Source organism: Chenopodium quinoa, unplaced genomic scaffold (genome assembly GCF_001683475.1).
Source record: "Chenopodium quinoa cultivar QQ74 unplaced genomic scaffold, ASM168347v1, whole genome shotgun sequence".
Lineage (NCBI taxonomy): Eukaryota > Viridiplantae > Streptophyta > Magnoliopsida > Caryophyllales > Amaranthaceae > Chenopodium > Chenopodium quinoa.
The window spans coordinates 1,015,678-1,157,858 of record NW_018745454.1 but is presented as its reverse complement, the minus strand read 5'-3'; the positions used below and the strand labels follow the sequence as shown (position 1 = coordinate 1,157,858).

The 142,181-nt window shown below is 33.9% G+C and overlaps 17 protein-coding genes across 21 annotated transcripts; 5 read left to right on the top strand and 12 right to left on the bottom strand.

The window, feature by feature from the left end:
* Nucleotides 1-3,243: 3,243 nt before the first annotated feature.
* On the top strand, nt 3,244-9,927 carry LOC110714087 (spastin-like). Of its 2 annotated transcripts, none has more exons than XM_021892559.1 (14): nt 3,244-3,409; nt 3,562-3,895; nt 4,601-4,692; nt 4,809-4,828; nt 5,544-5,781; nt 5,921-6,016; nt 6,102-6,217; nt 6,308-6,388; nt 7,675-7,798; nt 7,950-7,999; nt 8,622-8,712; nt 9,120-9,155; nt 9,273-9,370; nt 9,456-9,927. In XM_021892559.1, exons 2-14 carry the CDS (start codon nt 3,564-3,566, stop codon nt 9,570-9,572), a joined length of 1,491 nt encoding a protein of 496 aa, XP_021748251.1. In that variant the 5' UTR covers nt 3,244-3,409; nt 3,562-3,563; the 3' UTR covers nt 9,573-9,927. The 2 variants fall into 2 exon arrangements, with proteins under 2 accessions (XP_021748251.1, XP_021748250.1); XM_021892558.1 differs by having other exon boundaries at nt 3,245-3,409; nt 3,559-3,895.
* Nucleotides 9,928-10,668: 741 nt separating this feature from the next.
* On the bottom strand, nt 10,669-13,485 carry LOC110714244 (bidirectional sugar transporter SWEET6b-like). Of its 2 annotated transcripts, XM_021892737.1 has the most exons (6): nt 13,278-13,480; nt 12,279-12,315; nt 11,675-11,891; nt 11,425-11,586; nt 11,181-11,300; nt 10,669-11,092 (listed from the first exon to the last, which is right to left on the bottom strand). In XM_021892737.1, the coding sequence occupies exons 1-6, from the start codon at nt 13,318-13,320 to the stop codon at nt 10,943-10,945; spliced, it is 729 nt and encodes a 242-aa protein (XP_021748429.1). In that variant the 5' UTR covers nt 13,321-13,480; the 3' UTR covers nt 10,669-10,942. The 2 variants fall into 2 exon arrangements, with proteins under 2 accessions (XP_021748429.1, XP_021748430.1); XM_021892738.1 differs by lacking the exon at nt 11,181-11,300 and having other exon boundaries at nt 13,278-13,485.
* A 4,675-nt stretch (nt 13,486-18,160) lies between these two features.
* Nucleotides 18,161-21,982, bottom strand: LOC110714479. The gene is made up of 4 exons (XM_021892993.1): nt 21,428-21,982; nt 20,919-21,290; nt 19,293-19,739; nt 18,161-18,810 (listed from the first exon to the last, which is right to left on the bottom strand). Exons 1-4 carry the CDS (start codon nt 21,462-21,464, stop codon nt 18,392-18,394), a joined length of 1,275 nt encoding a protein of 424 aa, XP_021748685.1. The 5' UTR covers nt 21,465-21,982; the 3' UTR covers nt 18,161-18,391.
* A 2,038-nt stretch (nt 21,983-24,020) lies between these two features.
* LOC110714472 (splicing factor 3B subunit 1-like) lies at nt 24,021-29,023 on the top strand. Its single transcript, XM_021892985.1, has 3 exons — nt 24,021-24,251; nt 24,490-28,642; nt 28,772-29,023. The coding sequence occupies exon 2, from the start codon at nt 24,540-24,542 to the stop codon at nt 28,359-28,361; it is 3,822 nt and encodes a 1,273-aa protein (XP_021748677.1). The 5' UTR covers nt 24,021-24,251; nt 24,490-24,539; the 3' UTR covers nt 28,362-28,642; nt 28,772-29,023.
* Nucleotides 29,024-30,195: 1,172 nt separating this feature from the next.
* LOC110713926 (fasciclin-like arabinogalactan protein 10) lies at nt 30,196-31,839 on the bottom strand. Its single transcript, XM_021892375.1, has one exon. The coding sequence runs from the start codon at nt 31,679-31,681 to the stop codon at nt 30,428-30,430; it is 1,254 nt and encodes a 417-aa protein (XP_021748067.1). The 5' UTR covers nt 31,682-31,839; the 3' UTR covers nt 30,196-30,427.
* Nucleotides 31,840-33,853: 2,014 nt separating this feature from the next.
* Nucleotides 33,854-40,391, bottom strand: LOC110714123 (ankyrin repeat and zinc finger domain-containing protein 1-like). Of its 2 annotated transcripts, none has more exons than XM_021892596.1 (7): nt 39,914-40,381; nt 38,844-39,301; nt 38,282-38,396; nt 36,536-37,195; nt 36,187-36,270; nt 35,853-35,963; nt 33,854-35,662 (listed from the first exon to the last, which is right to left on the bottom strand). In XM_021892596.1, the coding sequence occupies exons 1-7, from the start codon at nt 40,223-40,225 to the stop codon at nt 35,381-35,383; spliced, it is 2,022 nt and encodes a 673-aa protein (XP_021748288.1). In that variant the 5' UTR covers nt 40,226-40,381; the 3' UTR covers nt 33,854-35,380. The 2 variants fall into 2 exon arrangements, with proteins under 2 accessions (XP_021748288.1, XP_021748289.1); XM_021892597.1 differs by having other exon boundaries at nt 35,524-35,724; nt 39,914-40,391.
* A 393-nt stretch (nt 40,392-40,784) lies between these two features.
* On the bottom strand, nt 40,785-43,762 carry LOC110714496 (Golgi apparatus membrane protein TVP38-like). The gene is made up of 4 exons (XM_021893026.1): nt 43,306-43,762; nt 42,357-42,596; nt 42,007-42,224; nt 40,785-41,186 (listed from the first exon to the last, which is right to left on the bottom strand). Exons 1-4 carry the CDS (start codon nt 43,582-43,584, stop codon nt 41,003-41,005), a joined length of 921 nt encoding a protein of 306 aa, XP_021748718.1. The 5' UTR covers nt 43,585-43,762; the 3' UTR covers nt 40,785-41,002.
* Nucleotides 43,763-44,750: 988 nt separating this feature from the next.
* LOC110714478 (peptidyl-prolyl cis-trans isomerase CYP18-1) lies at nt 44,751-47,881 on the top strand. Its single transcript, XM_021892992.1, has 5 exons — nt 44,751-44,895; nt 44,994-45,068; nt 46,609-46,770; nt 47,150-47,308; nt 47,550-47,881. The coding sequence occupies exons 1-5, from the start codon at nt 44,893-44,895 to the stop codon at nt 47,631-47,633; spliced, it is 483 nt and encodes a 160-aa protein (XP_021748684.1). The 5' UTR covers nt 44,751-44,892; the 3' UTR covers nt 47,634-47,881.
* Nucleotides 47,882-48,355: 474 nt separating this feature from the next.
* Nucleotides 48,356-51,728, bottom strand: LOC110714464. The gene is made up of 2 exons (XM_021892977.1): nt 51,477-51,728; nt 48,356-49,755 (listed from the first exon to the last, which is right to left on the bottom strand). Exon 2 carries the CDS (start codon nt 49,623-49,625, stop codon nt 48,591-48,593), a length of 1,035 nt encoding a protein of 344 aa, XP_021748669.1. The 5' UTR covers nt 49,626-49,755; nt 51,477-51,728; the 3' UTR covers nt 48,356-48,590.
* Nucleotides 51,729-52,841: 1,113 nt separating this feature from the next.
* Nucleotides 52,842-62,041, top strand: LOC110713996 (putative protein tag-278). 2 transcript variants are annotated; one of them, XM_021892451.1, is made up of 13 exons: nt 52,842-53,327; nt 55,111-55,295; nt 55,498-55,607; nt 55,742-55,822; nt 56,055-56,158; nt 56,297-56,383; nt 57,122-57,324; nt 57,695-57,896; nt 58,026-58,076; nt 58,214-58,312; nt 58,426-58,485; nt 59,567-59,691; nt 60,507-62,041. In XM_021892451.1, exons 1-13 carry the CDS (start codon nt 53,061-53,063, stop codon nt 61,660-61,662), a joined length of 2,730 nt encoding a protein of 909 aa, XP_021748143.1. In that variant the 5' UTR covers nt 52,842-53,060; the 3' UTR covers nt 61,663-62,041. The 2 variants fall into 2 exon arrangements, with proteins under 2 accessions (XP_021748143.1, XP_021748144.1); XM_021892452.1 differs by having other exon boundaries at nt 52,843-53,327; nt 59,570-59,691.
* Nucleotides 62,042-66,840: 4,799 nt separating this feature from the next.
* Nucleotides 66,841-78,473, top strand: LOC110714048 (kinesin-like protein KIN-UB). The gene is made up of 19 exons (XM_021892509.1): nt 66,841-66,994; nt 68,652-68,752; nt 68,886-69,008; nt 69,794-69,979; nt 70,138-70,359; nt 71,789-71,936; nt 72,153-72,302; nt 72,558-72,646; nt 72,985-73,188; nt 73,355-73,477; nt 73,679-73,813; nt 73,955-74,086; nt 74,344-74,479; nt 75,597-75,689; nt 75,816-75,941; nt 76,049-76,174; nt 76,685-76,828; nt 77,505-77,633; nt 77,727-78,473. The coding sequence occupies exons 1-19, from the start codon at nt 66,841-66,843 to the stop codon at nt 77,885-77,887; spliced, it is 2,682 nt and encodes an 893-aa protein (XP_021748201.1). The 3' UTR covers nt 77,888-78,473.
* Nucleotides 78,474-82,749: 4,276 nt separating this feature from the next.
* Nucleotides 82,750-84,406, bottom strand: LOC110714471 (AT-hook motif nuclear-localized protein 22-like). Its single transcript, XM_021892984.1, has one exon. It carries the CDS (start codon nt 83,906-83,908, stop codon nt 82,877-82,879), a length of 1,032 nt encoding a protein of 343 aa, XP_021748676.1. The 5' UTR covers nt 83,909-84,406; the 3' UTR covers nt 82,750-82,876.
* Nucleotides 84,407-103,165: 18,759 nt separating this feature from the next.
* Nucleotides 103,166-106,481, bottom strand: LOC110714339 (NADH dehydrogenase [ubiquinone] 1 alpha subcomplex subunit 2-like). The gene is made up of 4 exons (XM_021892843.1): nt 106,323-106,481; nt 105,932-106,028; nt 105,635-105,741; nt 103,166-103,575 (listed from the first exon to the last, which is right to left on the bottom strand). The coding sequence occupies exons 2-4, from the start codon at nt 106,015-106,017 to the stop codon at nt 103,472-103,474; spliced, it is 297 nt and encodes a 98-aa protein (XP_021748535.1). The 5' UTR covers nt 106,018-106,028; nt 106,323-106,481; the 3' UTR covers nt 103,166-103,471.
* Nucleotides 106,482-107,772: 1,291 nt separating this feature from the next.
* Nucleotides 107,773-108,974, bottom strand: LOC110714427 (calcium-binding protein CML24-like). Its single transcript, XM_021892938.1, has one exon. The coding sequence runs from the start codon at nt 108,784-108,786 to the stop codon at nt 108,103-108,105; it is 684 nt and encodes a 227-aa protein (XP_021748630.1). The 5' UTR covers nt 108,787-108,974; the 3' UTR covers nt 107,773-108,102.
* A 1,145-nt stretch (nt 108,975-110,119) lies between these two features.
* Nucleotides 110,120-123,808, bottom strand: LOC110713906 (brefeldin A-inhibited guanine nucleotide-exchange protein 2-like). Its single transcript, XM_021892346.1, has 11 exons — nt 122,287-123,808; nt 118,436-118,753; nt 117,311-117,656; nt 116,611-117,033; nt 116,225-116,514; nt 115,189-115,462; nt 113,869-114,368; nt 113,461-113,782; nt 112,285-112,663; nt 111,234-111,919; nt 110,120-111,086 (listed from the first exon to the last, which is right to left on the bottom strand). The coding sequence occupies exons 1-11, from the start codon at nt 123,531-123,533 to the stop codon at nt 110,478-110,480; spliced, it is 5,394 nt and encodes a 1,797-aa protein (XP_021748038.1). The 5' UTR covers nt 123,534-123,808; the 3' UTR covers nt 110,120-110,477.
* A 1,815-nt stretch (nt 123,809-125,623) lies between these two features.
* Nucleotides 125,624-131,808, bottom strand: LOC110714236 (LOB domain-containing protein 30-like). Its single transcript, XM_021892731.1, has 2 exons — nt 131,233-131,808; nt 125,624-126,227 (listed from the first exon to the last, which is right to left on the bottom strand). Exons 1-2 carry the CDS (start codon nt 131,578-131,580, stop codon nt 125,817-125,819), a joined length of 759 nt encoding a protein of 252 aa, XP_021748423.1. The 5' UTR covers nt 131,581-131,808; the 3' UTR covers nt 125,624-125,816.
* Nucleotides 131,809-141,051: 9,243 nt separating this feature from the next.
* LOC110714314 (LOB domain-containing protein 18-like) lies at nt 141,052-141,765 on the bottom strand. The gene is made up of 2 exons (XM_021892818.1): nt 141,418-141,765; nt 141,052-141,069 (listed from the first exon to the last, which is right to left on the bottom strand). The coding sequence occupies exons 1-2, from the start codon at nt 141,763-141,765 to the stop codon at nt 141,052-141,054; spliced, it is 366 nt and encodes a 121-aa protein (XP_021748510.1).
* Nucleotides 141,766-142,181: the final 416 nt, after the last annotated feature.

Here is a 142,181-nt window from a genome sequence, read left to right as displayed (position 1 = left end):
TTGTTTCTACCATTCTTCCAACCAATCATTATGCTAAAACTTTCCAAACAACTTGAGACATGAGTAGCTGGGCTTAAAGGAAATGAGCCACACTAAACCCAACAGAGCTCAGCATCACGTAATTGATTACTTATGTAAGAAATTTTCAAGTTATCATCAAAACCATAAGGAATGACAATATTTGACTGTTAATTTGTTTAACGAAAAATAGATTAATAGTCCTGTAATAATAGAATAATTGTACAAGTATATAACAAGGGAATGCCATTTATATTATGAACCAAAAAAAAAAAAAAAAAAAAAAATTTATTCTACAAGACTCAACTACTTCATGTTTTGTACTTTAAATGGAGAGAAGGGTTAAGCGTTTAGGGTAAGGGCATGATCACATTTATTGAGTTGAGATGAACTAAACTGATTAGAGCTGAATTGAATAAAACTAAAATAAATATTTTATGCGAGAGAAATTAAGAGTTGAACTAAATTGAATTGATTGTAGCTAAACTGAACTGAAATTAAGTTGAACTGAACAAGCCCTAAATTGATTTAAAATATGAAGAGGGATTATGAGCAAACAAAGAAAATTAAAGTGCATTACAAGATTTGATCCAACAACAAATATTATGGAACCAAAAAAAAATTTACTCTACAAGACTCAACTACTTCATGTTTTGTACTTTAAATGGAGAGAAGGGTTAAGCGTTTAGGGTAAGGGCATGTTCACATTTATTGAGTTGAGCTGAACTAAACTGATTAGAGCTGAATTGAATAAAACTAAAATAAATATTTTATGCGAGAGAAATTAAGAGTTGAACTAAATTGAATTGATTGTAGCTAAACTGAACTGAAATTAAGTTGAACTGAACAAGCACTAAATTGATTTAAAATATGAAGAGGGATTATGAGCAAACAAAGAAAATTAAAGTGCATAACAAGATTTGATCCAACAACAAATATTGTGAATTCAATAAATAGTCCTTAGGGACAACAAACATGTGAATATGGGTCTATTCACATTTACTAAATTGAGTTGAACTGATTGGAGCTGAAATGAACTGAACTGATCTGAAATAAATATTTTATTAGAAAGGGAAATTAAGAGCTGAACTGAACTAATTGGAGCTGAATTGAACTGATTGGAGCTGAACTGAAATTAAGTAAATGTGAACAGGCCCTATGTGAGTATGTAACCACTGTGCTTAGCTTAGTCAAATTTTTATTTGATAGGCAAATTTTACAGAATACAGAGTAGTAATTTTTTTTTTATTCATTTTTTATTTTGATTTTTAATACACTAGACTTTTATGTCAAAAAAAAGGGGGGACTTTTAGGCCTTTAAAATTTGGATGTCTTATTTTATGTCTCCAACAGTCCACATCCTATTAGCTATATTTAGAGTATGCTAAAAACCAAGTTAATATGCTTACCATTTTTTACTTCAATCAAGTTAATATGTTCACCATTTTCATCTCAATTAGCACCAAGTAATTACGTTTGAAATCCCATCACAAAATATTTTTACAAGAAAAGTTATTGGCATTATTTGGCATAAAAAGGCAATAGATAACAAATTATGACAAATCTTCCAAGAATATCTTCATATAATTATTGTAATTGATTTTCATGTGATTTGTTCACAATAAAAGTATTATGGTGTAACATTCTAATCCATAGGTCAGAACGATTACAAGTATAAAAGGAGTATAACTGATTATTTAGATGCATATCATTCCTATACCATTTTTTTTTTCCTTAAACAAAAACTTCAGCCATCCATTGACATTACTAGGCCTAGAAAAAAAATCTACAATGGCATCTTCACAATACATAGCTCCAATGTTGTTACTCTTACTCCTCGTTAATTTTTCAGGTAATTATTTTATTTACTTTGTCTTGGTTTTTTAAAACTTACTTTACAACTCAAATTATTACTTGGTAGTATCATTCATTTTGATTCACGTATTATTATGAGATATATTTTGTACAATGAATCTCAAATGCGGGTGGTTTTGATAATTTTTATGATGGTATTTAACACTTTTTTTTTTTTTTTTTTTTTGTATCTTATTGTAAGAAAAGTCTACTACCGCATCATATACTCGTAATACGTAGTACATTATACTTGAATTGAGGTTGATGTAATTATAATGGTTGTTATGTTCAAAACAGGTATCTTATCAAGATCATTGATTTCAATTGACGAACTATCTCAATGTCAACCTAGTAAAACTCGTCCGGGATATAAACTTATTGAATGTTTTGCCGATGGGTCTATATGTGACCCAAATGTGTGCCAAGAACATGCCGAACGACTTTATAATACTGCAGAGGGCATTTGCGAGAGTAAAACATGTTGCTGCTCTTATTATACAAAGTGATCTTAAAAGATTGGAATCTTATGTCATGTAATTCACATTGACTCAAATAATATATCTTTTTTAAGGATTAATGTAAGTACTTTTTATTTTGACGAACTTTTCTAAGTTATAAGGATTAAGGTATTATTATAAGGAGTATCAAGAAAAGGTTTAAAAACACATGTATGGTTGATTTCATAGTTATATATTATGGAATATTTTAAACGATTCATAAGTTAAAATTGTGCAATAATTCATTTTTTTTTTTATATAATGAAACTAACACTAAACATGCTTGCACAATTGTTGACTTGGAAAAGAATATATTGCTTTCTCTATTACCCTATATTGAATAGAGTTTATACTATACACATCTATTACTATTTTCTAAAACCAAAATGTGAAAGTCCTCTCTCTGTATCTTTCATGCCTGTAAAAAACCAAAAATAAAAGCATAAAAAATAAATAAAAATATTCCAATCCATTATAAATCATTTGATTGATTCTAAATTAATTTCAAGTTTGGATACCAAAAAATCTAAATCATGTATAAATAATTTGATTTTAATTCTAAATCATTTTAAAGATGTTATAAATTACGGAAAATACTATGACATTATATGTTATCTTTAGGATTATAAACAAGCATTTTATGATCTTTTCTAATTTTGTATTAATTTAAAAATTTATAACAAAATATACACAAATAAGTGTATTTAAGAGTATTAATTTTCATTTATTTTTTTTTTCATTTTTAGCTTTTTATAGTATTTTCATATTTTATTTAATTTTTGAAAGAAAATGCGCATTATACTTTCGAATGAGCAAATAAGGAAATACTCCAACCATAATACGGAGTACGAATAAATATTCTAGGATTTCGTATCTTTCCTTTTGCTTCATTTCCTACAATAATCACTGTTTAATTTAATTGACCTTTCTTCTGCATTAAATATTCCGATCATCAAATCCGCCATTTTTATCTTCTCTCTTTACTACTCTTCTTCTTCCTCTTTACGATGAACTTCTGCAACAATCTCCATCTCCAGTTGGTAAGCACTTCTCTCAATCTCTCTTAATCGCATAATTTTCATTTTCCCTTTTAATTTACTACGTATCTTTTTATTCACAAATTTCGCATTTACAATCCACAATTTTGATTCAAAAAACCCTAATTTTGCATTGAACTTGCTGTAATTAGCAGATATGAGCTTCTGGAAAGGATTAATCGATTCATTGAATTCGGTATTCTCAAATTCTGACCCTTTGTATGATTCGAACTGTAACGGAAACCCTAATTCTTCAATTCATCGAACGGGGGAAGCAATGGAAGTAGGTGTAGATGGGAGTAAGGTTTCGAATGAGAGAACTGCTGGTAAATTGAAAGGCTACTTTGATTTGGCGACAGGAGAGATTGATAAGGCTGTTAGAGCTGAAGAATGGGGTTTAGTTGATGATGCAATTTTGCACTATAGAAATGCTCAGCGTATACTTGCTGAAGGCGCTTCCACACGGCCTCCGTCATTTATTTCGCCAAGGTAGTAGGGAAATTGATGATCTTTAATTGGCTGTATGCAGTTTTTGTGTTTGATTATGCTGTTATTTACTGGTTTCGCTGGCAATATACTATTTTGGAATGCACGGAACAAGTTTATGTATTGAATTTGGATGAGTAATGTGACTGAATCTTATGATTTCCTACTTGCATTGAATTTTATGGGAGATTTTGAGCATGTCAAAATTATGTCTGGACAGAGAGAGTGTGAGTGTGTGACTGTACTTTATTCTTCTGCTCAGTGTGTAGATTTCCCTCATATGCTTGTATGTTTTGCTTGGAATGCATGATCAATGAGTTGGCTACTGCAGTTATATCTATCAAACGAAGAAATCCAATTTAGCTACAGAATCGGAAATATTACTGCATAAAGTTGATTAAATTTTGTAGTTTTATGAGGCTGTACGCTGTAATTATGGTTAGAATTCTTTTGTTATTGGCATCTTTTAGAAGTTTTTGTTATGAAAAAATTGGTACAACTCTTTAAATCAGAGAAGGATTTGATTATGTATGATCATACTGTAACTCCTTTCTGCTTAATATCCACATTCAAAAGATTATAGAAGCTAAGTGTAACAATATATAAGTGTGCATAAAAAGTCTTGTACTTTTGAACTGTTTGAGGGGTTGTTGTGTTATGTGATTTGCCGCGGAAACTAAATTTGACTAATTCTTCAATTTGCTGTAGTGAACAGCAGAAAGTTAATTCCTACCATCAGAAGATATCGAAGTGGCAGGGACATGTGTCTGAGAGATTACAAATCTTGAGTGCAAGAATAGGTTTGGAATATGTGTATGCTCTGTTCAATTCTCTTTTGTAGAATTTTCATAATATGTTTGATCCTTGCAAAGTAATGATTTTAGTTCTTATCTTTTTTCCTTCTTTTGCTTTTCAGGTAGCAAAACCACCGGCAAGGTATGTCTTTGTCTATGTAATGGGTTTATGTAATTTGCAAGTTGATTATTTCATTATATATTCGTTGTCTTGAAACTTTTGCATCATATTGGTCAATGCTTCGTTTGATCAACTGATTTGCTTCCCTTACTCCACTATTACATTGTATCTGCTGTTTGGTGTGGGACTAAGTTACTTTGCTTCTGGAGAAGTTATTGGTGGTTTTAACAGCCTTCAATGTGTGTAAAATGATGTGACATTGCATTTTGCTTGATTATTTATCTGGTATTTGCGCACAAACAACCTGAATGTGGAAATTGTGACTAATGCAAAATCTTGAATTTGGATACTACAACCTCATAAATCTGTTTGGTCGTGGCAGGAGACTCGTAAGCAAGACATTTAGAGTCCACTTTTAGAACATATGTTTATTTTCCAGAGTAAGGCATGTCATGAAGATATAGTCCACCTCTCTATTTTAGTTTGTCCCTGCTTGTTGTCTTCTTTGGCTAATAAGTGATTATTAATCAATCAATTTTCTCTGCACTCTACTAAAATATTTTTGGTTGATTCCCTCCATTCATCATGTGTACTTGTTAATATATGTGAAATGTCAACAAAGAGTGTATATCATGTTGGTGTATATCCTCTTGCCCATTTCCAATTAGGTCTGTTGTTTTTATATATCATGCTAATAAATTAAATTTTTTGAGAAAGTTTTCAATCCACCTTTCAGATTACTTCTTCACAACCACAAGCTTCTAAGGGCTTCTCAAAACCATCAACTTCAATAAAAACTGTTCCACAGAGGCCATCAATTGTTACAAAAAGCAGTTCACTAGCTAGAGATCGAACGGATAAATCTGGAGCATCTAAATCAAACCAAGATACTGGTGGTTATGATGCAAAATTAGTTGAGATGATAACCACAGTAGTTGTGGATAAAAGTCCTTCTGTCAAATGGGAAGATGTAGGTAAGGCGAGTGGGTTCTTAGTTGCAACTATTCAACCTGCTTTGTGCTTTGTTTAATCATCATTGAAAGTTTTGTTATTTGACCTTGTTTTATAATCTGTACTATGTGCTCAATTATCATTGAAAACCTTTTTTCTCAGCTGGTCTTGATAAGGCAAAGCAAACTTTGTTTGAAATGGTTATTCTTCCCACCAAAAGAAAAGACTTATTTACTGGCCTTAGGAGGCCCCCCCGAGGTATAGTGTTCTAGACTGCTAATATGAGATGTGATAACTATGCCTAATTACTTTTGTGGTAATTTTGATTATTTTCTGCTTCTAGGTCTGCTTCTGTTTGGTCCACCCGGCAATGGGAAAACAATGCTTGCTAAAGCAGTTGCTTCGGAGTGTAATGCAACATTTTTTAATGTGTCTGCGTCTACCTTAACATCTAAGTGGGTGGGTGTTCTAGCCTCAAGTGCGTTGGTATATTCTTGTTTTTCTATAGCCTGCATGTCATGATCAATTCCTGTGCTATGGTCGTGATAGGTTGGTGAAGGTGAAAAGCTTGTCCGGACCCTCTTCATGGTTGCTATCTCGAGGCAGCCTTCTGTAATTTTTATGGATGAGGTATGTTTCTGTTCTGAATCCCAAAACTGATTATCTAGATGGTCAAATTCTTCAAAAACTATGTGAACAACTGTTCTGTAATGTAGTATGTTGTGTCTGGGTGCACGTGATATATATACATGTTTTATCATTTGCAAGTTAGAACCCCAAATAATACCACAAGTCATTCAATAGAAAACATTAAGATGTTACTCAACCCAGATAATTGTTTGCCGCCTTTGGAATTTGTGGTTCACCATGTTTTGCATTACCAAAATTCTAAATAGGGCAAGCTAGTTGAGTTTAAGGAATATCTTTTTTTTTTGTGTGAGTGGTAGTCATGAAATGGTAAGTTTAATCTTGAAAGGTCTTATTGTGCCATAATGAATTAATGATAAAGAAGTTAGGCCTGTGAGTTTAATCTTGAAGCAAATTGGATGACCTGGAAATGTCTGGCTATTTTTTTTTTATTTTTTATGATAAGTCATTGCCATGAATGTGGAGCAGTCTGATATCTTTGTTTTCTTGTTTACCGAAAGTTATACTCTCTTTTTGGTTACAATGCAAGCCTTTGTTAACCTATGAATGAGTTCATCATATGGAGTATTATTGCAAATTTATGCCCTTGTGTACCTCTCAGGCTCTCACTTTAAAAGACTGTGAAGCTTCCCCTTTTTATGTAGCAAATACATTTTGAAAAACCTTGTATAATAATTGTTCATTTACTACTGATTATATTATTTTTCTTCATTTATGAATGTTATCGATATAATTTTGAAATTCTGTTGCTATTAATTTATTTTGGTTAGGGGCTGGTAAGATCAGAGACTTTGTTTTTAATTAATGGATATTATGCCTTTCACTCTTTGGAATATGTTGCCCATTATCAGCCAATAGTAATAGAAAACTGTATGGCCATCCTTACAATTACGGATTAATACCTCCTATCAATTCAAAATTATACTTCGTAGGAAAATATTTTGCTACTACTTAATAAATGTTCTCCTTGTCAATTTTTTCCAAGGATTCTGATGTCCAATCGTAGTTTCTGAGGAAGCTCCTGTGTATTTGGCAAATAAACAAAAAACATGTATCAAGTGGCAATTTCGTAAATAAATCAACAAAAAAAATCTCAGTCAGCATGGCATTGGGCCCCACGTTTTAATAAAAAGTTGTTGATTTATTTATGGTAGTGCCACTTGAGAAACAGTTTTTTATTTATCTAGCAGATAAACTTGGATTTTCTTAAATTCTTACGTTAAAGCATCTACTGATTATGAGTATGTTCTGCCTTTTTCTTTTGGCAGATTGATAGCATGATGTCTACTAGAGAGGCTAATGAACATGATGCCAGCCGAAGGTTGAAGTCAGAGTTCCTTGTTCAATTTGATGGTGTCACCTCAAATCCTGATGATCTAGTGATAGTAATTGGTGAGCTCACTACACTTAAGTAGGTTGAAAAAAAGCTGCTTTTCAGAAATGCAGAGAGAGCAAACCAAAATAGTGCGCCTTCTTATAAAATAATCTTCACATAGACTTATTTCTTATTTTGTTTCATCCTCTCTTTTCTTTTCCTATACAGGTGCAACTAATAAACCACAAGAACTCGATGATGCAGTTTTGAGGAGATTGGTACTTTTCTTACCTACCCCCCAAACTGTTTAACCTGTTTCAATTTATATAATAAGTCTTCTCACGTTGATATATTGTCAAAAATTCTTGATGTTGTATCTACATTCATTATTGACCTCACTGTGACAGAGAGATCTCTCAGTGATGTTCATCCTGGTGTCCGAGCTTGGATTGATTTTAATTATTAGCTTATACCTAGGCAAAACTCCACTTATGTTTGTTTCTCTTCTGTTTGGTCTTCTGTGCTCATATAAGGTTGTTAGGCCTGGCATATAGACCAGCATATGATTAGCAATGCTTGTGTATATATGAACTCTTGTGTTTCTGAGATAGTTTCTGATGGCGAGGACATTTTTATTGCTTATATCATTAGGTGGATCTAGGATTGTCATTGAACCTGGTTAAATTTATGCAAGTATTACGTTATTCGATCCATTTACTTAGCCTCCCTTGTTTAGCAACTTCATATGTTCACTGTGTACTCAGTTACGGAGTATATAAGAATCTTATGTATATATATTTGGGGCTCTTTTGGCTGATTATAGTGTTGGGACTTCTTTATATGTACCACTATCACATCCTTGGTTGCTTCTATGCTCATGTTATAGCAATCTTTGGCCAGGTCAAGAGAATATACATTCCATTGCCTGATCAAAATGTCAGGCGGCTTATTCTTAATCAAAAATTGAAGGGTCAAGCATTTTCCTTGCCAGGTAAGTATAATTTTACTCCATACAAGATATTTTTTTTAGTCCTATCCTCTGCGTTTTGTTTTGATGTATAATTATTCATTAAGTATATTGTACAATGATACTTGTATGCTGTTCTTATACAACTGTTTTTACTTTAGCTGTATACATTCAGGAGCTTCTTGTTTATTCCCACCATCTACAAGTTCAAATAGCACAAGTCTAGATTAGTTAAAAGAATCTAGTTTGATTATCCAACCTTGTATGTTTTCTTGATGTCTTCCAGACTACTTTAAATGCTGTTATAATGTATTTGAACACTTATTAATGATTGTTTAAGAATCCATTCATGTACTGACCTTATTTTTTCTTCTGTATTCATTACTTAACTGAAACACTATTTTGACCCATCTACTGTTTTTTTCATGCAGGCCAAGATTTAGAAAGGCTTGTGAGAGAAACAGAGGGTATGTTATTCTTGAGAGTCTCATCTGTGTTCTGGTTTTTTGGCTTCAGGTATTACATGCCAGTATAGTTTGTCAATATTTATGTTTTAAGTTGCTTTATGTTTTGTCTATCTTTAGGATACTCCGGAAGTGACCTGCAAGCCTTGTGTGAAGAAGCTGCCATGATGCCAATAAGAGAACTTGGTCCAAACATACTCACAGTCAAGGCTAATCAGGTTGCTTGATTGTTATGCAGGAATCATTAATTTGTTTTATTAAGCAATGATTCTTAGGTATTTGCTTGTTTATTTGATATAACAGGTCAGACCTTTGAGATATGAAGACTTTCGGAATGCTATGACTGTGATTAGACCGAGCTTATCAAAACGCCGATGGGAGGAGCTTGAACGGTGGAACAAAGAGTTTGGATCCGGCTAACCCACCATTTAATATGGTTAAATTGTATTTTGCTGACCAAGCTTGATCCAACTGAAGATTAGTTGTGGGTTGAGACTTGAGATAGGGAAGAACATAAGATTGGATTCTTTCTTTGTTTTGTTGACTATTTATGTAAATCTTGTAAATGAATAAACTTTACTGATTAAAACGAAGACGAATTACATAAGAAAATAGGTTGTAGGAGGTTGGCTGTTATTAAGCATATTTGGTCAATATATATATTTCCAACCTGCTGTTGGAGGCTGGCTGTAACATCTTGAAAGTTGTATAATTGAATTAATGAATCTATAACTCGATATTATTAAGCATATTTGGTCCATATTTCTATTTCCAACAAGAGTTGTTGACATTGGCTGTAACATCTTGAAGCTGTAAAATTGAATTAATGAATGGATAACTAGATACCTTGGATTTGCGCACTGCGCTCCTTAAATCTCACTTGATAAGCTTGTAATAGCACACGGATAATGTGGAACATATTTCTACTCCCTCCGGTTCTAAAAGAACATTTTTTTTGGACATTTTTCACAGGAGTACAATTGTACATTGACTGTAACATATTTGATAGCTAACTTGACCCCCTATTGTACATTGACCGTACCAAAAAATCTAAGCAAGCAAATATTGATATGTGGTCATAGGCTCATAGCTTATGGAGAGAGAAAATAATAAAAGTACATGGTTTTAGAGACGGAGGGAGTAAAATACCGGTAATAAAAATGCCAAACATCTCATGAAGTGATTTATATAATTAATCACTTGCATAGTAATTGTCTATCCTTCGTAACATTTCTTACCTTTGTGCTGTAATTATTATATCAATCACACACCAATCTTCGATAAATCAATAATACAAAAATCGAAGAAATCCTTATTTTCCACATAAATTATGCTGGATTTGTTAGAGGTATCAACAACTAACTATGAATTGAACTAACTACTCATTTTCCTTTAGCATTATCTCTCTACATGCATAGATAATGAAAACATCGATCAATAATCGTTTTTGGTTATAAGTCATTAGAGCTGAAATTAAAAAGAGAACTTGAATAATGCAACAAGTAAGAACAAAGGTGAAAGGATAAAAGGTTTGTTTATCATATTTATATTCCAACCCTATCATATGAAATGATTAACCTCACTCTTCTTCAATCTTAAGAAGAAAGAACACTCGAATTAATTAAGGTAATCAAGAAATTCCTACCAGAAAACACAACACAGAGTACTATTACTGTTTTTAAGCTATAACCAAAACCACTACCTACGCTAGCAAAAAACACACAAGCTAGCCAACACAAGAACAGATTAAAATGGCTAGGGACCTAGCTAGATTAAACTGAGTATCATCTTTAGACGGCAGAAACAGTCATCTGCACTTGTGGTGCTGTTGGCTTCACCGGGTCCTTCACGGGCTTCCCCTCCTTCGGTGTAGACCCATAGTAGCAAGCGTACAAGATCAATTGTGCTACGGCAAGTATGGCTCCAACCCCATTGCCAATCTGCGCGCAACAAAGAAACATAGGATCAGGCAAGCATTGTAACGCTTACATTGAGAATGACTTGATGAAATTAGGTATAACTGATTACCAGAATGTAAGGATCAAATCTGATGAAGGCGTATGCACTCCAAATAACTCCATTAGACAAACCAGCCAATGAAAGAGTCAATGGCATGAATTCAACACTCTTCGTTTTAATGACCTTGTACTGTTGCGCCAAACAAACAAATTTTCATAATTCAGGACATGATATACATGTATAACTCAAGTAATTAACAACTACGTTACAAAGCTAACATCGAAAAATACAAGTACAGATGCAAAATTCATACCATAACAGTGAGAGGTGCACCATAGAGAATGATCCCAAAGACGTCACAAAAGATCCCAACAAAGGTAGACCTCGACGTATGAGTGTGGAACGCAAGGAGTGTGATGGAGATCAAGGCAGCCAAAAACACAACTTCCGCAAGATAGTACATGAACATTGATTTCTGAATTACAACAACATAAACCAGTAATCATCATCACAACAAAGAATATGACTAAAATTCAGGGGAATTAATTTTCCTCAATTCTTACCCTCTTCTGATTGTTAGCATATCTCAGGTATACTATGTTGTAGCAAATGTACATAACAAGTCCAACACTGTTAATGGTGGTGACAAGAATGCTGTGAGGATGCACGAATGGCATCGAGTAAAACACCCACATGAAACAGTTGATTATACCAGCTACAATAGGGTGAAACTTGAATTCCTCCACTGATTTGTTCTTAAAAATCCTCCACATTGTAGGCCTGTTACATACCATACATCGTTCATACATTTCTCAAGTTAATCAAAATCGTACCATACATTATATATTACCGCGTTACAACATATTTATACTCGGATCTAAACTTCCATACTTTGGCATAAGATTCAATCAACGTATGCAAAAATTATAAATTAGATTCATCACTAATCTTTTGTTAAATTGGTGATATCACACACATCCAATATACATTATCACACCCTAGAATCACAAGCAATTATTATAAACACATTCAAATTAAAATCATTCAATATAGTTATAATCCAGTCCAACTTAATTAATTCAGTAATTATATCACAATTAAATCACTAATTAATATAAAAACACAAGAGGAGAGAGAAAGTATTATAAAAAAAAAAAAAATACATACGCAGGGGAGCAAAACAAGCAGAAGGATGTAACATTTCCTGCAAAATTAATCAAGGAATCAAAATTAGTTACTAGCACTAAATAATTAAACAGTGTGATTAAACAAAATTAGTTATTATCAGAAAATAATTAACAGTGTGATTAAAGAAAATACAAAAAGCGTGGTAAAGAAGAAAACACACAAAAAGTGTGATTAAGCAAACTGAAAGTTGCACTCTAGTACTCCATAGTACATGCATCAAATTTGGGTAATAAATACAAATTTTAATAACAGAATTACTACTTGTAATTATAACAACAACCTTATATTTCGCCGATTTTTTCGCTCGCCGTTTTACTCACGACTACCTCAACTCTTCAACCCGCCGTATTTTTTACTTTTTCACTCAATCATTACCAATTATTAATGAAAATTAATTAAATTACACTGTCTTTTTCATTATTTTGGAATTTTGATCAAGATTTATTATTAACAATGACCTATTTTGACGTAGCTTAATCAAGTTTTGGATACAAATTAACTCCATAATTACGACATTTATAGAATTAATTATCAGTCAAGACTAAAAAAAAAAAGGTGATTAAGAGAGTTTGATAACTGTAAAATTACCAAAAAAAAAAAAAAAAAAAAACCTACAAAGAAAGTAAGTACGGAGTAATCAAAATCAAATCGATATTGATCTAATTTTCTTTTTTTTTCATTTTTTACTTCTTGATTTAAAAATAAAATTAAAAAAAAAAAAAAAAAAAAAAAAAAAAACTAAGCAAGAATTTCATGATAATTTATGCAATTTGAACTACTATTACTACTACAGTACTACTATAACGTAATCAAGAAAACTATTTCGATGAATTTCATGCATTAAAATGATCGTAAGATAAGTTTGAATTAATTGCATGTAATTAATAGAAGATTTTCAAGAATAATAATGCTAATTAATACAATTATTTTTTTCTAAAAAAGGAAGAACAAAATTAAAGTAGAGGAAATTAATCATACCAATAATTCCGAGAATACTACGAATAACATCAGGATTCACCATTGTTGAATAGCTTCAAGAATCAACAGAAAGAAGACGAGAAAAAGAGGAGAGAAAATTTAGAGAGAGAAATTAGAGAGAAAAAAAAAACGAATGAATTGAAAAGTGAGAGAAAAACTGAAGAAAATTGGCTGAATTTATAGAAAAAAGTTTGACTCAGAAAGACTTGCACTTAACCCTTATTTTGTGTTAATATTATCGGATTATAATTAATATTTTACCATATATATAATGAATAATGGGAATTGTAAATATTATCCAATGTTTAAGATCTTAATGTAAAAGGACTAAAATCTCATTAGAAAATAATTATCTATTTTTCCTTTGTTATCTTATAAAATATAATTAATTTATCTTTAATATGGATACCTTATAATTTAACCGGTGTTATCTCATTATTAGATAAAAATTTCAAAGTAATTAAGACTAGATGAAGCCCGTGCGATGCAATAATTTTTTTTACATATATTTATGTGCTAAAATTTGTTATATATTTAGATAAAATTTCTTATATCAATATAATATTTTTATATTTAGTTAATTTAAACTGAAAAATCTCTCATTCGTCAATTTTACTTACGTGTCATTTAAATTATTTAATTCTAAAATAAATTAATAATCTCGTATTTAATATGGATACCTTAAAATTTAACCTATGTTGATCTAATTATTAGATAAAAATTTCAAAGTAATTAAGATTGTGATAGTAGTACAAGATTTCTTTATTATTATAAAGATAGATTAATTTTATTGGATTCTTGTTTGAAGTGGATCGACTCTGATGCACGATATAAATGCTCCATGCAACTTATTTTCTGCTCCTAAAGCAATTAATAACTGAATGTACGTTTTTAATTTCTGTTTGATAATCGAGCAACTGAATAATGTTGTTGCATGCAATATGAGTGAGCTTGACTGCTTGACCACATTTCTCGTGAGAGTCCGGTTTTGTCCGGCCCGTGTAATTCATGCGTGTGTGTTATCATGTGACTACGTGGTGAACTGGTGAATGCGTAGTCTCATGTGCACCGTATATATAAACGTAACTATGTACGATCTTATCCCATCGTAGTTAATAGTTGTCGTACGTACGTAGGTATTGATTGAATTAGATGCAATGTAAGAGCTAACTAGGTTGCACATGTTTGGCTAGACTAGTCCCTTAATAAGAGTAGTTATTGATTACGCTTGCATTGAAACACGTGGAGAAGCATAGGGTGCATGCAACTAACCCTGTGCACAGTAGAGAAAGCTAATTAAGCAAAGGTTCACATTTTGAACGTTATAGTGTGTGCATTCTATGGATGTTATAGACTTATAGATACACGATTTATGTATGAGTTTACTAGCTAATAAACCAATTAACAATAGATTAGTAATGTACTATAGATTTAAATTGTGGATTGCTTACTTATAAGCTACAAAAAAGGCTTGTACTTTTTGATGCATTCATTAATAAATTAATTTATATACACGTAATAAGTTTTAAGTTCTTCGATCTTTTTTTTTTAATTGGTACCCCCAACTTTAGATTATTTTTCATTGATGCAACAATTCTTATATATAATACTGATTGTATTGTATTTAGCATTTTTACAGATTAATAAACCGTCACAACAGCACAAAATAAACCAATTAAATTGAAATCATTGGTAGAGAATAAACTTCTATGATGATAAATCGATTCTTTTAGATAATTTGTTAATTATTAGTTACGAGTAAGAGACTCGTCTAACATATTAAACCACCCTTATTAAATTCAATCTAAAGGAAAAGACAATTTTAGTAAGCAACTAACATATTTGTTATCTAACATGACCCCTTGTACAATTGTACATTGACCGTACCAAAAAATCCAAGTAAGCAAATATTGATATTTGGTCATAGCTCATAGCCTCGTAGTCATAGGAGAGTTTGCAGGTGAAAAAATGTACTCTGACTTATTATTATATCAGTATTAATTGTTAGCTTGGTTACAACCATGTTATCTTTTAATAGCTCGATAAGTCAATGCAAGAAATTTTATTATTGAATTTTTTTTTCAGAAATTTTAAAATTTCTATGAAGTTAAATTGGTTTGAAAATTACATCTATACTTTATTTTTTGTTTTTGTTTTTGGTTTTCCGTTAAACTGATTAGGATTATGACATCTATATTGACAATTTTGTGCGAATTACATCAGCATCGACCCAAATTCCATTTGTGCGGAAAAATGTAATTAGTGTTTGTGTAAGTTTAGTATCCCAAAAAAAATGCAATAGAACCCTATACTTATCTTATCCTACGAAGTAATTAATATGATCCATAGAAAGCCAAACACGTACCTAAAAAATTAAATGGAATGCCAAAAACTATTGTAATTTGTTGCCTCTATAAATATATACCCTGTAATTAAGTAGGTCCTTCATCCGTCTTTAAATAAAAGTCTAATTTGCCTGTTATGGGATTTGGTTAATCAATACTCCGAGATTTAGATTTGTTGATTAATGTGGATAATTTTTTTTTTTTTAAACCGAAGGTAGAGTTTGATTAATATAAATTCAAGAGTATAAAAAATATTAAAATGAGGCTTTTATTTGAAAGTGGACAAAGAGAGTATAGAGTATTATTTTGTCTATTCTAACTAAATATAGTTCTTTAAAAAAAATAAAAATAAAAAAAATAAAAAAAAAAATAAACCTAAATATAGTTAATACGGAGTAGTATTTATCATATACTTTGCGATGTCAAATAGCTAGGCTTGTATGAAATTTTTGGCAAATTATCCTACCATACAAACCAAGTTATCCAAAAATTTTACCAAATAAACTTTATAATATACGATTAAATACTCTAATCGACGTAGATGGGCACTATAATAGTAAGAAAGCACTTAAATTTGGTGAAATGGTGAGTGTATGATCACTCCTACATAAATTTCGCCCATCATACGCAGACGTAAATGTAATGGTACAAGCAAAGTCACAACAACCTCAAAATTGGTTAATTATTTAAATTAGCTCCTAATTACTCCGTATGATATCGTACGTATACGTGCCTTCGTCAGCAATCATTCATTATGAGATTTTGTATTACGTACCTCCTTGTCTTCACAAAAGATAAATTTTAATAAGTAAAATCACTTAATTTATTATAGCAAAATCAATTATGATAAGTAAAAATTAATTTAATTATAGTAAAATATTTTAATTGTAGGTACTTTCTTTATTTTTTTGAACAATTTGAAAATCACATATATGATATACATACAACTCATGTATAGTCATGTTCAATATTGTAAGATTATTCAACTTAATTTGTAATTATATTTATATACTCCATATTAGATTTTTATGATTTTGACAAATTGATATACTTGTATAATCAAAGATATTCATGGATAAAGTCCTTAAAGATATACTCGTATATTGATATGCATAATTTTTTTATTTTTTAAATGGAATCTCTCATCTAAATTAATAAAAAAGGGTGAAATTTAGAAGACCAATTATTTACAATAAATTTAAATAAGCTCATGCCCTATAATGCATGGCAGGGCAAGAAGGCCAATTATTTCCTTTAAAGCAAAATAAATAATAATACATGCCAATTATAAGTTTATAACAATATCGATATCCGCGATGATGAAGTCCATCTATCCGAATGTCCCATTCATCACGATTATCATGTCTTACGAATGCTTGAAGGTTGTTCGAGGGTTCAGCCGTTCAAACAAGACAATGTCTATGTATGAGTAATTGAGTATGACTAGAGTATAGTAGTATACAGTTTAGAAAATAATCCAAGAAAACTAAAAATCAAAAACAAAAAACAAAAAAAAAAAAATGTTTCCACTTTTCTGCTGTCAGTTTCAAAATTATCATGATTTAAAAATATCTAAATAATTTTTTATTCATTATGTGACATATATAACATACTTTTAAAAAACCAAAAAATAGAAAACTATAGAGATGCCAAACGAACCTGGAATAACTTGTTTTGGTATTGCCGATTGACAATGTCTCATTTGGATTCACATTAATAAAAGTTGAAGAAATTAATGATAAATTTTTATTTTAGAGGAACGAAAGTAAATGATACATTGCAAATTACGCATTCCATCACTTTCAAAATATTTGTCTTGGTCGAATAGTCATATTGAAATTTGTCAGAATAATTTCAATGTATTCATTTACTTCGTATGCTTATTGATAATTATTTTACTACATATTAAAAAAAAATAAAAGAAAAGAAAAGTTAACTTTGGAGATTTTGTGATAAATAAATTAATAAATACCCATTTACAAAGTCATAGCACCACCCAGCCCACAAGGCCACTCAACCAATGGTCATAGCACGGTAATAGCACCACCCAGCCCACAAAGCTACAACCAACCAAACCGCCACATAACAATAGCCAAGTGCTTCATGCAATAGTTCTCAGCGCTTAACTCCTATAGTCCTATATACGAAGTCATCAATATAATTTTACGTGATTCAATGGTCCATAACAGTTTTTTTTTTAAGGATTACTCCGTAACATGTTATTTTTTCCGTACCACTATGTTGATATATACTCCGTCAAACATTAAAAGTATATGTCAATATTTATTTACAATGTTGTCATCTTATTACCGATTTACATTAAAACACATAGGCCCAAAAATTCCCCCGTTTTAATAGTTCTTCACAAAATCAATACTAATCGATGGCAACTTGTCCTATAGCCCAAACACAGCCATGTTCATATTCGGGGGCAAGCAAACCTGCACGGCTATGCTGGCTTTAACCCAAACTCAGCAACAACTTAATAGAGGGAGGGTATCTATATTGGACATCTTTGAAATACTAATGTGGATTGATTTTTTTTAATCAAACATACATTCAAACAACCATAGTACATATATTTCAATATTAATATGTTCACATCTGATCAGCAACATCAAATTCATGCAAAATGAGGTTAAAGTTTCAGCATTAGTACTCCCTACAAAAAGCTGAATGCAAGCGCAACGAGACTGACCTATTAGCTGCCCTTTTATATACTAATATATACATTTTGTTGAGCTCCAAAAACTACGCGTTGTTAACCTCTCAAGAAGAAAGGACAATTATGTCTGAAACATCCATGCTCTCATCACTTTCAGTAGCTTCAGTGCTTGAGCTACTGCCACCATTCTGAGACATGCTTCCTTTGAAGATGTTCCTTGGATCATCTAGTCTTGTGGGAAGCGAGATCTTCAGCCCCAAGCCGACTTTGGCCTGTCCTGTTCCATAGATTTTGGGGCTGGATGTAGAACCATAGGCAGCTTGGATTTCCCTGGAGGATGATGAGCCTATAGATCGCTTCTTTGAGCGATATCTGCCTCTGTTGACATGTTGTGCACAGTACTTTTGATATGGTAGAACTTCCTTCTTGCACCGCCATTTCTTCCCATCTGTTCTCTTACACCTTGATTCAGATTCTGTGTTGCTCTGGCAACTTTGAACACTCGGGCACCTCATTCCTGTATCTAAAAATAGACAGATAACATAAACTATTAGCAGGTAATGAGGTAAATAAGAGAAAGAATACAAGAATTATTTAGAGTCAAGAGAAGATTCATCGTGGCCAGATCAGAGCTCCTAGAGTAGACTAATCAGCTAGGATGCAGTATATATACCCTCAATTCGCGAACATGGAATACAAAATAAAAAGATGCAACTAAATGTCTAAAAGTATAAGAATTAACAGCAAGTCAGTATAATAGAGTTTAGAAGGTTTGCTGTCAGAGAAACATACATTCTTAACAAATGACCCACCAAATGATGCAAAAACCAGTGGAATATTTATCAGGTGATGATTGAGGTCAATGATGTATTGATAATGAATCTTGAATTCAAACTGAATCATTTACATATTGTGGAACAGTAAAACACATACATCAATTATTTTTTCGTAACAGGAACGACATTTCAACACTATAAAAATAGTCTTGTAAGAAAAAAGGCTAACCATTTAGAAGAACACTTTTGGGTGAGAAATCCAACCCTGATGTTTGGTTGATGACAGCAATCCTATCTTTCGCAACGACACACTTTGCCTCATTGTTTTGCTCGTTGTCCCCATAGCTCACTGCAGTAGAAGTGCCCAAGTCCTGAGCTCTCTTTACAACCTTAGCTGGCTCTTTCGGACCTATATTTTCTGTGAATTTTGGCCTGATGTCTTTGTTAAGATAAATGTTTTTGTTTAAGTTTTTGAGGTTGGTGGTTCTAGAATATGGACAGGCTTCCACAAGCTTTCTTGAACGGTTACTGCCTCGATGCATATGCTTCTCGCAGTATTTCCCATTAGGAATCACAGATTGGTGGCACCTCCATTTCTTGCCATCTGTCCTCCTGCATCTCCCAGGCTCCGGATCTATCATCTGCCGGTGATGATCAAATCTCCTGCAGAAAATTGCTACAACCACAAATCATGATAACACCAAACAAAATCAACAGTACTCCTACAATCATCGCCTCAGGCACTCAACGGTCAACACTCAACATCATACAACAAAATACACTAGCAAGGTTAAATTCTCAAGATTGTCTTTATTTTTGTTACTCCGTATTATTATTATTATCAAGTGCAAAAGTTCAATATTGTAGGTACAAATGAATGCAAATGCAGCATAGCTAGTAAAACCAAACCTCCTACACTCATGATTGCTCAAGTACTTACACAGTAATGTAAAACTTAAGTTATCAGCAATTAAGACAAGACATTCGAGTATAAGCGACATTGGACGATGATTCATAGTACATTTGGCAATCCCACAAACTTTAAATCCATAATGCATCAATCAAACACATCCATTAGCACTTTGTATTACAAACTCATCAACCAGAGAGTAAATGCAGACAAGTACCCAACTTCTGTAGTACAAACACATTATTTCCTACCTTAATTGAAGATCAATCTCTAAAAGGAGACAACACACTAGGGTTTAGCATCCCCTCACAAAAAGTGACTAAAACCACAAAAAACCCTAAGTCCTCATTTGAAATGATAACAAGAAAACACACGTTTGACACGTAACCTTATGTTAAGGCGCTACTCCATTGAGTCTCAAGATCATGATTCATTCAATAGTCCCCTACAAGGGACAAATTCTGATATGACATAGAGAAATTCGCAATTTAAATCCCAACTATTGTCGATTTTCTCATAAAAATTCCAACTACGGAGAATGTCTTCCCAACATAGTCTTCAAAATAATCCTATGACCTTTATCACCCGATTTTGAAAAACACATGTACAAATAAATAAGCAAATAAGCCAAGTCAACATATTATCAGTATATACCTAAACCAACTAAGAATTGCAGTCCAAAATGCAAACTACAAACAAAAAAAACAACAAAATGAAACATATTTTACAATTTATAATCCAAACCTTAAATTAAAACCATAATTCACATGCATATTATCAAAACTTCCAAAAAAAACCAATTAAATTTAAAAGGGGAATTATAAATGAAAACAAAAAAAAAAAACCATATATATAAATAAATTACAAAATGCTACTGAGTAAACAACTTAAAAATAATTAAATTGAGAACATATATCAAATAAATTGAACAAAAAAAAAACTTACAAAAAGGAGGAGATGATCTTTTGTAGAGGTAAAAATGAGGAGGAAGAAGGTGAAAAGGAACAGGTAAACTACAAACCAAATACTTAAATATCAATAATTGTTTGTTTAATTCTTGAACCTGATCCTCTGTAAACCTGACCACTGAATTTATCCTACACCCTTTTCTCTCCACCACCGCTTGATTATGATCATGATCATCAACTTCCTTGTTCTCCTCTTTCACCATTACAATCCTGCCAAAGATGTTGTCTTTTTCTCTCTCATCGGACCCACCAATCCCAAGAGCCAGACTGATCAACGGTTCTGATTCATCCTCTGTTTTTTCCCCCTGTTTTTCTTCTGTTTTTTTCCTCCACCTGTCCTCTCCTTCTCCTTCATCACAATTCAAAAAAAAAAAAAAAAAAAATCAGATCATTACGATAAAATTAACCAAAGATGTTAGTGTTAGTCCTTACGTGGTACACCAACAATGGTTGGCTACGTTCGAAAAAGAAAAATGTGTTACTAACCTGAAGAAGTGGGGAAAAGGTTAACAAGAGGCTTCATTGTGATAGTTTAGTAAAGGGAAAAAAAAGGTTGATTTGTGGGTGGTTAAATAAAAATGAAGTAGAAAATGACAAACACTGGAAAAAAAAAGGCCTGAAAAACCAAAGTCATTAGAGATTGTCAGAAGGGGTGAGGATATCTGACAACTGGAGAGGATGAAAGGAGGAGAGAGAGAGAAAAATGAGGGGTTTTGGCAGGAAACAGAGGGGGCAAATACTTGTCAGAAAGAGTGAGTACTGAGTAGTGAATAAATAGTGAGCGAGTGTTATGTTGTGTGTTTATAAATAGTGAATAAATAGTGTCAATATTTTTGTTGTGTGTTTTGTTTGATTGATTGCTTTCAATATGTTTGTGAGTGGAACGTGCTCCATAAGATAGATCGATGGATAGTCTTCTTACCTTGACATGTAGCCTTGTAGGGAGGGAGGGATTGGATTGCGATTTTTCTTACCATCAGTTCTTGTATAATCGCAACACGTTAGCATGGTATGTATTAAAAGATTGGAAAAGGCAAAATAACCTAGGAAAAATTTGTCCATGTACTCATACCCCATTTAGGGGAAAAAAAAAACTTATACTCCGTGCTTGGTTAGTGCGTTACTTGTATAGTTTTTGGATATTATAGGACATTAACATTAATCATATTGATTTTCAAATAAATAATCCATTAAAAACAATTTAATCAAATCAAGCTATAATTGATTAGTTTTAACCCGTCTTTATCGAATCATATTACAATTGAAATTAGAAAATTTAGCTTTGGGCCTAAGTGGGCTTGGCCCATTGATCAATTTGATTAATAGGTTTCAATAATCTACTTAATGGAGCTAAACTAAGTTGAACTAAACTAAACTTATTGGAGCTGAATTGAACTGAATATTTTATAAGAGAAGGAAATTAAGAAAATAACTGAACTGGACTTTATTGGAGCTGAATTGAACTAAGTTGAACTGAAAATAAGCTGAAGAGAACATGCCCTACATGTTAGTGTACCTAAAGTTGTGGCACTTATGTGTAAAGTGACTAGTGTACCCTTCATCATTGACTATTTAGCTTAATAGGACCCCTCGAATGCCAATTTAGGGCCTGTTCTCTTGCGTTAAAATTCAGTTCAGTTCAACTCAATTCAGTTCAGTTCAATTCAGTTCAGTTCAGCTCGGTTCAGTTCAGTTCAACATTTCCTACTCTTATAAAATATTCAGTTCAGTTCAGTTCAGTTAAGCTCAGCACCTAATTTCCTACTCTTATAAAATATTCAGTTCAGTTCAGTTAAACTCAGCACCTAATTTCCTACTCTTATAAAATATTCAGTTCAGTTCAGCTCAGTTCAATTTAGTTCAGTTCAGTTCAGCTGAGTTCAGATAATGAGAACAGACCCATAGTGATCAAAACCCCCCATTATAAACTTGACTAGTAACGTAAACAAAACTTATTATCGAGATTTTATTTTGTAAACCAATTAATAGAATTGTTATGATTTTAAACAATTTTTACAACCTTGGGGTGACTCTACACACATTCATTTCAATTTTGAAAAATTCCCTCAAAATTGTTAGTTTAAAAGTGTGGATTATAGGTTTCAAATTTGGATAATATAACTTTTTCATTTTCGAAAATAAGAGAAGATGAAATATTTATTTGGGTAGTTAAAAATACACTTTGCCTTTAATCTATCAACTTAGCAATGTATGCACCGGAGTACACATTTTATTTCATCAACTCAAGATCACCGCATGCCATTACGTAATCAACTAATGATCATATGTGGTTCCAAACAATATTACTTGTATATGACTTTAGTATGTAATCCTCGTCGTCACTTGAGTTTCAACACCCATACCTAAGGGTTTGTTCTCATTGACTGAACTGAGCTGAACTGAACTGAATTGAGCTGGACTGAACTGAATTGAAATGAAATGAATATTTTATAAGGGAAGGAAATTAGGAGCTAAACTAAACTGAATTTCAACGTAAGAGAACAGGCCCTAAAATCTCCAAAAATGGTTTGATTTTGTGAGTAAAATACCCTTCGAATTTAGTTGATAGAAATTATCTACGGATTTGACAAAGTCAAGCATTGAGGTGCTTTTTATGGTTCCCAAAAATGTCTAAATGGCTTTAATTGATATCTGAAAATAGAACCATCTTATTCAAGCCTTGCCCTTGTCAGTAACGAGGGACATTGTTTATATATCTTGCCTTGCTTGTTTGTGTTGTTGCCATTGTTGGCTATGTAGGACTAGAGGTGATCAACTATGGTCTGACCCGCAAGTCCGGCCTGATCTGCCCTAGAAACGGACGAGTTTGAACAAGTCATAAAACACAATTTCAGTTAAAAAAGACCAATTCAATCTGAAAAGTTTAACCGACATTTTTTAACAGGTTTGGCCATGAGTTTCCTTAATAAAGTCTGGTGCAGTCCGAATTTCTCTTCATCACCTACATTGTTTATACAAACTTTATTTTCAAATTGTTTAATGAGGAATTTAAATAGAGGGGTATTTTTGACGAATTTAATTTTGGAGACTGCCCAAAATAAAAATTTTCACTAAATCACTTTTATTACTATTTTACTTATTTCCAATCCTCTTTCCACCGCCATCCCCTACCTACACCGTCATAGCGCCACCCAGCACACAACTAACCAAACTGCCACATAACTAACAATTTCCAAAAGTTTACATCTTTCATTTTCCCTTTTTTTAGGGGTTTTCGAAACCCTGATTTAATTTTTTTCCCTCTCTAACTTCTTCACCATTATCGTTCACTGCATCTCCTGTTTTCCAGGTATCTAATTCTCTCTTTAGATTCTTGTTTTTAATTGCTGCTCATACTTTTCTGATTTGCAATTTCAATTCAATCTCTTATTGTATTTCTTTTCTTTGCAATTTTTCTGTGAATTTGTGATTTGATTATTATAGCATGAATTTTCTTCTTTGATTGAGATTATTGTTTGTGTTTAAATCAATTAATCGACTGAATTTTGCTGGTTGAACTCATTAGATTTTATCTATTTTTGGTATAGATTTTTGTTGAAGTAAATTGGAACTAGGGTTATCAGTTTAGAATTGAGAAATGGCGTCGATAGACCCAGAAATAGCGAAAACTCAGGAAGAGAGGAAGAAGATGGAGCAGGAATTAGCCTCTCTTTCATCTCTTACATATGATACTGATCTTTATGGGAGCAGTGGGAGGGAGGATTATGTCCAGTCAATTCCTGTTGATGATGATGAGGATAATACGGATGCTATGGATAATGAGGTGGCTCGTAAGTTGGCTTCTTATACGGCCCCAAAGTCTCTTTTGAAGGAAATGCCTGGTGCTGGGGCTGATTATGATGATGGGTTGAGGAAGCCGCAAAGGATTATTGATCGTGAGGATGATTATAGGAGGAGGAGGCTTGATCGGGTTATTTCTCCTGCCAGGCATGATGCTTTTGCGATGGGGGATAAGACCCCGGATGTTGGTGTCAGGACTTATGCTGATGTGATGAGGGAGGAGGCGTTGAGGAGAGACAAGGAGGAGACGTTGCGATTGATTGCTAAAAAGAAGAAAGAAGAGGAGGAGCAGAAGAAGAGTTTGGAAGAGGAGAAAGGAGCTGCTGCTGCTCAAGCTCAGCCTTCTCAGAAGAGGAGAAATAGGTGGGATCAGTCTCAGGATCAGCAAGGGGATGAGGGTGTAGCAAAGAAGGCCAAGTCTTCCTCTGATTGGGATTTAGCTGATTCAACCCCGGGAATTGGAAGGTGGGATGCCACTCCCACACCTGGGAGACTCGGTGATGCTACACCATCTGCTCGGAAGAATAGGTGGGATGAGACACCAACACCTGGCCGTGCACAAGATTCTGATGCTACTCCATCTGCTGGTGGGCTCACTCCTGGTGCCACTCCTGCTGGATCAACGTGGGATGCCACTCCAAAAATCACTGGTATGGCAACACCGACACCAAAACGTCAGAGATCAAGGTGGGATGAAACTCCAGCTACCATGGGGAGTGCAACACCCATGGCTGGGGCAACTCCTGCGGCTATGACCCCTGGTGTGACACCTGTTGGTGGGGTTGATATGGCTACACCTACTCCTGGGCAGATTAATCTGCGTGGCCCCGTAACTCCTGAACAGTATAACTTGATGAAGTGGGAGAAGGATATTGAAGAGAGGAACAGACCCTTGACTGATGAAGAGCTTGATTCCATGTTCCCACCTGAAGGATATAAGATCTTGGATCCTCCTGCTTCATATGTGCCAATTAGGACCCCAGCAAGGAAGCTTCTTGCCACACCCACTCCAATGGGGACTCCACTTTATCAAATACCAGTTGAAGACAGGAATCAGCAGTTTGATGTTGGAAAGGAGCCTGCTAATGGGTTGCCATTTATGAAACCAGAGGACTATCAATATTTTCAGGCGTTGTTGAATGATGAAAACGAGGAAGAGCTGTCACCAGAGGAGCAGAAGGAAAGAAAGATTATGAAGTTGCTACTTAAAGTGAAAAATGGTACTCCTCCTCAGAGGAAGACTGCGTTGCGGCAACTCACTGACAAAGCAAGAGAATTTGGTGCTGGTCCGTTGTTTAACCAAATTTTGCCTTTGCTTATGCAGCCGACATTGGAAGACCAAGAACGACATCTTCTTGTGAAAGTTATTGACAGGGTGCTGTACAAGCTTGATGAGTTGGTTCGACCTTTCGTGCACAAAATTCTTGTGGTTATTGAGCCACTCTTAATTGATGAAGACTACTATGCCCGTGTTGAGGGGAGGGAAATTATTTCAAACTTGAGTAAGGCTGCTGGATTGGCCACTATGATTGCTGCAATGAGACCGGATATTGATAACATTGATGAGTATGTCAGGAATACAACCGCGAGGGCTTTTAGTGTTGTGGCTTCAGCTCTAGGTATACCTGCTCTGCTGCCATTTTTAAAGGCTGTCTGTCAAAGTAAGAAGTCATGGCAAGCTAGGCATACAGGTATTAAGATTGTCCAACAGATAGCCATTTTGATTGGTTGTGCTGTGCTGCCACACTTAAGATCTTTGGTGGAGATCATAGAACATGGTCTTAATGATGAGAACCAGAAGGTCAGAACAATTACTGCACTTTCTCTGGCAGCTCTAGCTGAGGCTTCAGCCCCGTATGGTATTGAGAGTTTTGACTCTGTATTGAAACCGCTGTGGAAAGGTATCAGATCACACCGTGGAAAGGTCTTGGCTGCATTCTTGAAGGCCATTGGTTTTATCATTCCGTTGATGGATGCTCTTTATGCTAGCTACTATACAAAAGAAGTTATGTTTATTCTTATTCGGGAGTTCCAGTCACCAGATGAAGAAATGAAGAAGATTGTTCTGAAAGTGGTTAAGCAGTGTGTTAGCACTGAGGGTGTAGAGGCTGACTACATTAGAAGTGATATCCTTCCTGAGTTCTTTAAGAACTTTTGGGTTAGGAGAATGGCTCTTGACAGAAGAAACTACAAGCAGCTTGTGGAAACTACGGTAGAGATAGCCAACAAGGTTGGCGTTGCTGATATAGTTGGTAGGATAGTGGAGGATCTTAAAGATGAGAGTGAACCCTATAGGCGTATGGTCATGGAGACAATAGAGAAAGTGGTGACAAACTTGGGGGCATCTGATATTGAATCTCGTTTGGAGGAGCTTCTGATTGATGGTATTCTGTACGCCTTTCAAGAGCAGACAAGTGATGATGCCAATGTCATGCTTAATGGTTTTGGCGCTGTGGTCAATGCCCTCGGCCAAAGGGTCAAACCTTATCTCCCCCAGATATGTGGTACAATTAAGTGGCGTTTGAATAACAAGAGTGCAAAAGTAAGACAGCAGGCTGCTGATCTTATCTCTCGAATTGCAGTGGTCATGAAACAGTGTGGAGAGGAACAGCTTATGGGTCACTTGGGTGTGGTTTTGTACGAGTATCTAGGAGAGGAGTATCCAGAAGTGCTGGGTTCAATCTTGGGAGCACTGAAAGCAATTGTTAACGTCATTGGTATGACCAAGATGACTCCACCAATCAAAGACCTGCTACCTAGGCTGACTCCAATTTTGAAGAACAGGCATGAGAAAGTACAGGAGAATTGTATTGATCTTGTGGGACGTATTGCAGATCGTGGAGCAGAGTTTGTTCCTGCAAGAGAGTGGATGAGGATATGCTTTGAGCTTCTGGAGATGCTCAAGGCTCACAAGAAAGGAATTCGAAGAGCCACTGTCAACACCTTTGGGTACATTGCCAAAGCCATTGGACCTCAGGATGTCTTGGCTACTCTGCTTAACAACCTTAAGGTGCAAGAACGTCAGAACCGTGTTTGTACAACCGTGGCTATTGCAATTGTTGCTGAGACTTGCTCACCTTTCACTGTTTTGCCTGCTCTTATGAATGAATACCGTGTTCCTGAGCTTAACGTGCAGAATGGTGTCCTTAAATCTCTGTCTTTCCTCTTTGAATATATTGGTGAAATGGGAAAGGATTATATCTATGCCGTGACTCCTCTCCTCGAAGATGCTCTTATGGACCGGGACCTGGTTCATCGTCAGACTGCAGCTTCTGCCGTGAAACATATGGCTCTTGGTGTTGCAGGTTTAGGCTGTGAAGATGCTTTGGTGCACCTGATGAACTACGTGTGGCCCAATATCTTCGAGACTTCACCTCACGTAATCAACGCTGTCACAGAAGCCATTGAGGGAATGAGAGTTGCATTGGGTGCCGCTGCAATACTGAATTACTGTCTGCAGGGTTTGTTCCACCCAGCAAGGAAAGTTAGGGAAGTCTACTGGAAGATATATAATTCTCTGTATATTGGAGCTCAGGATGCTCTTGTTGCTGCTTACCCGACTTTGGAAAATGAAGGAGAAAACATCTATAGTAGACCTGAGTTGTTGATGTTTGTGTAAAGTTAGATGATGCATTTCAAATTTTGCAGATCTCTCGTTCCACCCTTTGAAACTGTTGCTTAACAGAACTGTTGTAGTGACCTATGCTCAGTAATTGTTTAGATTTGTGTTAAATATTTCTGTTGCTTCTGTTTAGTTTTGCTGTAATTGCTGAATTTTCACTCTCTTTTTTAAGCAGAAGTCTGATTTCCGGAAACAAACGTTTTGTTAGACACTATCCATCTGAATGAGCTTCAAATACTCAAATAGGATTCCAAGCTGCAAGATGAATTACTGAACTGGTCTGTCTTCTGATATCTAGCCTATGTCTTCAGATAGAATTAATTTGGATTATTATTTCTCTTTGTTACTCGTTTTATACTTCTTTGTTATATTGGGCCTATTAGTGATCAGAGATATTATTATTGCAGGAAATTTGTTTGATGATTCATATCTGTAAGGCTGTAAGTCTGTAACCAACTTACAGTACTATATTCCTGAATGTCAAATAGGATTCCAACCTGAAAGGATGAATGACTAAATGAGGCTGGGTAGTCTTCTGGAACTAATTTAGTCTTCAAATAGAAATTATTTGGATTAATATTTCTCTTTATTAATTTACTTCTTTGTATAAATACTAAATATAATGAAATTTTCACCTTAATTGACCGTATTGCTTATCAGAGATTATTATTGCAGGAAATTTGTTTCATGATTCATACCTTTAAAGCTGTAACCAACTCACAGCATTATATTCCTACCTTATCAATTATCATGGATTTATTGGGATTTGGGAACCTTCTGGATTATGTAATTTCCATAACTTTATTTACACTTTTTATCTTTTAAAAAAATGAATTTGAACTCCACTCCCAAAAAATTTCAGAATAAAAACATGAATAAAGGTTGCTTACAATTGTCACCTTGGCAATATCTTTACATAACAATACTTGTTTTTTTTTTTTTTTTGGTTAAACAATACTTGAATTTGTAATTGAGGTTTGTCAAATGAATTGGTCAAGTCAGTTTTAGTTCATGTAAACATAAGTCGATATCTATTTAAAAAAAAAAAAAACATAAGTCGATATTGTAATTACTCTTGGATCAAATCAATTTTCACTTTTTCAGATTGTTTCAAGGTTACTTGGGATTTTGTAATAAATAATCATATTTCAAGACCTAATAAATAATAATTCAAAAGGATCCATATCCAAATAATCGGGTAATTTTAATTACCACTAGAGTCATCTCACATGTCAACATAAATGCAATACATAATGTACGTTAGCTAGCTAAAAATAACATACGAATCCATAATAAACAAAATACTCCGTAAGAGTTGCTAATGCAATGTTAAGCGTAACAGCATTCAGTAATAAGTACAATAAGTGCAGTCTTTAATTACAGTTTATTTTACTCCTACTTGCTTAATTACTGTCCTAAACTCGTAACTAACGCATTGCAGTAAAAATGCATGGTTACCACGTGGATCATCTTGAATGCATCGTCTCAATATCATTTTTTTATCATGTGCGCCTCCACTCACCTACCTACCACCCATTTATTAAAGTGTCCATTTTCTAAAATTCGACACCTGCTTACAAACAAACTCACGTGCCCCACACTGTCCAATAATACCAGTTTCCGCCGTTGGATTTTCCCCACTAATAATAATAATAATCTTTAAATCTTAATAGAATAATTAAAACATTATTTAATTTAAATTTTAAAGAGTCCCGCTTAGACGAATTGAATCGACATAGAGCTGAATTTCATAGCAATGGTCACTCTATCACTCGTAATACCACAAAATCACGCATCGATCGAATGTTAAATTAAGATATGGAAAAAGAAATAAAAGAGAAGAAAAGACACGATTAAATTAATTAATCACAGTATCATGAACAAGTGGAATCTGTCTCTCTCAGTCAAACCCAAGTCCAAACCATACTAATAAATCTCACTCTTCTATTCTAACTAAAACCAAATCAATTAATTTAAAAAAAAAGTAAAAACGGTAATAATAACATTTACTCGTAATTAACAAACCGAGGAAAAGGACGTGGAAGAAAAAGACAATCCTATCCCTAAAGTACCAACGAAATTACGCCGAATGCCACTGACAAAACAACTGCAATAAACAACGTGGAACCTTTTCTCTGAGCAACACCATTCTTCGGGCTACTGTCGTCGGCATCGGTTCCTGGACGTTCCGCCGGAGATTCACCCGCCGGAGACTCAGCTGACGCCGGAGAAGGCGGCGAAGACGCCGGAGTACTCGCCGGAGAAGGAGAATCAGCTTCCGGTGAAGGAGCAGGAGACGGAGAATCACTCTCCGGAGCAGGTGCCGGCGCCGGAGATTCTCCGAACAACGCCACCGGTAAAAGCACATTATCGACGGAGTAAACGACAACAGGAGTTGAATCGAGCAAAGTTCCGGCGACTCTAGAAGAATCGACGCCAGTATGAAGCGTAACAGTGTCGCCGGAAGTCGACGGAGATAGATCGTACTTTCCGCCGCCGGGAGCCAACGTGGCTAACTTACCTTTCGTCGTTTTTAGGGTTCCGACGGGAGAGTAGCTGCTAAGCGCGTGAAATTGGAGGAGAGAGACAACCTCAGCATTGCTCAATTTGCTGAGATCTGGAACACCTTTCGCTTTGAAAGCTTCATCAGTCGGCGCAAAAATGGTGATTCCCTTCTCCATTTGATTCTGGAAAATTTTCAAAACTCCACTCGACGAAATCAGCGATGCAAATGTCTTGCAACCGGCCTTGTCCAACACCGCCGTCAGATTCACGTCGGAGCCGGCGGCGGTGAGCAGCGCCGGAGCAATGATCGGAGCACTGATCTCAAGTACAGAGATATTGTACGGAATCTGCTTGACAGATTTCGTGTACGTAGAGTTTAGCTTTGACCCGGATTCACCCGACCCGAACCCGACCGACCCGCCCTTGAGATCAGTGATATTGACCTGACCTTCTTGGGCAGAGGCGGACCCGGTGGTTTGATACAATGTTGTGGTCAAGACCGTGCCATTGGCGATGGAGTGGAGCTTCTTCGGGTCGTAGTAATCGAGCAATACATGGAGTGATAAAAGGTTTTTGACAACTGATAACGGCTTGCCGGAGGTGAAGGTGGACATTGCGCCATTGTCGAGAGCGAGGACGGTGATGGTTTGGCGGGAATTGATTTCGTCGTCGAGTTTTGTTTGTGTGAGGTAGGAATTAAACTGGGAGAGACTCGGGTCGGAGGAGAGGATTTCAGTGATGTTGTGAGCGTGACATACGGCGATGATCGAGAGGAGAGAGAAAATTACGGTGGTTTTCATGGCGGAAGCCATTGTTAATGGTTTTAGAGAGAGAAAGAGAGGGAAGTAAGGGAGTGTTGAAAATGAAGGGGTTTTTATAGGAGGATTTTAACTAAGGTTGGGTTTAACTGGGGTTTAAGGGAGTTAAGTTACTATGGTTAAGTGTGGAGGTTTTATTGTTTTAACTCAAACAGCTGGTGGGAAGAGAGTGAGGGTGGGAGTGTATGAAATGACTAAAATGGCCTTGGGTTTGATTTTAGTAACGTTAAAAAGTGGTAATAGTAATAATTTTATTAAATTAAGGAAATTAAAGAATAAATATATAGTGCAAGTTGGAAAAAAGAAAAAGGGATGAAATAGGGAAGGATATGATTTAATTTCTAAATGTGGGTAAGGTAGGAATCATGATCATTAAGATGGGATATAAAACTAGCTGTTATGTGTGTTTTAGGTTTGAATTGAAACGTTTTAAAGTGGGAAAAATGTTGAAGAAGGAAATAAAGTGTGGAAAGTATATGCTTCTAAAAATGATGTGAATTGGGATGGCCCTCAATAATAGTGAGAAAATGGACAAATGTGGTGTCAACACCAAGCCAGCAAATATGAACCATTTTGATGCATATTTGCCATAGGTGGCTATGGCTATGGATACGGATTTTTTTTCGGGTGATGATTTTTCTAAGACAATATAGTATGTATTTTTTTTTTATTTTATTGTTTGTAATGGAATATTAAGAAGTTTTGTCTTATTAGTGATGACAATTGTCTTGAAAAATCGACATTCTTTTTAGAAAAACTACTATAAAAATAGCATAAAGGCTACATACTACCTCCGTTACATATTATTTGCATCGATTAAACATTTTTCCTCTCTACTTTATGTCAAATCGTTGCAAATAATATATAACAGAGGTAGTATAAGAAAATTAGAAAAAAAAAATTATTTTAAATAAATAAACATTGACTACACCGATTCACTCATATTAAAACAATTTTAGAAAATCCAATCAAATTTGGATAATTGGATGGCAGATTCATAGTAATGCACAATGCATTTTATATTTTTTTTTTTGAAATGCATAAATTTTTACAATTGGAAAGTGTATTAAATCATTGTATATGAATCCCAATGATTAAATATTGGCTTAAATGTGATTATTGGTAATATAGCAACTAACATTAAATTGAATGGGATTGTAAAGAGGAAGGAAAGTGTTACTCCGTAACATAGTATATTTCCAGATAATGCTAATTTGGATTATCAGATAAATCATAGTATGACATTTGCTTGGGTTTTATACATATACAATTACTTCTATTAACCAATTATATACTACTTTTGTTTGGATTTTTTTTAATACACAATTACTTCAAATTAAGCTATTAACAATCATATTATTATCGGATATATCTTAATTGAATTGGAAACTATCTAGAAAGTGCTTGTAAAAGTGTATTACACTATGTTGTTGTTGTGGTTGTTATTACTTATTTTGTCTAAATTGCACATTATTTATTTTGTCTGAACCTAAGTATATTTGAATTCATCAAAACTTTTTTTAATCATTTGGATTTATTAGTGCAAAATAAGTTCAAATAAATAAATATTTTTTTTTAAAAAAAAAAGCGGCAGCCTTTTAGGCAGGAACAGCACAATATATCCCAATATCCCATCTTATTGCTTACTCTGTGATCAAATCATTCAGCATAAACGGAAATATGGCTGGCAAGCACTTATTATCAATGCCCTTCCATCAACCAATTATCTCGTTTTCTATAAATGTTCATGAATCATGATTTTATTCCATCATAGTATTACATGACTGTGCTGTAGAAAATAAGGATTTTCACCTTTAGTAGAAAGAAACAACACCATAGGATTAAATTGAGTAAATATTTTGTCAAAAAAAAAAAAAGGAGTAAATATATAGCAATTGTTGAAAAAGTTGCCTTGTAAATTTTTTTTAAAAAAAAATACTCATGCCTTTTACGGTATAATTTTGTTGTTTTAGTTACACAATGTGTAAAGATGTAACCCATAACTTCAATCGGTTTTACATATAACTCTAAATCTCATATTGAAGTACGAGTATCACAATCTAATACTGTTGTTGGTTGATTCCAAAAATGAGGAATAGATTAAGCTTTTTTAATTTAAATGGTAAATTTACTTGACTAATTGTAAGAAAACACTTTAAACAATGACGCTTTCAAACAAATTTTGTTTAACAAATAGCTTCAAATTCATCACACGTTTGCGAATACAAACTGCAAGGAAGAGTTGCATTATTGCAATTTTTCTTACACTTGAAGATAATCTATTTGCATCATGATAATAAATAATGAAAACATAAAAACAAAAAAGAATCTACTTCCAACCTCTTAAACACTCCTCTTTGAGAATGAACTAGAAAAGTAATGCATTAAAGAAACAAATACAGTACAATAGGTTGCCCTATAAATGTCCGACCCTTAAAATGTAAGTCACTTGGCTAAAACTTTGGCCTTTTGCTCTTTGGTCTGTCTGGTGGTCATGGAATAATACCAATCTTTATTAATCTGCTAATATTATTATTAGTACAGTAAGATTTTATATTTTATAAATACTTTTTGTTTTAGAATGAGGTTATAGAACAATGACAGATAAAAAAAAAAAAAAAAAAAAAAAAGGAGAAAAATAAAGGCACCAAAAATATTCCAAAATATATGAACACTCGTGGGAGTAAACACTATGATCATGGCAACTAATTTGGTACACCGTGCTTAATTTTTAAGACCACTCCAACAGCCTATCACCAGTTCATAAACAGAAAGTACTATACAAATTAACAAATACCATAGGACTATCTTACTTTCTTGACAGTAAATGTAAAACTCGTCCTCGTGACATAACGGGTAGTTGTATATTCCTCTTGTCCCTTAAAGATGCTCAATTTTTTTCACTCACCTCATATCCTTTTCCTTTCAAAAAATTTCAATAGCTCCAACAATATCGCCAAAAAAGTAAAATGAAAATAAAATATACAATTTAAACTAATTTTCGAACAAGGGACATGACAGTGCTGTATAATTTAAAGCAAAGCCGAAGAGGAAGTAGCTTCCCTTCATTAACAATTTGACGACAATTTTTTTTTTTTTTTTGTGATCCCTGTTGAATATTGATGATTACCGAAAATTCTAGAAACTATGGTATATGCTACACAGTCGTGCAAGGTAGAATGGTAGATCCTCCAATAACAGCAAAAAGAAAGGGAAATATGAACTATAATATCAATGATGTGAAGGGAGGGCCGATGGGGACCGTTGAGCATGAGAAGCAAATTTCACGAGTAGCCTCGGCTTGTTCCGTGTCGGTCACAAAAGAAGAGAACTAGATTTGCCATCAACCAAACATATCAACTTCATTACAATCAGCAACATTTGTATTCATATGTTTATTTCTTTCTTTCTTTTTCTCTCTCTTTTTTTAATGTATTTTATATCCATGTCTTAAATATACTTTGATGTACTGTACTCCAATCAGATAGGTCAGAGTTTAGTGTGTTTTTACTGTAATAAAATGTCAACAAGACAGATCTTTCCCATGATAATTTTTTCTCAAAAAAATGTGGTATAACTGTAATTGATATGATTGTAATACAGCATTAAATTAAAGCTATTAACATAATAATGAACAATATAGATTGAAATTTCTACAGTAAAAAAGCACTGGGTGAAACTCTAACCAGTTTGCTAACCATCTTCAAGAAATTCTCTGTGAACTTGCATGCATGTCGTGCTGCAGTATTTGTAGTTATATCGGTGGAAAGGAACTTTACCCTCCAATGATGCATTACAACAGGAGCAAACTGTGTCGGTACTACCAATGTTGGTTTTTGGTTGGGAGGAGCTTGCAGTAGTAGGGTTACTGCTAGCCCCTTGAGCATTAGCAGCAGCAGCAGCCAAGGCAAGTCTTCTTTCAGCTGCAGCAGCTCTCTTTTCTCTCTCCTCGATTTGTTTCCTCTTTAGTTCCTCCTAAGCAGAAGGAAAATACAAGTCAGAATCGCAAAAGCCCCAAGGCAGTAATTTGGTTCCTCCTAAGTAGAAGGAAAATATGAGTCAGAAATTCAGAATCGCAAAAGTCATGAGGCAGTAAAACAAAAATTCCCTTAAATATCATGATAATTATGAATGCCAATATGCCATGTGATTCATATATGTATACCTCTTTGGACAATCTAGCTGCAATCACAGATTGAACTGTTCTAACTGGACGTGAAGCAGTACTTTTGTTCTCTGCGGCCGTTGCTATCTTCTGGGATTCTGCAGCCTTGACCTTCATGAATAAACTACAACGTTAGAGAAGGATACACAATGCCGGTAACTGATAGGGCCGTCACATTGACAAGAAATTCTACGTGCTAATACTCCTACAATGTGAAAAGTGTGCCTCTCCTATAACAACACAACACCAGGATCCTGCAGCTGGCAAGTAGGATTGATAGCACAGTGGAACAGAGGAGTTGGTACAACTCTTGTCAAATCGAGAAAAGAATTACCTCAGCTTTCTTTTCCCTTTCCCTTGCTTTCCGCTGTTTCTTCAATTCCTTTGCTTTTGCTTTCCGCTTAGCATCTTTTTCAGCCTACGCATTGATGGCCGGATCAAAATTAGTACAATAAACCATGTCATACATCAAGAAAACATGCATAAAAAATAGAAGATAAACATAAATCACACCAAAAGAACTGAAAATTACAGCTCAAAAATGATATACAAGAGGAAAAAGACCATAGAAGATGACAATGATGCATCAGACTAGTCCAAGCCAAAAGCATCACTTTATAGAAAAAGAATGCAACCACAAATGTACTACAGAGCTTGGTGACTAAATATTTGAAGAACAGTACCTGCTTTGCAGCCTGAGACTCCTCCATCTCTTTAGTCAACGCACTAGGAACATTAGCAGCATGCCAATCCCACTTTTCAAGATTTAAAGCCATAAAGCGTCTGAAAGTATTTCTGACTTCCTTATCAGTAGCCACCATGTAGGGTGCTTTCCCTCTTTCATCTTTGACAGTAGGATCTAAACCCTGCTCTAGAAGTTCCAAAACCTTTTCAGGATTATCAGATTTCGCTGCTTCATGTAATGGAGTTGTAGTGTGTCCGAGTTCTTTATCACCTTCTTCTGACGAGGATTCTTCATCAGAAATTTTGCCACTTCCAGAGACTTCATCCTCCTTAATCACCTTTACTTCACCCCTTTCGGCACCCTTCAATATGTTTGCATCACTTACACAACTTACATTTAAGTCAATCTGCTTTATATCAGGAAGCTCTTCCTCATTTTCATAAACAACTAGGCTCAACTGGTTATATATCCGTCGTGCTTCCTTTAAGGTAGGCCGCCGAACACTAAAAGGAATATTCCTAGCATCACACTGTTGGTTGCTCAAGAGTGGGCCCTCGCCATTATAGAACATTTGGCGGTTGCTTGAAGGTGCATAGATGAAAACACAGGAAGATGCATCAAAATAAGGCTTCCAAGAAGCAAGCAACTCTTGAATATCCTGAACAAAATAAATGTGTCAACAGCTATGACATCACGGTTAAAAACCATTTGGAAAACAGAAGAGAGTAAGCAACATCAATTTGATTTCCATCAGACAAGAAAAGATGGATCAAGTATAACTTGATGAGAAAGCTGTATAGAGCAGCTAAAATCAGAACAAATACAACTTCAGCTTATGAAATAGTCAAAATTAATTAAATCCTCCTTTAAAAAAAAATAAAATTAAAAGACAAATATATGTTTGATCTAAACAACATCACTTGCAAAAATTTCTTTCAAATATGTTAGGAAACCTCAACACGAAACTGATTTGGCCTTGTGTCATTGTTTTAAAAAGGCATTACTAGAAGTTAAGATTGGTCTTACTTTTGCATTAAGAAATTGCAGTCTTGCAAATCTCCTGCTATTCACATAACCGCTGGGCTACCTAAAACTGAGCCGTCCAAAACATTAGGTAGTTCTAGTTTACATTTAATTAAAAATAAGCACTAATGAGTAGTTTGACTAAACTTGAAACACAATTTATAAGCATTAGGGAACAGCCTGAAGTAATCATAAAGGGAGAAATTCACATGAAGCTAAACTCGCCCGTGAATAACTCATACAATTATGTAGATTACTTCACTGTAAAGGATAGAGGAAATTTTTTATCTTGGAAACAGTCGGTGCTCAACTAAATATGCATACAAAAGAATATAAGGAAATGGTCAAAATTATATAAGGAAATTCTGTAGGGGAAAGAAATAAATTCACAAGGCAAGTGCACCAAAAATTGTGGTAAAAAGTTATGTCCTTTAACTTTGCACGTCCTGCACAAGTCACAAGCAAACCAGCGAGTGATTCCCATATACAAAGCAAAGTTCTAGGCATTATGTTACATTTCCAAATATAGTCAAGTTGGACCAAATCTTAGTAGGGTGTTCCTAAAGACCTAGATCCACTACTTCCATTCAATTGCATTTGCAGGGTATGATATAAATATATATACTACAAGTCATCTTGCGCCATGTTCAAACAATCAAAATATTGCAATATGTATCATGTTCATGTACAGCACAGCGATAACCAGTCATTAGGACAATACCTTCTTCAAAGCAAGCTCATTATAGCGGCGAAGTGATGCTCCAGCAGAATGTATAGATCTGCCACTTGCATCTTTGGTTGACTGTCTTTTACCAGCCTTGGCCCTCACAACATATCTAATACAAAAGGCATCAATTATATACCAAAAGGAAAGAAAAAGTCACAATAAACATCTAAACTTAGCATTAAGAAAAACAGAATATATGCATTATGCAGCACAGTTTACAGCTAAACTTCTACCTGAAGAATAGAGACAACAGTGACACAAATCAGGTTTAGCATATAAGACAAAATCTAATACACTAGATATGAATGCACAAATACAAACATCCATTAGACAGAATAACTAGGGGAGAGCCAGGAAAAAGAAGCATGAAATAAAAATCAAAGTTTTATTAAAAATCTGCCTTCTTCTATGCAATCTCCACGGCTTAAAGTTGGTATCTTTGATAGTTACATCAAGTTCAACAGACCCATACATTGAAATCAAAAGAAATGCATTAAATTAGAAAGGAGAGACAAGTAGTAGCAGCAAAAGTTATTTTTATAACAAGGCAAGGTACCTGTGGAACGTCTTGTAAGTAATAACAGTGTTGCCATCAAAGACGCAACCAGCAAAATGTCCTCCACTGGCCAGCAATACAATCCTCAAGTGAGTATTATCTCTTGGCTCGTGAGTCAAAGATTTCAACCTCTCTATTACTTTCAAATCGGGAACACGTCCATTGTCATCAACAACCACTAACTGATTGTTCTCATAGGAGACATCCTCGTTATCTTTCAAAAGAAAGCACTTCCATATTGAGACTTTTTCTCCTGACTGAAGATGGACACATAATTTCTGCTTAATACTTTGAACCGACATGTCCCTTGTATTATACCTAACACGGGATCCTCTTTCATCTTCATCTTCTGATCCCGATATACTTGAAACATCAAAGTCCTTAGTAAAAGAGTCTGAAGTTAACTCATCAAAGGCATCCTCATTCAAAACAACTTTTCCCGCTAGGTTTAACTTTACCTACAAATAAACATTGAACAAATAATCAATAACACTACAATCAAGTGATGGAATCCTCACCCAAATACCCCTTCTTTTTCAGTCTCCATATACTTGTTTAAAACCAAAATATATTCTTCCTAAAATCTATGTTTCCCATTATTTCAGATGAATAAAAACATTCAATACCCAAGTACATACTTCAGCAATCTTAAAATCATAAATTCGTTACATATTACCAAATGCCAATACTCTTTCTTCTATTGCTTTACATAATGCAGAAAATGATAATCTAACAAAAGCTAACCTTTCGAAAATGTACAAAAAAAAATAAAATAAAAAAATGTCATTCCACTAATATAATAATATTTTGCCATCTAATTTCTTCATAATGTTCACCTTTCATTATATATTTCGAGCTTATCAAGATATTTTTCATTATATATTTCGATTCCAGACAAAGCGAGTAAGTTCAATTTATATACAAATTCAACATAAAAATGGTTATTATAACTCAACAAAAATACAAAATCAATCAAATTCCACAACAAACATTATCAAATCTCACATAATCAATAACATAATACATAATTATTAAAAAAAAAAAATAGAGTAAAAGAAAAGGATAATTACATTGAAACGATGAAGGTCGGACTTGAAGTGAGAACGCTGGTCAAGAAGAGAGTCGAATTCAGACTTGCAAATATTGCAAGACCAAGTATTCATACTAAAATTACAAGTATCATTAAAAATTTCATCATCTTCTGGAATTTCTTCCTGCAATTGCTGTTTCGAAGTTAGGGCTGCTTCGGTGGATGAAGAAGGAGGATGATGATGGAGTTTGGCGGGAGGAAGAAGACGGCAACAGTCGAAGAAATCTTGAGGAAGGTCGAAGATTGATTGCGGCCGTTTATCGGGTTGTTGGCTGCCGCCGGTGGTAGCCATGGTTGGCGTTTGGTTTTGCTCTCGATTGGGCTTCTTGGCTTTTGCTACGCAGTAATTCCTATTATACGCTAAATATTGCAAGTTTTTCAACTTACTTGCGTTGCGAGACTTGCGAGGGCAGATCGGATAAAATCATAAAATTGACTCGTATCTGTTATTTACTCAACCTAAGTATATTCGATTTAAAATTTGATTTTTATTGGACTTGAATTGAACTAATCTAATCTCGAAATTAATTTACTCCTTAAAATATTAACCGAAAAATATTACATTCCATTGTTTGTTATGAAGTAGTAGACTCTTATTACTTTGATTTCTATCATCCTATGCAAGTATGCAACCCAATAACCCATGACAAGATCTTATTAATCTTTCTAATTAAAGGAAATTCGAATATAATTCGTGTTGTACTCAAAATATTCTTATTATCAAAATTCAAATATAGATTTTGTGCCAATTCCATTTAAAAGCAATTACACTAAAATGCCATTTAATTATAATAATTAATTAGTAAAATAGTTATTAAAATCCTTAAATATTTTTTCAAAAATTCCTTCAATCATAACTTAGTAGCTAAAATAAAGAGCAACTATTTGATATCTCATTGCACATCTCAAAAATTCTTCATTTGATCAACAATTTTGTCTTTAATACCAAAATATGTACACTAGATGTATAGATATTTACATTTTGAATAATATCCAAAACTTGGGCATTATCTCCTACTTTATCAAATTCAACGTGGAAGAATTGTGCAAGTCTTTGAAGAAAGATCTGCTACCTCAATTGTTGTTGCTCCTCTGCCTGTTGAAGTTGTTTCAATCTCCGTTTTGCATAAAACCCAATGGCGATGGTGGATACCGCAGATAAACAGAAGCCTATGCCATCAAAAATCAAATGGTATTTTGAAACATGAGTATGCTCCTCCATTGCTTGTGCCACTGTGCGAAACAGTTTTCCACTACCAAGGCGAAGATCAACAATGTCAACAAGTGTGACAAATAGCAAAATCTTGTATGAGATAATTTCAAATTAATGTAATAAAATTGAAAACATTTTACTATTTCACAGCAATGAAATAGCGTGAGACACTTCATCGATTGCTCATGGCATTTTTCGGACCCCCCCCCCCCCCCTTCCCCCACCAACAACCTCCATGAGACTTGTAACCATAAGCCATTTAGATGTAAATGTAAATGGAACAGACTCATCAAAATCTGTTTAGTTTTAAGGTTCACTACTAGTGTACGGATCAGGAAATCAATATGCTCCTAACTCCTAAGCCTACTGAAAAAATTCAAAACGAATTCAATATCGAGTTGTAATCATAGTAAGAGTACAATTACACAGTACGTGTTAGTTTCAGTACACATGTTACACTTCAAACCGTGTAGCATTGCAAATCATACATTCATACACATCCTTGTATCACATTCCTGTGAAAGAGTGTCACAGTTACGGAATTAAAACTGATGAAATTCATCTGATGCTATAAGAACAGAAAGTATAAAATACAAAATTGAAATAAGAGTCATTTGGTAGCTTCAATCAGCTTCAGCCTTTGAAAAAGCATTAAGCCAATATCAGAAACAGAACACACTCCATTATATTCTTAATACATAAATCATTAACATAATTTATTAGGACTCTAAAGGGCAGATATGTATAGCATCAAGAAGTATACTCGACACTTCGACAGGGTGAGACGAGAAAATCAGCTTGAAGGAATGTAGTTCATGAATTAACCAGAGATTTTTCAAAATCAAAATGCAAAAACTAACCTGTACATTGCAAGCAGTACATCAGGCACCATCCCTATCAGAGTTCCCACCAGGTAAGAACTATACTTAACACCGGTAACCACAGCAACATAGTTGAACACCACATATGGGAATGGAGAAAGTCTTATCAGAGCAACAAATCGAAACTGATGAGACCAATCGCCTTCACCAGCAAATTTAACAAAGGCAGCTTTTTCAGGATGATTAATCAACCATTTCTGACGTAAATACAATAAGCAAAAAACAGCAAGCAATAGTTAGATAAGCCAAATTAGAAATTTCCTCTCATGAAAAAAGTTGGAATCGAATAAATCACTATCAGAAAACACGGGAAATGCTTGCTATCTTACTTCGATCTTGTGAAGAAACAGATGGTAAGCTATGAAATAAGGCAAAGAAACAGCAACAGTTACTGCAGCCATGATCAGCAAGAAGCCAATTCCATAACCAAAAGTCATTCCAACAATCCACTTAAACTGCACAGTCGGCAAAAGTAGAAGCGGACACAAGGCTATTGCAGCAAACAAAATAGCTGCAAGCACGGGCGGACTGCAAGTTTGTATCAGCCAGAGTACTACAGGAATAACCTCCTACGAAAAGACGAAAGACAATCTAGTTAAGTATCCAGTTTAACAGCTAAAACATTTGAGTAGTCTTATGTGCATATCCCATGTGACAAAATTTCCAAGCGTAACTAATCACAGTATACTGCAAGTGTAGCTAATAACACATACTCCTTCACAAATTTATTGCAAGTGTAGCTATCATATACTTTTACAGGTCAATTACTTGAGATTCAACAGTATGTCATATCACAAGGAGTATATTATGACTTCTTCTAAGACCAAGTCTCCTGTCTATTCTATATTCGGGTTTATCTGTATGTCCATTCTATATTCGGGTGTATCTGTATGCCTCCTCACTAAGTGCTCGTGCACGTCATAGGAGGAGCATTGTGAGATAGGTAAAATCACATGGATCGTTAAAAACATATTATTGCAACAATTCCATCAAAACTTAAAACTTGCAAACAAAAATTTCTCCCTTTCCATATTCGGGATATCACAATTTTTACTAATACTAAGTTTTCCAAAATTGGAAAGTGAGCTATGAATTACCTAAAATCATCTTCATGCACTAAACAAAACCTGCCCATTACAGTCAAAAAATTAATCTGCAATAATCTTAATAACCCTTAATCAATTTCAAATTATAACCCTAGAAAACCCAAAAAAAAATCAAGAAAATCAAATTCATAATACCCTAAAAATCACAAGTATGAATGAGAGAGAAAAGGACCTTCTTGGCGAAAGATGGGGCAAAACGTTTGATGATTACAATTGCAGAAATTGCAATAACAGTACCCAGAACAATCATCAACCATGTTAATGGCATATTTAACCACCTTCGATTAACAACACGATTATTATTTTGAATTTCATGATTAATTGGTAACAACAAAGGAGATTCTTCGTCGTACTGAACGCAGTCGTTTTGAAGTAACTGGTAATCAGCGTTGATTACCTCCATCTTTGCGGAATTTGGGGGAGAAACTTCATAGTTTAGTTTATCTTGCATTGCTTTTTATATAATTAAGCGATTGAAGAGAGGAGTTATTACTCTGATAGAGTTTTAGAAAGACTAAATAACTGTAATTAGTTAGGCGGTGATGTCATTCATACCAACCATAAGTTTTGTATTAGGCGGACTTGAGTTTTGTTCAGGCAAAACGCTTAATTTGAGGATAAATTTAATTACTTTACCTCATACTCTGTATTATAATAAGTTTATAAAAGTCCGCCTTAATTAAGAATTTGTGTCATATTAATGTGAATATAATATGAATTATGGAATACATGTTTTTATTTTTATTACTTTGTGATTTTTTTTTTTAAATCTCTAGTTTCCTATAGAAAGTAGCGGTAATTTTCTTTGTACGAACGTGTGTATTGTGTTAGTCGAACATAATCAGTTATTTTATTATAAATTAAATTAAAAGTTTTAAAATTGATTTTTATATAGATGTTTTATTATATTACTAATTTTGTTGATTAAAATCAACCACAAGAAAGCTTTTTATTTTAAGGTGGATTTAAGCATGTGTCAATCATAGTATTTGAGAGTGTATTAAACCTAATAATAAGCAAATGTATTGTGGACATGTATATATTAACTACAACGTTAAACATTTGGAAACTGATAGCTTATGGTTTAAAAACAACTATTTAATCTGATATACGTAGTATTTTTGATGGAAGGTAGAGTGCAATATTTTTTGTTTTTTGGTCTCTAACTCTCAATTATAACAAGCCATACATTGTACCTATAGCAATTTGACCATACAAAAGATATTTCATCCAAATTCAAAAGCTAGTTACATAATAATTTAAGATAGATCTCATTTCATTATCATACACAAACACAAATACTATTGTATCACATAAGTTGATATGTAATACTCTCTCCGTTTTTTTATGCTTCACTTAGGTTTATACATTTTACAAGACATATCTTTAAATATCAATATCTTTATTTTGAATTAGTAAAAAGATTTTATAAAAATAATTAATCCAACAACATATTACGGAGTACGATAACATATATTTATTACTTTATACGGAGTATTAGTTAAAAATTAAGTCAAAACTAATAAATAATGTAAAATCTAATGTGAGCATTAGAAAAAAAGTAGACCTTAAACGATTAATGGGCTATGGGCTGGGCCAAAACTTATAAAACCGAATGGGCCTGTTCCCCTAAATTAAAGTCGGCGAGAAAATTCATTTCCATCAACGATCAGCATCGATGATTAATCTCGCATTCTAAAAAAAAAGCCAACCATCAAAACTTGAATTTCTTCTTCACTGTCTCCTTCCTTACAGTAAAATGGTATTTTTCTTCTTCTGTACTCATGAATTTCGTCGCTTTAATCTAACGCTTTTTTTTTTCGGCATTAAAATTGGTGTTTTGAATATTGATGCTGGCAGTCAGTGACACTTCACACTAATCTTGGCGACATAAAATGCGAAATCTTTTGTGATGAAGTTCCAAAAGCTGCTGAGGTATACTTCATGAATTTGTTGATTTTTTTTGTTTGTATAATTTGAGATGTCTTAGTTTTACTGGGAACAATTATTTCTTGTTGATTAATCTAATTTAATGGAATTATTGTACAATAGACTGAAATTTCTATCTTTGAGCTGATTTTTTTTTTTTTTTTTTTAAATGATTTTATTGTTGTTCTCATTTTCTCCGTATTTATTTAATGGTCGCGTTGATGGTGTAATTTGAACGGTAATGACTTGGGTAGTTTACAAGATTGCTTTAGGGTTTAAGGCGTTTATAAAATTAAAATTAGATATTTTTGGGATGTGGGGTTGTGAATACTGAATAGATTGGGGTAGCATTGCTGTTTTGATGAGATTGGGAATTTGGAATTTGGTTGCATTGCATTGGTTCTAACTTCTAAGTATAGGAGTAAATCATGGATTGGATAGTTGGAGACTGCTAACTATTTGTGAAGTTTGTAGTTGTCTTACAAGGATGGTGTTATGAGATGTGAAGCCTTGAAGGGCATTGAAAATTATATGGGCATGTGTGTATGTTTTTTGGACAATCGAAGTTTTATTGCACTCCATAGTTATCCCTGAAGGACCTTTGCTAATGGAAATGGCTCGGGTTTGTATATGGAATATGACTCTATACAAACATGCCAACCTTGATAAAGTTTTCCAATGTAATTGTGATTGGGGTTCCTTGTACTCAATATTTATCGATAGAGATTAGAGACAAATCTCAATTTGATGAATACTCCTTTTGAGATCAAACTAGAAGAATTTAAGTGTTTGTTTTGTCATTTTGTGTGCTTGGCATGGATTTTCTGCACGGTATTCTATTTTTCAGAATTACATGCTTGATATTTGGATAAGTTGATAGTGAGGTGTTCATTCTTTCTCCTACACATATTTTTTTGAAGAAAATATATGCTATATGTTGTAGGCCATCCAATGAGCTTAGGATTTAATAGGTAGTGGGAAGTTTAGGAAGCGGGAGAAAATTAATATGCACTCATCTCCAAAATCACCTATCCTGAAAAAGATGAACAAGAGGGGAGAAGTGGGTAGAGTTATTGTAGATCAACTTATTCAAATGCAAGAAAAGGTTCTTAGAACTTCATATGTTTCTGGTCTTCGTGTCCGAACAGTTGGGGGGCATGAAGAGTTGTATTTTCCTTCTTTTCCTTTCCTCAGTACTTTTCCTTCCCTCTCCTCTGAGGCCTGAGTCAAACAACTCTAATTAGTTTTTATTCATTGTTCATTGTCCTTTATGTTGGCAAAAGCTTTTGTCTACCTTGCTTTCCATGTGATAAAATATGTAGGTGCAGCACTTTTTTTTTTTTTGCTTCAGTTTTCCTGATTCTTTGTATATAAAAGTTATACCTTCCATTACCTAACACAAAATCCTATTATGGATTAAGTGAATGTGATAGGTGTTGGAGATGATTAGAACAAAAAACCAGTCATATTTTATAGATATACTTCATTCTAATTTGATATCGTTTGTTTCTTGGTCAATGATTCAAATGCCTTTTTGATATTCCAGAACTTTTTGGCTCTATGCGCCAGTGGGTACTATGATGGGACCATATTTCATCGAAACATAAAAGGTTTTATGATCCAGGGAGGAGATCCAACTGGCACTGGCAAAGGTGGTACAAGTATATGGGGGAAAAAGTTTAATGATGAGATAAGAGAGTCTCTTAAGGTATTTTATGAACTATAGTAGCTTATGATTTCTATCTGGATATTAATTCATTCCTTGTTCATTCAAATTTTGTCATCATACATGAGTTTGTTTGGGACCTCTTGGTCGCTAAAATTCACCATGTGTCTGTAATTCTTGTTAAACCTTACCTACCTACAAGTCGTGTTGTGTTTTACTCTGTAAGGTAACTTCATATGATTAAGTACTTAAGTTACTCCATTGTTCGATTAATGTGTGTGATATTGAAGCAGAGACTGATTTGCCAGAAAAAGCTGTAAATGTCTTGCTTTTCTTTTCTTAACGATGACAAACTATTGAGAATAAGAAATAGAACCTTAAAATTAATTCCTCTATAATATTCTGTATATTTCTTTTGCAGCACAATGCTAGGGGAATCTTGGCGATGGCTAACAGTGGCCCAAATACCAATGGAAGCCAATTCTTTTTAACATATGCTAAGCAGCCTCATTTGAATGGATTGTATACTGTGTTTGGAAAGGTGATCCATGGCTTTGAGGTTCTTGATCTTATGGAAAAGGTAATGTTGGATACTTGAATTTGATATCTGCTTGTGCTACCATTTGTCATGAAACTGTTGTTTTTGCATGGTTTCCTTTATCTAGTTTCTTCATACGAGGCTACATCTTTAGTCTTGCAATGCCCTTTTTTTCCTTCTTTTTTCCTCTTTCTAGGGCCATGATGATGCTCTGCCTTGTGATCATTTTGCAATTCCTCAATGACATCTGTCCCTAATACTTTTTTTTTCCTGGCATATGCAGACAAAAACAGGTCCAGGGGATCGCCCACTTGCTGAAATTAGGCTCAACCGTGTCACCATACATGCTAATCCCCTTGCTGGTTAGCATTCAGGGGCAAGATGCGACTTCCTCATCATATACTATGTAGATGACAGTGTATTCACTTTAACCTGCAATTTTAGTGACTAGTTGAACGATATCAATTGCTCTCCTGCACAATGTATGGCACAGTGGGTATTGTAATTTCATTGGCTCATAGTTTGTGAAAACCATGTAAACTGTTCAATTGGTTAGGATTTAGTACACTGATGATTAATGATAATCTAACATTTTGAGAAATGTCGTTCATGACATATTGAGATGTTTCCAATTTTACAAGTTTGCGACTATTGGCATCTGATGCAATGGGTTATGCTTGAGTGATTATATAATCAAGGTCGGTGAGATGAGCTCCAGAGTGTTGAGTTTGGACTAGCGAAAGCTGGAGTACAGACGTCAGACATAGTACATGAAACTTCATTGTCGAATGTGAGAAGTTTAAAGATTAGCTTCCCGTATTCAAAGAGGGGATGGAAAACTGAAAATCAAGGTTGGCTTAGTGGGTTGAGGGTCTTCGTCTCATTCTTCTAACCCTGTGACTCTGTGAGAGAGGTTCAATTCTCACCCTATACTTGAAGGATATTTTTTTCAGTCTTCTAACCCTGTCATGAGCATAAATTTGAATCCAAACATGCCTTTTTAGTTTTATTTTTTTCTCTAACTAGTAAACAAAGTTGTGACTGAAAATCAATTCTTTGATTTGAAATTAAAAAAAAAAAACCCTGGGCAAAGATTTTGTTGAAGTTGGCAAAATTGGAGAAGTAATACAGGCACACACCCTGGCGCTGAGTTTTTCTCAAGAATGACATTATAGTTTTCTCTTACAAAATGTAGGACTTCAAAATCTAAATCATAACTTCATAAGTAAACATGCCTAACTGCCAAGTTAGTTTCTATATGTAGTTAACACTGTCAACTAAACAACTACAAAATTTGTTGATTGACAAATTAACAAAGAAATCATCAACTGTTCATTTTCCATGCTTCAAAATCAGCCAATCTTAGCAGAAATGAACTAGCATTACGATGTCCACCACCACCATATTTCTCTGAAATAGGAGTCGTGTCTTCACTTTTGACACTCCGAAGACTGATTTTAAACATCTGGTCATTCCCAAGCTCGGGAACTTTGTAAACAATAGCTCCGATGCCCCTTAAGTTCTGGTCTTGGCTCTTACAAGCCAACTGATTCCCAAGTTCACTCCTTAATTCTGAAAGAGCTTCATCTGCGATGACAGCTAGGCAACAACCGAATGCCCCACCTCCAAGGTTGATTGTAAAAGATTGCTCAAGAGCATCAGTAATCAACTTTTGCTTATGATCTAAGCTTATAATACCTTGATTTATAACAGATTCAAGGTTCAGTGAGAGCAACTGCTGAAACACAGAGGGATTTTTCTGAAAATCAAATTCTAAATTCTGGTCCTTCAACCCACTGCTGAAAGCTTTGCTATTCTCAAGGCGCCACTTCCAAAGATCTCCATCCTCGATGTACTCGAAAATTTTTCTCATTCTATTGAACTCAGCAAGAACGGACTCATGACTGCCTCCATTTCCTTCACTAAGCTTCTGCTTGAAGTAATCATAAGCAATTGTTGCCCCACTCCTCTCCATATCTAACACCTTCGTTACATTCTCACCCAATGAGGTTTCATCACCTAAAGTCTCAAGTGCAGTTTTATGATGGTCTAGAATGATCACTTTCTCCACCTTGGATGAGAGATCAGCAACAAACCCAGAGGGTCCAACAAAATCTAAAAGATAAACATCACCGATTTCTTGCAAAGGCAACTGGTCTGCCTTGATAGGACTGTAGACAGTGTTTGGAAAAAAATGAACTGGGGAGGAAGTAGCAGAGAAATAAAGGTGTGCTGCAAGGGCCGCGAAGGTGCCATCAGGGCAAGGGTAGTGGTAAAGTACAGCAGCTTTCTTCTTTGTGTAATTCATGGCTGCAACTATTGGGTTTCTAATCATGGGTGAAGCAATGCTTGAGAGCATGGATTTACTTGAGTTAGCTGTATAAGGTATAAAAAGCACCTTAAACAAAGATTCCACACTTAAAATTCCTGCTATTCAAAGGCAATCCAACTTTTTGCTCTTTATTATATCTCCTCCAATTTCGAAACACCTGACAGATTATAGAATTGATTATACAAAGTATATCAATATAATTAACAAATGAGCATGAAACTAACATCAGTAATAGTACTCATAGTAGCTAAGTAAACAAAAATATATTTAGAAAAGAGTTAATCAATGAGCATGAAACCAACATCAGTGAAGGTTAATAATTAAATATGAGAGCAGATCAGCTTGTAAATCCATTTCAAATACTCAGCTTGTTAGTAGAGATATGTAATTAAATCCCTTTCCTTCTCAAACGTCATAAGATTTGGACTTGAACAAATCTTTTCCACAGAAAGAGGTGCTATCAATTACTAACTACCCCTCCTAGGCAAATTCTCAGAAGATAAAACACAGCAACTGACCTGCCAATCCCATAAACCCATCTTTCTAACTGTTACACCTAACATATTTTCACTTTCTAAAATGATAAACACTTCCTATAATCTGATATTGGTTCATATGATCTTATACTACGTATTTTCTATCGACTGATGATCTGATAGCAACCATCTTATTGAACTGTCATTTGCAACTACCCCATCGTTGCTACAAAAACTCTTTCATAATAGCAAACATGAAGCAATATCTATATCAGCACACATTTTATTCCGGAATTTTGCGATAAAGAGGACGGAATTTGCCTTCCTTGATCTTTAACAAAGAGGGCTAAATATTACAGTTGCCCTTTGAAACTAATACAAGGCTAAGAGGGAAAGCATGAGGGCGATAAATGTATCAAAGAGGGCGAAGTAAATCGCCCTCCTTGACCTGATTTCTTGTAGTGTCCAGCACTAAGTGCCAACAATACAAAGTTGGCAGATACAATTAGATTATCTAGCAAAAATGGCTTCATTTTTCGAGTTGCAACCAACCAACTAGCCCTCACTACCCTTAACAAAGATTCAATCTTGTCTAAAGAGTAACCCTCTTCAATAATTGTTTATGAGGTAGAGGGAGACCGAAAATGACTTGGTTGGAAGGAGTTAGGAAGGATATGAAGTATTTGGATTTGCATGATAATGAAGTATTTGATCGTAAGGGATGGAGGAGGAAGATTTTTGTGGATGACTATACGGAATAATCATTGGTTCATGTAGCTGATCCCACTTATGGACTTAAGGCTTTGATTGATTGATCGGTTTTGGTCTTGTTAGACAAGCACTTTAACTGGACAAACTTAACACTATCACCCTCACAATTTCCCTATACTTTACAAACCCTAGAAGGTTCAAATATAGCAAATCACAGAAATTGATAAGCAAATCATAGCAATTATAAAAAAGACTCAATTTTTATAGCAGAATAATGCTTCTCATTCACAAGAAAAATCACTAGCAATAGAATAACTTAAATACATATAGATATCACCAGACAAAAAATTAGGAATTCAATAGAAAAAGAAATCTGAATTAATGAGTGCTAATTAGATTCACAACTATAAAAACACTTTAAAGTTCAGCACTTTTTAATCTCGTCTACATCATTGCCCTTTGTAGCGGGATTTATGAAAAACAAACAATCTACTCCATTGACAGTAAGAAAAGGAGTGCGGACATTACTAATGAAAATAAATCAATAAGGTTTCGACTTTAGTATAAGCAAATCAAGAATATCCCTATTCTTATGAAATAATCTGGATTTCATGCCCAGAAATTAAAGCAATCGAATTACTGGGAAATCAACAAGTACAAGAAAGTGAAAGCTGTTGGAGAAAATTAGTACCTGAAGTTTGAACTCTGAAGAACTGCGGGAACAGTTTCCCAATCTCTGTTTCTAAAGCTATGTTATACTTGTATTTTTATATGTGTTGTGTCTCGTATAGGGGTTAGGCCTCAAATCAAACTTTGTTGCAAAAGCAAAACATGTTACGTATTAGTGAAGTGACTATGGTTTGATGTGATAATTTTGTTAATTTATTGTGAATCGGTAAAATTTTTAGGATTTGGGTGAAGTGATTATGGTTTGATTGTGTTGTTTTTGGTTTGCCTTATGTCTTTCTCAGGGGTTTGCCCTCTCTTTTAACAACCAAAAATAAATGTTAAAGTTGTTGTCAACCATAAAGTAGAAAATACAGAGCAGAGTAAAAAAGAATATAGTTTTTACAGAGTATATTTTTATATTTTGGGCAGTTTTTAAAAGGAAATTGCTCCTAATAAAAATGCTTTTTAACCAAAAAAAAGTGTAATGCTTTTAAAAAAATAATCACATTTTTAAAAGCAAAATTGCAATTATTGACATCAGCTTTATGAAGTTTTACAATTATTGACACCAACTTATTTTTTTTATTTTTTTTGAAGAAAAACGAGCTTATCATTAATTAATAGCAAGGGAATCCATGATTACATATGGGGCTATTTCTTGGGGGTAATGATTCACCCAAGATTGTTCGACACCAAAAGATCTTTTTTTGAAGAAAAACGAGCTTATCATTAATCTTGTCAGGCTTCGACACCAACTTATATTACTTGCTAAATTGACACCAACTTGCTACAAAAATTACAAAATTGACATAAATGACACTCAACAATTAATTTTACATAACTTTTAACACTTGTATAAGTATAAAATTTCTTTTATACAATCACTTGTTTCAAAAAGTTCTTAATGTGTTGGAAAGATAAGACTATATAGATGTCATATGTAGAGCACTATTGAATGTTTAGTGCCTTAATGTCAATTTTATTCTTTTTTGAGCAAGTTGGTGTCAATTTTACATGTGACACTAGTTCGTGTCAATACTTGCAACGTACTCTTAAATTGGTGTCAATGAATATAATTTTACCATTCTTAAAAGCAATACTTACAAAAACAAAAAAGTATTAAAACATACTCCGTATAATAGTACAAGTACAATTTTTAATTTTACAATACAAAATCTAAGTAAACTTGAAAATCCAATCTTAACCTCAATCCAAACATTATTAAAAATTCAACCTTGTTGTTCAAAAGATTCTAGTAATTCGAACTCGATTTTGGACCCATGTACAACCCTAACCTAAAATCGTACTCTGTATTATCACAAAGTTAGTTTTGTTAGGTGGGGCCCGCCAGTAGGAAATTATTTGGCGGGTATTTTCTCTCTCCTCAAACTTTCAGCGTACGATTGTCACTCTTCTTCCACCCTCTTAAAAGTGCTGACAATTCATGTTCAAGGGTTTACACACACTTACACTGCTTATACCAACGCCCTATTTTCTCTCTCCTCTTCAATTCTTCACTCTCAAACACTAATTTTCTCTTCACATTCCCTAATTTCTTCCCCAAATTCACAAATTAGGGTTTCGCTGAAGCTTCACAGTGGATTCAATGGCGATTGTAGAGGAAAGGAGGCCAGGAATCCAAGTTACGCCGGAACAAAATCCGAGCCCTAGAAAGGTAGAAGAAGGTCTAGTTGTATCTCAATCTAGCTCTTGTCAACCCAAAGATGAACCTTCGACGGTTAAACCTGTTTCTCCTAAAGACGCCATTATCGCCGTCGCTTCCAAAATCGCTGCGCAACCTCTCCCTTGCTCTGATCCTGATGTTTGGGGTGTTCTTACCGCTATTTCGAACAATGCTCGTAAGCGGTCTCAGGTAATCGATTCGTAAAACTGATGTATGATATTTTGTATGCAAATTGCTAGGGTTTTCTTGTTTTTGAATTAGGTATTGTATTGATTACTGAGAAAAAGGTGTTAATTTTTTTGTGTAGTTTGAGCTAGAATGTTGCAAATATTGAATCTTCGCTTGGGTGGGATTAGTTATTTAATATTTTTTGTATGCAAATTTCTAGGGTTTTCTTATTTTTGAATGAGGTATTGTGTTGATTACTGAGAAAAAGGTGTTAATTTTTTTGGGTAGTTTGAGCTAGAGTGTTGCAAATATTGAATTTTCACTTGGGTGAGATTAGTTATTTAAGATATTGATGTCATCAATGTGCCTTAATAATTCACTACTCGTATTATTGTTCCTTTTGCAAAATGGACTATGAGAGTAACACTCCGGGTTGAGCCTGGATTTTGAATGTTGTTTGTAGGTGGAAAAGGATGACACTGAATATATGGAAGAAACTAATGTTGGAACATTAATGACATTGGTTGTAAAAGTTTGAGTGTTGTTTATGGGAGGGAAAGAATGAGTGGATGTTGCGATTTATTTTGAAGGGGAACATTAACTGGCGCATGTTGTGACCAATGATGAAGAAGATTATATAGGTAGGTGTGAGAGTTTTTTTACGGATGTTAATGATGATGTGGAATTTTCAAAGAGGAACTATTTTAGAAAACCTAAATGAGATTGATTGTGGCATCCATCATGCCTGGGAGAACCTCTCGTATAGAAAATTGTTTTGTACGGATAAAGTAAGGAAAAAGGAAGGGGAATACTGTTCTTTTCATTTGGGAATTAGGGTGAGATCTTTGATGTAACTGAATCTAAAATTGTCAATTAAGGGCTTTACGATCATTGACAAATGACAATCTTTAGTCAGATTACTGACATAGTGAGTCTAAGGTGGATTGGGTTTTGGAATAGACTAATTTTTTGGTTTATGTAATATGTATCACAGGAAATGCAAATGTTGAGGATGAGGTGCTCTTAAACGATTTTAAAATTTACAGGGTTCTTTAGGCAGAGAAAGGTTAGGGTTGATGAGACAAAGTCTTCCTTTTTAAGTAATCCTTCCTTAATCAAACGAGAAAGTATATTTAATTTTGTAAGTTACAAGGGTAGGGATAGAAACTGATTTCCTTTGTATGATAACTGTCTTAGCATGTTGTTGCTATATTTAGTTAGAGTCCTTAGAGATGTTTGCCATCTATTCACTCCAACTTCATCCACATGCTTCTTTCATTGGGAAAAGCTATCACCTTTCCAAATTTAGTAATTACTGATAATGGATCTCCTTAGACTGTCCCATGTTAAATTGAGAGATGAAAAAAGGATCAAGTATACACTACTTTTGAAGAGGTAGTTCACAATAAATAAAACTGTTGAATCCTTAATTATGAGATGTGTGCATTTTATGTACCCATAAAGGTTCTTTTTGCATTGGCAATACACTCATAAAGTGAGTTAAGAGTTGAAAAAACTGTAGCTAAGCGCCTACGCTGAACAAGGCCTTGTTATATTGTAAGTTTCCCATACATTTGAAAAAAGAAAGTAATTTTGTGCGATATGCCAGAACTTGTATAATTATTCTTCTACCGTTGTTGACCTATTTTATTTTAACATGTCAGTTTATTTCAGTTACTTTCTGACGTGTTTTTGTGGTCATATTTACCGTGCACTGTAAAATCAAGTCCTGGTATTTATTATTTTTTGAATTTTTAATCCAACGTTAAGCACTTTAGCTGATTAATGGAATATCTGTGAACAGGGAATAAATATTCTATTAACCGCCAATGAGCATTGCATTGGACGAGTAGTAGATGACGTGCGTTTTCAGATAGACTCAAATGCAGTTAGTCAACGACATTGTGCAATCTCTAGGAAAAGAGTTCCTAAGGAAGATGTTGAGAATCCTTCTGGTTTCTGCAATGCTGCCTTTCTAAAAGATACAAGGTTTTTCTTTTTCGAAGACAGGCATTTGATGTTATAAAATTATATACCTCATATTTCTAGTGATGCCCCGATACTTTTTTTTTAAATGTGCAAACTGCAAAGGCTCTTAGTATATGAATGTATTGAGAAAGATTTTACTTGTATATCATGTGAGATTGTGAAGGTTAATGAATTCTGACTTTAAAATCTTTAACCTTGTCAGCACCAATGGATCTTATCTGAATTGGGAGAGATTGAAGCGAGGTAGCTCTAAGTTTGAAGCTAAGCTTTGTCATGGTGATATCATATCACTAGCGGCTCCTCCTCAGCATGGTATTATGTTGCTTGTAGATGATATATATGTACTATGCAGTTATTTCGATCAAGCGTTGCACTTCAGTCCTTGAATTGGTAAATATGTCCTGAATTGCGCTTTTTACATCTCTGATTCGTGGTTTTGGCTGTAGAGCATGCATTTGCATTTGTTTATCGAGAAGTCTCATCATCTGTCCCTTCATCTGATGATACCACATTGAAGAGAAAAGCAGGTATTAGCTATTACTCTTTCTTTTCTTTTCTTTTCTTTTTTTTTTTATTTATTATTTTTTTTTTTAAAAATATACTCGCTTCACTTGCCAACAGAAACTATGCACCCATGCAAAAGTGGTGCTAGTTTTCGTAAAGTCTGTATCCATTCTTCACGGATGGTGGATCAGTAATTATACATTAAGTTCCTAGGGTGCTTGGATATGAAGTATGTTACTTGTATTTGTTTTCCAGAGGAGTTTGGTCCCGAAACCAAAAGACTTAAAGGCATTGGTATTGGCGCTACTGAGGGCCCTGTTTCTCTTGATGACTTTCGAAGCCTTCAACGTTCAAATACGGTATCGCCAGATACAATTTACATCTTTGTCTGAATTCAAATTAGCTAAGAGCTACTTTACATGGTTTTTTTTTTCTTTTTTTTTTTCTTTTTCCTTGGGATGAAAGACCTTATATGCTTATGGATTTGGTTTCTGCAGGACTTGAGAAAGCAATTGGAAAATCATGTACTTACAATTGATGCATTGCGGAATGAAAATCGTGAAGTCCTTGAACGTCATCAAAATGTATGCTCTATGTATCCCAATTTATCCTTTACTAGGTATTGTTTGGCTTGTGGAACTGTAGAATTTGAACGTGACTGGCTGAATGTCTTTGTTTCTACACTGGGGATGGTGTGTGCAGAAAGCTGGAAATAGAGTGTAGATTCTGTTGAAAACAACAAATTGAACCAAGGTGACCATGTATCTGTTAGCTATGTCCTAATTGTGAGAAGAGAGTAGTAATTTCCACAGTACTTAAATAGTTAAATGGGCTGTTTTCTCTCTGCAATGCCTCTTTTCTCCTAAAAATATTGCATGTATGTATCATACGATGTTTTTGTCCATTCTTGGTCCTTTGTGCATGAATCTCATCTAGATTGACTTAAAATATTCTTGGTATGGATGAAGGTGGGGAGAGTAGGATACTGCAAATTAGCTTTTTCACGTCATACATTTTTTCTGTATACATGCACATCTATCTTAGATGGTTATCATGCTTATGCCCTTCTCATTGTTGTTAATTATCTTTTTAGCTATATTATTCCTTTTTTGGGTACATTTTATATGGTTAATGATATAAGCTGGCTGCAAATAAGCGTTTAATATCTATCCTAAATTGGTATTGATTTAGTAATGCATAGCAGAAGTCGATTGCTTTAATTATTGTTTCATATTGCTTATTATTGTTTGCTGTCCTTTGGGCTTTATATATCATTTTTCATTTTATAAATATTATTTATTTATTTTTGTTGGATCCTGTAGGAGATGAAAGTTCTCAAAGAGTCTGTTTCGAAGTCTTATAATGATCAACTGAATGAACTAAATGTGTCATTGGAATCTACAAAGAAGGAATTGACTGAGGCCAATAAAAGTTTTGCCGAACAAAAGCATGTTGTTGAAGATCTAAATGAAAGACTTTCTGCTGCTTTGCAGTCATCTACTGAAACAAATGAAATAGTGAAAAGGTATAGTACTCTTGGCAGGACATTAGATCTAAAATTGAATGACTAAAATTTTGGTGCAATGGCCACTAACTGTTGGTTGCCAAGAATCGCTCTTGATGCTGCGGTTTTTTTTTTTCCTGGACTCAGCTTTCTTTTGTGTATGTGGTTCTGAAGATCCCAATATTCCCAAAATTTCTCTTAATCTATAAAGCTCGACATCAGAGTTGTACTTGGATTTCATGGTTTATTTTAATGCTGTGATGTTAGAGTTGGTTAATTGATTTGCATCTGGAATGCTGTAACTTGTATTCTGAAGGAGTGATATCTGATATGCAATTCTGAATAATTTCCCAAGGCAGAAGGTAACCCTTTTATGATTTGTTTGTTGCAGCCAAAAGGCAACTATAAATGAACTGAAAACACGGCTAGATGAAGAGCGTGACCAGAGAAGAGAAGAGCGAGAAAAGGCTGTTGCAGATCTGAAAGCTTCAATTCAAAGGGTTCAGTCTGAGGCTGAAGAAGAATTAAAACGAGTATCGGATGCTGCTTCGAGGCGAGAAAGAGAACAACAAGAAATTATTAGTAAACTTCAGGTTGCCATGATTTTTTTTTTAATGATTTTTTTTTTTTTTTATTATTATTATTATTTTTATTTTGGTAACTTCTATTTCATCTGTAGTTATAAACAATAGGTGATGAACTTGTTTTGTTTTTATTATCAGGAAGCAGAAAGAGAGAATTCATCACTGGTGGAGAGTCTGAGATCCAAATTGGTATGGGTGTCTTTGAACTTTGTATTCTCGATAGGATAATACCTTTTTTTGGGAAGAGGGAGTGGTGACTGGGGAAGGGATAGGTCCTTTTGAGCAGTAATTACGTCTTACTTCATTTACAACTTGGCTCATGACAGGAGGAAACTAGACAGAAGTTGGTCTTATCTGACAATCGAGTTCGCCAACTTGAGGTTCAAGTATCAAACGAACAAAAGTCCTCTGCTTTCAGAAAAAAAGTATATGTTTTATTGTGCAATCTCCAACTTTGTCTGTCTCTGTCACATTGTAATGCTAAATGATGTTGATACTTCATTTTTATTAGCTGATTATATTTGCACTTCTTATTTAGCGAGTGGAAGAACTTGAAGTTGAAACGAGGAGCATGAGGAAAGAGCTTGACAAAGAAAAGGTACAAGGGGAAACTTTACGTCTCTCTCTTTTCCTTCTTTTTCATTCTGTCCTTTTTACTTTATTTTGTATGGAGAAAGGAAGAGGGGTGGAGATCGGGACTGGTTAATCTTTGTGGTGGTTTCTGCTTCTGATTTAGCTCATTTATGGTTTGTTTGGATAGCAAAGTGGAAAGGAAAGGGGAGGGAAGAAGAAGGAAGGGGAGGGAGAAGGTAAGATTGCATTTTCCCCTTCAATTCTTCCTAACATTAAAGAGCGAGGGAATATGAATCCCTCTATTTCCCTTCCCTTCCCTTCCCTCCTATCAAATAGTATCCAAACAAGGGAGCTTTCTTTTCTCCTCTCTTCCTTCCCCTTAAATTTTTCAATCCGAACAAAGTTTTAGTCATTAGGTATTCATTAGATGTGCACATTGGCTCATCTCAAATATTGGGGCTTCATAATTAATGGCTATGTTTGAGCTTGAATTAAGTTACTATGTGACAATTGGCCATCTGGTGATTGGTCAATCCATCAGTTTGGATCAGTAAGTAAGCATTATATTTGGGAAAAATTGTAAATAACCACCCCTCATTAACACCGAATTTTGATTTTACCACCTGTTTTTTTTTTTTTTTTTTTTTTTTTTTTTTTTTAATAACAAACCCTTCAATTTTTCAATCCGAACAAAGTTTTAGTCATTAGGTTCCTATTCATTAGTTGTGCACATTGGCTCATCTCAAATATTGGGGCTTCATAATTAATGGCTATGTTTGAGCTTGAATTAAGTTACTATGTGACAATTGGCCATCTGGTGATTGGTCAATCCATCAGTTTGGATCAGTAAGTAAGCATTATATTTGGGAAAAATTGTAAATAACCACCCCTCATTAACACCAAATTTTGATTTTACCACCTGTTTTTTTTTTTTTTTTTTTTTTTTTTTTTTTTTTTTTTTTTTAATAACAAACCCACAAAAATGCAAAATTTTATATTTTAATGGATGATTTGAGCTTATCAAAATATCAAGGCAGTTCAACAGTAGTGAAAACCAAAAATGTTTATATTGCTTATATAAAAAGGTGTTATTTTGATGGTGGTAGCAGGCAGCTCGGGAAGAAGCATGGGCCAAGGTCTCTGAACTTGAGCTAGAAATAAATGCTGCTATGCGGGATCTTGAATTTGAAAGACGAAGGTTAAAGGGTGCTCGGGAAAGAATCATGCTGCGGTAAGATCTTGAATCTTAGGCATTGGTCTGTTAGATTTTTTCCTGTGCAAGTAATAGTTCCATGAAAGTTGAATTTATTTTGATACATACTCTATGATGATATGAATTGAAACTGAACTTCACCAATTTGTGTTTGTATTAGTAAATAGGAGTATTTTGGTTGTTTTCTCTTGTTTTGTCACTTCCATATGGTAGATTATATGTAGTAGATATTTTGTATATGGCACGGCTGTCGGGCTGTGTTGTTGTGTCTTGTACTCTTGTGTGTTTCGCAAACTTTAGTGAATATTCTGTTTTGTTGCATAAGACTTTCAGTGAAGCTGTTCTGATTGTGCATGCTTATGTCCCTGGACGATTTCATAGTACATATCAACTATAAATTGGAAAGTTTAGTTGAACTTTGATGTGTGCCTGGCACCTCAGGAGTCATTCTGTAGAGAGTATGCATTTTTCATTTAAGTTCCTTGGGGCTTTTATTTTGTCAATCTGAGTGGCAGCCAATATTCTGGAAAGTCAGGTGGCACCATCAGATCGTTGATTCTAAGCCCTTGTATAATTACTTGCTTTTGATTGTTAAAATATATCAGTGATAATCATTTGAGTCTCTGTGCTTTCTGATATATTATATGATTTCACACATTCCAGGCTTCTTATATATTTGAACTTGTATCAACATTTTGGTTGTGTAGTGCTTGCATATTCCATGTGAAATGATGCTTTTTAGATGAAGCTTAATTTATTTTAGAATTGAATTTACTTGAAATACATCTTCTTGAACTTTTATCCCAACTCCCAAGCACATGTTCTCTGTGCAGGGAAACACAGCTGCGTGCGTTTTACTCGACGACAGAGGAGATCAAAATGCTGTTCACAAAGCAGCAAGAACAATTAAAGTCTATGCAGAGGGCTCTAGTAGATGAGGAGGATTATGACAATGCCTCTCTAGATGTTCTCTGCCGTGCAGCAGAGGAGAATGATGATGTAAATGCAGCTGCTGGAATTGAAGCTACAAGTAACAGAACTAATGCTGCCGCTAAGGCCGGCCCTAGCTATTCAGCGAAGAGACATGAACAAGGTGGAGTGGCTGAGACTTCCAGCGAAGAAGGTAGTGCCACTGAGAAGCATGACTGTGATAATAGAAACCAAGATGATGAAGATACCCAAGAAGCTGAATTTTTCGTTGATGAGGGCATGGTTAAAGCTGGGTTTGGGTCTGACATTGATGGTGTTGGAACAGCTCCCATGTTTGAAGGTGATGGTGATGGAACTGAGCGAGTTCTTGAAACTGAAAGCCCTGGTGCTGATGGTGAAAGAAAGACAGAAATGAATAAAACTGGTGATATTGCTGGGGACACAATGCAGCTTGATGAGGACACAAATGTGCAAGAAACTGAGCAGCAGATCCCTCATAGGTGTGAAGACAATCTTCAAGACTCTCTCTTGAATGACAGAGAGGAAGCAGTTAAGGCTACTGAGGATGCAAAACCTGGATGCATCGGAACAGAAGATCTTTTGGCATCAGAAGTTGCTGGGAGCTGGGCTTGTAGTACGGACCCTTCTGTATATGGAGACAATGAATCTCCTCACAACGAGAGAGAAAATCAAGCAGTTACAAATGATTCCATTACTCAGGTGGCTGAGTCTCAAAGTTTACCCTCTGGTGCTCTTGCTAGGACAACGCATTCAGACCAAGAAATTCAAGCATTGAGTAATATGATTGGAATCATGGCACCTGATGTAAAGGAGCAGTTCAAGAGTTCTGTCGGTAATAGGTCTCAAGAGAAAAATGCCAAAGTCTCTGACTCTGAGTCGGAAACTGATGATGAATGTGTTGAAGCTAGCAAAATTGTAGATGCAGATGATGGGTCAGAATCAGATGATGAAACACAGGCTCATGACCAAGCTAATAAAATTGAAGACGATGAAATGGAAGAAGACGATGATGATACCCAGGAAGACTCTGTGGGATAATTATTATGGTCATATTTTCGTTTCCCGTTTTCTTCTTCCCATCTTAATTTCATTTCTTGTTCAATCAGTCATTGCTGATTGGTGAGTTACAGGAAAATAAGTGTAAATATAGTGTATAAGCTGTAATTATTTAGATGTGTCTTTAGTCCCACTTTTATTTGTTTAGGAGCAGATTGGTTACATTTTTTTAATCTTTAAATTTTATTTATCAGAGGAAGATGTTGGCACCCTTATCTAAGGGGCATTGATTGTTGTTGTAACTAATTTAGGATTCTTAAGAATTATATGAGTTTAATCATTTGAGCATGTAAGGGAATAGTACAATTTAACGGTAATTGATATGAATTGGCTTTGATGCCGCTACATTTTGTTCGTTCAATTTGGTGCATTTGGTCAATATCTTGTCAAATAAAAGAATATGATGGTGGTGGAGAAATCAAAGAGGACTACCTTCTGCCTTCATTATGCCATTGCTGAATACTCCATGTTAAAGTTGTACCTTTTTTTGAGTGTATAGAGAGCCGCAAAGTTTTTGATGATACAGTGTTTGATACTCCGTATCATATATTAGGTACCGCCCTCTTAAGACTATAAATTAAGCTAGTTAACATCCTCAGTAATAGCTTGTCCAAAATAAGGAAACTTTGAGACTAATATTTTGTTATGAAATTTCTACCCATTTGCCAAATAATAAATATGGTCCCTCATATTAATGAAAACCAAAACTAGTACTACACCTATCAATAGTTATGACAAATGAATCATTTACGCGTAGCAATTATACTGTTCTTAACAAGAATGTATTGAAGTTGGCCTTGGCAATTATTTCGTACGTTAATTAGTATTAATGCTAATGTCTATGTATCCAATTGTGGATTGCAACAGATTTTCTTCATTGCATATTAATGCCCTCATGGATGTTGTATGACAAAAGGCAGAAGGTCTGAAAATATCCTTAAAATATTAGCTTTATCTACCTTACGTTGCTATTTACTACTCGTAGAAGTATGTCTAGAACTCTTCATCTCACCTCAAATACTCCACTAAGACTTTCAACACTCTTTTAAAGATATGGGCACTTTAACAGTTTGAATTGGACCAAAATCACAGATCATTTTTACAAAATAATCAAGTCAGACACTTAAACATGTACTCATATCTGACACGAGTATCCAAATACGAATAACATAAATACCTAAAAAAAGTAGGGAAAACGTTAATGAGATTGCTAAAAGCTACTAGTAGAAAGTCATTGTATTGTATTGATTACATGCAAGTATTGAACCGTTAGTTTTCTAACTAAAATGATGATGAATTACATAATGGACGTCAGAAAATTAGAAAGATAAACGAATGGTGCGAATATATTCATCGTCCAAAATCATAAAAAAGTAACGTACATGAGCTTTTCCTAATCGATTACATGAAGAAAAAGGACAAAAGAAGAAACCTAACAACATTGACTTATTATATCTCTTCTTCAAAATCCAATGAATGAATTTCCTCCATTTTCGTTAACACGTGCCTCTTTCATGGGTGTCCATGTGAAGTAGTATGATGATGAAAATGAAGGTTGCCATTCAATTCAATTTGTTCACTGCAAATACAATCAAATTCAGATCAAGAGTCTGTGACCCCTTTGCCATTTAATGCATCTTGTCTGTTTGCTTCCTTGGGAAATTTTTGATAGGGATCCCTATGCTATGTTTGATTTTATTATTATTATATTACTTGTGGGAAAATCCGAAGAAACTTATGTAGTCCTAAGAATTATGGATACGAAGGTACGAGTAAAAGTAGATTAAACACTCTTCAAGTCCAAGGCAGCTTAACCGCTCTTAATGAAATTAGTATTTATTAGTTATAGAAATAATCTATATTTGAAATGTAACCTATTTCAATGTAGTTTTTAATATCTACTTCACAAGCATATCCATGTATGCACACTACAAGAAAACGCGACCAATATTACCGACGAGCACCAAATTAGCGACTGGGTTTATAAACGATCGGTAATTACCGACCGTTAAGAAAATCAGTCGCTAGTTATCGACTTTTAAATTTTATATCTTTAATAACAGTAATAAGCCAATATCAATGATTAAAAGAAAGACCGACTGTAAAATTTTGATGTAATTTATGTCATAAGTAGTATTTCATTTTAATTAAGGAACAAATAAAATGACGATTGGTTGTTGTGGAGGAGGAGGGGGTCACCGACTGCCGGTCATGGCTTCACCTCGCTCCCCCACAAATTGAATTAACTCTAGGACATAATGAAGTACTCACTATATATATATATAGTGTACGCATAACATCTTGCTAACGAGCGTCCCGGGGCGTTAGATAAAGATAAATTATATTGGTTGAAATGGTATTAAGTTAGGAATTCATGACAAAATCACGCGTCGTTCGATGTAACTAATGTTAATTTTACTCTAATATTTGCACTTTAATTATCTTATCTAACGCCCCAGGAACGCTCATTAGCTTTTGCCTTTTGGATGAACTAATTAATTAACACGATAATATACATACATACATAGTTTTTTTTACTAAGAAACTAAGATAAGACCTTAAATCAATTATGATTGTAAAATACCTTGTATTAGATGGTTGTCGTGAATTGTGATTGTGAAGTACGTAAGTTGCCACATCACAAAAAAAAATGACATAATAAGAAAAAGTAAAACCCTTTCTAGCTTAGTCTTCTAGAGAGACATAAATAATAAATGCAAAGTCCTAAAAAAAGCCAAGATGGATAACGATACTACTACAACTATTACTTTACCTCATCGATCAATCGTCTTCTTCATATTTTTTCTTCTATTTTTCTGGCCTATTATCATCATTACTTTTATTGCCATCATTGTTTACAATTACTATCATAAAGTGGGCACAAAAATAAATATACAACAAAATCACAGCAAATTATTACTCCTTTTGCCTACTTATATATATTCACACAATACATAAAGCAAATTAAACCAAAAAATAATTTTTAAAAAAAACTCTTTCTATTTTCTTGTACCCCTAATATTTTTTTTTCTTTCTTTTTGCTAATTATGTGTATGAGTATCAAAGAAATAACCCCTTTTAATATCTTATATTATAATCATCGTAGAAAGATGAGAAGCTGCAATATTCACTGGCTAATCACAAGGAGGTACGTAATTAATTCTATATATAAATATAATATATATCAAAGTATTTTATACAATTTCTAGTACGTTTTTTTTAATTATTAATAAAATCCTTTGATTTTTTTTTTGAGGGAATAAAATCCTTTGATTTATTCGTTATTTAACATGATAATGATACAAATGTAACAGGAAGATGAGAAAATCGTCATTGAATAAGATGTTATTAAAGAAAAACATGGAGTTATATTTGAAGAACCAAGATATTTTGAGGGAGAATGTTAAGCTAATGAAGAAAGTTGCTTATCTTAATCAAGAAAACAATGTTCTCTTAGCTCAACTACGAAATTGTCGTCCTCACAACGACAACGACAACGACAACAACAACTCAGTATGAATCTCACAAATAAAACACGAACTGAATCGATCCGATGAGATGATCTAGTAAAGTATGGTTGAAGTGCATCCTCAATGTTTTAGATACATAAATGAGCAGCTTTATAGTTTGATAGAGTGCATTTAGAGTAAGCTAAGCTAGTGATGTAAATCATACTACAACACTTGTTCTTTTCCTTTTTCTTTTTGTTTTTTTGAATAATAATATTGTTTCAAACAAGAGAGCAATGAAGTTGATAGTATTAATTGGATAAATTATGTTGCTCAAACCTTTATTTTTGAGGTTTATTTTTTACTTAATAATTAGTCAAACAATAGGTTTGAGGAATTTATCCCATAATTGTTTAATAAGAAGTATTAACTTGATCATAACTTGATTATTACATCAGTATACTCTTGTTTCCAAATTAAAGCATATTATAACTCTAACAGGATTGCTAAGGCAATGACTTATGTTGTAGTAACAACAGTAATAAGTTTAGGTTAAGACTTGAAGGTTTTAAATTTTGTATTTGTTTGTTATATCACTAATCACTTATATGGGGTATTTGGTTTGTGCTGCCGTTCTTTGGACCAGAAGGGATGGTCTTCCTCGTTGGGCCTTTAACCTCTTTTACCAGCAATCTAGGCCCATTATAAAGCGTGGAGATTTTTTGTTAGTTACAGTTTCGGTCCAAATACCTACGTTTTTATACTTGGTAGGCCTAATTGGATATCTGATCTTATTCAAATTTTTTGATATCCATAAACACTAATCTGATTTCAACTAATTTGACTTTTATTATCCCCTTAATATATTACCCCCAAATCCCCAGTCCAAGCATGGCCTTAGAAGTAGAGGGGATGATAAGAAAACCTGAACCCTAAGTTGATAAGATTAGAACTCGAGAACACTAGTAAAATTTGATACTGTGTATTCTTTCCCACTTTTGATAATTTTCTTGTTAATTTTTTATGCATTATGGGATTTATAGAATTATAGAGTATAATTTTGAGTTTTAACCGCAATTTTAGTTACTCCATATTTTTTTTGAGGAAAACTTATTGAAACGTTGTTGACAAATTAGATTTTGGCGCAAATCCATCTTCCACAATTATTTTGAAAAGTTTATCCTATTTCGGACTAACATTTGTGGTTTAAATATAAAGCATTCCAACATAAACAGTAAAAAAAAAAAAAAAAAAAAGCAGTGTACTGAAAAAGAAAAGGAGGTAAGACAAAAACGCGAAAAGTAAGTAATTAACACTAATCATAATATTCATAAGCACACCACCGTCAAAATTAACTCCATATTCGGTACTTAAAACCACACTTTAAATTCCCACAGTGTCTTCATGTCATGTCCCCGCAAATTCAGTAACCCCACCTTCCTGACACACCCATTCTCCTCTCCTTTTTCATTCAAAACTCAAATATTTCACCATTTTTGTTGACCATCTCTTGACCACCTCCTCCTCTTTTTCTTACACTTATTTCAATTTCATTCATTTCAATTTTAAAACAAATTAATTAATTTCACAAATATTCAAATAAATAAACACTTTTATTGATCTTGTTTGGATGATGTTTCTGGAATTTCCAGAAGTATATTCATTTATGGTGTAATCTTTCTCAACTGTAAACAACTGCTTCAAACAATTAATGGCTACTAAAAATGGCGGTTTTCGAGGAGGTTCCTTAAAGCCGTCTTCTGCTACTAATCATAAGTCTTCTTCCTTCAAATCTAAGCCTCCTGTTCGTCGTACCGCCTCTCTTGGTGGTGCAGCCGCCGTCGCTGCTAGAGATTTTTCCGACGGTTAGGGTTTCTGTTTTTTTTTTCTTCTCATTTTTTAAATTTTTTTGTTTTTCGATCTGTTTCGTTTTCTGTGATTGATGATTTTTTATAGCTTAATTTGTGTTTGTGTTAGTTATATTTTGAAACATTGAGTGATTAAGTTTTGGAGCAAATTAGTAAGTTTAGTGTTGATTTTAACAATGCCTTTGTTTTTAATTGATTTTGTTGTGAAGCTTGTTTTTTGTTTTTGATTTTTGTGTAGTATTAAGAATTAGTGTAATGTGATTGGTAGTGGAGCAAATGATGCTTTGATTGGTTAACTGGAATTAGTGGACAGTATTGGTATGTATTGTGTGATCAGTGGAATGATCAAGGTTGTTTTTAAAAGGTGGTGTTGAGGCAGTAGAGTTAGACGAGCTAGGTGAATTACACATTGTAGTTAAAATTAGTCGAGCGAGGTGAATTACTGAATTTATGACATCAAATGCAGAATGGAGGTAGGAATGGGATTGGCAAAGAGCTTTTCGTTGCCATTATTACAATCTTTTACCTAGATTTTCTTTGCGGATGGTAGGCATGAGAATGTGTAGTATGGTGTGAGTTGGCTGACGATGTGGAATGTGAGGTTACTCTATGGAGAATGTAAATGGATGGTTTATGACTTCTGGAACATAATACTGAAGTGCCATTTTACTAGAAACGGTGGACTATTTGCTAGGAGAAAAACTTTCATTGCAGACTTAAGGTTTTATCACTACGGATTTGTTTAAAGGCATGGCCAGAATTGGACGGATGAGCTGCACATTTGAAATTTGTGACCCAAAGTGAGTAGAATCCTAATCACCATAGAAAGATGTTCAAATGTAATTTTGGATTACGCAGATTCTGTTTGTTCAATTGCTACTCTCTAGTCCCGCCTTCTATGTTTACTAAGCACGTGAGTTTAAATGTATTAGACTCTTGGTTGGTCAGTGATTTCTTGGATGTAGGATATTGTATATTGTTAGAATCAGGAGATCATTGGTGTGATAGTTGTTCTTTTCCAAGGGATTACATAGTAGGGTGCTAATTTTTTATCTGAGAAGATCAGCTTCTTCTCTTAAGTGGGTGTATCCATGCTTTAGTTTGTTAGGATATCAGGAAAAAAAAAAACAAAAAACTAGCAGATAGTTTGTTAGGATATCAGAAAAAAAAAAAAACAAAAAAAAACTAATCACATTATTTGGCTGTTATTGATTATATTTTCTGAAGCAGCAATTATGTCTCATAGCCTGATGCAGTTGATAAAGAGGCTGTTTGAAGATGCATTCTGCTGCAGTTCTTGTGTCATTGTCTCGATTTTAATCCTAGAAAAGCGTAGTGTTTATGATTATAGGGAAGAAGCTAAGACGTATTTGTACATCATCAGTTGAATGACTCATTTATTATGCTTTTAATTTTTATCTGTTCCTCCTAACAACACCGGTATTATATGATTCTGTTGGGTCCTATTATAGGGACAGTTTCACAAGAGAATTCTTGTGTACAGTAGAGTTCTATATATTCTAATTTATCAGCATTTTTTATCTCTATTATCTCCTCCATCATATGGTCCAAAGACTTTCTAGTTGCAAGTAAATATACTTCTTTTCTAGTTTTCTCTCTCCTGCTAATTCATTCATTTACTTTATGTCATCAGCTCCAGGCAGAGTACGAGTAGCTGTTAGACTGAGGCCTAAAAATGCAGAGGAATCAGTTACAGATGCAGATTATGCTGACTGTGTAGAGTTGCAACCAGAGGTTTTCCCCCTTTCGTCTCTGTCTCTTGCACAAGAACTCTGTATTTTTGCATTAACTTGCATCTCTTTGTATATCATCATAAAGTGTGTGTGGTTTGTAGTATTACTGCTAATCAATTGACGTTCTATTCCAGCTCAAGAGGTTGAAGCTTCGTAAAAACAATTGGGACTCAGACACTTATGAATTTGATGAATTGCTCACTGAGTTTTCATCCCAGAAGCGTGTCTATGAAGTTGTTGCAAAGCCTGTGGTTGAGGTGTGTTGTCAATGTGTTTGCAATTTTTAACCTCAATTAAAACCCATATTAATGTGATGCATATATATTACTGTGTTACAATTGACAAAGTGGCTCTGGTGATTGTGGTGAAGTGGTTTAATGAGGACATTTAATGTCTAGTAGCTTTGTATGTAGTTTTTTCATTAAAGGATATCATTGTTGTTGAGAATGAGTCAAAGAGTATTGCATTGGACCATTCTTAGATGTCCTTTGCACAATAAGTGGCTGGAAGACCTAACTGAAGTCTGAGTGTTTTTGGTTGTCAGGCTTCTCTTTTGTTGCTTAATTGTCTTCTTCGATTTTTAATTTTGTGACCAACAAGTAGGCTGCACTGTTGTTTAGCTTCCCATTTCTGCTTCCCTAATTAAGCATTACTTCTTGCTGATTTTGTATGGTTTCTAGTATGTTTAATGTGCTTCTTATACTTTTTAATCATTAGTGAGATGTTAAGATTGTTTCTTGTGATCTGACTTCTGAGAGGCACAGTGGGTATCTTTCACATTTTTTATCCTTCTTTATATATTTTTTTTCTCTTCATTTCTGTTGGGATGTGATTTAATTTTAAAGTGCTACAAATGTGGACGGCTGGACCAGATGTATGCTTATTGGTTCATCCTATGTGAGGGATGTAGGGCAAACACAGTAATTTTTGTTTCTTCTTCATGACTTCTGTAGTCTGCACTCCTTACTTTATTCTGCAGAATTTGTACTTAAATTAAGAATTTGTTCTGTGAGTGACTGATATGTTTTTTCTGCTTTTCTAGAGTGTGCTTGATGGTTACAATGGAACCGTGCTGGCTTATGGCCAAACCGGTACAGGAAAAACTTTTACTCTTGGAGAGTTGGGAGAAGAAGATGTTTCTGATCGAGGTATCATGGTCCGTTCCATGGAGGATATCCTTGCTGACATCTGTTTAGATACTGATTCAGTCTATGTATCATACATACAGGTTGGTTGAATTTATAGTTGAAAAAGCAGCATACTTAATTAGTAATGTGCATTTTATAGATTTCCTTATGGCTCTTCCAAGCTAGCCAAGCTTTCCTTGTAAATTTTTTTTTATTATTTTTTCTGTTTTGCTCTTACTATTACATAAATTTTGTGCAGCTTTATATGGAGACTATTCAAGATCTTCTTAATCCTGCAAATGACAATATTCCTATCACAGAGGATCCCAGAACAGGAGAGGTTTCTTTGCCTGGTGCAACTGTTGTTGAGATAAGAGATCAAAACAGCTTTCTTGATCTCCTGCGATTAGGGGAAGCTCATCGTTTTGCTGCTAATACAAAGCTGAATACAGAATCTTCTAGGAGCCACGCCATCCTTATGGTAATAATATTTTCCCTCATCTATTTCATGCTAGCCATTTCCCTAGTATCTTCGTGTTCTCTGATTCCATTGTGTTCTCATCTCTTTTTATGCCTGGAAATTAACACGTTGAATATGGAACATCTGGTATAAAATGCTGATTAAAATTAATGCTGCTGCTGGTGATGACAATGATAATAATAATTGCAGACAATATATGAATGACAGTATTTGTGAAAAGTTTGCTAAGTCTTGAAAGAAATATCTCGTGTATCTAAATGACAGTCCCATCAATCACTCGAATAGTCACTTTCCGTCCTACTTATTTCCAGCATAACAGTTTAAAATCTTAAATTGTCAAATTTAAGTGGTTGTGCTTCAATAACAATTACTAGTATGTGATTCTGAATATTCATTCGAGTAGTGCTTAAAGCTAAAAAAATATGATGTGCTGTTGTTCCCCCACTACTTTCTGATCATTTGAGAGACACTAAACATGAATTGCACAATATGCCGTAGTTTTTTTTTGTTGGATGCAAAATTAACTACTGCTATGCTTTTAGTGTGAGATTTAATGGAGAACATTATAATGTAATGGCCTGCCACAGATATTGTGGTGCAAAATTGCATCCAGAATTCCAGGTTACACAAAGTTTTATTGTGCAATAACAATATAATTGCTTCAATGTATGGACTACTAATAGGCATAAGATGGACTAGATGGTTCCAAAGTGATTAGTACTCATTCAGTTGTTGAGGCATTCAAAATAAACTGAAATTTGATTATTCAATTAAACTCGGTCCCTGGAAATCACACCATCATAGTGCGAAAACTCTGCATGGTCTAACATATTATTTAGTTAAGAACCAAGAAATTACACCAGCAGAATATTGAGAGATTACGTTTACCGGATTTTGTAAGATTAGGACATTAGAAGGATTGGCAACACACAAGGAAGGAGAAAAGCTTACTATCTAATCTCGTAGAAGTCTTAGTATTGAGAGATTATGTTTACTGGATTTTGTAAGATTAGGACATTAGGAGGATTGGAAACACACAGGGAAGGAGAAAAGCTTACTATCTAATCTCATAGAAGTCTTAGTAATTAAGGCTTGAGAATATAAATGGTGTAGAGGGTGGAACACGGTTTCTTCTCCAAAAGCAGCTAGAGCACTGAGAGTACCCTGTTTGTCAGCTGTTAGCCTGATTGTCATTGATGTAAAAGATTGCTATCGTCTGGAAAGTGGGTTGAAGAGTTGAATACAAAGTATATCTTTTGCTTTTCTTCCATTCAATATAAAATATAGTATGGCAACTTGTTTGTAAATTCTTTTCTTTTATATTATCTTTTTCATTCATGTGAGTTGCTCTTTCTGTTATGTTTCTATTTGCTTGTAATAATATCCACAAATGTGTTGCAACATGTTTGGTGTTGATGGCCCATTCCAGATACAAGTTAAGAGGTCCATTGGAGGAGGAGAGCCTTCTTCTAGTGAGGATGAGAACCAATCAGTGAAAAACTGTGATCCACCAATACTGCGGAAGGGCAAGTTGGTGGTGGTAGATCTTGCTGGTTCTGAGCGTGTTCACAAGTCAGGTGCAGATAAGAATAGTCTACTACTTTTGTAATATATTGTGGTGCATTTGTATCTTGCATCAGCATTTCCTACTTATTACTTAGTGTATAGGTTTATTGTTTTCATGTATTTTTATGTTTCCTGGCCTATATTCATAATTCTGGATTGTAAATGATTACTTTCTGTTTCAAAAAAGCGATCATTACTGGAGTTAATTTCCTTTTTTTTGCTGGTAGGAAGTGAGGGCCATACCTTGGAGGAAGCAAAGGCTATCAATCTCTCTCTTACTGCATTAGGAAAATGTATCAATGCACTTGCAGAGAATAGCCCTCATGTTCCAGTACGTGATTCCAAACTCACGAGGTTGCTTAGAGATTCATTTGGAGGTGAGGCATTATAGGTTCACTTTGCTGAAATATTGAGGGTTTTAATTGGATCTAGTGGATTTCATGTGATAACCATACTCGTTCAGCTATGTGCACGATGCTAGCTGTTTTCACTCAAATGAGTCAAATCTCTTGGCAAATGTTTTGTCCCTGTTGTGTGTAAATCTAAAAAGAAGCTGGCTTAGAAGAAAAGAAAAAAGAAACAGATATTGAGATACGTTAAGAAAGTTTTAATGTACTTCTTTTGACATACAGGGTCTGCGAGAACATCCCTGGTTGTAACAATTGGTCCTTCACCCCGGCATCGTGGAGAGACTACAAGCACTATATTGTTTGGGCAAAGAGTGAGCAGCCTTTTTCTCTGTAATTTGATGTGATTGCACAATGCTCTTTTACTACTTAGTATAATTTCTCACATCTGTTGTGGTTAGGTTTTGTTGTGCTCTGTCCGTTTCATATTGATTAGATGAGTGGGTGTAAAGAAAAGATGGATAAAGTAGGATACAGACAGTAAAAAAAAATAGATATGCTTTTCTTTTGGGAAAATTTGAAACTTCTAATAATCTGAGGATGATGTAGGAATATATTGAAATTCATTGAAAATGGGCAACATAGTTGAACTAATGTATGAATAATATGATTGGTATCTGTTATGTTAGATGCTGAGACTTCTCTGTCACAGGCCATGAAGGTTGAGAACATGCTGAGAATAAAGGAAGAATTTGATTACAAAAGTTTGTCCAAAAGACTTGAGGTACAACTGGACAAACTTATTGCTGAGGGAGAAAGGCGGCAGAAAGCATTTGATGATGAAGTCAGAAAAATAAGTCTAGAAGCTGAGAACCATGTCTCTGAAGTTGAAAGGAAATTTTCTAATGAATTAGAGGTTTGTTGAAAATGTTGGGTACTTTGCTTTTTTTGCTACTGCACTCTTGTTTTAGAGGATATTTTGTGATTCTAAAACCTATTCATCTTTGAAGTGGCTGGCTCTTTGCTTTCCATTCCTTTTGAGGTGTTTATTAACCTTTTGAGTTTGTTCTCTTGAAACCCAGAAAGAAAGAACAAAGTGTCAAATGGATTATTTAGAGTCCATAAAGAAGCTTGAGGAGAAGTGGATTACGAATCAGCAAAACCAGCAGAAGAATGGGTTCAGCAATGGTCCATGTGATAGAGAGGTATATACTGCTAACACTTGTTGCATAGTGTTTATTGATTTCACCGGTATAGTGTTTGTTAGTTTGGTTTCCATATGTTTTCTTTTCACAGATATATACTTATATATAATTGGCTTTGAATATAATATGTACAACATTTGCTGAATATCGTTTCCATAAGCATGTTAAGTGCATTGATTCCCTGGTGCCTCGTTCATTTAGGAACAAAATGTGTCTCTATCAGAAGAAGTTGCTGAAATTAAAAAGCTTCTTCAAAATGAAACTCAATTACGAAAGGCAGCTGAAGAGGAGGCCAAGAACTTGAAAAATCAACTATCTCAGTTGACATCTTCAGAGGTGTGTTCTCACTTTTGTTTGGTGGTGCCTGTGATCTAGCATCTTTTACCCTCTTTTTCTTCCTTTTTTTTATTATTATTTTTATTTATTTTTATATATACATATTTTTTATTCCTCAACCTGATTTTTTTGGATTTGCAGGGAGGTGGAACTGCTGAATTTGTTAGACTTCACCAGATGCTGGAAGATGAAGCTTATGAGAAGAAAAAGCTTCAAGAAGAAATCACATCTTTACAAAGCCAGTTGTTGCAGCTTACGTTTGAAGCCGATCAGGTATTTATCTCTCTTTTTTACGGCCCTGTATCCTTTTTTAGCCGTGTGATTGTTATTGCATATGCACATAACAATGCTAAGCTATTTGAGCAAGAATTAAATTGTGATATTGGTGTCACATATTTTTTAATTGGCTTTGTAATCTCTGGAGTTTGTGTGTTGGAATTGAAGGAGTGTTCTCTTATAGGTAGCAACACTATCTATCTCTAATTTGGATACTTTCTGACTTGATCACTACTTGAACTTTTTGTCACTAGATGCGGAAGTACATTGAAAGGCTTGAATCAGGAAATGGATCTCGTCCCCAATCACTCACGTCCCCAAGTAGACAATCCCAAAACAAAGACAGAGAAAATGGACCCAAGTCATCATTTAATTCACTCTTTGAACAAGGTGAGAATAAGGTGTGTATTTGATGCATCTGATGTTTGGCATCCTGAATCACTGTGTTTCAATTATCATATCTTGATTGAACAGATCTATGCATACTAGTGTTGGATAGTTTGGCCAATAACTCTTGATGTCATTTGGAGATTAAAGCCTTTAACAATGACTAGAAAATTATAGAACTCTCCTTGTTTGGTGACCAAGATCGGGAAGGGCAGGGCTGAAATGATGTATTCTCAAGATTTATCTTCTGAGCAAAGTGCTATCATAATTTTTAAGCTTTTTGACTTCCTATCACTCTATCAGTTTGTGGCTTTCACGAGGACATTTAGCATACTTTCTTTCTTCTGATAATCTTTGCAGTCTAGCCCTTCATGCTTTAAATATTTTTATTATTGTATAGGAAATTATTGCTTTCTAAATGGCTCCTAATCCTATAATATCTCTGGTTGGTAACCAAGGTAGTAAAATGCAGTATATGTTCTCAATATTCATCTTCTGTACTAAGTGTTGTTTTTGCTCTAGCTTTTCTGGGATTGATATTCTATCAGCATGCTGTGACTTCTGACATCTGTGATTGTTAGTAATTTTCTTACAGTCTTCCACTTGCATAGTGACATTTTCAGTATCGTATATTGTCAGGGTCACTGAAATGTATAGGTAATTAGACAGACTTTCACAAAGGCAATGCATATTAGGGTTCACAACTTCACATAAACAAAAGTAAACACATGTCTGGAAATGTGGCTCTTTCTGATTCAGAACTATGAATATATTTTTTACAAGGGAACTTTGCTGTTGATTAAGATTCCACACTTAAGATTATCCTTTCTGTTTAGGGGACCTAGTGATCAGAGTTAAAGCGTCAACAATACCTTTATTTTTGGATTTGTTTCAGTGGAAAACAGGAATGCAACTTAGTACAAGATAATGATATTTTGGTTATGTAAATGCCATCAGATTCTTTCTTTTCTTGTTCTTTTGGGGCAGGGGAGAGTAGAGGATATAATGGAACTTGAACTAATGAAGTACTCCCAAAAAAGGATGATACCCGGTTGCTGTATTTATGTTTATTTTTTTGTCAGGTTAGTTTCATCTGCTCATTGTAAATTCATTATTGCAGTTGGATTGCAAAGAATCTTATCGATGCTTGAGTCGGAGGATGCCAATACACGTATTCATGCAGTGAAAATTGTGGCTAACCTTGCTGCTGAAGGTTGTAAGATTTTCCTTATTTCCTTTATGACTTGTTTTGCTGTTCATCTCATGTGTAGATTTTAAGTAAACATCTCATGAATCGTATATTAAGTTGAAACCTAAAAGAGTAATGTTGGCTATGTAGAAACAAACCAAGAGAGGATTGTGGCTGCTGGTGGGCTCACTTCCTTGTTAATGCTTCTTAGAAGCTACGAAGATGAAACTGTTCGCCGTGTAGCAGCTGGAGCAATTGCCAATCTTGCAATGAATGGTAAATGGATTTTGTGTGTGTTTTTTGGTTTCTTGATGACCATGCATTTAGTTGTTCAAGTGGTAGTTTTGCTTCATTTTCATGCTGTCTCTTACTGGTACTTGCAGAAGCCAATCAAGAACATATAGTTGCTGAAGGTGGAATTAGTCTCTTATCAATAACAGCTGATGATGCGGAAGATCCACAGACTCTTCGCATGGTTGCTGGAGCAATGGCTAATCTGTGCGGGAATGGTAATTTATCTCATCTCTTGTGTTTCAGCCCATTCAGTGTACAGTCTCGTGCTGTAATAATTTTACTATAGATTCCTTCTGTCAACTATGATCAATTTCAGAAGTTGTCTTTTCCTGATTTAGTTGCATTTAGAAAAATATGTGAATTCAATCTTCTCTCTCCCATTGATTGTAGATCTCAATCAAAGGGTATTTAGCAAATAAAACAAATTAATTTCAGTCACAATTGTGACTCTTGTATATCTAACCACATATGATTTTAGTAGCTAGCAGTGACAGTCTTTTTGTGCTTTGTCAGTTTCTTTTTCATTTTCTCCTTGCTGTAAAATACGAATAACTTCTATTGTTCCTACTGTTTAGGAATTGTTAAAGTAGGAACCTCCATAGAGCTATGAGCTATCCAAGTCACATCATAAAGTGATTCCTGTCTGATATTATTTTCTGTCTAATTTATGTATGCAAATTATTTAAGCTTTTATAGTTTTTAAAATTTGAGTTTGCTTTTTCCAGATAAGCTACAGGTCAAGCTACGAGCTGAGGGTGGTATCAGGGCATTGCTTGGGATGGTAAGATGTAGACATCCTGATGTTCTTTCTCAGATTGCACGTGGAATAGCAAACTTTGCTAAATGTGAATCTCGGGGTGCAACTCAAGGTATGTGGTTATGTGCCATCTTTGCCTAGTTGAGTAACTTGATTAAGCAAGAGGCTAGTCTCTCTCTGACTGTTGTATTCGGACTTGTTCTGAACTTTTGTTGCATGAGCTTCCAGGGCTTCCTAACAGTCAAGGGCTTGTTTTTCTCATGTGTGCTGTTAGAGGACCTGTCGTCATTATCTCATAGAGTCAAACAGTTTCAGTATTTAAAAGTGATGCATGGCTTTAAAGTTTAAAATTATCATCAATCTTTATTACAAAATACTCGCACTGGTATTTGTTCTGATAGTTGATGAGTAGAATGTGTGTTCAATTGGTTATGTGGTGGAATGTGATCATCAGCTTTAGGGGGGAGCAATGAGTTTCTTCTTGTTTTGTCCCAACTCCATTCTTCATTCCTGTCAAGTGTCCACGGAAATTGTAGTATTGGACTTTTTACCAAAACACCTAGGTTTTGAGAAAACTCTTGGAAAGGTGTCATGCACAATTAAATATCAGTAGTATTAAAGTTCCTTTGTGATAGTCCCAGGCTCCCAGCGTCAAATCTGATTCAAACGTACATTGCTCTTAATGGTCCAACAACTAGTTTGAGTATGGAAGGAGAATTTGCTGTTTAGTAATTAGGATTCGATAGGTTCCTTTGATGTTTCTCATGCTTGTGCCTTGTTTACTTTAGGGTCAAAAACTGGAAAATCTTTACTGCTCGAGGATGGTGCACTTCCTTGGATTGTACAAAATGCCAATAATGAAGCTTCACCGATCAGGCGGCATATTGAGCTTGCATTGTGCCACTTAGCTCAGCATGGTGAGTAAAAACCTATCTTTTTCAAACTGCGTAAAAAGAAATGGTAAAACTCAGTGAAATGACAGTTGAAAATAATGTACATTAATTCCGCAGAAGTAAATGTTAAAGATATGATTGCTGGGGGAGCACTCTGGGAGCTGGTACGCATATCCCGGGACTGCTCACGGGAAGACATTAGGACTCTTGCCCGTCGAACCCTTATTTCCAGCCCCACTTTCCAAGCAGAGCTGAGTCGGTTACGGGTGGAGATATAATCTTGATGATGATTATATATTCTCACCCATAAAGTGAATCCAGATAGGATTCTCCGGATGCAGTGCAGTGCCTCTAGTATTATGAAGAGGAAATATACAACGCCAAACAAGTCAGTACGGAGTTTTTCGCTAGTCTGACGCATACACAGTGGTGGTGGTCAGTTTTGTAATCCTATAGTTAATGTATACCGTTTCGAAGGGGGAGCTCCCCTGCCACCCGCCACACCTGAAATGATTCTCACTGGGTTCTTGTGGAGTTGTGGTTACCGCCATGGGATTCCCAGATTACATCTATGAAAGTAAAAAAAGTAGTACTAATATCATTATTGAGGTCTCGCCTAGTGTATTGTACGGAATAGCATTTTATCTAATTTTCATTTCATAATTGTGTAAATTCTAATGTAAATTTTTCCATTTTTTTCCCTATACAAGTCTAAGGTTGTGTTCTCTTCAACTAAAATAAGGTCATCTAATTCCATTTCTAAGTTATATAGTCTAATCTTGTCTCTTGATTTAACGAAACTTTGATTGTATTTGTGCTCCAATATACATATGAAGTGTAATATATCAAGTAGGATTTTTTTTTTTTTAAATACTTGTTCAATTTTATCAAATAAAATACTACCTCCGTGAATTAATATTACTGTGTGTAACCTATATTTTATACCTCACAAATAATGTTCTATAGATGTATGTAATAAATACTTATAAACAGAGGTAGTATAATTAGTTGGCAACATGCAACCGGGAAAAAGTAATATTGCTCTATATTTTCTGATATGATGTTAATAAGAATAAATACTCGTAATACAGTAGATATTTGAAGTCTTCGGGTCATTTTGAGACTAAGACTCAGTTATGGTGGTTTGTTGTAGACTTGTAGTATACACTTCAAATAATATGAGTAAAATGAAACACTTCGCTCCTCGGCTGTCCAACTAACACCTCCTGCCATCTTACCATGCTGCAACCAATATACTGTTAGCTGAGTAACCTTACCAACTTACCAAGCACTGCTACCCTAGCTTCTAAGTGTTTTTTTTATAGTGTTCAGAGAGTCACAGGGGCGGGTGATGAGAATCTATACCAAGATCTCTTGGAATCGGAAGGAGAGCTCAAACCACTTAAGCTATCCCTCACTCTTCCCTAGGTGCACAGCCATGAGGAGCGCGACGAAAGTAGTGGCGGGTGTGACCGTCCGATGTGTAGTGGGAAGAGTTGGCGTGATTCACGTAGGGTGGTTTGAAAAACAAAAAAAAAAAGTCGATGTTTGGGTATGAGTGAAATGTAGTGGTTGAATTAACATACAGTACATACATTAAGATCCTAATTATGGAGTAAGAAACATGAATGTGTGTTGTAAGCAAGAGATTGAATATCGAGGTTGGACAAGAACAACAATAAACCCAGCGTCAGTACTTGAATGAAGCTTAGTGATCGATAACCCATGCATTGTCGTCAAAGCTTAAGACAAAGACAAAGGATAATTATTTTATCTACTTCATTTATCAAACTTTACCAAAACGACAAGGAAGATAATACGGACAAATGTTGCTAAGACAATTAAGGCAGCTCATCAAGGTTAGGATTCACTCAACTTGATAGCTAACAAAAAAAAAATGAAATTAATACTATCTTGTTTCATATTATTTGCGACGATTAAACATTTTTTTACTCACACTTTATGTCAAATCATTGCAAATAACATCGCATAAGGCAAAAGCTAATGAGCGCCCCCGGGGCGTTAGATAAGAGAATTAAAATACAAATATTAAAATAAAATTAACATTAATTACACCGAACAACGCGTGATTTTGTCATGAATTCCTAACTTAATACCATTTCAACCAATATAATTTATCCTTATTTAACGCCCTGGGGCGCTCGTTAGCAATATCGATAACATAAAATGGAGCTAATATAAGGTTTTTTCATCATTAGGTCATTCTTGAAACATTTATTGTACTCCCTTTTTTTCCCTAAATTTTGTGGAGTTACGATATGACTGCAAGACACACACCTATTGTCCTTTTATAAACTTTATAGTTTATGGGAAGCTGGATAGGGATTCAATGTAAAACTTTTTAATTCGTCATTCTTCATAAATATATTGTGCCTTTTTTTTCATTTCCTAATATTTGTGGAGTTACAAAATAATGCAAGACACAAACATGTTGTCTCTTTGTAAGCTAGGCATACATTCAAATCAATAGCATTTGAGAAAATGTACAAAGCATTAGGACTAATTATATTATCTTACTCGTACAAAACATAGTGAATGAGCTTAAATGGCATTAAACTCAAATAAAGTTTTATAAACCATAGCTTAGCTATTTAGACCTTCAAGGAAATGATAAATGACTTTGTTGTAATTTGTTCAAAGTCCAAAGATACTTCCGTAAATCAATAGCAAAGCCTTGTGGAAATCAAAGTATAGCCTCCTAGATGTTCAATTAGTATGACACTGAAATCAATACACTACTAACCCCTAACAAAGGCTTAATTAGTACCACTCAATATGTTACAATTATAACTCAAAATTATCAAATAGAAGATCGGTTTGAAAATGTAAATTAATTCGTTTGAGACAATTCTACATTGCAGCTAATAACTACTACTGGGTATTATAACACCTAACGCAAAATGAGTATACTCATTTGATAGCTATATATGTAGGTTACGATAGAGGATATATTGTCCATATAGGGTATGTTCACATTTGATGAACTGAACTGATTGGAGCTGAACTGAACTGAACCGAACTGAACTGAACTAATTGGAGCTTAATTGAACTTAACTGACCTGAACTAAGCTAAAATGAATTTTTATATGAGAGAGGGAAATTAAGAGCTGAACTGAACTGGATTGATTGGAACTGAACTGAACTGAACTGAATTGAAATTAGGTAAATGTGAACAGGTCCGAAGTAAAAGATCAACTTATATACTCGTATATACATGGGAATTTGACTATAAGTCTATAATATATTGGAGACTGAATTATATCATTGAACTAACTATGCTTCATTAGTCAAATTCTTTGCTAAAGATGATCGCCGACAAGTAGAGGTTAACGATCTAAACGGTAAAGATAAATAATTCTGAACATGCATACATACATCTTAAAATCAAGAAATTAAAGTACCTCAATACACTTTAATAAGGTCAGATATTTCAGTGGAACAATTCGAAGTAGATATGCTTCAACGAGATTTAAAATATCCTATTGTTATCATAATCAAAAATACTTTATTACATTAAAAGTGAATATAAAGGGTGCACTAAACTAGAATAAATTTAAGAGACAAAAACAGTGATGAGTAGTGAACAACAAGCTTCCACTCTTACACAACCTCTCAATTTCAAACAAGTAAGAGGAGAGAGAAACAAGAGAGAAACTAAATGGTTATAAGTTACGGAGTATAAGCTTCACAAACTCTCAAGCCGGAGAGGTGCGTGGGTGTTGCTGTCTTTTTTTTTTTTTTTTTTTTCAAACTTTCATACTTCTGTTTTTTTAAATTGCTGAGCTGTGAATCTGTTCAGTCTTTTTTTTTATAAATGTTTTTTTAATGTAATTTTATAAATAAAATAAAAAAATAAAAAATGCCTCGAAAAGGAACTTTTTTTAGCACCTTAAAATTAGTTTATTCAGAGCATCAGAGTAGCAGCGCACGTGCAAATGTGCAATCCTTCAGTGAGATCACCAATATATTCACTCATTAATCACCTTCTTCTATGCACACTACTCACTACTTCTAACCTTCTCCAATCTTCACTCTTAATTCATCATATATCCCATCCCACCCCCACCTACATTAATAGTAATTCTTATATACAGCCGTAAAAGCCAGATATATAGGTGTACCCGTGTAGTATTAATTCCGCGTTTTAAAACATAATCATACACCGTCCATCATTCAGTGTTAAACTTTAGCTTCTTATGTACCACTATCCAACAATGTTGTATGTGATGCCCATACTATATTGTCTAGTGTGTGTTAAGTTGATGCTAAAATCTATGATTATGGTCATGTAACAACATGTTTAGAATAGTAATTAATTTGTTTTTAATTATGTGATAAAAGCGAAGTTGGGAATGAATGATGGTAATGCGTGCAGTGAAAAAGTTGGTGGGCGCTGAGTTGCATGTGAAGTAAGTACAAAGAAAGTGATCAAAGACTCTCCCTACTTTTACTCTGCTTATTCATTTTTTTTTTGTTTTCCTAATATATATGTTTAAATACTCCTTTCATAATTATAATTATAGTTATAATTAAAGATGGATCATAAGTGGTTTAAGGTTTTGGATAATTGACCCACCTTTTCTAAAAACCAAAAAAAAAAAATATTTAATTTGTTAGATTATAAAATTTATAATACTTCCTCCGTTTCATTTTAATTACTCAGTTATTTTTAAAAACAGAAACAAAAAATTTGATAGTTTTATATGTTTATATTTAACTCGGCCATATAACAATCACATAGAACATAGAGAGAAATAGTAGAGGTACTGAAAACGTGGACAATTTTAATTTTTAAAATTATAATGTTCTTGTATATATATATGTGTTATATGATCAAGAATTCAAGATGAAGTGTAAATACTTGAAATTAAGCAGTTTTACAAACTAAATTTCACACATGGATATTATTAGCATCACTAATGTAAGTTGATGGTTTATCACAAATCAAAAACAAAAACAAAACCCATGAAAATTATTAACATCCAAACTAATGTAAGATAAAAGAAAGGAAAATTAAACAAAAGAAAATTGTCAAAAAAAACATAGATAAGGCAAATATAAGGAAATAATAAAGCAGGAGATGATGAGGGATAAACTTTCTCTCTACTTAAATTGTGAGTAGTAAAAGTTTCCAACTTAACAAAGAGCTTCATTCATTCATTCAAACTAAAGAAAAGAAAAACATTCATTCACTTATAATTAACCCATAAAGGAGTAAAATGTACTAACATTTTATCATAATAATCTCAATAAGGAGATCGATTATTAGGAGTACCCCAAAAAGCCTCAGGTGGCAATGAATTCAACAAGTTTGGTGGCAACCCTTGTAGTAAATTCCCTCCTCCTCCTCCTGATCCTCCACCGCCTCCGCTTCCATTATTATTATTATTATTATTATGACTGGGATCGCCCATGACTTGCCCTCCTACTCCTCCAGGTGGCGGTGACTTTAATCCACCGCCACCATTATTCCCAGGGCCTACTCCTGGCATCTGGGCCCCACCTCCCTCTTCTTCCTCTAGTGGTAATCTCTCATAGGCCGCGTTCCCAAAAGACGCGGCCATGACCACTACAGGCCCAGATGCCAGTAGAGGCCCTACAACCCCGCCCCCTACCACCTGCCCTTGACCTCCAGCCAGATAAATGGTAAGTCCAGAAGCGGCAGGTGGTGCTGGGGGCGGTAAAAACGACCCAGATAGAGATAGAATTTCCAACCTCCCATGTAGGGTAACAACAGCACCTGGTGCCCCAGGTTGCCGGAGAGTAACATTTGCAACAGTTCCCGTTCCACTCAAGATACAAACCCCTCTTTGCTTACGACGAGCAAAGTTAGTTATACTATCCATAATATCACACCCGTTAGCAACTTCCATAACATGAGATCTAAGAGCATTAGCACTATCTCTTGTAATAATAATAGGTGGTTTGGGTTTGTTCTTGGATCCAGCTGGTCTTCCTCTAGGCCGTCTTTGGATCTCTCTTTCGCCGTCTCCTCCGCCTTCGTTCTTGCTATCAGCAGCCCCCGAGTCGTCTCGTTCCCTCTTTAGACTCGATTTAAGGTCGCTACTACTTCCGCTTTGCTCAGCTTCCGAGCTATGATGCTGCTGTTGTTGTTGCTGCTGTTGTTGTTGATGATGTTGTTGAAGTAGAAGTTGCGGTTGTTGTTGTTGTTGCTGCTGCTGCTGAAAGTGGTGAAACTGATGATGAGGGTTTAGATGAAGACTATTGGAATGAAAAGGAGGAGGAAGAGGCCTTCCATGAGCAGTTACTTGATCCATATTATCGAAATCGATATGGAAATCAATAAAACCAACCTTGATGATGAAGGACTTGTATGGATTATTAACCCTAATTAACTAGAACAAGAAAGAAAGAAAAAAGGATGATAAGAAGCTAATAAGAATTAAAAGTTTCATGGGATAATAATATTTGAATGAAAATGGAATTGATGGAAAAGATAATTGGTAAAATTAGGGTGAAAAGAATCACGTAAAAAATGCAAGAAAAAGAGTAGAGCAAGGTTATAGGTTGAGAATGAAGGGAGAAGAATGAAAGTGTTGGGAGAGAAGAAGTTGAAGATTGGGTTAAGTTTGAGAGGAGAGAGAAATTTTAAGAGAGATGTGTGCTTTGATGATATATTTTTTTGATGAGGGGTAACAAATAAGAATCAACAAAAAAGGGGGGAAATTTGGGAGAGTTGGGTTAGGGTTAGGTCTTAAAGGGTTAGGATTTTATTTATTTTATTATTTTTAGTTATTTTTTTATTTTAAATTAAATTTTGTTGGGGTGTAAGAGGGATTAAGGACATAAGGTTGTTAGAAGATGGGTTATGAGAATTTGTGCAAGGAGAAAGGAGGAAAGGCAGCATGCGCATGGGCGGTGACTACTGACTAGTGAGTAGTGAGTGAATGAAAACAAATTATTAGATGGTGTTAGGATTTTTTTCAAAAATTTATGGTATTTTGGGCTAAATTTTTTAAATTGTGAAGATTAGAACTCATGTGAAATCACGTTAAAAAAAACTTATAGATTATGTATTTATTTTTTTATTCCATTGTATTTGAAATAAAGGAGATATTGTTATAAACACTATCAGAGTGTATGGTACACTAAGTGTGTTCTATTCAGGTTAATTTCAATTCAGTTTAGCTTTAATTAGTTCCATCAGTTCAGTTTCAATCAATTCAGTTCAGTTCAATTCAGCTCCTAATTTCCTTCTCTTATAAAACAATTTAGTTCAGCTCCAATCAATTCAGTTCATTATTAAATCATCAAACTAAAACAAAACTAATATAAATTTGATTTAATAGGGAGCATCATGCACTCAAGTATATATGAAAAGTTCTAGAAATAAACACCCATGTATATGAATTCTGAACCTACAATCCTTGTAGTTAGTTTATTTTACTCTATAACTTAGATAATTAATTGGAAATTATTGCATTTGTATATTAAGTTTGGGTAATTCTTATTTTACCTGAATTAACAAATGTAAACTCATTTTAATTTTGATCTTAATTTGTTTAAAATTTATATAAACTAAATTATGTCAAACTCAATTTATAAGAGCTTAATTGTCTCAAAACTAATGAAAATTAGTTGAAGGAAACAAATCAATGTTCAGTGGTTTAGTTTAATGTGTTGAACCTAATTTATCAGAGATATATATTATAATCTTATTAAGTATCCTCTTTATAAAAATTATAATACTTCGTATTCTTTTTTTTGGGAAGAATAATACTTCGTATTCTTAATATATACTGACTTTGAAAACTCATTTATACAATCAGATCGATACAATTTCTACTATACAACCGAATGTATAATCTGATAAACTCCCTAATCAATCAAGAATATGTAATTAATGTTCATTAATTTAGGGGAAGTTCAAAAAAAAAAAAAATGTATGGCCAAATGGGGGTTGTATCGTGTGAATTAGTGTGAGGAAACAAAAGAAAAGAAAAGAAAGTGCTCCGCATCTCAAAAATGGGACCCTCCCAGATACACTCCAAATTTGTCCCTATCCTCATATTTGGTTGAATGATGTTGACCCATTTTATTAATATGACCTAATTTAAACCCTGCCCCCTAATATATCATCCAATTAAACACCCGATAACCCCACCAACCCAATAATTTAAATTATTAATTAATTAAACTTGTTCTTAATTTTAGCTCCTGTTAATAATTAGGTTGTACCTAATGAGTTACATACAGTTAAGTAATCGTACATAATAATATGTTGTCCCTTTTACATCCCTCATCTCTCCATGTCTTATGTTATACGGAGTATATATACACCTTAATTAATTATCTAATTACAGTACTGTCTTTTAATTTTAAACTATTTATTGTCTTATATTTGCGTAACTTGTCACGTACCTCGTAACAAATTATTGTGTGTCATTTTATAATACTCCAAATAAACCAAGCAGTAGTTTAAAAATTTAGCAGCCAAAATAGGTGGACTAGAATTGAAGTACATTGTATTATGGCATTATATGATCTTGTATGACTATGATTTCTGCTATGGTATTTTTGGGGATAATGATTACCGTATGATAGTTGTGGCTAGTCTACTATGGCTATGTATGAATTTTTGCCACATTTACTGTTTTCTTTTGATGTTTTTCATTTAAGACCAATCTTAATATATGCATACTTTAAAAAAAAAAAAAAAAAAAAAAACACTTATTATCACAAGATAATATATCAATGATAATATAAGACCATATTTTTCACTCAGTTATGATTTTACGAGAAAAATTGAGGATAGAAGAGTGTTAATTAGATACGATCGTATTCCTAAATGATCAAAAATCAGTCAGTAGGCTTGTTTTGATTTACTGAATTGAGCTGAATTAAACTGAATTGAACTAAATTAAACTGAACTAAATTGAAGTGAACTGAATTGATTAGAGTTGAAATAAACTGAAGTAAACCAAACTAAACTAAATATTTTATGAGAAAAGTAAATTAGGAAGTGAACTGCTGAAGTGATTGGAGCTGAAGAGAACAAGCCCTTTAATATAGTCAAACATTGATAACAAGAAAATGACAGTCCAAACAAAGTCTTGAACTTTGAAGACAAAAAAAAATACAAGTAGAAAAAATAGGCGTTATTACAAACAATTACCTGATATAGAGGGGATGAAATAAAATTGGAAAAACCAGGAAAGAAGAGAGAGAGAGAGAGAGAGAGAGAGAGAGAGAGAGAGAGAGAGAGAGAGAGAGAATGGAGCATGTGGAAGAGCTAAGAAGATGATGGGGGGATGATCTGATTATGGGAAATTGGAGTCGTTTTACGGGTCTCAACATCCTTTCTTGCTCAGGCCGTGTCTCATGGCCGTCTCCCTTCTTCTTTTTGGGTCCCACTCTCCCAACCCTTATCATATGCTTACCACGTGTCCCTTTCCCCAATTTCATTACCATTCACTTTTATTCCATCTAGGGATTACTGTTTGTATTATTGACCTAGGTCTGGAATTAATGGTTACGTTGATATGATTTATTATGTGATTTAAATTATTACAAGTAGTAAAATGATACATATATTGTGGCTTAGATGTACGGAGGATTAACTTGTAACATTGGATGGCTTGGTGAGCTCATATCACGTACAAAATATGTAAGTTAGGCTGAAAATTTCACCTGATTTTCGTTGATCTAAACTTAGCTTAAATGAACTTATTATAACTTGCATTTTAAGTAGCTCTTGTTAATACTTCTCGTAACTTATTTATCATAAACTTATCTTATTTAAACTTATTTCAACATGTTTAATAGAACACAAACTTAAGCTAAAGGTGGTGGATTGAATTAATGGTTACAAGTCTTATTAATTAGTGACTTTGACAGTTCAATCCAAATAAGAAAGATGCTCGTTACATATAACTTAGGATTAGTTATAAAGATGAGAATAATGTACATAGTTTGTGCTGTTAAAATTAGTGTAACGATAAAGCCCTTGTGTCAATTCAATAGTAGTAGATGATACAAAGTAAAGTTTCCATGTAATATGAGTCAAATATTCCATTTTTTGAAATAGTAAGAGTTAATATTAACTTTTCCGAAGAAGATTATTGTTACACACACTATAAATTAGCTGTTGAAAGAAACGATACAAGTTTCGACACTGAAATCAGAGTCTAAAGTTTGTTCAACGGTTATATATGGGCCAAAATTCAGTTTGAATACAACAATTCCCAAAAAAAATGTAAAAATAGGCCAAAAAAATGTAAAAACCAGCCCCCCCAAAAAAAAAATGGTTTAGGGATATAATGACGTCATGGTTAAGGGCTTTAATTATGGGTTAAAGTGATATAATGACGTCATAGTTGGGTTCAATGGGGGTTTGGTAGTAATCGCAACATCTTAAAATTTTTTGCGGTAGTAATTCACAACTTTTTTAATTTGCGGTAGTAATTTACAAAGTAGTATTAACTTGCGGTAGTAATTGACAAATTTTCCAGAAAGTATTTCAAATATTACATAAACTTGATGTTTACCGTAGGAAATTGCAAAAAAAAAAAAAAAAAAAAAAAAAAAAAAAAAACTTATTTTTCACTAACAAACGTTTGATCTGATATTTGTTTAACAAACTCTAATGTACACCCTAGAGTAATAGTAGTAATAACAAAATTTTAAAATATGGTTAAAAAAATTAACATGAATATTTCATTAAAGGCTTTAAACTCTATTCAATATACTTTCTCCGTTTTTCTTTTATTGCACCATAAGAACTTTTACACTATTCACTTAATCTTCTTCGATCACTATTTGTGACTTATCTATTGGGAAAAACATATTCATGTGGATCTAGTTAGATTCGTCTCGAAATTTACTTTCTAAACATCAACTTTTTATAATTTTTATTAAAGTATAATTAAAGATAAAATAGCTTAAGTAATGCATTAGCAAGCGTGAAACCCCTTACGGTGCAATAAAAAAAACGGAGGAAGTATAAGAAGACAACATTATACTACTATATTACTTAAGGCCTATTCAGCTTAATTAATTTCGTTTCAATTCACTTTAGTTAAGCTTCAATTAGTATAATTCCTAATTTCCTTCTCTCATAAGCAATTCATTACAACTCTATTTTGTTCGGTTCATCACCTCCAATCAGTTCAGTTGAGTGCAACTCAATTCAGTAAATCAAAACGGACTCTTAGTTAGACTAATTCAAATTAGAGCAAAATGAATCCCTAATTGACAGGAAATTTTCCCGACCGACAAATAATTTATTGTGCAGTGTCTCATGATCAAATTATTCAAATATTAGACCTTCAATTAAGTTGAAACAATTCTCTAATCAGCCAATTCAAATAGGTAAAGGTTAGAGAGACAATATGGCAGCAATGCAGCATATTTATTATGTGAAGCATTTGGGTTGTACTGAGTGTAGTTACAAGAAACAGTCAAGTCATAACTCATTCACGTGCCCTAAAATTAAGAAACAAAAAGAAGTTAAAGCGCTGCGCATTAATCGTAACACGGTCTTTGCCACCTACAAAACGCTGCGTTTCAATGGCGGAATGTAAGGGTAAAGTGGGGAATAGAAAGATAAAGGGAGCAATGAGGCTTATCTGCTACGGAGTAAGGAGTAGTGCACATGGATTTGGACATGCTCCTTATGCTATTATGTTATGTCTGTCAGATGCATTGCATTTGCTGCCCTTTTTCATCTTATTATTTGCTTTCATCAACAACTTACTGTACATTGGATAATTCCTAAGTTTTTATTTCTTGCTTTAGACATAAGTATTAAAGAGTTCCACCAAGGTTATGATGTCTTGGAACTAAAGGTGTCGATTTGGGGATCTAGTTCAAATCAGATCGGGAATGCATAGTTGATCTATTTCACATTTGAGTCATGTTATATTATAGTATCTATACAAATTGGAATTTGAATCGAGTTTTATTTAAGTCGGATCGATCAAGTTAGTTTTCGACACCTTCACTTAGGAGAAGATGAGTTCGCAAATATTTTTTTTTGATGCAAATGTGGGTTGAAACCCTTTATTCATAAAAACAAAAACATTACACCACCATACGAGGCAAGGCCACCCCTATATTATCCTCCCAGATTAGGTCTTTTATATCGATTGGGGGATCATCGAAATAAACTACCCTCTCTTGAAGGATAACCCCCATGTTAGCGAGTTTATCCGCTACTCTATTCTCTTCCCGAAAACAATGAAAAATAGAAAAAGACACAAAAGAATTACAAAGATTGCGGCAGTGATTAACTATGTGCACACATTCTCCAAGTGGCTTGCTTGGGTTTGCAATGGCATCTACGCAGGCTTGATTATCCATCTGAACTACTAGCTTCGATATGCCTAGTTGTTTAGCCAAATGCAGTCCATGTTCAAGCGCAAGAAATTCAGCTCTATAGGCATGACATATTCCAAAATTCAAAGCAAAACCTTTCACAAACCTGCCTTCAGTATCCCTAATTACACCCCCACCTCCAGCTAGTCCAGGGGTACCTTTGGCGGCTCCATAAGTGTTCAAGGTCCACCATCCATTAGGTGGTGCTATCCAACGCACAAGAACTTCATGTTTTTCCTGTCTATGCTGTCCCAAGCAGAAGGTTGAGCTTTTGGGATTTGTCATAACATTCCACGTTACTTCAGCTTGCCCTCGAATGAACTGGCCTGGATTAAGAGGGATCTCGTCTAATCTATCAAAAACTCTCATGTTTCTCCATTTCCAGACCCACCAAAGAGTAATAGCAAAACAAGTTGGCCATCTTTCTGAGTAAATTTGCCCTTCAGCCTCTAGATTTCTCACCATCCAATTAGTCAAATTACCTTCGAATAAAGCAGGGTGCAGAGCAGAATCTCCAACACTTAGCCAAATTTTTTGAGCAATTAGACAATCTCGAAACATATGTAGTAAGGTCTCATCCACCCCCAAATTGCAACGGAGGCATCGAGGCTCACCAGTGAGGTGCCTTTTCAACCTATTAGCATTTCCAAGTAGGCGGTCATGGAGAATTAGCCACATAAAGGTGTAAATTCTCTGCTGAACCGGAGCCTTCCATACCAAGTCCCACTTCGGTTCCCTTGGAATTATATCTTCTTCTTTCATTAGTATTAGAGCTTGTTTGGTGGAGAATTATATCTTCTTCTTTCATGAGTTCGCAAATATAAGCATGCAACAACTAGATTTGTCAATTCGGGTAAACGGGTCGGGTTTGGGTCGGGTAAGAGTGGGTCGGGTCAATTCAAATTAATTCCATAACCTATGCGGGTCGGGTTTAGGTTGGGTCATGCATAAGTCTGGTCACGTCGGGTCATACTTCTTATCGGGTTTAGGTCGGGTTAATAACATGTCGGATACATTTGGGTCGGGTAAACAATAGGTCGGGTTTAATTTGGGTTTTCACGAGTTAAATCGGGTTAGGGTAATACTCGGGTTCGAGTCGGGTTCGGTTCAAGTCAATAATTTGCGGGTTATAATCAGGTTGGGTCATTCTCGGGTTTGAGTCGGGTTCGGTTCAAGTCAATAATTTACAGATTATAATCAGGTCGGGTCATTCTCGGGTTTAAGTCGGGTTCGATTCAAGTCAATAATTTGCGGGTTATAATCAGGTTGGGTCATTTTCAAGTCGGGTCATTCTCGAATTTAAGTCGGGTTATGTTCAAGTCAATAATTTGCAGGTTACAATCAGGTCGGGTCATTTGTAAGTCAGGTCATATTCGGGTTGAACTAACTATAAATAGATAGTTATCATTTTTATCAAGCTAATTATTTCCTTTGACTTTACTATATATGACAATGTACTAGGGAACTATAGTCTATAATTTAGAAAGATAATTATCTCCTTACACCATACAACAAATATATACTATATTTAACTCTTAAATTTGAGGATGATTCTCCTTATTTTTTGCTGGCCTAGACTGACTTGGTCTCCCTAGACAAAAGGCTTTGATCAACAATAATAAGGTGGTCTAAATTACGTTTAAAGTGATTTGAAATCGGGTCATGAACAATTTGGGTTGAATTTAGGTCGGGTCAATAACAAATTGTGTTAATTTCGAGTCGGATTAGTAACAGACTGGGTTGAATTTTTGGGTCGAGTAAGTAATAAGTTTGGTAAAATTCGGGTCGGGTCAATAACAATTCGGGTCAGGTTAATAACAAGTCGGGTTGATTTTAGGTAGGGTTTGTAACAGGTTGGGTTAAATTCGGGTCGGGTTAGGAACAATTTGGCCTAAATTTAGGTCAGGTTAGTAACAAATCGGGTTAAATTCGGGTTTTGACGGGTTAAGGTTAATTTCGGTTCAAATCGGGTTCAGTGCAAGTTAATTAAATTGGCCGTTGTAAACCGGTAAATCGGTGCAAGTTGTAAACCGATAAATTGGTCGTTTAACAGCAAATTGGATAGTTCCACACACCCAATTGGACACTCGTAGGATATTAAGGACCATGGTAAACATTTTGACAATTTTTATTTTCGAGCAAAAAAAGTCAAAAAATTCCAAAATTGAATCCACGCTTTTAAGAAGTTTTGGAGGTTTCGGGGCACGGTGTCGAAAAGCCTTGACATTTTAGGAAATAAATCTCGGGGTCATATAATGACATTTGAAACCATATATGATCATTATATGTTGTCATAAATGTTCGTGGTAGGCTTGATTTAATGAAATTGGTGCAAGTTACAAACTGGTAAAAAGGTCGTTTAAAGGAAAATTGGATAGTTTCACCCACGCACCCAATTGGAATCCCGAAAGGACGGAATGTATTAGGGATCATAGTAAACATTTCGGCAATTTCTATTTCCGGACGAAAAAAGGTCAAAGCTTCACAAATTGAAGGCTAATATCCACGTTTTTTTGAAAAAAATTAGGGATACATCTCGTGGTCATATAATGTCGTTTGGAACCATATATGATCATTATATGTTGTCATAAATGTTCATAGTGTGGTTGAGATAATGAAATCTGTGCTAGTTGTAAACCGGAAAATTGGTCGTTTAAAGGGAAATTGGATGGTTCCACCAACCCAATTGGACTCCCGGAAAATATTAGGGACCACGGTAAAAATTTCAGCAATTTTTATTTCCGGTCGAAAAAAAATCAAAAAATTCCAAAATTAAAGACTAATGTCCACGTTTTTTAAGAAATTTTGGAGATTTCAAGGCCCGGTGTCGAAAAGTCTTGAAATTTTAGGGGATACATCTTGGGGTCATATAATGTCGTTTGAAACCATATATAATCATTATTTGTTGTCATAAATGTTCGTGGTAGGCTTGAGTTAATGAAATCGGTGCAAGTTGTAAACCGGAAAATTGGTCGTTTAAAGGCAAATCGGACGTGCTTCCACCCACCCAATGGGACTCCCGAACGGTATTAGGAATCATGATACACATTTCAGCAATTTTTATATCCTGGCGAAAAAAAGTCAAAAATTACAAAATTGAAGGCAAATATCCACGCTTTTTGAGAAATTTTGGAGGATTATGGGCCCGGTGTCAAAAAGTATTGAAATTTTAGGAGATACATCTCAGGGTCATATAATGCCGTTTGGAACAAAAAATGATCATTATTTAATGTCATAAATGTTCGTGGTAGGCTTGAGTTGATGAAATCGAAGCAAGTTGTAATCCGGTAAATTGGTCTTTAAAGGCAAATCGGATGGTGCTTCCACCCACCCAATGGGACTCCCGAAAGGTAATAGGAATCATGTTAACATTTTGGCAATGTTTATTTCCGAGCGAAAACAGTCAAAAATTACAAAATTGAAGACTAATATCCACGCTTTTTGAGAAATTTTGCAGGTTTCAAGGCCCGGTATCGAAAAGCTTATAAATTTTAGGCGATACATCTCGGGGTCATATAATGCCGATTGGAGCCATTTATTATCATTATATGTTGTCATAAATGTTGGTGGTAGGCTTGATTTAATGAAATCGGTGTAAGTTGTAAACCGATAAATTGGTCATTTAAAGACAAATTGGATATTTCAACCCACCCAATTAGACTCCCAGAGGGTATTAGGGAATGTGGTAAAAATTTCGGCAACTTTTATTTCCATGCGAAAAAAAGTCAAAAAAAATTAAAAATTAAAGGCTTATATCCACGCTTTTTGAGAAATTTTGGAGGTTTCGGGGCACGGTGTCGAAAAGCCTTGAGATTTTAGGGAATACATCTCGGAGTCATATAATGACGTTTGGAACCATATATGATCATTATATGTTGTCATAAATTTTTGTGGTAGGCTTGATTTAATTAATGAAATCGGTGCAAGTTATAAATCGATAATTGGTCGTTTAAAGGCAAATTGGATGGTTCCACCCACCCAATTTGACTCCTAGAGGGTATTGGTGACCATGGTAAAAATTTCGGCAATTTTTATTTTCGGGCGAAAAAAGTCAAAATATTCCAAAATTAAAGGTTAATAAACACGCTTTTTGAGAAATTTTGAAGATTTCGAGACCCGGTGTCAAAAAGCCTCGAAAATTTAAGGGATATATTTTAGGGTCATATAATATCGTTAGAAATCATATATAATCATTATATGTTGTCATAAATGTTCATGGTAGGCTTGAAATAGTGAAATCGGTGCAAGTTGTATACCGGTAATTTGGCCGTTTAAAGACAAATTGGATGGTTCCATCCACCCAATTGGACTCCAGGAGGGTATTAGGGACAATGGTAAACAATTCGGCAGTTTTATTTTCGGGCGAAAAAAAGTCAAAAAATTCCAAAATTGAAGGCTAATATCCACACTTTTGAGACATTTTAGAGGTTTCGGGCCCGATGTCGAAAAATCTTGAAATTCTAGGAGATATATCTCAGGGTCATATAATGTCGTTTGGAACAATATATGTTCATTATTTGTAGTCATAAATGTTCGTGGTAGGCTTGAGTTAATGAAATCGGCGCAAGTTGTAAACTGGAAAATTGGTCGTTTAAAACAAATTGGATGGTTCCACCCACCCAATTAGACTCTCGGAGGCTATTAGGGACCATGGTAAACGTTTCCTCAATTTTTATTCTCGGAGGAAAAAAATCAAAAAATTTCAAAATTGAAGTCTATATCCACGCTTTTTAAGACATTTTGGAGGTTTCGGGGCCCGTTGACGAAAAGACTCGAGATTTTGGGGGACACATTTCAGGGTCATATAATGACATTTAGAACCATATATGATCATTATATGTTGTCATAAATATTCTTGGTAGGCTTTATTTAATAAAATCGGTGCAAGTTTTAAATCGGTAAATTGGTCGTTTAAAGGCAAATTAGATGGTTCCACCCACCCAATTTGACTCTCGGAGGATATTAGCGACCATGGTAAATATTTAGGCAATTTTTTAATTTTGGGCGAAAAAAGGTCAAAAAATTCCAAAATTGAAGACTAATATCCACGTTTTTTGAGAAATTTTGGAGATTTCTGGCCCGGTATCGAAAAGTATTGAAATTATAAGGGATATATCTTGGGGTCATATAATGCCGTTTGGAACCATATATGATCATTATTTGTTGTCATAAATGTTCATGGTAGGCTTGAATTAATGAAATCGGTGCAAGTTGTAAACCCGTAAATCGGCTTAATTAAAGGCAAAATGGATATTTCAACCCACCCAATTGGACTCCCAGGAGTATTAGGAACCATGGTAAAAATTTCGGCAATTTCTATTTGCGGGCGAAAAACAGTCAAAAAAATTCAGAAATCGAAGGCTTATATCCACGTTTTTTTAGAAATTTTGGAGGTTTCGGGTCACGGTGTTGAAAAGCCCTGAGATTTTAGGGAATACATCTCGGGATCATATAATGACGTTTGGAACCATATATGATCATTATATGTTTCCATTAATGTTCGTGATAGACTTGATTTAATGAAATCGGTGCAAGTTGTAAATCGGTAAATTGGACGTTTAAAGGCAAATTGGATGGTTCCACCCACCTAATTTGACTCCCGTAGGATATTAGTGACCATGGTAAACATTTATGCAATTTTTATTTTCGGACGAAAAAAAAGACGAAAAATTCCAAAATTGAAGGCTAATATCCACGCTTTTTAAGGAACTTTGGTGATATCGAGACCCGGTGTCGAAAAGCCTCAAAAATTTAAGGGATACATTTTGAGGTCATATAATTCCGTTTGGAATCATATATAATCATTATATGTTGTCATTAATGCTCATGGCAGGTTTGAGTTAATGAAATCGGTGCAAGTTGTATACCGATAAATAGGCCAGTTAAAGGAAAATTAGATGGTTCCATCCACCTAATTGGACTCCCGGAGGGTTTTAGGGGCCATGGTAAACAATTCAGCAATTTTCATTTCCAGGCGAAACAAATCAAAAATTTCAATATTGAAGGCTAATATCCACACTTTTTGAGACATTTTGGAGGTTTCAGGGCCTGGTGTCGAATAATCTTGAAATTCCAGGGGATATATCTTGGGGTCGTAATGTCGTTTGAAACAATATATCTTCATTATTTGTTGTCAAAAATGTTTGTGGTAGGCTTGAATTAATGAAATCGACGCAAGTTATAAACCGATAAATTGGTCGTTTAAAGGCAAATTGGATGTTTCCACCCACCCAATTGGAATCTTTGAGGTATTAGGGACCACGGTAAACATTTCCTCAATTTTTATTTCCGGACGAAAAAAAATAAAAAAAATCTAGAATTGAAGTCTAATATCCTCGCTTTTTGAGAATTTTTGGGGGTTTCGGAGTCCGTTGACGAAAAGACTAGAGATTTTAGGGGACACATCTCGGGGTCATATAATGCTGTTTGGAACCATATATAATCATTATATGTTGTCATATATGTTAGTGGTAGGCTTGAATTAATGAAATCGGTGCAAGTTGTAAATCAGGAAATTGGCCGTTTAAAGGCAAATAGTATGGTTCCACCCACCCAATTGGACTCCCTGAGCGTATTAGTGACCATGGTAAACATTTCGAAAATTTTTATTTTCGGGTGAAAAAAGTTAAAAAAATTCCAAAATTGAAGTAATATCCACGCTTTTTGAAAATTTTTGGAGATTTCGGGGCCCGGTGTCGAAAAGCATTGAAATTTTAGGGGATACATTTTGGGGTCATATAATGCCGTTTGGAACTATATATGATTATTATATGTTTTTATAAATGTTCGTGGTAGGCTTGAGTTAATGAAATCGGTGCAAATTGTAAACCGGTAAATTGGTCGTTTAAAGGCAAAATGGATGGTTCCACCCATCCAATTGGACTCCCGGAGGGTATTAGGGACCATGGTAAACATTTCGGCAATTTTTATATTCGGGCGAAAAAAAGTCAAAAAATTCCAAAATTGAAGGCTAATATCCACGCTTTTTGAGAAATTTCGAATGTTTCGGAGCCCGTGTCGAAAAGCATTGGAATTTTAGGGGATACATTTTGGGGTCATATAATGCCGTTTGGAATTATATATGATTATTATATGTTGTCATAAATGTTCGTGGTAGGCTTGAGTTAATGAAATCGGTGCAAATTGTAAACCGGTAAATTGGTCGTTCAAAGGCAAAATGGATGTTCCACCCAGCCATCCAATTAGACTCCCGGAGGGTATTATGGACCATTGTAAATATTTCAGCAATTTTTATTTCTGGGTGAAAAAAGTCAAAAAATTCCAAAATTGAAGATTATTATCCACGCTTTTTTAGAAAATTTGGAGGTTTAGGCCAACAACCCATTAAGAAAGTACCAGGTAGTAATAAATTTGCTGCTAATTAAGTTAGCTCAATATGACATTCTCGGTTCTAATTATATTAAGTCCTAAAGCATAAACTAATAATTGAACAAAGTACACATACATCTTCCAACATTATATTAAGTCCTTAGGAAGATCTTCCAAATTGCTTCAAACAAATTACACTCTGAAATTAATTACCCAATATTCATTATACATGAGTTACCCTCTCTATCTTGTCTCGTATAAGGTTGTCAGCCCTCACACTTACCAAATCTCCTTTCACATAATTACATACATTCATACTATATAAGTCAAAGATGGAGAAAAATAATATCCACAATTTTGTTACCCTAATATAAGTTCAATCATACTCTTCGAAGTCAATGGAACTTAATTTAATTTGTTGAATTATAAAAAGGCGTTATTCAATCAAATCTATCTAACCTCCTAAAAGGCTAAAATAATAGCTTCTCTTCTAATTACAATGATTGTTTCTTTAGATTATGAATTTAAATTAACTGTTTTATATAAAACAATTTTTTCCATGCTATGTAGTAAAAAAAAATTATATTTTAATTATTATATATACCAAATTGTCTCACAAAATGCTCCAATATCGAAAGAGACAAAATCATACGGAATAAGCTATTATTTAACCATGCAACTCCACTTTTGTTAGTGATTTATAAACAGTTTTTTTTTTTTTTTTTTTTGATATTGTAATAATAATAATAATAATATGAAAATGAGTACGAAGTATATATAAAAACATTCCCCTATAAATATACCCTCTCGTGCGGTTTTGATGTGACCATTATCTAACTTTCTTTTTTCTTATAAAACTCTTCAAATAAAAGTGGGGAAAAAAAATCTAATTGATATTTTCACTTAACAAATAATTAAGGGTTAGAGACATGTATGTAAGCATGAAATCAATGTTAATATTAGAATATTAGACTCTTCGTCATGTCATTAATTTAAACTAGCAACTTTGATCTAGCAATTGGCCAAGTTGATTGAAGAACTTTAGACGAGATGTCAGAGTTCGATACTGTCAGATTCATATTTAATTTGAAATTTTCTCCTTTACTACCCCGGTCTATGTTATAGTTGGTTGTTTATTTTCAAGAAAATAATTGTATAGCAATGTTGCGCATCTATTTATTTAATCGAACTAATCATTAATCTAATAAAATAAACGATGCCATGCTTCACAATCTCTAAAAACAAATGGATCAATTTTCATTGAATTTAGTGAGCAAGAAAACAATTAAGTTTTGGTGTACAAAAACAGCTAAGAGAGCATTCCCTTTGGAGAGAAGTAGCTAGCTTAGCAATATAGAGATAGACCTTGAAAATTGTAGCAACTTGCAATTATATGGTGAAATATGCCAACTCAAACAAATTATTTTAATTATTTTGGTAGAAAAAAAGAAGTAATAAACTAACTACTCTAAACCATGTCTTAATCAACTCTTCTTTAATTAATTAACTTTAATTTGCTAGATAGTTATCACTACATACACATAAGAGTGAAGCATAAGAAATCAAAGCCCATACTCCACTTACCAATAAATAAACTATAGTTTCTATATGAAAGCTACTTTATATTATGCAAAGATACATTACATTTTATACATGTATTATTCAATATTCTATAGTTTATGGACCACATTAAGCAAAAACATAGAAATAAGTTGACATGACATGTGATGAGCACCTAATTAAGTTCCCTCGAATCTTGCATAATGTTGCATGTTCTTTATTTTTTTTCTTTTTTTCTTTTTCTTTTTTTTTTTTATTTTTTTTTAACACTTTTTTTTTTAGGGTGGAAAGTGATTTTGAGGTTGTTCCAATTTTCCCGCCCCTAACACTTATCCTCCAATTACAAGACTTAATCCAAAAGTGGTCCTTTAATTATAGGACAAAACCTTGATTAATTAAATGTAATTAAGAGGATTAATAAAATAATTGGGCACTTGCGTTGAATTTAGTGAATAATAAAAGAATTAAACAACCGACCAAAAATTAAGGTGATGAGGTCTCCATGTGATGGATAGCGATGTGGTAATTGGAATCATTCTAATCACGACTTCAACTTCAACTACTACTTTGTTCATCAATAATCTCTCTCTTTCTTTGATCTATTTCTTGCTGGCATTTTGTCAACGCTAATTGTTGCTTACATATCATAGATTCCTTTGTCGTATTGTTAATTTTAACCCCATATTATTAAATTAATATTGTATTGTTATATTGTATGTATGTATCGGAAGAAGTTTTAATGTTATATGGAGTATTTCTTCTGTCTCATCATAAAGTTTGCTTGGTTTTTGATACTTGAGGATTTACACATTGTAGTTTTGTTACATAAATTAAACCTGTTATGATAGTTGTTCTCTTCTTTGCAATTTTCTCCATCATATCTAAGATAAAATAGTTCTCAAGAAGCTAGCTTATAAGTTCTGATAATAAATCCAATATTAAGTTAATCAAGTTGAATTCGCAGTATCTTTAACTATCATATGTTTTAAGTAAGATTATATTTTGTTCACCTTATATACAATTATGAAACACTAAATTTAAATTAAGGTTATTATTCAGTTATTCACATACCAATTATAACTAGTCCATGGTAATAAAGGTTTGTCAAATACCAATTACAACTAAATTAAGTTTTAATACATTCAAATAATTATTTAAAACTTTGTGAATATGATGCACTTTAATTAAGTAAGGGATGAATTAAAAGATTGCATACATATTTTGTTAAAAAAACCTCTTACTAGAGCTACAATCTTCATTAGATAGTTATCCATTTTCCTATTAATAAAAAAAGCTTAAGCCCGTTCATGATGGTGTCACAAATCCTTTTTTAATTGAGATAAACAACTTAGCTAGGCATGAATTCCAAATATTTAGTCTTAAGTAATGACCATGTTTAATATATGGACTTTTAGTTGGTGTTCTAATCAATTATTGTTTTTTTCTTTAAAGGGGTACTAAATGTAGAAATGATTCTAAATTATGATTAGGAAATTTAGGAAAAGTGTTGATAAATGTTTTTTTAGATTGGTTTAAAATCTAGCTATTTTCACCTAAAAAAAAAAAAGCTACCCTTTCTAATTTTTTTTAGCATATGATATGATTTCAATATCTCCAAATAACTTTTCTATCTAAACTTCATAAATAAAGATGATAAATATATCGTATTTATATTTTATAGGTCACTTTCGGTTAATATAAAATTTAAAACAAACCGGGTGTACAATTAATATTGTACATTGGTCTTCAAACAAAATAAATAAATAAATTAAAAAAAATGTACATTGAAATTAAAGTTATTCTAAAATAATCAATAATAATTAACTAATTACTTCGATATAAATTAAAATCTATGGAGCATCTATAATTTATAGTTTAATTAGTCTATTTACACGAAAATTGACCTTGTAATTTAAAAACACTTGTTTGTAAAGTAATCCTTAAAATATTTTTTACTAAATTTTAATAAAAAACTATAATGAATAAGAATTACCCTAAATTAGGTTAAGTTACCATAAAGTAGTAAATAATTACGATGTATTGTACAACTAAATTAGGTAAAGTTTTTGCAGTCAAATTAAATTAGCTAAGTGAAACAATCTCGGATACTTTTTCTAGAATAAAAGAGGTTTTAGAGGATCAACTTTCCTAAATCCCCTGATGCCAGATAAGTATTCATGATTTGACCCATTGATAGGCATGATAGCAAAAGAAAGTAATAACAAAGTATTAACAACTACTTATTATCCTCAATAAGATTAAGAGCCTTAATTGTCTTACCTAAAAGTGTTCCGTGTCTCCCAAACTAAATTATCGATTTGATACTTCCTATTGGACTGGTGCTAGATGAGCATTAATTAAGACCTACATTATTTGCATGTTATTGTTAGAGGAGCTTAGGGGTCCAATACAAATAAGATATGTCATAACCCGAAGATAAAATGTCAAAATTGTTTCAATAAAATGAATAATATATTATTTGTTTAATTAAAATTTCTTGATTTTTTTTTTTTTTTTTTTTTTTTGAGGAATTGAAAATTTTTATTTGGTATCAACAAGAAGGAAATAAAAGTTTTGGCTTGAGCCTTATATAGATAGTTATATTAGATGAGTAATTGAGTATTAAGACCATTGATTTAGTATATGTTATGTCGACCTATTTATAACAAAAGATGTCATGTTCATATTAATTATTATGGGAATAAATATTTTTTTTTTAATAAATAAATAAATAAAAATAATGCACATTTTAAATCATAGTACTAATACATTTATTTGTGGGAGACTAGGCTCATGTTTAATTATGTAGTTCCAACTTCATTGGAAATGTTATAAAAATTGGAACCTTCCATAAACATAGCATAGGTTGTATGCAAACAAAATCAGGTACTTGCATTTTTTAAAGCATTTAATTATTCAGTAGCCATTTATAGGCAAATCTTTCGACAACTTTGTACTGATAAATTAAGTGTAATATATTTTGTCCAATATTTTACAACAAAAAAAATATAGTTTATCTCTGAAAAGTTTTTTATATGATTATATGAATATGAATAAGATAGTCGCTAATCTAGTAATCTCTAAGCAACCAATATTTTTTTTAACATTGGAAAGAGGCTAATCATTACCTACGACATTTGTTCAAAGTGTTAATTAATCTAATTATCAATCTTAGAAAGAGATCTAATTAATTAATTTTAATCAAAAATTTATCCGCCTAATCTAATTTTAAATTAGTAAAAGTGGTGCTTGATCTAGACCTAATCAACTGACATTTCTTAGTTCTTACCTATTGGTTATGAATATTATTTTGAGGAATGAATACTGCACTTTCCTTATTTATAAAGTAAGACATTGATGTATAAAAATAGAAATATTAAAGATATTTTAGGCAATTTAATTAATTAGATGGTAACCAACCATATGACAGACAATGAAACAAGTACATTTTTGTAGAAAATGATCAATTTAATTTTGAATAATCAAGTAGAGAATCACATTGAAATTAAAATATAACCAACTGGATGATAGTTGATGAAGATTTAGCCAAGTCTAGTGGATATGAGGTAATGTTTGACTACATAAAGTAAATTTTGATTATTGAAAAAATTGAAGTTCAATTTTGTTAAAATAGTGTAAGTAAAGAAGAATATAATTTACTATGCTAGCAAGTCAATAATACAGTCTATTTGGCAAATTTCGTAATTATAATAGTTTTGTAGCTTCTCTTTATGGGTGCATACGATATCTTATAAATCTGATTTGAACTTATTTTTATTTAGCCTAAAACTAGTAGCTTATCAAAACATAAGTATAATTGAGCTTATTCAAATTAAACTGTCATAAAGTTGACTTGTCTAAAATACTAAATAAGGTGAATATAATAAGAAATTAATTGTGTAAAGGAACACCTGCAAACAGCCTGATGAGTGAAAATTTTACAAGGGGTAGAACAGGGACCAAAAGGAAAAGGACATCTCCAATTTTTAATTTATTTATTTATACTTCGTACGATGTATTTTATAACCTCATATACAAACATTTAAAAAAAAAAAAAAAGAAGTGTATATTCAAGAAATAGTAATGGGGGCAATTAACTACATATAAGGTATCCATTAGTTTAAACATGGACTAATCAGTAATCACTAGCTCAGATTAGATCTTTCTTTCAAAAAATATAAAATAAAAACTAGCTTAGATTAAAATATGGGCCTAGCCGTTCTTCAATGGGCTGAGAAGGAATTGGGCTTGGCAATTAAGCATTGAGTCCTACCCAAAATAACAATCAAGTAGATCTTAACTTGTTATAGTAGACAAAAATTTTGGTTAAATTTGCTGAACAATTCCCAAATGATGGTGAATTTATAGGATGCTTATTACAGTTTACAACTCTGAAACAGCCAAGGAAGCAACAGTTGAACAGTGACTGTAGCTTAATGCCCTTCTGCTGCTTATAATAGAGGACAAATGCTAGTTCATTTCGATAATACAGGGGAAATAAGAAAAGAACAAAATGCAATTCACTCCCTTAAGTATGGCTGAAGCAAAGAAACTGACAGACAGTTCGGCTCATCTAGCAGAGGGGTCCAACTGCTCAAAGAAGAGCTGAAGAAGTCTCAAGCTTTAAGAGCTTCCCCAGCTTTCACAAGATCCTCAAGCGCCTTTGAAATCTGTCCCTCATTCATGCCATCCAATCGGACGCCTTTTTCAACACCAAAGTCTACACAAAACAGTGCATTATGTCAAATTTAGTGGTGAAAACTTTCACAAGTAGCCAATGAAAGAGTGAAGACATATTGCTGGGACCAAAAATGCCACAGATGAGAAACATATCATTCACAATTTTTCACTCTTCCAATACCAGTTTCAAGCATCAGATTTGACATCAATCCTAAATGCCAATGGAATTGAAAAAGTCTATCTACTTTTGACATATCTACAATGTGTGATTTCCTAATCTACTACTAGAACAGCATAGATAGCAAAGTGCTTCCGTCGTTCATCATGTGAGTATCATGTAAAATTTAACATAAGTGCTTTTAGCTGATAGCCTGAACTAAAAAGCCACTGTCTAATTAAGGTTTGCTTTGTTTGGCATCAGACTTTAGCTGTTAACAAATATTTTCTCAAGTAATGTAGATAAACACTTTAGTTCATAATCACTCTATTAATTAAGCAACGTCCAACATATTTCTAGAAAACTTGAAATGTCCAGAAGAAGGTAATATTACAGTGTATCGCAATGCAAGTATAAAGGGGACATTGAGGATCAAAATATAGGTTTGATTTATAATGAAAAGTATGCAGAAATAAATGGTGGAGCAATTGAGAGGAATTGAATATGAGTGGTTCATTAAATTGGAATGGATTGGTATGGAATCTCATACTAAAAAGGTGTGGATTCTAAAACCCATACTAATCTTTTTGTAATGTGGAATGGATTATATGCTTCATAAATAGTATAAAGTGTGGATACCGGGCGGAGAAGTGGGTATTGGGATTCCATAGGTATGGGATAGAGTTAAAAATGCCCTTAGTTGATTGGGGGAAGAGGGCATTTCCATCGCGAAGGATTCAACACCATGTCATTAGATCTGCCGGTACCTTAAGATTTTGGACAGAAGATCAGAGCTACAATGAAGTCTGGCATAAACATAGTCACCTAAACTGTGGTCATGAGCACAGCAGAATGCTCAAGAGTTCCACAACTAAAATCCCTAAGTCCCTAACATATTGGAACTTAAGAGCCTTCAAAGTGGAGAGAGCTCATGACCAAAAATATCCTAAAAACTTGAGCTGCGATGATTAATCAACAGGAGCATCATAACCGTTATAGGGTGATTTGATATGGACTGAGATAATTAGAGACTGGCAAGAATTTATGACAAAATTAAGAAAAGAAAGAAGGCATGAGAAAATAGAGAAGCAGAAGCTTTATTAAAGGTGCTATTAGATCACCATTCAACAATACAACCCAAATGAATGAGATAAGGACTACATTCTGGAAATCTTTCCTGATTATATACCCCCTTTTATCAATACTATATTCATTCTCTCTCCTTTAACCACATTCCATGCCCAGCTCATGCCAACAGCAAGGCCTGACTGAATTCTGACAGTATCAAGGTGGTTTTTCCCCTCCACTCACATAGCATAAGAGTGAAGTGTGAAGGATTAGTGGAGGCTGAGGTCAATGTTTAACAATAGGTAGAAGCATACAAACTCCTCTATGTCGATTCAATTCCTAAAGGTGACAGCCTCAGGTACCATCACAGAGCGGGTAATCCTAATTCTAGCCAAAGTGCAATGTTTTCTTGAACTTCACAATTGGGACCACTAGTGCTGACATAAGGAGTTAAGGACCATGGACAGGACTTCAGTAGTGATATATTCCCTCAAACAGATTGTCCAGGCTTAAGATTTTCTTCCCAATGTGGTTTTAAGAAAAGGGTAAAAGGGCATCAGAATGAAAGCAATGAATAGAAACAAAGCGAAATTTAAGATATCACAGGAAAGAAATTTGGATTACCCTTCTTAGATCAAACTGCACAAATTCAATGACTTACTAAACCAAGAAGAAAATATACGAAATACAGAAATAGACTTTCACAGTTTCACCATGACAACAAAATAGCAGAAATGACATACTGATAGGAATACTAATTATCTTCACCAGCATTTCACATATATTCAGAATTTGAAAGGCCATAGATGAGCATGAAATGCAAAGGGGAAAAAGGATAAAATCGAATGTAAGCATAGAATTCCTTAATCCTTACCATATCTAGCCCAGAGCTGGGGCTCAACACCACGGCTCTCACGAATCAAGATCGGCAATTTAGGATTCAATGTCTTTAGCTCCTGGTAATTCTTCTCAACAAAAGTTCTAAGACAATTCAAAGGAAAGTTTAAGAAAAAAGATATACATCTCATCCAAATTCACAAAAAAACAGCTTAATTGTGACTTTCCCATTATCATACACAACATCATTATACAAAATAAATATTCAAATCCAAGGAACCACAAATTTAATGGGGAAAATTAATCAACAATCCAAAAATCCTCGAAAGCATACCGTGCTTCAGCACTTGCAGGAGAAGTTTGGCAAAATAGGACCCGAAGCTCCTTCAAGTTCTTGGATAATTGTCCTCTCCAAGCCATGACTATTCAAACTACGTTGATAAATTCCCAAAAAAATTAGAAAAATTATCTTTGAGTCTAAAATCTACAAGAATAAGAACCCAGATTCAATTATCAAATTACGCTCGAAAATTAAGATACATTTTCTTCTCTGGCATTAACAACAGTCGTTACGATCTTTCACACCTTAGTAATTTATAAGCAACAGTTCATTAATCGACTTTAGAAGAACCCTAAATTGATTATACTAGAATTAGATCAACGATAAACCCTAGATTGCGAAATTGAAGTTCAATGATTACAAAAAAAAAAAAAGAACATCTTACCACAGAAGCTGCTTCAATGGAGGATAGAAATATGAAAAATCGTCTCAATGGAGAATATGGAGTGTGCTTCAATCAGGTTTACGGGGTTTGGTTGGTATGGTCAATGTTTGACAGGGATCGCTGTATAAAACCAATACTCGTATACGACTACTATTATAAGACCACTTTTGCGAGTTACTGCCAAATGACCCTATTTCGGTTCCTCTATCTTGTTGACCCAAGTCATCCAACCCATCTAAAAGGTGATTTTAGGATGATAACAAGTAAATCGTTCTCATTTAAGATTGGTAAAAAATGTTAAGTCTAGTTCGATGACTTGATCCAATCAATTCGTAAACTATATGTTCAATTGTTATAATACGTGATTTGTGACAACTAAGTTATAGACCTGACCTGGTTCTTCTTACCACAATTTCACTTATAACTTCAAATGAGTTAAATAATTAATTAAACTCTTAAAAGTTCAAATAGCTAAGTTTTGTGCAAATGAGTACTCCATACTAGATTCAAATACTAAAATCGGAAGTTCTAAATGCAGTACAAAATAACCTAAATGCAGAATGTAATTAAATGTGCTAAAGATCATATTACCCTTTTTATAATCTTTCACCTTAACTTGATTCACATTTTAATAAACGAATAAAGTACTCCTTCCTAAACAATCACATTCTCACTTTTAAAATTTCACCTTATAACTTTTAAATATGGTAGTTAAAAGTTAAGAGGGGTAATTTGGGAAGCTGAAATTTATCACCCAAAATCCCCTTTTACTTTGTCTCTTGATTAATAATATGCATTAGCTCAATTGTCCTAAAAAAAAAAACGGATTTTGGTTAACAAAATTAGCTACCCAATTTTACTCTTGCTCAAATCCATTTTTAGGGCATGTTCTCATACGTTTAGCTCAGTTCAGTTCAATTCAGCTCCTAATTTCCTTCTCTTATTAAATTTTCATTTCAGTTTAGCTCAGTTCAGTTCAGCTGAGTTCAATCTATGAGAACATGCCCTTAGTCTTGCTTCCAATCCAATTATTAGAAGAAGCCAAAGAGGATTTTGGTAGTTGATAGGGATACATACAAGTATTTATTGTTTTGTTAGTACAATTGTTGGATCGATCCTTTCATCCGTTGTTTGAACTAGGAATACCAACTACAATTATTTTTGTTAAGGCTCATTGCTGGCCCTACCTCCATGTCCTCTCTCAAAACATCTCTATTATGAACTAAAGTATACATATAGCAAGGTTTGTAATATCTGGTATACTTTTAAACATCTTTAGTTGTTAGAGAATATCTTGTCTAACTGGTTAGGATATAGTAAGGGCGAAATATCTTAAATTATCTTAATGAGAAAAGTGTAGTTAAGTTACGTGTATTTAAACTTGAGTGAAGCACACGATCAACAATTTGCTGGTTTAATTTCTTATAGTATATGCTTTTGTCAAACAAAATGATGCAACCAAAAACAAGCAAGTCTAATAACATTTTACAAGAAAAATCAAAGATATTTGTTATTTCTTACAGTAGGAAACCACTGTGACTATCTACAACACAAAATACAAATGCAGTCCTATCATATGCATAATTTCATACCATACATTATACAAATTTCTAGAAAAAAAATGAAATAACCAAGATCAAAGAAATTACATAAACTAACAATATCCAAAAAAAAAAAAAAAAAAAAAAAAAAAAAAAAAAGCAACTAAAAGTTAGCTTCTTTCTTCATCACAAAACAAACACAAAAAGAAGTCATCCTCTTTTGGTTTGATCATCAAAAATTACCATGCATAACCCATCATCATAAGCCTAAATTCATCAAAATTAACAAACCCATCTCCATCTTTATCAACCCCTTTAATCATAAGATTACATTCCTTAATACTACAATTAGCAAAACCTAACCTCTTTAATACATGATGCAACTCCTTAGCTGAAATTAAACCATTCTTATCACAATCAAATACAAGAAATGCATCCATTAGATCATCTTCCTCAAACCCACCACCACCATCATCATCATGATCTTCGTCGACAAACACATCATCTTCACCATCAACAACATCATGATCATGATCGCGATGATCACTAATCATGAAAACATTCATGTACTCATTTAAATCAACATAACCATCACCATTAGCATCCAAATGTTTCAACATGGTAGCAACTTCATCACCTACTTTAGACTTATCATGCCCAAAACACAAGAGAAATTCTCTTAATTCATGAGGAGATATCTTACCATCACCATTTGCATCAATAAATTTGAACACTAACTCTAATTGTCTACTCATTTTCATGCTTGCAAATGATGCTTTCATACCATCAAACCCATTAAATCCCCTGTTCTTGGACTTACTCTTGCATACTTTCATTAGCTTTTTGAGGATTTTGTGTTGGTAAACAAGGGCTTTCATCGATTTTCGTGTCGAAATCAAGGAAGTTTTGATAGATTTCAGCATGATTATACAAGAATTAAGGAGGGTTTAAGAAAAGAAGATATTTTTATTTTTGGGTGTTTGAGGAAAGTTGGGAGTTTTAATGGGAGATGACAACTTATATATACAATACACATTGGATTAATTTAAATATGATATAAAAAGTGGTAATAATATGATAAGATGCTTACTAAGACCAAGGATATACATGTGAAAATTCCATGTGCTGTGCTTTATTATTAGTCTGTGTTCTAAAATAATACCAAATGATTTCAAAGATAAGTATGACCCACCATTGGAATAATCCAGATTCTAGAAAAGGTCAGCCACTTTAAAATCTAGTAATAGTTTTGTTCTTGGATCCTCTGTTGTAATCAAATTGTCTTTCATAAGAAAGGAAATGCAGTACATTCAATGATTTTTCATGATTATTTGTATCTATTTCCAATTATTGTACTAGTATGATTGGGTTTTGTAATTCTACCATTAGGTGGGAAATTCAACTTTTTTTTTTTTTTTGTAAATATATGAAACTACACATGTTATCGTCAACCAAATAAATTAATAGCTTGGTGGCCGGTGGCCGGTGGCCGGTGCGTGGCTGGTGTGGTAGTGCCTAGTACCTACCATACTGTAAATGATCATGATAGATAGACAACCATAGATACTTACCCGTCCTTACATTAAAGTAACTTCTTATATTGTGTCCAAACTTATTTTAACTTGTTTTTCAGATAAAAGTTAAATTCAATTATATATAATAATTGTACAACTTGGCACGCACATTAAGAAAAGAACAAAAGATTTTGTTGATTGATGGACAATTTATACAAGGGAAAATTTAACTTGAGTCTGTCTCATTCACAGCCTATTTTGTGTATATGGACTACGGAGTACTATGATAAACATCCAGGCAAAGTTGGCTGAACATACAACTTACAAAGTTGGCTGAACAATGATCCAAATTCATATTGATGATTTTTATTATGTTATTATATGCAGATTTGTATTCCCTTCTTATTCTTCTCTTCCCAAATAATGTTCCTACTGTATTCAACAACTTGTTAATCATTGAAGTTTAGAAAGAAGTGCAAATTATGATTGAATTGTGTATGAAATTTTATGCTTTTGAGCTTCATTATTGGACAATTATTTGATCCCGGCAGTTGACAAAAGACTAAGAAACCTTACCAACAATTTTGCAGCATATCTAGTTATTTACCATATTTTTCATAAACAAGGGTGCAGATTTCGTAATCGTCATGGATATGATATGGCCTTGGCATAAATTTCATCCAAGAAATAATGAGTAAATGTTTGAAAAATTAAGCTAATTATATTTTTCAGCCATAAAAAATGGAAAGTTGCCAAAACCTGTGACTGCTCATTGAAAAAAAATATTTTTTACACTAAATGTATGCAAAAAAATTAAGTGACTAAAAAATCATACAACAAAGCTCCCGATGTAAGCCTGTAATCTTAATCTATGAAACCTGATGCCATCCCATACCTTTAGTTATATATCACATGAAGTATGGAAGCAACTGGAAACATAGATCGGCCATACTAACTATGATATAGTAGCTAAATAAACTACAATATTGACCTCAGAGCTAGAAATATTCTGAAGCAAAGATGACAACAAAATCGTAACTGCAGCACCTTGGTGAAGTTATATAATACAGCTAACTCTGCTGGAGGAAACCCAGAAATGATCAACAGGATCGCAGCAGCAGGGGGCCAACTGACACATTAAGCATTTCACTCAAGGCTACCTGGACATCCTTAGAACCATGTTCACAGCTGATCAAAGTGGAAAGCAGAGGGAAGAACCGTGCTAGGTTCCTCTCAAATGAAGTTTCTGCCAAACTACATATAGCCTGCAGAGTGGTCACGATAAGAGGTGCCCGTCCAGCCAACTCTCTACGTCTTCGAGAGCCCAAGGGTATTTTCCAATGGGCCCCACTACCAGTAGAAGGCTCAATTTCTTGCCCAGACGAAGCCTCGATGTAGTATTGAAGAACCTCTCGGCAGAGATTGACAAGGTAGGATTCTATTTCCTCCTCATTGAAGTCTGCAGGTCTATCAAGCACAAGATTTTGCAGGAGTGTGAGGCACATTTGATAAGACTCGTTTTCAAGGCGTAAAAGTGGAGGATCTTGCATTTGGGTAATGGATCCAATCTCCAGCAGCTTGGAGCACAGATTTGCATCACAGTTTATCTTATGTGCATGTGATGCCACTGCCCGCAAAGTATCAAAAAGTATACTGACATTTTTCGCTGAAATATGTGTCCTATACAACATGTAGATCTCCATAGCAGCCTGCAAATTTAAACAAGGCATGCTTTCAAAATTCTGCAATCGTCATAATAGAAATTGGTCCAAGATTTGCCACGTGCCTAGCGTTAACAATTATTTCTATGTACTCATTATTTAAGAACATGCAACAGGACATTCAAGTATTTATACCTGGATCAACAAGAGCTGGACAGCACAACGGCATTTGACATCAGACACAGCAGCATAAAATTGCTGCGTTCTTAAGCTCTCTGAATCATAATCATGTGTACCAGTACCGGTAGTTTCAGCAAGATCTTGTCCACCACCAGATTCTTCGATATTCCTAACCGAACTATCCCCGTTCAAGATAAAAGAAAATTCAGGAAGGGTGGATAAGGCTGCTTCTTTCAATGAAGAGACCACTTCAAGCCATTTGTCATCAGAGAAGAGATCTCCAGAATTGCTTATCAATCGAACGTATGCAGCAATACCAATGCCAGCAAGGCTCTGGTGAGGTCGCTTAATGAAGCTCACTAACAGCATCAGAACTTTCTTTAAAAGGGGATGAACAGTAGAGTAGAACTTGACAAAAAGGTCCACAATTAGTTCAAGAGACAATGTACAAGTCTCATACAGCCATGAATCTTGATCAAATTCAGCTATCTCGCCATCACCGCCCTCTCCAAATGAGTTTTCTGTGGATGGGTCAATGGCTTGACGAACATAATCGAATATACGAAACAAGACCGATTCGAACACTCGCTCCCACAAAGGAAGCGAAAAATGTTGGCCATGGTTACGTAGAGTGTCGAACAAAATCTGCAACGCACTTTTTCTGATTTCTGGTCTTGGATCAAAACTGAGTTCTGATAGGCCTACATAGGAGAATGGAATAATCAACTTCCTAAACATACTCCACCATTATTATCACTAAGAACTGCAGCATGTAATACAGAATACCCCACGGACAAAATGAAACATAAGTTTAATTAGACAAAATCCAACTCTATATATAATTTTATTTTATGTTTTTTTAGAAACAACTCTATATATAATTGAGAATATAGGTAGAGGGACATCTTAAGTATAAAAATCAATGAACTCAATGGTCAGTTGTAAAATTGCTCACAGATTCATTTTTTCAGTTATAATGTTTCAAACTTTACAATACACATGAAATAGGTGTTAAACAAACATAATAATACAACTCTATATGCTAAGCTGTAAACATGTATCTTACCAGCCAACAATGGGAACCAGAAATACAGATGGTCAACCTTGTCACCCAACTCTCCATTTTCCATCTTTCCATCTTTCACTGTTTGCAATACGGATGGAGAGACATCCAAAGCTTCCTTATCCTTATCTTTGCCTGAAGAGCCAAGATCTCCCTCAGCAAGCTTCTCTGCACAGTAGCGCAGGAAGCCAATGGCACTGAGACTGATATCCTTGTTAAATCTGCTATTAGTAAAGGCAACAAGGCAATTTACACAATCTGTAAAAGTACTGGACTCTGTCTCAGTAATGTACGGGAAGTAGTCTCGAACAATCTTCTCCATAATCTCAAATGCTAACAGAACAATGTTTTTGTGATCATCATATGCTGCTGTGGTAAAAACCTACACATAAAAATGACAAATAGGTCAATAAATCACACAACAATTTTCCGAAACAATAACAGAATATCCAAATCTTAAGAAGCAGGACTGTCTGTAACTTCTCTCTGGGGGTAGGGCATGGGAGTGACGTATCAGATTAATCAAACCATAAGCAACAGGATTTCCCTATCAACTACTGTGATTCTTTTCACCAAATAATAATTCTTTTTCGCATCACCAAATTAAAAAAATTAATCCATTTCATTTAAGCTAGGGGATATCACAATACTAAACAAAAGATACTGGGAAACAATTGATGGGAAGATTGTTGTATACTTGTTTTGGATTAAAAAAAATAGTTGTTATTTAATCAAGAAAATGTATTGGGAGCCTTTCAGCCATCATAAATCCCTAGATAAAAATAAATGGTTGAAAAGGAAAAGCAAGCCATGGAAGGAAAGATCTGTGACCACCAACAATGTTTAAATACTTTTACACGCTCAACTTCTGATCAATTCTCAGTTCTGCCACACATGTGTAGTCAAAGAGAGAAATTCCAAGATTAAACATGAAGCGACAATGATATTTGGGCAATGCAGGATGCTGTTTTTATCACTATGAATTAAAAAAGCTCCCAATTCTTGTTAATTTAGGTAGAGCAACCCGAAGAACTGGGCAGAGATATACAAATGAGGCAGTATAGGAAGTGATGATCCACAGCAGACTGAATCTCCAGAACATGGGTCATCATTAGTCATATTGCTGAAAGAGTAAAAAGAGTAGACAATATGAGCAAATATAATAGATGAAGCAGATACCATGAACATGCTCTTCCATCCAGACTTCACATTGTTTACTCGAGATAGCACCATCTGAGACACACATCTGATGATTAATTCTCTAATCTCAACAGCACTACTCCTCCGCATCACAATGACAAAGGGCTTCATAAACTCATTTTGAAAATTATAATTAGCTAATTCTTCCCGATCCAAAAACTTCATTGATAATTGGCGCAAAGAATCCATAGCAAAAATTGCAATTGAAAGATTTTCAGAACATCCAATGGTTACAAAGAAGTCAGAAAGCACATTCCAAATGCTTGACCATACAAGCCTAATGCGGTTCATGTTGTAGTGCCTGTTTTCAAGATTCAGAACAAATTAAAGTATTAGACATCATAAAGATCAAAAGGAATTATGATAGCAATGTCACGGGACGCTTACGCAATCTCAACAATTTTTGTCAAGCTAAAGACTCGTGGATCAGAGGCAGATCGTAATTCCTCCATTGAGACCTTGCAGAGTGCCTTGACAAATTCAATTATTCCTTCACTATTTAGCTTTTGACTTCGAGTGAATATACGATTCATTTCACTGCTTCCAACTTGTTCAAGCATGTTCAAATTAGAGACTAAATTATTCATCTGTTCTGATGTAACAGAAGTGTTTCCACCAATACTAGCACTGTCATAAGAGCCTCTTCTCACAGCGGCTGCAGCATATTGAATTTTTCCAGCACCTTTTTTCTTTAGAAGTGGAAGAATATTGGACTTGGCCTGTTTTGACTTATCTTGATCAGTTTGAGGAGCACCAAAGAAAGCTGCATCAGGGGGCGCACCTTCACCAAGCAGATGCAAATGCTCAAAACGGGAAACACATGTCAAAATATGCTCCCAGGCATCTTGCAAGTAATTGCCATCTTCATCTGCAATTGTAACTATTGCCTGTGAAGCAGAAAGGAAGCACATTATCTGTGAGAAACCAAAATCTCCTCCCAAGGGAAAATTTAGGGCAAAATATGCATTAAAATACAAAGAAAAGTAAAAAATCTATTTCCTTTTAACCTCTTACAGTCACACTACCAATAGGAGCTAAAATAAACAGTAGCGGGAAACCAATTAGAAGCAACTATTAGCTGGGCACCTCATTTTATTCTTTCTCAATGATTGTGAGCAAGAACAACAAAGAGAGTATTCACAAATATGAGGAAAATTAACCATAGTTCCCCCTTGTGGCAGATAAGGAGTCAAGGATTATTCGAGCTAGTTTGAAGAATAATACTATACAGACATACAAAAACATATAGTGTATATAAATGAGGATGGTAAAAGGGAAAATCCAATCGAGGAAAAAATTCTTTATATAGCATGCGGTATAATACTGGTCAATAGTCTGCATACTTTGATTCATATAACAAGGCCCTCCAATCTCCAAAATGATAAAGGAGTCTTACATAAGCAGTCATACATCAATTGCAGTCAGCAGAGAAGCTGTTTCAATTAGATCCTAAACAAGAAATGTGATCAAAACACCTAATACTTCACAACAGTTATTAATTAGAAATATGGTATTCAATCCAAAGCTCATTCACTCAATAATTGAAACGTCACAGTATCTAGTCAGTGATGCAAGTATGTATATGTCAGTAATTGTATGGTTTGGTTGTTTTGTAAATAATTATATAATTATTTTTTACACAAAAAGAATGCTAAATTTTTTCAAGTGATTGACACGGCCACACGGGAACCTAAGAAAGTAACTAACCTTGATAGCATAAATATTTTTCTGTTTGATTTCAGCCGGAGAGTGTAGAGAAGTAAACTTGGCAAGTGACGTCACAAAAGCATCCCTATGAGTTTTCATGGACATCACTGATGTAACGTGGATAGCATAGCGGAAACCGTCAAGGCACAATGTTATAATTTCTTCATCATCACTTTGATCAAGTGGAACACTGAAAGCAGCTAGCATAGGAGCCCAGCAAGCTTCAATCATGAATCTGAGGATTACGACATCTGTTGCAGCGTAATAAGCTGACCTGCAAATGGCTAAATAATGTAAATAACTAAAACCAATCAACAACCTTACATACATAACAAACTTTACTTTTGTCAAGAGCCTACCAATAACAGATACTGATACAATGAACAAGAAATCCTAAGCCAAGTGTATCATTAAAAATGATTAAAGAAGGCCCAGAGACCCCAGACAGAGAAAAACAAGTAGGCAGCTATAATTAAAATAAAAATAAAAAATTAAGAACAAATTATCACATTGTTTATCCACACAAGACACAACAGAGAATAGGTTGCATACCATTCAACAACATGAACTATGAAACATGGGCTCCCCTTCTTTGGTTTGTGAAAGAAAATAAGTTCACATTCAATACCATTATTTTTTCCCTTTTCCCTTCTTTGAGCAACAGCTTGCTAAAATTCTAAATCATCAAAGCACATGGGAATCGGAAATATTCTAATTACTAGCAAGAGTCTAAGCCATTTTAAAAGTTGCCATAAGATAATTCCCCTCTTGAAGACAATTTTAGCCTACAACAACGGTAGTGCTGCAGAATGTGGATAAGGTAAATAAGCTCAAAAAGAACTTTCAAGAAAGAGTGTATCTCAAACTGTCACCAACACTATTTACATCAAATCTCATGAACTAAGACCTCAACAAGAAAGGCGTTATTACAGAGGCAATGATGATTGGACTCGAGTATCAACTTGATTATCTCAAACCTTGAAGCAAAATATATAATGAGGGAGCAATATATATAAAGCAAGAACGAGACACTTACTCGGACTTGCGAGCTTTTTCTTTAAATTGTTCTTGCATATGCCTTATTAAGTCATCACTAGACTCCATGTAATTTTCATCTCGCTTACGGATCACAATATTCAAGATATTGTCCAAGCCTAGGATTCTGTTGGAATTTAAAGACTGCTTTTGCAAAGAAGCTAGATCTTCTTCTTTCAACTTAATCTCATTTTTGGTTATTCGTTCATACAAGGATCTCATGTAATCCTCAGGAAGATCTTTTCCATCATCAATACCACGATTGTTCCTGATGAAATCTTCAGCAGACATCTGCATAATTAGAAATACAATGAAAAGAGGACTAAGTGGAAGCTAACTTCAAACATCAGATGAGTTTCAAATGGAAAAGAAGTTCACATATTATACCTTATTCTTAACCATAGGATTGTGGGCATCAGTGTTGAGCATTATAACTGAATAAGCAAGGACATATGCTGTGTCTGCACTCGAGAATGCCTTAGGATTACATTTACAGTAACGTTCAGCAAACTTCTCCATGATCCGATCAATCTTCTGGGCCTCACCAGGCAACCTGAAGCCTTGCAAGAAGACCCTTATTGACTCATCAAGCGCCTTGCCATGGAAATCAAAGGAATCGACATATGCATGCATCACTTTCAATGACATATCTTCTCTTTCGCCAAGATAATCACCAATTAAAGTCTTGTTCAGATCAGAAGCATCTTTCAGAAATGCTGCTATTTCCTCCGGAGAATTGCCCACCTTATTAGCACTAATAAGGAACTCAATTCCCTTTTTCGGTTTCCTATTAAAAAGAGATATACCTTCCTGCCATACATTATACATTAGCATAAACACCTAAATGCATAAACAAAAGCATTGCAAGGAAAATAAAGGCTTAACTTTAGATGCAGTACTTTAAGGAAAAGTTTTCATCACAAATAGGTGAAATAGAAATGGTAATACAAGATGAATTTTAACAAAAAATACAGTCCTTATAGTCATATGATTGGTGTTTTAGTCAAATCGTTTATTAAAGAGAAAATGCAGAGTTCCATAGTTCATCCGGCAAATACAGTGTGCATGGCAATTTCTCATAGTATACCTGAAGTTCCAGCTTGTATGCTCGGCGCTGCTCAATTGTCTGCACATCAGAAACATCATTTGAAGACTCAGAAAGACTATCAGATCCTTCAAGAGGCTCATCCCCATGGCCATTTACCATGTGAGGACTACCAGCTTCAGGACTGCTATCTGCTGGTTCGTATTTTTTTGCTGAATGAGGATCTGGGATGCGTAATTGATGGTTCATCCAGTTCCCCATTGATTTTAAGACAGCAACCAAGCACTTCATCGCTTCAAATTTCAGTGTCTCTTCTTGTGGTGGCAACAATGTAGTGGATGAGCCAGGTGGGACGCCTTGAGCTGTTTTAAGAAGGCCATTGACCATTCTGCAACAATAAGGCAATAAATTACTAGATTGCCTCTTAACAGCAATATAATCAAGACACTTTTCTCTATGGATCAGTATCAAATTCAAGAAGGGAGGAGATTTTCCCAGAATGATAATATCCAAAGGATTTTTCTACAACTACATACTCCCTCCATTCCCAAAAGTCCTTCCCATTTTGATTATGTGCGTTTGCCAATGCACGACTCTGACCATAAATATCATTAGTTGCACATTAGAAAAAAAAATGTAAGAATTGAATATTACTCCCTCCGTTTCCTAATGTTTTTTACGTTTGGAATTATGCGCAGTTATTAAGAAATTATGTAAAGTTGAGGTATGCTGGAATATTTCAATGATTGAAAGTACAATTTTATTGAAAAATACAATGTTGAGCATGTGGGGTGAAGAAATTAGAGGAGAGAGAAAGTAATAATAAGTGTTGAAAAACTATTAAAATAGTACAAAAAGTACAATAGCACATGAAAAAGTAAGGACTTTTGAGTATAAAAATTGTAAAACAAGGGTAATTTTGTCCAAAATTTTTGACTAAAATAGGAAAGATACTAAATGTAAAGAATAAAAAGGAACACCCTAAATGGAAACGTAAAAAATATTTAGGAACGGAGGGAGTAGTAAACTACTCATTAAGACAAATCATATAAGATACAACTTGACTATGTTATGTTGTATATATAAAGAGTAATTGTGAAGATTCTATCATTTTATGAATAGTGTCAAGATTACAAATGAGAAGAAAATAAAGGAACAAAGGTGTACCTCTCAAATATATTAGATGAGTTGACATCGCAATCATAGTTGATGAATATGTCCACCAAGATCTGAGAATCTTCGCACAGTTTTTCTAGAAAACGCAGTACTATCATCTTTTGCTGAAAATTTGGCTGAGTAACATTTTCTAAAACTCTTAGAACTATCATAGGGAAAAATACTCCAATCTCAGCCTTCAGCCCAGCTCTAAACCTGGCTACCAAACTCATGAAGATGGAGCATGAAAGCTGGAAAACAATCATGAGAGTTGAAGCGCTGTTCTTAAGCAATGATAAACACAGATATTGCTTGATAGCACCCAAAAATCTGCGTCAAAAAAAAACAAAATTAACAAATATGAAAAGAGATATAACATATATGAGTAAAGTAAAACACCATACATTAGAAGAATATAAGCTTCAGAAAATATAAGAGAGCAAACATCAATGAGACACAGGTAGATGATCACCAAGTAGTAAATTTGACCTAGGCCTAAAATGTGGAGAGGATTTAAAAACAATGAAATAGAATATAGGAAAAGACGTTCACATAGGTAACAGTTTTAGAGCAAGAAACTTGCAAAAGAATAAATTTGCAAAACCTGGAAGAAGAATGAAAGATTTTACAGTAACCGCAGCTCCAAACACAGATCCTGATGACTATGCAGCAATCCAAACCCCCACAATGCACAAGTAACAATACCCTTGGTGAAATATGGCAAATTTGCAATGTACACCAAGAAGTGATTGCTCAAACTCTCAAAACGAAGAGAGTTAACTGTTTTAGTCCAACATTTATTTCCACTTAAACAGAAATGATGCATGTGATATTTCAGAAGATTCATACCATCATAGTTTAAAACGAAAACTGTGAGCATTACCAATGAGGAAAATTGCAAAACCACTGGTCAGTGGTCACTGAATCATGGTAAGGACTGAGGACAGCAGACAGGTAAAAGCATTCACGGTTTGTTTGGATAAAGAAATGGGAAAGAAAAGAAGGGGGGGGGAGTAGAAGAGAAAGGGAGGGGAGGAAAGAAAGGTGAGTTTTCCTTCCAAATCTCTCCATTGTTGGAGAGATCAATTTTTAAAAATTTAAACCCTCAATTTCTCTCCCCTCCAATTCCCTTCCTTCCTCATTTGTTACCTAAATGAAAGATAATTTATCCCTCCATTTCCCTTCCCTTCCATTTCCTTCAATCCAAACAAAGTGTTAAGAAACTAACTCTGCAAACTTCCAAAGTTTGAAATAAATATTATGTAAGTTAAAATGCTTGTCGGATTTAGTGCTCAGAAACTAACTTATTTAAAAAAAAAATGTAAAACTTGAAACTACTAAAACAACATTTTTGATGTATAGTTATAGCACAAAGGATAAGAGCTTAATATTTGCAATATAAAAAGGAAAATAAAACAAAGCCTTCAGACACTTGAAACAGCCAACCCAAAAAATACAAGTGGCAATTCACTGGTGTTACCAACTATCATATCAAAATTCGGGGAAGAATAAGTAAAAGATGTAGCTTTGAAGTAATGCCTTTCTCTAATCCTTTAGGTGTGTAAACTTTGAAGTAAGAAAACGTGCTCGAAATAGATGATGTTCTTGCCAAGAGTTAGGCCCTATTTAGCAATTAGTAGATTGTAGTTTATATAAGAATCATTGCAGAAGGATGTAAGAAAATACATGTTTAATGTTTTAGCTTAGACTTAGTAAATGAACACAAGTACATGTACATTCTGTTTAACACAGTAGTACAAAATACAATCAATATTCAAAGGATTAACTAGGCATTTCGGTTTTACACCAAAAAACTACAATCATTTATGATCCTGTTACGGGCCCTATTTGGCAAACAGCGGATAGCAAGTTGCCCGGAGCATATTTAATAACACACGTTGCAGAGAGAAAGAGATAATTGATTTGATGAGCAGTAGAAATCACAGTCATAGATACCATGTTTTGCAAAATTGTTTGGTAAACTAACAGTTCTCTATTGGCAGTTTTTTATAACATTTAAAATATAGAATAAAAACATACGTACAGACAAAAACAAAAATTTGTTGTGTTGATAGATGTACTGCTTGTTTGTAATAAATTAGATTTCAATATTTTATTTAAGTAAAGCAATTCTACTCCTCAATATGCTACTCTTAATAGCACATAGGATCGGAAAAAATGTGATTTAAGCCCATTCAACCGTAAAACATACACCACCACAAATTATTCATTAGTCAAATCTACTATTTGGGGTCGAATGATACCCTACTATAGTACTCTACTATAAACCTTAAACCAAGTACCTTCATTGGCTGAATCTATGAGAATCAGCATAATGGAGATCTGTATATTCAGTCTCACCTATTTCATTCCCCCCACCATACTCTTTTTAAAACACCCTCCTATACATCAACTAGCCAATGGATTGGTGACGTTTACTCTGTCATTGTCATTCTTGTCGGTAGGACTATGCAGAGACACTATCGATCCCTTAGGGTCTTTGCAATTCTTAATTATTTCAATCAAATTTTTAAAGTATGGCAGAGCTTTTGAAAAAGTAAGAAGACCTTCTTTCTTCAATTCATGAAAAGAGGTGGACCAATGACAGAGAGCAAATGGCAGGCCAAAAGCCCAAAATAGTACCAAGCCATGTGGGAATAGAGAAATCTTCATGGAGTTTCTTAACCTGCCTATGATGGTGTCATGATAGGAACAGCAACACTAAAACATTCACATGGAAGCACACTGCACACAGGATTCAACCCTATAGAACCAAAACTGCTTATATACTAGGACACTAGGTAGATGGCTTAGCTCCATTATACAATAATAACTCTGCTAAAAATAAAAAATAAAAAAACACTTTAACATCTGATAGCACAAACTATATCCTCAAAAATCAGTAGCCCATTAACTTCAAAGCTAACCACTAAACTGTCAAAGCAGCCTTCCTAGGTTGCGTTTTTTTCACCTGAAACCCCTTTACGGTGTAGTTGTGAATTGGACTTGGTAAACCTTACCTTAAGTATATAAACCTTATACTGAAGTACTGAACTAACTTTATTAGAACTTGTTTTTCCAAAACCTTAATTCTTTAGACTGAAAGGAACCAAGCCGCACTTGGGATATTCAAGAAATTAATACATGAAATCACCACTAGTCCTATAGAGGAGCTCCTATTGACCATGAACCATTATATTCCAGCCTGAACAACTCTTAAATAACAGATATTCAAAAGAACACAGTAAATAAATAAAAAGTAAAATAAAAAATTCGCTCCGCCGCCAACCAGCAATTATTCCAAAACCATACATCATCTAGGTCTCAGGTCCTGGACTTAAAGAAAGGAGCTAAAAGGAAATAAATAATCTAAGGAGTTGCCTATATGGTTATCAAATCAAGAGAAAGTTTCAGCTTACAAGTCCTGCACAATGAAATGTCGCCTATATATGTGAGTTTTTGTTCTTAAATGAGTTGACATGGGTATGCTCAAGATCATCTATCAAATCTATACGACCTTCAGCAATGGTGTTAGCAGTATACAAGGATATACCAAATCTATAATCCCTTTGGCATTGAATACATTGCCTTCCCAAATTTCAGGTGAGACAGCATGCAATTCAGCCACCCCAAAATCCAATGACTGTTATAATAAATCCACTATGAACATGAAAAAAATGTATCTACGTTTCAACTAAAGAACAGTTCTATAGCACAAATTGCACAATGCGTGTGTAATAGTTGCATCTACTCATCACCGAGTCATAAGCTTCAGGGCATTAAGCATCATTCTATTTTCTTTTTTAAGTGCAATGAATAGCATTTCAATCAAATTGGAGTAGGAACCAAATTGAGAATGTTACCTGTCACTGGTCCTAAAAACTGTGCCAGCATTCTCCAGCAAAATCTTAAGCAACTCTAGAGCAACAATTTTACCCCTCATAAGCTGAGGGTCCGACATTGCCTCTTTGGGAGGCGTCTTCATTGACAGCTTACATAGAGCTCGAAACACCAAAAATGCATCCCTCCTCAATTTATTTCCAATCTGAACTTCCAGATCATCATCCCTCTCCAAGATCCCAGCAGCCCCTTCCACGGTCTCCCCATCCGCTAACTCCCCTTTCCTTCCTTCCAACGCGGTCTTATACATACTAATCTCCCAATACTTAGCATCCAACATATCCTTGTCCGTAGAGTCCAACAGATCAGCAGGATTCGTTCCCTCCACCGTGGCATTCACCTTCGTCTCAAATGCTCCATCGTGAACCGCCCCACCATTTCCACCACAACCCTTATCACCACCTACATTCACTGTATGCAAAACCCCATCAATGTCCTGAATTATCCTAGTAACAAACCCCTGAACCTGCTGAGTAACCCCAGGATCGGCATCCGATTTCTCAGCCGGTTCCATGAGCTCAGCAACTACAATCGGCTGAACAGGAACCGACGACGAATCAGCCTCCATTCTCCTAAAAACGATCACAAGCATCTGAATCAACGACGCTTTCGATGTCGTCTGATTCACCACATTCTTACTCCCTAAATAAATATCATAACAAGTCCTAACAATTTGCAACAAACAATCCCCATGAATCCTAAGACTAGTCGAAGTAACAGCAGAAAGCAAAGTTTTCAACACAACAAGTTCCATATTCTCATCATTACTATTAACCTCAATACACTTACATACCGAGTCAATAACTCGGGAAAGCAACTTCGACTCGGGATTCGACCCAGTTGAATCTGCCTCACCTCGAAGATACCCATGTGAGATTAGCTTCTGTAAACAAGAGATTCCAGCATCTGCGATCTTAGGGTTCGAAGACGAAGCAGCGTTGATGAAAGGAGAGATAATGAGCTCGGAATCTTCTAGAGAATACTCGTGGGTCCCACTATCGACAACCGGACCAGATGTAACAATGGCGGAAGATGGCGATTCAGGAGAAGAGGAGAGAGAATGAAGTTGAGAGGAATTGAGCTTCTCGAGGAAAGATTTGCACTCGTGAACAAGCTTCGAATTCTTCCGCCATGAACCATTTTTGATGATCTTCTCGAGAGAAGGCACCAGCACTTGTTTCAGCCGGGAATCGGCTTCCGAAGAAGCCATTCCCGATTAATCGTCGAGATCTGGGTGAAAATAGAGGTAGAATTTGGGAATTAGGGTTCGATTTTCCGGCAATTGATCGGGAAATTGGTGATCGGAGGAGAGAGAAATTGGGAAATTTTTGGGGAATTTTTAGATCGAGAAATTTGAAGGATTTTGTTTGAAATTTTGTTTGTGCTTATTAGTGAGTGAGGAAGTGGCTCAGTTAAAAGTCATACCCAATTTTTTGGATGAATTTATTTTTATTTCTAAATTTATTTTTTTGGATGAATTTGTTTTGTTTGTGAATCACTCAAAGGAAAATAATTAAAGTTACATCTCAAAATAATTAAAAATTTAGAGGGTTTTTTTATATATATAATCAAATTTGGGGATTAATTCTCTCTCTTCCACATGGAATTGGAGATTTTTTTAAAGAAACAAATGAAATGATGAATCAAGAAAAACTTTTAAAATTGTGAAAATCATGCATCTTTGTTGGCATTGGATAAATGATAGCTTGGGAAGTTTGACTAATAGGTTGGAAACATGAAGTTTTGCAACCAATTACATTATCTACTATTTTTAATTTTGATTGAGATAATTTAACAACTAGTAATGTACTAATGTGTGTAGTTGATATATCAAAGGTTTTGTTTGATAAATTTAGCAAAATTAATAAACCTATATTTAAAAAATTAATCCAAAGTTAACTACAATCTATCAACACCACTAAGATGATAGGGAGTATTGTCCTTTTCTCACTTTTTCACTTATCAGTTGTCACAACCAATACTATCGAAGCTCACCCAATGGCCACATACATCAACCCCGCATTACCTATGTTTCTAGCAATCATCCATTCTCGTGTCAGCCCAACTATCACACCCCCGAACAACCCACGGAAACATACAACAAATTTTAAACTAGCTTTAGCCAAAAAAAAAAAAATGGTTTGATTATGTATGCAGTAGAGAGATAACGAGTAGAATGCATGAATTGAGGATAATATTAATTTGTAAGTGAATCCACTAAGGAGAAATGTGATGGTGCTATTGCATATTGAAGCTACATTTTGGTTGCTGAAACATACCAATACATAGTGTGGATATAAGTGCGTTAGTATATTATTAGAGCATGAACTTGTGACAACAGGGTATCTGTGTCATAGTTCTGGCTATGGCAAAGGTGTACATGAAGGTACAATATATGAAGTATATTATACGAGTATAGCTCAAATTGCCTTAGCCTAAAGATAATTTGAGACCTGGACATATTTTGTTAATCAAATATTGGATCGAAGCAAACTCGAATTTAGATATGGTGTAATATTTAATGAATTTGGACAAGTTGCCGGGGTTGGGTCAAAGTCAAAACAATATGCATTACCTGGCGTTCTTTTATGATAAATAAATATCATAATTACATATTTATTTTGTTAAATATTTATTAATTTTGTTTGATATTTTGGTGAAGGTACTTTTTAAACATAATATTATTCAAAGAAAATATAGTTATAGATACATATGTATTAGTGTATCTAATACAATATTGCATACAAACCATCACACATATATGAAGCTCAAACATGTGATTACTTTGCAACAAATTTTGAATTCTTATAAATAAATTCAAATACAAATCCAAAAAAATAAAATAAAATATTAGAATACATGGTAAATCGATAACAACTTTCAACATTGAATAAAACATATTCAAATTATTAACGTTTAAATTGAACATCCACGCATACGAAAGATGTCATATATAGATAGATTTCATAAACACTTTTAACGATGGTGGCCTGATCACCCCACCATAAACTTTAGGGTTTTGTAGTTTTTCAAATTCATAATTAGTTAATTATCCCTCTTTTGCACATTGGCCTTCTATTTTGATCATTGTTTAATTTTATTAGAGCTAAAGATGAAAGTAGCAAGGATTCATTTTTCCAACAGTCAGTAAATTTTGTTAAGAATTAACCCTTTTCAAGCATGAAACTAATAAGGCAAAGTAAAATTTTAAAACAAATTGGAGACAACATAAAAAGTACTGAATTTTCTATTAAACCTATATGTAATTAAAGAAAATTTAAATTTTTTTCTAGAGTTTATATAACATAAAATTCCAATTAAGGCAAGATAAAAGATAAATAGAAAAAATAAAATTAATAGTAACAATAATAATTACGACAAAGGGCAAATCAGTTATCCAAATTGTACTGATATAAACCCAAATTCCCTAATCTGAACCATTTTAAAACGGTTTCGGGTCAAGTACTTGATGTTAAATTGGGGTCAAATTATCTCATTTAGACATGGATGATGAAGGTGATGGATCATGCATGTGCCCATAATTTGGTGATCCATGTCTATGAAGGAACTCACGTGCCACTGCTTGTAGATCACCTCCTCCAACGTTAGATGAAGGCCCAATGTTTGGGCCTCTTTCACCTGATCCATATGAGCGTTGGTCCATTGGGCCTCGCTGTTGTAGCTGTTGTTGTTGTTGCTGCATGGCCCATAATGGTTGGACCATTGGGTCAAATAGTGAGGATAGGTCATAGGTGGCGGGCACGGTGGATGCTGATGGAAGGTCGGCGATTGATAGTTGTGGTGGCGGCATTAGTGGTTGTGGCGGCGGAGGTGGTGGTGTTGGTACTTCTAGGTGTGCCAGATGTGCTTGCAAGTATGAGAGCTCGGCTTGTAAATTCACAACCTTGGAGTAAGAAAACATGTTTTTTTTAGTACAACTTAATTAACTAACATAATTCAATAGAGAAACTATCATAAGCATGTTAATGTGATACTTTTATACTTCCATCCTTTAAAATAGTAAATCATACTCTTTTCATTTTTTTTACAAAAAAAACTGGACTCGCATAAAAACAATTTTATAGTGAAAGAAAAATGAGATGAAATGATCTTCAAACATCACCTACATACTTCTCCTTCACTAATATAGATGTATAAAATAATGATGCTGAGAAAATCGAGAATAATAAACCGCCACTCATATTATAAATATATTACTATTAGAATTACGGAGATTGTATTTTCTTTACCACCAAGGGTCAAGACACCGAGACGTTCAACTCCACAAAAGAATAAAGTTATAGTCAAGGTTTATGAAGATTGTATATATATGAGACTAATGTGTAAGAAGATAACTCTAAAGCACATATTAAAATTGATGTTGGATAACTAATTTAGACAAGGAGTTTTGTATGTACATACTATTTCTTAATATATTCAAGAGAATCTTAATATAAACTCTAGATCGAGTATGCTTCCAAGTTAATCATATGATTACATGTTTTGTTTTCAATCTCTTTCTTAGCTACTTTGCGGAAAATCTATATACAAATTATCTTAACTTGAATGCATAAATACGCTAACATGGTACTTCGATTCCATAAACATATGGATCATCGATCCACCTCTTCTTGAAAACATTAAAAAGTAGCACATGGAAAAAAGCAACATGTATGCAAATCATACAATCATAAAACCATATTATAAGTATAAAACTAATCGATAAAAAACCCGATTAGAACTATTTAATTAGCAAATAATTTATAAATTACATGCGTATTATTTCCTTGAGAAAAAAGAATTTAAAATCATTTGTATGGTATTGAGTTTAACAACATTTATTTTTAGCTTTCGTATTTTTGTTTAAGTAATTGTGCGTTCTTTTTACCTAATCTTCATTTGTTAGACTTGATTAGCTCTTATATTTACACATGATTGAAACTGATCAATCTTGATTAAAACTGATTAGCTTGGATTATGGGTTTTTAATGTGATCAAAATGCATCCTAATTTGTGTGTTTTTGCCACATTCAATGAGTAATAGACTCAATAGGTAGAATAAGTATTTTTCATGCTTAATGGTCCCAAATCTATCAAATCTTTATAAATTTTCAAAATCAACTATATTAGTATTACAAAATTATGATGGATTATTTTTATAAATTCAAGGTAACTACTTACCTTAGTGAATACTCAAGACTAAGAAAAATGAGGGAAGAAAATTTTCAATTAGAAGTCAAAATGACACATAATGTCCCTACAAACTTATCCATTGATGAAGCATGTGGGGGATTGGTAAGCCAACATACATAAAAAATGGTGATTTAGAAATTATATTAAGGTAAAGTTAACTCTTTTTCTAGCAAAATTAATTTAGAAAATAAATTCATAAATCATCCTAATAAAGAAAAAAAAAAGAAAAATAAACAAAATAAAAATAAAGGAGAAACCGACCAATTCCTTATTACCTGCTAAATTCACGTAGCACAGAAAAATTGGCTAACCAACCTTTAACACCACAATACCAGACAAATATTACTAATGGTAGCTGCAGTTTTCGATCCTCCAAACATACTATTTTTCTTTGTTTTATGGCAATCCAAATGTATCCTCAATTTCAGTAACGCAGTTGAATACTTGTTTTCCCTAACCACAATCATTATTATTCCCTCCCTCTATTCCCGGCCCGTAATGATATAACAATGTTACCCTCTCACTATACTACATACTCGTAGATCATGAAATGAGTTGAGGCGTTTTTATAATTAAAGACAGAAGAGATTATACATATTTCTTAAATGGTACATTACATTGTATGAATTTTTCTAATTGGAACAATATTGATGATTACAAAAAAAAAAAAAAAAACTCTTTGTAGAAAGTTTAAATTAGTGAGGCAACCAATTTGACAAGTAATATTGTTTACATATCTAAATTGTGAGTTTTTTGGAGGTACATGAACAATGTAGCTTAGTAGTGTTAGATTGTTATTTCCCTCTTTGGTTAAGTAATTAATTAATGATTTTCTTAATTGTCAATGTTAACTAGAACTTGTATACTAACATTGAATATAATTTCAACTATAGCTAGGTTGCTTAGAAGTTACTTAGTTTAGTTTATTCTTCATTTAATAATGGCACTATATAAGACACCTTAATGCTTAATTGATATGAAATTAATATAATAAGATAGACCATATTATTGGTCTTATCCTAGAGTGCATTTTGCCTAATAATTCAATTATGTTTATATATGTTCTAACAGGGGCGGAACTAGGGTGGGTTCAAGTGGGTTCATTGAACCCACTGATTTTTTGAAAAAAAATTTAAAATTTTTTTTTTTAAAAAAAAAAAAAAATCAAAATAGGTTTAAATAGAATATTTGTGTATTATATGGCAACAAGTAAAGTTGTAGCCCAGTGGTTATTTTTACCTCCCATCACACAAGAGTTTGTGGGTTCAAAACCCATAACTCACACTTTTTTTTTTTTAATTTTGTTTCCTGAGCACTGAGCTTTCCTGCTTCCAGAGTTCGCTTTCCTCTTCCTCATTCCCCCAAATTGCAAAACCCTAACTTCTTCCTCCAATCCTCCTTCTCTTAATCTCTTCCCGTTCTTCCTCCTTCTCTTCCCGGCGCAGCACGGCAGCAGAGTCAGCAGAACACGGCGGCAGCGGCAGGCCGGCAGCGCACCAGCCACTCACCCAGACCCAGCCTCACAGCCGTGTATGGTGTATCGGTGTATGTAGGGGTAAGTGAATTTGGGGATTTTTTTTTTTTGCAAATGTAATTTACTTCTCAATTTGGGGATTTTTTTTGCTAAATCATTGAATACTTGAAAATTGAAATTCATATGCTAAATTCAATTGCTAATATACATTACGATTTACGAATTGCCAATGTTTTGTAAATTGCTGAAGTTTGGATATAATTATCTAATTTACTTCTCAAGTTCTCAATTTGGGGATTTTTTTGTATTTCGTATGCTATTTTCATATGCTATGCTATTTTCTGCCTTTCGTTTCTGCCAATTCATATGCTATTTTCTGTATTTCGTTTCTGCCTTCTAGTTTTCATAATTTCATTTGCTATTTCGTTGATATGGGTTTGATTGATGAATATTATAGATCTTAGAGATAATTTATTTACATTGTTATGTTTAATATATGCTAATTTTTAATTCAATCGTGAAAATTTGGCCTTTAATTATTCTGTGTTTGAAGCATGATTTTGAGTTAAGTGATGTTTGGCGAACACTCTTTGATAATTTTATTTGTATAATTTTGAGTTCAGTGATGGTTTTGTATTGCTGATTAATTATATATAAAAAATTGAAATTAATCCTGTGACATGAATCTACTACACAATTTAACTCTAACTAAGCTACATTGAATTGAACATTTTTATTGTCGGCACATAAGAATTCTGTCAAGCCATAGCTAACGACAGTAATCTGCTACAATAATCTAAGTGAGCAATCAGAATGAGAAAAGCTTCGATAGTGAAACGATAATATTTAGCTACTTGAACTTAATATCCCTATTTGGTTAGTTTGGCAACTTATCAAATGAGAAATAAATGTAAGGTGGGATGTTGATCCATGTATTGGGTTAAGTCCTTAAGCTCTAGCGATGCGTGAAAGGATACAATGAAATATCATGGCCATTATCATTATTTTTCCGTCATTAAGTTAATATGTGCTGATTGTTGGCCTCTTTGACTAGTTGAATCCATATTTTAACTCTATAACAATGATAGTATGTAGCTTATTCAGTTTAAATAGTATATGTGCAATGTAATGCTTACTTGCTAATTAGAATATTGTAGCTTTTTTTTTAATGTTAACTTGTAATTTATTTAATGTGTTGCTTCTCTGCCATTGTATTAGCTTGATCAGATTTTATCGGTTATAGCTTTTTTTTTTTTTTTTTTTTTTTCATTTTTCTATGTGTAATCTATTTGTAATCCATAGTTTGAAATTATTTATGTACTGAATATTTAATTATTGTATTTTTATTCCTTTGTTAATTATGATTTCAAATTTCGGAAGTTTCGAACCCACACTTCGAAAATCCTGGTGACGCCACTGTGTTCTAAATCTATATATAGATGCATCCTATATATAAGAGAGAATTAGATCAATTGCATTTAATTCGATTATATGTATTAGATGAAACTGTACAAAAATGTGACCTGTATGTCATCTATATGAACAAGGACAATGGACTCAATTTTAAATATTCAATGAATGATTATAAAAAAAAAAAAATTAAAAAGAAAAAAGTCAGTAAGCATCTTAATTAATTATGATAAATTAAATCTTGGGGGATTACATGATTTTCTTTTGGAGGAAAATTTCACGCGTAAATAATTAAAAAAAAATTGATTTTTTTTATTCTAGAAAAATAGGAATGAAAATGAATCTTTTAAACATAAATTCACCCGTTGATTTTAATAAAATTTGAACAAACTAGTTGGTTAAATATGAATACCACATATTCTTTTGGTAAAAGAACATTATTACATGCAATAGACAACTGTTATCTTTAGTCGTTACAAATGAACTACACAAGAAAATGATACAATTAAACAGATTACTAGTCATACCTCACGAGACTTTACCATTTAAACAAATCATTAATTAATACAAGTATGTACACAAATCAAATGCTTGTACATTAAATTTAATTCAAAAGTGATAGAGCTTCATGAAAATGAGTTCTGAACAACTTAACCCATCAAAAAAAAAACAAGGACAAAGCCACCAAGATACATGTCATACAACCACACCATAATTCATCAAAAAACAACTTGAATTTCAACCAATTTAGATTGAAAAATAAAATTCCACAAAGTTTAAATTTAAATTTCGGATATATAATTAATTAAATAAATAATTAATAAAATGGTACCTGTTGTTGAAGAGCAAAGATATGAGCAACACAACCATAAACGGGGTCACGAAGCCTAGCTTGAGCCTCATAACAAATGGTAACAACAGCATCAAGCCTCTTATGCACAGGAATATGTAACAACAATTTTGACACATTACTTGCTCCAAACACCTTGTGCACCGCTGCAAAATGAGCAGCCCCTTGTTCCGAATCGAAATACGGGGCGAATATGCACCCTACCACACATTTCCTACGCAAGAATTTGCAAGCACCACACGGTCCGCCACCGCCACTTCCTCCTCCTCCACTCCCTCCTCCTCCCCCTCCCCCTCCGCTACTACTACTCCCAGGGTTTGCACAACTCATTGTAACGATCACTTCAATTCAATTTAATTCAATTCAGTACAAATCAATATTAAAAACGACTTTTTTTTTTTAACTAGGGTTCTTACATAAATTTTATTTTTTGTTGGTGAATGAATTAAGAAGAGGGTTGATATAAGAGAAGAAGAAGGGTGTATGTAAAAGTAGGTGAGTGTTTTATTGGGTTGGTTGTTTTTTTAGGGATGAATGATGTTTTTTTTTTTTCTCACTAAATTTTTTGTAAATATTTTTTTTTTTTTTGGGGTTGAGAGAAATGAAATGTTCAAGTAGAGGAAGAAGAAGAAGAGGAAGAAGGAGGAGGACAAATCTTTAAAGCCACGCGAAAAAGCAAAGACACATTTTAGCTGCTTACGTGAAGCAAACATGAGATAAGTCCTAGCTTAGTTTAACCCAAGGCACCGCACTTTACATTACATGCTTTTTTTATTTTTATTTTTTTTTGTTTTCTCTCTCTTATTTTGAGTTTATGTCTCTCTCAAAGTCCCTTTTCTTTATAATTGCACCTTCTTAAACTCTTGGTGATTTTTATTTATGTTGCATATGTGTGATACATGAGGTATTTCCGTTACTGTAAATTTGTAATATCATGTGACAGTGTTATCTGGTTGGTTGTTACCAACTGGTTTTAACTCACGAGAAATTCTTTTTATTTTTCTGTTCCTATTAGTTGAGATCTACACAATTATGTCATTTTCGATATATGTTGTATTTTATATGGCTTTATTTGGTAATCCATTAATTGTTAGGCTACATTTATTTTTAATGTGTTTGAATAATTAGTGTTGTTTGGAATGAATTTATCATGAAAAAAATTAGGAATTTACTAATTGAGAAGCTTTTGAAACCATGGAGCTACATCAATATATCTTTAATTATTTTGATAAGTTTAGTGACTTAAATAATACTTTTTCTTTCAAAAAAAAATAACAAATTACTTGAATTTGTTGGATTTATCGCTTACCATTGTATACATATTAAAGAATGAAAAAAACACGACTTTACAGTCCAAACAGCTCATGCAATCAGCTAACTTCTCAATTTCAGTAGCCAACTTTTACCATTACATCTAACTTGCTAGTTTCATCTCTTTATAACTAATTTCGTCAAAGAGAGCATGTAACAGTTATAGGAAATGTTCTATGATGTCATGAAGTAAACCTTTAGCTTTTAAATTTTATTGTTTTAGTCTTTTAGACTATAGTTTGTTAGCAAAGACTGTTACTAGTACTCCGTATTCATTCACATTTATTTGTGTATTTTTATTTTTATTTTTTAAACAAAAAAATTATTCAATGGTTTTTCAAAGAAAAGTATGGAATAGGGAGAATGTGGAACGTGTCCTTTAGGGTCAATCTAAACTTGCCTCCCTTAGCTGCGTGTTTGAAGCTGCGTAGAGGGCAAAATATGCAAAATCATCTCTTAACAAAGATTATAAGCTTTGATCTCTCTATTTTGGTGAAAAGGACTCATCATTTGCTTAATTTATGGATTCTAAGTTTGTGTAATTAGAAAGATTACTATTCATTCATTTAAAGTTTATAACTGAAAAGCTTCTTGCCAATAGGAGATACATTTGTTGAATGTTGATTGTTGATTGTCGATTGCCAACTCATGTTTTAGTGTATTTATTGGTAGTATCGCCAGGCGCCCACAAGTTCTATTAAACACAAATCACCCCGTTACTTTTAATAGTGGTTTTTATTTTGGTATGTATTACTTTATGTTTGCCGTTAGATAAACATACATAGTAACAAAATAGTTTACAAATTGTGATTAATAAGTTTATTTTGATTAGTGGTTTTTTTTTCCATAGTAGCTACATTTTAATGTTTAAATATGCGATAAAATTAAAACTAATTAACTTTTTTATACTTTTCTTTTTAATCCGTCTTAATATAGTTGAATTTTATTTTAACAAAGGTCATTATCATTTATTACTTCTCCCCTCTAGGCCTCTACCCTTGGCCCAACACTCATCTCTCTTCACATCTAGCTTTTTGATTAAGATAATTCTCCGTAAATGATATTTAAACACCAAAGTAAAATGGTTATCACCAAATACTTATTGATTAGGCAAACTAATTTAGGACAGAGAGGATATACACAAATTTTTGTGTCTAAAATAGTTCTATCAACAATTACTTACTCCGTACTTCGTATTTTATGTAAGCATTACAAAAAAAAAAAAAAAATTATTTTATTGATTCAATGCACCCATCGTGTAATTTTCTACTAACGATAATAATTTAGAATTTTGCTCCGAAAATATATAATTTAGGTTGCAACACATAGAGCGTTCATGCGCAGGTCTATCACATAAATATGGTCGCAAAATGACATATTCCGTGTTGCTAAATAATCTAAAACATGATTTAGGCTCTATGTCATCGTAATAAGTGCAAATTGCACATACATGAAAGTGGTAAAATGCTGTTTGTCACTTATAAATCTTGTATCTTACCATAAAAAGAAGCGACAAATATCATTCAAACTAGAGAATAGTATGTAATGAAATTTGCGCATTCAACAGAACACCCAAAACATTTAAGAGTATCGTACTAATTAGGTGACGTCTTAATTTGTTGAGATAATAAGTAAATTCCCCAATTCCAATTCCTATGAGGTGTATGGAACGTTAGTTACATGCATATGCAAATTTGTTGCACACTTGCACATATTACCCTATGACTATTGGCTAAATGGCTTATTAAATCAATTGATGGTGTGTATCCAATTTTTGGTTTCATATTCATTTTGAATTCTTAATTGCATATACAATGATCAACCAGCGACATGATATTTACTGATCAATACGGAGTAACTAATTTTAGTTGATTGTATAGGTGATGCAATGAGTAGTGAGTTCATTCGTTGTTGCATGTCATGTGTTTTGCCAAGATTTAATAGTAGGTTATTTTAGATTTTAACACCTCACAAAAACACGAAAATTGATTTTAACACCCCCATAAAAAAAATGGATTTTAACACCAGATAAATTTTCAAAAAATTGGTATTACCACCACTTAACGGTTTCCATCCGAAAATTCTGTTAACTGTGGCCCACAATAACACGTGTCAGCATTTTATTTGTTACAAAAAAAGAGAAATTTAAATAAATAAATAAATAAATAAAATAAAAACCAAATCTACCCAGCCACCACCACAGCACCACCCCCGCGCCACCGCCGCCTTCCCCCCAACTCAACACAGCCCTCCCCGAAACCACCACCCGTGTCGCACCACCACGCCCAACCCACCTGAACCCTCCCCCTCCCTTTCCCGCAACCGTAACGCCCCCAAAACCACCAAACCCAAAACCCTTGTCCCCCCTAAACGGCCACGAATCCGGCCTTAAAAGGCCGAAATCGGCCAGTTTTGGGGATTAGTGGCCTTAACCGGACGATTTCGGCCTTTTAAGGCCGGATTCGTGGCCATTTAGGGGGGACGAGGGTTTTGGGTTTGGTGGTTTTGGGGGCGTAACGGTTGCGGGAAAGGGAGGGGGAGGGTTCAGGTGGTTGGGGGTGGTGGTGCGACATGGGTGGTGGTTTCGGGGAGGATTGTGGTGAATTGGGGGGAAGGCGGCGGTGGCGCGGGGGTGGTGCTGTGGTGGTGGCTGGGTAGTTTTAGGTTTTTATTTTTTTTTCTTTTTTTTTTTAATTTTTTTTTTTCTTTTTTTTTCTTTTTTTGGCCAATAATAACATGACACGTGGCTTATAGACCCACTTAACGGATTTCTAAACAGAATCAGTTAAGTGGTGGTAATACCAAATTTGTAGAAATTTATCTGGTGTTAAAATCCATTTTTTTTATGGAGGTATTAAAATCAATTTTTGCGTTTTTGTGAGGTGTTAAAATCTAAAACTTCCTTAATAATAAGGACAACTAATTTGATAAGTAATCGTGTGTCGTACATGACTTACAATTTCAAAATTGAAATACAAAAACACCTTCATATTTGACTGACTTGGATTTTTCTTATTTGACTAAAATTCGACATAATTTGTACATGCATCACTTCTTCATATTAAAATTACTACATTAGATTTATTTCGACATAATTTGTACTTTTAAAATATGAAATTTGCATAAGTATTTGAAATATATATGAAGTTAAAGATCGATATTTAGCAATAAGTAACGAAATAAATCAAAATTTCAATCTGATCCGGTCATTTATTTCGAATTAAGCATATAAGCTAAGCTGAACTTCTGAAAAAAAAAAAAAAAAAAAAAAAAAAAAAAAAAAAAAAAAAAAAAACGCTAAGCTGAACTTAACCTAGCGTAATAATACCGATCAAGCCTCAAGCGACCATACTTAACTATATGCTTATACTCCATTATTAAGTGAAGTTATACAATAATTACCCTAGAATAAGGTCAATCTTAATTTGGATAGATGGAATGATTTATTGACAAACAATCATATAGTGTAGGGCAAACAAAATGGTGATGTATAGTAGAGGAGTAGGTGTAGTACCACGTAAACAGAATGTAGGCAGAAGAAGAAAGTAGCAAGTATGGTCTATACTATGCCTCTATATGGTGAATGGTGGTACTTCATTACGGGGTTATACCGCGCCGTTCGATGCTTGTCCAAACCGTGTGGTACGGTAGGTAAATGAACCAATGTTCAATTTCAAGCTTTCATACTTACATGCCACGTACCTCAGGCTATTTGTAAATAAAAATAAAAATAAATTAAAAAAAAATCCATAATTAGTAGCTTACGTTGTTGTGTGATTTTTTCATACAACTTATAATAGCAAGTCATTTATTATTGAGTTAATTCTACAAATTTGTGTTTTACGGATGTTGATAATCATATTTGTTTAGTCTTTATAGATGTCATATGACTTATTTATGCCTCTAATTTACTAATTAGCATGACAATAATCAATTTCATTTTTGTGGATTGATTTTATCACAAGAGTATATATACTACCTCCGTTACAGGATATGTGCAACGATTTGACATAAAGCAGAGAGGGAAAATGTTTAATTGTTGCACATAACCTGTAACGGAGGTAGTACAAACTATGAATCACACTATACTAAGAATATGACTTTGATCTAATTTAGTAACGTCCCATATAAATCAATATATAATAGATCAAGGGTTGTTCACATTTACTGAATTAAACTGAACTGAACTGATTGGAGCTGAAATGAATATTTTATGAGAGAGGAAATTAGGAGCTGAACTGAACTGAAATTAAGTAAATGTGAACAAGCCCCAATAATCCGGTATTATATATTTGTGATATGGATTATAAAATATTTTGTCAGCTTGAATATTAATTACTCTTAGATGAATGGGACACATAACATGTATAGGTCCAAGCAATTTTTTTTAGAAATGATTTATTTATTTTTACATAGATAGAATAAGTCCGAATAAATTGAATTAAACATATTTTATGTAATACTTCATATATTTTCCCACATTAATTTTTACGAACTTTATTAGTTAAATATTGAATCTAATGCTGGTAACATAATGCAAATTAATTAGGTATATGATGGTTTGTTTCAAAAAAAAAAAAAGGTATATGATGGTCAGATAGGTTGTATAGATAATTTATAAGTCATAGAAGTATCAATGGAGAAACTAAATTAGACCATAATTTTACCATAATTAGACCCTATTTTATTTTTATTTTTTTTAAAAAAATCTAAATTAGATTTGAAACTTCTACAAATCTTATTATTGATTCTTACGATACATGAAATGAGACCATCTCTCAACCAAAGAATATAATGCGTGACTAATGTAAACTAGCTAAATATTTGAGTAGTTGAAATCTCCTCAACTCCCACATTTGACAATCTCTATATTTGCTTGGTTCATCCGCCACTTATTTTACTAGAGTTAAATTAGAAATAGTAACACTACTTATGAGTTATGATAATAGTAAAAATATATTAAGTGCAAGTGTGCAACAATTATCTCACTTGGTAGCAGATTGCATTGCCCTCAAACTTGTATGAAATTATATTAGTGGATTGTTTAAATGTGAACATGTCGTACTTGTATAGATTTGCTACTTATATTTAGGATGTGTTATCTTTAACCTAACTTCTGTTCGATTTAGCTTCAATCACTTTTGTTCAATTCAGTTCAACTTCAATTAGTGCAGTAGATCAAAAGAGACCCTTAAATTGGTGGTATGAAGAACAAAGTGTCAAAGTGGTTATTGATTCATGCTGTGTTCAATATGCATGGTACCTTTTTGTGCTTTAGACAATACACTGATAGAAAAGTGAGTTTTAAATAATTTATTGAGCGTTAGTTACATAAGTTTCATTCAATTTCAGCATTATAATTAAAATTTGTCTTACAAATAAGATTCAAGTCAAATTTCATTAACATTGTAATCAAGACATATATACTTTGTATGGATATACAATTTTTTTTTATCTACTTCATTAGTTCATTACATGTAAGAAGTATTAGATTTATACAATTTTAAGGGTATGTTCTCATCAGATTATTTTCAGTTCAGCTCTAATAAGTCCAGTTTAGTTCAGTTTAGTTTATTTCAGTCAATGAGAACAGACCCTAAGTATTTGCATCACCGTTCACACGATCATCTTTCACGATTTAAATAGCCCTTCATTAATTGATTGAACTTTATCTTTGACTAAATAAATTAATTGGACATCGATGCTCAATCATAATACTATAGTCTATAGTATGATATATGTGTATTTATGACCACTCGTGCGTAGTCAAAAACCTAGGAAACACAATTTCCTTATTCTAAGACGTTTGCTTGCTAGTAGCTAGTAATATGCAACTATGTCACTATGATATGTAATCATGCAACAATATATTTGGATTTTAAAACATTACATTTTTATATTATTATAAATAGATACTACATTGGATTATTATTGCTAATCATATCACTAAGCTTAGTATGTTAACAACAAGATGTCACCTTGTGACACGACAAGGGGGGCTCTTTATTATGTTTAATTAGCGAAAATGTGGGGTTTAACAAGTAATCAAAAAATTCTACTATAAAGTTGTAATTAATTAATTAAAACTTGATGTATAAAAGTGTAAAGAAGCTAGTCAAAGATCAATATCAGCTTTTGGACCAACCTATCATGAAAGCCTATTGGTATACCTACTTTTTGAGTTTATAATCCAAAAGTTTATACGTTGGTCAGGGGCGGAACTAGGGTGGGTTCAAGTGGGTTCATTGAACCCACTGATTTTTTGAAAAAAATTTAAAAATTTTTTTTTTAAAAAAAAAAAAAAATCAAAATAGGTTTAAATAGAATATTTGTGTATTATATGGCAACAAGTAAAGTTGTAGCCCAGTGGTTATTTTTACCTCCCATCACACAAGAGTTTGTGGGTTCAAAACCCATAACTCACACTTTTTTTTTTTAATTTTGTTTCCTGAGCACTGAGCTTTCCTGCTTCCAGAGTTCGCTTTCCTCTTCCTCATTCCCCCAAATTGCAAAACCCTAACTTCTTCCTCCAATCCTCCTTCTCTTAATCTCTTCCCGTTCTTCCTCCTTCTCTTCCCGGCGCAGCACGGCAGCAGAGTCAGCAGAACACGGCGGCAGCGGCAGGCCGGCAGCGCACCAGCCACTCACCCAGACCCAGCCTCACAGCCGTGTATGGTGTATCGGTGTATGTAGGGGTAAGTGAATTTGGGGATTTTTTTTTTTTGCAAATGTAATTTACTTCTCAATTTGGGGATTTTTTTTGCTAAATCATTGAATACTTGAAAATTGAAATTCATATGCTAAATTCAATTGCTAATATACATTACGATTTACGAATTGCCAATGTTTTGTAAATTGCTGAAGTTTGGATATAATTATCTAATTTACTTCTCAAGTTCTCAATTTGGGGATTTTTTTGTATTTCGTATGCTATTTTCATATGCTATGCTATTTTCTGCCTTTCGTTTCTGCCAATTCATATGCTATTTTCTGTATTTCGTTTCTGCCTTCTAGTTTTCATAATTTCATTTGCTATTTCGTTGATATGGGTTTGATTGATGAATATTATAGATCTTAGAGATAATTTATTTACATTGTTATGTTTAATATATGCTAATTTTTAATTCAATCGTGAAAATTTGGCCTTTAATTATTCTGTGTTTGAAGCATGATTTTGAGTTAAGTGATGTTTGGCGAACACTCTTTGATAATTTTATTTGTATAATTTTGAGTTCAGTGATGGTTTTGTATTGCTGATTAATTATATATAAAAAATTGAAATTAATCCTGTGACATGAATCTACTACACAATTTAACTCTAACTAAGCTACATTGAATTGAACATTTTTATTGTCGGCACATAAGAATTCTGTCAAGCCATAGCTAACGACAGTAATCTGCTACAATAATCTAAGTGAGCAATCAGAATGAGAAAAGCTTCGATAGTGAAACGATAATATTTAGCTACTTGAACTTAATATCCCTATTTGGTTAGTTTGGCAACTTATCAAATGAGAAATAAATGTAAGGTGGGATGTTGATCCATGTATTGGGTTAAGTCCTTAAGCTCTAGCGATGCGTGAAAGGATACAATGAAATATCATGGCCATTATCATTATTTTTCCGTCATTAAGTTAATATGTGCTGATTGTTGGCCTCTTTGACTAGTTGAATCCATATTTTAACTCTATAACAATGATAGTATGTAGCTTATTCAGTTTAAATAGTATATGTGCAATGTAATGCTTACTTGCTAATTAGAATATTGTAGCTTTTTTTTTAATGTTAACTTGTAATTTATTTAATGTGTTGCTTCTCTGCCATTGTATTAGCTTGATCAGATTTTATCGGTTATAGCTTTTTTTTTTTTTTTTTTTTTTTCATTTTTCTATGTGTAATCTATTTGTAATCCATAGTTTGAAATTATTTATGTACTGAATATTTAATTATTGTATTTTTATTCCTTTGTTAATTATGATTTCAAATTTCGGAAGTTTCGAACCCACACTTCGAAAATCCTGGTGACGCCACTGTGTTCTAAATCTATATATAGATGCATCCTATATATAAGAGAGAATTAGATCAATTGCATTTAATTCGATTATATGTATTAGATGAAACTGTACAAAAATGTGACCTGTATGTCATCTATATGAACAAGGACAATGGACTCAATTTTAAATATTCAATGAATGATTATAAAAAAAAAAAAATTAAAAAGAAAAAAGTCAGTAAGCATCTTAATTAATTATGATAAATTAAATCTTGGGGGATTACATGATTTTCTTTTGGAGGAAAATTTCACGCGTAAATAATTAAAAAAAAATTGATTTTTTTTATTCTAGAAAAATAGGAATGAAAATGAATCTTTTAAACATAAATTCACCCGTTGATTTTAATAAAATTTGAACAAACTAGTTGGTTAAATATGAATACCACATATTCTTTTGGTAAAAGAACATTATTACATGCAATAGACAACTGTTATCTTTAGTCGTTACAAATGAACTACACAAGAAAATGATACAATTAAACAGATTACTAGTCATACCTCACGAGACTTTACCATTTAAACAAATCATTAATTAATACAAGTATGTACACAAATCAAATGCTTGTACATTAAATTTAATTCAAAAGTGATAGAGCTTCATGAAAATGAGTTCTGAACAACTTAACCCATCAAAAAAAAAACAAGGACAAAGCCACCAAGATACATGTCATACAACCACACCATAATTCATCAAAAAACAACTTGAATTTCAACCAATTTAGATTGAAAAATAAAATTCCACAAAGTTTAAATTTAAATTTCGGATATATAATTAATTAAATAAATAATTAATAAAATGGTACCTGTTGTTGAAGAGCAAAGATATGAGCAACACAACCATAAACGGGGTCACGAAGCCTAGCTTGAGCCTCATAACAAATGGTAACAACAGCATCAAGCCTCTTATGCACAGGAATATGTAACAACAATTTTGACACATTACTTGCTCCAAACACCTTGTGCACCGCTGCAAAATGAGCAGCCCCTTGTTCCGAATCGAAATACGGGGCGAATATGCACCCTACCACACATTTCCTACGCAAGAATTTGCAAGCACCACACGGTCCGCCACCGCCACTTCCTCCTCCTCCACTCCCTCCTCCTCCCCCTCCCCCTCCGCTACTACTACTCCCAGGGTTTGCACAACTCATTGTAACGATCACTTCAATTCAATTTAATTCAATTCAGTACAAATCAATATTAAAAACGACTTTTTTTTTTTAACTAGGGTTCTTACATAAATTTTATTTTTTGTTGGTGAATGAATTAAGAAGAGGGTTGATATAAGAGAAGAAGAAGGGTGTATGTAAAAGTAGGTGAGTGTTTTATTGGGTTGGTTGTTTTTTTAGGGATGAATGATGTTTTTTTTTTTTTCTCACTAAATTTTTTGTAAATATTTTTTTTTTTTTTTGGGGTTGAGAGAAATGAAATGTTCAAGTAGAGGAAGAAGAAGAAGAGGAAGAAGGAGGAGGACAAATCTTTAAAGCCACGCGAAAAAGCAAAGACACATTTTAGCTGCTTACGTGAAGCAAACATGAGATAAGTCCTAGCTTAGTTTAACCCAAGG

Coding starts and splice junctions, on each gene's coding strand:
- LOC110714472 (XM_021892985.1), top strand. CDS start 24,540: ATGGCGTCGATAGACCCAGAAATAGCGAAAACTCAGGAAGAGAGGAAG.
- LOC110713906 (XM_021892346.1), bottom strand. CDS start 123,533: ATGGCTTCTTCGGAAGCCGATTCCCGGCTGAAACAAGTGCTGGTGCCT. Junction 118,754..122,286: donor GTTTTTAGGACCAGTGACAG/GTAACATTCTCA, acceptor TTTTTGACGCAG/ATTTTTGGGTGCTATCAAGC. Junction 114,369..115,188: donor AAAATATTTATGCTATCAAG/GTTAGTTACTTT, acceptor TCTGCTTCACAG/GCAATAGTTACAATTGCAGA.
- LOC110714479 (XM_021892993.1), bottom strand. CDS start 21,464: ATGAAGCCTCTTGTTAACCTTTTCCCCACTTCTTCAG. Junction 21,291..21,427: donor CCTTTTCCCCACTTCTTCAG/GTTAGTAACACA, acceptor ATTGTGATGAAG/GAGAAGGAGAGGACAGGTGG. Junction 19,740..20,918: donor AAGATCATCTCCTCCTTTTT/GTAAGTTTTTTT, acceptor TTGTGGTTGTAG/CAATTTTCTGCAGGAGATTT.
- LOC110714123 (XM_021892596.1), bottom strand. CDS start 40,225: ATGGCTACCACCGGCGGCAGCCAACAACCCGATAAACGGCCGCAATCA. Junction 37,196..38,281: donor ATGAGCTTGCTTTGAAGAAG/GTATTGTCCTAA, acceptor TATTTTGTTCAG/GATATTCAAGAGTTGCTTGC. Junction 35,964..36,186: donor AAAGGGAAAAGAAAGCTGAG/GTAATTCTTTTC, acceptor TTATTCATGAAG/GTCAAGGCTGCAGAATCCCA.
- LOC110714314 (XM_021892818.1), bottom strand. CDS start 141,765: ATGAGTTGTGCAAACCCTGGGAGTAGTAGTAGCGGAGGGGGAGGGGGA.
- LOC110714427 (XM_021892938.1), bottom strand. CDS start 108,786: ATGCTGAAATCTATCAAAACTTCCTTGATTTCGACACGAAAATCGATG.
- LOC110713926 (XM_021892375.1), bottom strand. CDS start 31,681: ATGGCTTCCGCCATGAAAACCACCGTAATTTTCTCTCTCCTCTCGATC.
- LOC110714236 (XM_021892731.1), bottom strand. CDS start 131,580: ATGAGTTGTGCAAACCCTGGGAGTAGTAGTAGCGGAGGGGGAGGGGGA. Junction 126,228..131,232: donor TCTTTGCTCTTCAACAACAG/GTACCATTTTAT, acceptor TCTTACTCCAAG/GTTGTGAATTTACAAGCCGA.
- LOC110714339 (XM_021892843.1), bottom strand. CDS start 106,017: ATGGCTTGGAGAGGACAATTATCCAAGAACTTGAAGGAGCTTCGGGTC. Junction 105,742..105,931: donor CCTGCAAGTGCTGAAGCACG/GTATGCTTTCGA, acceptor GAATTGTCTTAG/AACTTTTGTTGAGAAGAATT. Junction 103,576..105,634: donor CCAGCTCTGGGCTAGATATG/GTAAGGATTAAG, acceptor TGTTTTGTGTAG/ACTTTGGTGTTGAAAAAGGC.
- LOC110714048 (XM_021892509.1), top strand. CDS start 66,841: ATGGCTACTAAAAATGGCGGTTTTCGAGGAGGTTCCTTAAAGCCGTCT. Junction 69,980..70,137: donor TCTATGTATCATACATACAG/GTTGGTTGAATT, acceptor AATTTTGTGCAG/CTTTATATGGAGACTATTCA. Junction 74,480..75,596: donor TAATTCACTCTTTGAACAAG/GTGAGAATAAGG, acceptor TCATTATTGCAG/TTGGATTGCAAAGAATCTTA.
- LOC110714087 (XM_021892559.1), top strand. CDS start 3,564: ATGAGCTTCTGGAAAGGATTAATCGATTCATTGAATTCGGTATTCTCA. Junction 4,693..4,808: donor AATCTTGAGTGCAAGAATAG/GTTTGGAATATG, acceptor TTTGCTTTTCAG/GTAGCAAAACCACCGGCAAG. Junction 8,000..8,621: donor ATGCAGTTTTGAGGAGATTG/GTACTTTTCTTA, acceptor ATCTTTGGCCAG/GTCAAGAGAATATACATTCC.
- LOC110714471 (XM_021892984.1), bottom strand. CDS start 83,908: ATGGATCAAGTAACTGCTCATGGAAGGCCTCTTCCTCCTCCTTTTCAT.
- LOC110713996 (XM_021892451.1), top strand. CDS start 53,061: ATGGCGATTGTAGAGGAAAGGAGGCCAGGAATCCAAGTTACGCCGGAA. Junction 53,328..55,110: donor ATGCTCGTAAGCGGTCTCAG/GTAATCGATTCG, acceptor ATCTGTGAACAG/GGAATAAATATTCTATTAAC. Junction 57,897..58,025: donor AAATTATTAGTAAACTTCAG/GTTGCCATGATT, acceptor TTTTATTATCAG/GAAGCAGAAAGAGAGAATTC.
- LOC110714464 (XM_021892977.1), bottom strand. CDS start 49,625: ATGCTCTCAAGCATTGCTTCACCCATGATTAGAAACCCAATAGTTGCA.
- LOC110714496 (XM_021893026.1), bottom strand. CDS start 43,584: ATGCAAGATAAACTAAACTATGAAGTTTCTCCCCCAAATTCCGCAAAG. Junction 42,225..42,356: donor TGTTTCTTCACAAGATCGAA/GTAAGATAGCAA, acceptor TATTTACGTCAG/AAATGGTTGATTAATCATCC. Junction 41,187..42,006: donor GTACTGCTTGCAATGTACAG/GTTAGTTTTTGC, acceptor TCGCCTTGGTAG/TGGAAAACTGTTTCGCACAG.
- LOC110714478 (XM_021892992.1), top strand. Junction 45,069..46,608: donor AAGTTCCAAAAGCTGCTGAG/GTATACTTCATG, acceptor TTGATATTCCAG/AACTTTTTGGCTCTATGCGC. Junction 47,309..47,549: donor TTCTTGATCTTATGGAAAAG/GTAATGTTGGAT, acceptor TGGCATATGCAG/ACAAAAACAGGTCCAGGGGA.
- LOC110714244 (XM_021892737.1), bottom strand. CDS start 13,320: ATGGTGAATCCTGATGTTATTCGTAGTATTCTCGGAATTATTG. Junction 11,892..12,278: donor TGCTTGTTTTGCTCCCCTGC/GTATGTATTTTT, acceptor GGTATGTAACAG/GCCTACAATGTGGAGGATTT. Junction 11,301..11,424: donor GTGCACCTCTCACTGTTATG/GTATGAATTTTG, acceptor TTGGCGCAACAG/TACAAGGTCATTAAAACGAA.